Source organism: Anabrus simplex, chromosome 5, assembly GCF_040414725.1.
Source record: "Anabrus simplex isolate iqAnaSimp1 chromosome 5, ASM4041472v1, whole genome shotgun sequence".
Taxonomy (NCBI): domain Eukaryota; kingdom Metazoa; phylum Arthropoda; class Insecta; order Orthoptera; family Tettigoniidae; genus Anabrus; species Anabrus simplex.
The window spans coordinates 348,593,021-348,737,199 of NC_090269.1; the positions used below are offsets into that span (position 1 = coordinate 348,593,021).

At 40.0% G+C, this 144,179-nt stretch overlaps 1 protein-coding gene across 1 annotated transcript; it reads left to right on the forward strand.

Moving 5' to 3' along the window:
- Positions 1-12,409: 12,409 nt before the first annotated feature.
- On the forward strand, positions 12,410-104,037 carry LOC136874528 (angiotensin-converting enzyme). The gene is made up of 16 exons (XM_068227829.1): positions 12,410-12,451; positions 17,989-18,159; positions 38,576-38,713; positions 41,920-42,078; positions 47,495-47,597; positions 51,632-51,775; positions 53,578-53,769; positions 62,308-62,422; positions 66,016-66,168; positions 69,891-70,015; positions 72,985-73,083; positions 80,486-80,562; positions 85,605-85,771; positions 88,135-88,257; positions 92,798-92,982; positions 103,007-104,037. The coding sequence occupies exons 1-16, from the start codon at positions 12,410-12,412 to the stop codon at positions 103,117-103,119; spliced, it is 2,106 nt and encodes a 701-aa protein (XP_068083930.1). The 3' UTR covers positions 103,120-104,037.
- Positions 104,038-144,179: the final 40,142 nt, after the last annotated feature.

Sequence of the window (144,179 nt, forward strand, 5' to 3'; positions counted from 1 at the left end):
TTTATTTTATACTATGCAATATTTTTGTAAAGGAAAATCGGAATGTTAATTCACATTTTAAAATGCAGTAGTCCTATTTCTACGACGACGACCACCACCACCACCACCACCACTACCAACACCACCAATCTTCCTTTTCTTCTACCACTTTTTCCTACAACTATGGGTTTGCGGATGCGAACTGTCATGCATGTGGATTTGGTCCTGATACCCTTAATAATAATAATAATAATAATAATAATAATAATAATAATAATAATAATAATAATAATAATAATAATAATAATAATAATAATAATGAAATGAAATGAAATGAAATGATGTATAGCTTTTAGTGCCGGGAGTGTCCAAGGACATGTTCGGCTCGTCAGGTGCAGGTCTTTTGATTTGACGCCAGTAGGCGACCTACGCGTCAGATCAGGATTAAATGATGATGAAGACAGCACATTCACCCAGCCCCCGTGCCAGAGAAATTAACCAGTGATGGTTAAAATTCCCAACCCTGCCGGGAATTGAACCCGGGACCCCTGTGACCAAAGGCCAGCACAGTAACCATTTAGCCGTGGAGGCGGATTAATAATAATAATAATAATAAATGTACGTCCCCGACAACTACTTTTGCGGTTTTCGGAGACGGCGAGGTGCCAGAATTTTGTCCTGCAGGAGGTCTTTAACGTGCCAGTGAATCTACCGACACAAGGCTCAAGTATTTGAGAACCTTTAAATATCAGCTGTTTGAGACAGGATCGAACCTGCCAAGTTGCGCTCAGAAGGCGAGCGTTCTACCGTCTGAGCCACTAAGGCCGACGATTGATGCCCTTCCTGACTCCAACCTTATGTGGAGGGATGTGATCACTAATCACTATTGAGTGTTTCTGTGTCGGTAGTGTTGTGCGTTTCTCGAGTATGAAGAGGAGAGTGTCGGGAGAAATGCAGATACCCAGTCCCCGAGTCAGAAGAATTAATAAGAATGAAAATCCCCCACACAGCTGGGAATCTAACCCGGGACTCTCTGAATAGAATGCCTCAACGCTGACCATTCAGCCAAGGAGTCGGACCACCACCACTAATAATAATAAAAGTAAACTCGTGTCCTCATATCGAGGTGGTGCTGTTATATTCAGGCACATTCCCTATGGAGGTGAGCTGCATATACCATTTTAACCACATACGAGCCCTCCTGCCATTCTTGAATGTCTGACAGTCTCACCCCGTTGTCTTGTTGTGGTAGTTGGTTGTGTGCACCACGTTTAGTTTCCGTGTAGAAGGAGAATTCATTTTTCATGCTGAGCTGAGTTAGTGCAGCATTCAAAATAATTCAGAGCCTCCGTCGCTCAGACGGCAGCGCGTCGGCCTCTCACCGCTGGATACCGTGGTTCAAATCCCGGTCACTCCAGGTGAGATTTGTGCTGGACAAAGCAGAGGCGGGACAGGTTTATCTCCGGGTACTCCGGTTTTTCCTGTCATCTTTCATTCCAGCAACACTCTCCATTCTCATTTCATTGAATCTATCATTCATTAAAAAATCACTTTGGGATTGCCGGGTCGTACTAACAGCCTATATCTGCTTCATTCATTACATCCTTGACCCGGTCAATGACTAGAAAACAGGTTGCAGGTTTTCATTTTTTCAAAATAATTCATAGAGTGAGCATTGATATGTGTATGAAATATGCATTTCAGTCGTGCGGTGTAGTTTGGCCTGTAATCGCTACAGTGAGGTGGTTGGCGAGAGTTACGGTAACGGCCATTATAATAAATCAGGGAATGTTCGTAATTTCATCCCCCTTCATTTTATTTGCTATTTATGTTTATTATTATTTGCATATGGGAAAACGCAAGCAGTGGGATAAGGAGGGTATGAAAAAGGCTATTAAGCAGTGAGGGACAAGATAATGGGTTACAAACGTGCAAGTAAAGCGTTTAACATCCCACGAGCAACGCTGAAAAATCGTATTAAAAGGAATGTCAAGAAAATATTTTTTATAAATGGCCTTCAAGTAAATCATTATAGGGAAACTGTTTGGTAAGGTCAGAAAGAAAAAATAGCCTTATTAAAATTAATTATATTCATAAACTAGCAATTACTCGCGTGGATTTCGTAATTTGATCAAAGTAATCATTACTCGGCATTGTACTAAGACATTATCTGAAAATTCCTAAAGTATAAAAACTCACCCAAAAATTGCGTTACATTTACCCCAGAAATTCTTTTAAAACCATGGTTGTGGTATTACCTTTAGAGGCTAAGACGACCATGCGACACAGAACTGTACACGTGAGAAACAGTTTTCTCTCAAGTCGAAAAAATAAATACATGTTTCTTTATTTTTATAGGCGATTCCAAATACTCATTCCCACATCTGTAACATCTTCCGTTTTAGAAATATACATACGTATCCCCATAAAAGGAATTCAACCCCTTGATCAGTCCTTCTCCCACCTGATCAAAGTGTATTTTCCGAAAACAAAAATGCATGTTTCTTTATTTTTAAAGGGGATTCCGAATACCAATTTTCTCGTCTGTAACATATCCAGTTTTTAAGATATAAGTATCCTCATTAAAAAATCTAACATTTTTGACTTTTTTCATCCCCTGTTAAGTGCCTTCTCTGAAAACTAAAACGTTCAGGCTCCTGTAATTTTTGTTTTGCTACTTGCTTTACGTCGCACCGACACAGACAGGCTTTATGGCGACGATGGAAGAGGAAAGGCCTAGGTATGGCAAGGAAGCGGTCGTGGCCTTAATTACGGTACAGCCCCAGTATTTGCCTGGTGTGAAAATGGGAAACCACGGAAAACCATCTTCTGGTCTGCCGACAGTGGGGTTCGAACCCACTATCTACCGGATGCGAGTTCACAGCTGGGCGCTCCTAACCGCACGGCCAACTCGCCCGGTCCTGTATTTTCAAAGGAACTTCCAAATACCAAGTTTCTTGTCTCTGTCATGTGAAGTTTTTGACATATAATGTAGATATACCGGCACTCATTTTAAAAATTCTCCCGCTTTTTCAATTCTTTTCAGCCCCGGAACTGGATTTTCCAAAAAAAAAAAGTACGTGTTTCATTACCTTTAAAGGAGATTCCAAATACCAGTTTTCATGTTTATACGTCTGTAACACCTTCAGTTTTTGAGATAAATGTATACTCATAAGTATAATTCAACTTCTTTTTCTTCACTTCTTTCCACCCCTCTCTCGCCTTAAGTGGACTTCCCGAAAACAAAAAAATACGTGTTTCTTTATTTTGAAGGGAAATTCAAAATGCCAACTTTCACGTCCGTAACAGCTTCATTTTTTAAGATAAAGTATCCTCATAAACATATTTCAACTCCTTACTTACTTATTTTCAACCCCACACCCCTTACGTCGATTTTCCGAAAAAACAACTGCGTGTTTCTTCATTTTTAAAGCAGATTCCAAATACTAATTTCCACGCCTGTACCATCTTCAGTTTTTTATATATAAGTAAACTCATAAAAGCAATTCAACTCCATTTTGAACCCCCCTTTCTACCCGTTAAGTTGATTCCCCCCTCCCCAAGAGTACGCGTTTCTTCGTTTTTAAAAGAGATTCCAAATACCAACTTTCACGTCTTTCATATTTTTAGTTTTTGAGATATAAGTATCCTCACACAAATAATTCAACTAATTTTTCAATTCATTCATCTCGCTTAAGTGGATTTTTCGAAGACAAAATACGGCGTGTTTCTTTACTTTGAAAGAAGATTCCAAATAAAAATGTTCAAGCCTCTAACATGTTCAGTTTTTGAGATATAAGTATCCTCATAAAAAGAATTCAACTCCTTTTTCACCCAAGCCCGTTAAGTTGATTATCCCCACCTCCTTCAAAAATGCATATTTATTTATTTTTTAAGGTGATTCCAAATACAAATTTTCCCGTGTGTAACCTTAAGTTTTGAGATATAAGTTTCTTCATAAAAATAATTAAATTTTTCACTTCCTTAAGTGAATTTTCCGAAAACCAAAAAACTTTTTCTTTATTTATAAAGGATCTGCCAAATGCCAATTATCACGAACGTAACATCTTCAGTTTTGAGATATAAGTATTTTCATAAAAAGGAATTAAACTCCTTTTTCACCGCCCCCGCCCCAAGTTGATTTCTCACCCCTCAAATGCGTGTTTATTTTTAAAGGAGATTCCTTATACTAATTTTCACGTCGGTAACATCTTCATTTTTTGAGATATAAGTATCCTCATACAAAGAATTCAACTATTTTTTCAATTAATTGATCGCCCCCCCCCCGCCTTAAGTGGATTTTCCAAAGATAAAAGGTTACGTGTTTCTTTACTTTGAAAGAAAATTCCAAATACAAATTTTCATGTTTGTAACATCTTCAGTTTTTGAGATAGAAGTATCCTCATGAAAAGAATTCAACTCCGTTTTCATCCCCCCCCCCTCACGAAGTTAATTCCCGAACCAAATGCGTGTCTTTTTACTTTTAAAGATATTCCAAATACCAGTTTTCACGTTTGTAATACCTTTAGATATCTTGGTGTAGGCCTGTATATACATTTCCATACAAATAATTCAACTAATTTTTTCAATCCCCCCCCCTCTCGTTAAGGGTATTTCCAGAAAACCAAACAATACATGTTTTCTTATTTTTAAAGGAGATTCCATATACCAATGTTCACGTCTGCAACATGTTAAGTTTCTGGGATATACTGTAGATACGCTAATTTTCAAAGTTCACCCCCTTTTTCAGTTCTCCTTAACTGGATTTTCCGAAAAAAGTATTTATGTTTCTTTATTTTTACAGGAAATTCCAAATACCAGTTTTCAAATCTGTAATATGTTACGTGTCTGAGATAATTTGCAGAAATAGTATTTTTTTCTAATTCACCCCGTTTGTCACTTCCCGTTGTCGTTTTTATCAGCTGCTGAAGATTCGCGGGCGAATTCAAATGGGCTTCACGAGGCAGTGTTGCTAAATCTTTGACGCCAGCCGTAAACTAATGTTCAATTCTGAAAATAAATAAATAAATAAATAAATAAATAAATAAATAAATAAATAAATAAATAAATAAATAAATAAATAAATAAATAAATAAATAAATAAATAAATAAATAAATGTTTTGAAAATTAAAGGTTAAGTAATGGACATAGGGACTATTGGTATTTTCTTACGCATAAGTAGTACCAGAGCTCTTACCTGTACAACATTTTCCTGTCCCCCCCCCCCCCCCCACCCAATCATTTGGATCTCTGTTTTTTTCGTCCCCTTCCTGGATGCTGTACCAATACATTACTATTTACATCCATGTCGATAAATATTTAGGTACTTTCACAGAATACTGCATGTTGTCCAACAAGGTTAAATAAACTGTCATTATTAAATTGGCACCTCATTACCCACTTTCTTCAACGACAATACTACTGTAGATACTTCTACCAAACCTAGGGGCACATCATACTAAATAACACTCAGTAACGTGCAATAAACTAAAATTAGAAAGGAGAAGACTGGGCGAGTTGGTCGTGCGGTTAGGGGCGCGCAGCTGTGAGCTTGCATCCGGGAGATAGTGGGTTCGAGCCCCACTGTCGGCAGACCTAAAGATGGTTTTCCGTGGTTTCCCATTTTACCACCAGGCAAATGCTGGGGCTGTTGCTTAATTAAGGCCACGGCCGTTTCCTTCTCACTCCTAGGCCTTTCCCATCCCATCCCATCCCATCGTCACCTTACGACCTATCTGTGTCGGCGTGTCGTAAAACAAATTGATTTTTTTAAAAGAAAGGGGAAGGTCTGTTATGGAACGCGCTTCAGGAACAGCTACCGTATTAACAAAGGAAAAGGACCATTTTGGAACAAACTGGACAAGGAATATTATGGAACAAACAGGATGTCGGATAAGGAACTTTTCGAAACAAATTCCGATTTGTATTATGTAATTACATTGAAATGGGCGCACTTTCATGCTGATTTTCATGTGAGCTTTCAAGAGAATGGTGCTAGTATCACTAAATCAAAAATTATAAATTTTGGAAAAGGCCCCTTTTGGAACTATACGACTCATGTGTATTAGCAACTCATGGCTCGGCGAGGAAAGTAATGGAAAAACTACATCAATCCCTAATTTTCCTAGTACACTTGTGCACATAGATACTTCTGAAGTAGTGGTTAATCTATTCAGCACTGTTCTGGATTCTCATATGAGAAGACACAGTGCCCTGTATATAGAAATGGATCTAGGCTTAAAAAGACAATAAATAAATAAATAAATAAATAAATAAATAAATAAATAAATAAATAAATAAATAAATAAAGGACATTTTGGGTACCCTAATTGTGTTGCGGTTAGAGAAGGAGTGTTGAGATAGACGTTCGGGAGGGTAAAAGCGGAATGACAGATACAAATAAATGAATAAAATACTTTTTTTGCTAGTCGCTTTACGTCGCACCGACACAGATAGGTCTCATGGCGACGATGAGATAAGGAAGGCCTAGGAGTGGAAAGGAAGCGGCCGTGGCCTTAATTAAGACACAGCCTGGTGTGAAAATGGGAAACCACGGAAAGCCATCTTCAGAGCTGCCGACAGTGGGATTCGAACCCACTATCTCCCCGAATAAAATACTAGGCTCATATCTGACGCCATTCACTTCTCACACAAATTTTTGAGCTCTGGTAGATTCGCATTGGCAAAGAGAACTCAATCCTTATTAGACTGGGGTGTTTGGTGGATTTATATCTCGTATTAGTGACAGGTGCTGGAAACTTTTCGTACTCATTCTTCCTAAAATGTAGAATGACTGCCTGTTGAAGAAAGGAGCGCGGGTCAGTGACTGAGATAAATATTGAAGAGACCTAGGCTATCTAAATGTCAGCTCATGTCGTTGACTCCCCAGGAATAGCGTGAGGAACGAAAAAGCCACCCGATTAACTAAATATTCATTGACTACTAATTGAGCTTCTAAATTTATCAGAGACGGGAGTGGAGCAAGTTCCTTGGACGGTTTGACATCCCCAAATGGCATATCCGGCATTTCCTTGTTTAATGGACCGAGGTTCTAAAGTTGTGCTTGATTCATCCGGAAGGAAGTGGGTTCGAAGAGTTTGAGAGCGTGACTACCACTTCTGAAAAGGCATTGTCCGGGGTTCACTCAGTCCACAATGGAAATATATATCTTCAGTATGGACTGTTATGACTTTCAATGTTCAGTCTTTAAGCTTTTAGGATTGAACTCTGCGCTTTCACAATCTTCTATTTGCGACAAGAATCGTCTGTCTGTACAGTTCTGTACCTCTTGCCTTTACAAATTAGTACCAGTACCAGGTTAAGGGGACAAAGACGACCGGGCTTAGAGCTAACTATTCTACCCCACCAAATGCCGTGGTTACGGGTAGTGGAAGCCTTTACATTTCACCCCTCCCAGGGCCTTTATGGCCCATACGGAGATAATTTTGTTTTGCTTCATACCTCTTGCCTTTTAAACTGAGTCTAACCATAGTCACGTTGGTCTCCATTAGCTCCTCTGACTCTCATACTCTTACACGTTATGGCTTAGGTAACCTAACCTCCCCCACTCGCCTCACATGATCCCACTACACAAATCGATTGACACTACCTGATCAAAAGCAAAAGTATCCGGACACCCCCTATGTCATGCGGAATTGAACTCTAGAGGTCACGAGAGGCAGACCCACCAGTATAAAGGGAGGCGGAGAATATTGTGTTGTCAGTAGAGAAGCAGTAATAACAGAATGGGTCAGTCAGGAGAGCTCAGTGACTTCGAACGTGAACCAGTCATTGGAAGTTACCTATGTAACAAATGCATCAGGGATATTTCAGCCCTTCTAAAGCTGCCCAGATCGACTGTTGGTGATGTGATTGTGAAGTGGAAACGCAAAGGAACAACAGCAGCTAAACTGAGACAAGGCAGACCTCATTTAATGACGGACAGGGACCATCGAGGATTGCGGAAGGTGGTTGTAAAAAGTCGCAACAAATTATTGGAAGGCGTCGCTCGTGAGTTCCAACGTGCTACCAGTAGTCCAGCGAGCAGAATGACTGTGCGTCGGGAATTTAAAAAAGTGGGGTTCAATGGTCGAGCTGCTGCTCATAAGCCAAACATTTCTGTAGTCAATGCTAAGAGACGCTTGAGGTGGTGTAAAGAGTGACGACACTGGACAGTGGATGACTGGAAACGAGTGAATTGGCAATCTGATGAAAGGGTTTGGATTTGACGAGTGCCTGGAGAACGTTATCTGCAATCATATGTAGTGCCAATTGTGAATTTCGGAGGAGGTGGTGTTATGGTATGGGGGTGCTTTTCCTGGTTAGGGTTTGGTCCCCTCATGGCACTTAAGAAAACTCTAAATGCGAAAGGATATGAACACATTTTAAACCATTGTGTACTGCGTGCAGTAGAGGATCAGTTCGAGTTGAACTGACGATTCACCCTGTCATAAAGCTGTATCTGTCAGGCAATGGTTTGTGGAGAATAACACCCTGAAACGGACTGGCCTGCCCAGAATCCCAACCTGAACCCAATGGAACATCTTTGATATAAGTTAGAACGTGGTCTTCGCTCCATACCCCAGCGTCCAACATCGCTACTTTCTCTAGTTTCAGCTCTTGAGGAAGAAAGAGCTGCCATTCCTCCACAGACATTCAGACACCTCATTCAATGTGCCCCGGCAGAGTTAAAGCCGCCATAAAGGTGAAGGGTAGACCTACTCCATAATGATGTCCAATACTCGCAATAGGAAACGTGACACGGGTAAAGTCTAAGTGCAGTTTTAGATAGGTTTCCGGATGCTTTTGACCAGGTAGTGCATATATGCAGCTTCATTCATTGAATTCATTTCTAACTTAGCTTTCATTTCCACATTGTGAATGCCCTCTTGTCATTTATCCCACCTGTTGGTACCAGCAATCATTATAGTTATGTTCATATTCATAAGCTGGAAGGAAGAGGTAAGTTATCCTGAGTCCATCCAGCATCCACTCCTGTAGAGTAACAACGGCCTGAGAATAGAGCTATATAAACATACATTGTCTTTATATCGTCACTTCTTTCTTACAGAACTCCGCTGCAAGCTCACGTCATTAGCTATGCTACACATTGATTCAGTTTCACTGACTGAGTCCTACGAGGGTTGTCATCCTTCTTGCATGCCGCATGTCGGTAAACGAGAGCACGGTCGCCGTTACACCATTCCCTTACGCCCGTAGAAAACCCATCAACTTCTATGAATGGATAAACAGTTAGAGAAACAATAAAACTCACTCCCTTACAGTAAGTCAGGGCCTCTCAAATGCCCAAAATCTCACGCGTGCAAATCGAGACGCAAGAGCTCCGTGCACTGTGCATCAGTTCCACTCGGCGAAGCTCGGACCAACACTTCGTCTCTGGGCTACTCGGCTAAGCTCGGCTCAACTCGGCTCGGATTTGGAACGCTACGGAGCAAGTGAGGAAAAGGGAGACAGGGGGAGCAAGCGAGACAGGTGTGGGGAAAGAGAGAGACAGCGCTATTGCTCCAAATAGAGGAGTGGGGGTCGGCACTCTGGTCAACCAAGCGAAGTCGTCTTTTGCACCGTGCACAGTGCATGCACCCTGAGAGACCCTGCAGTAAGTGTTTAAAATGATCTCCCTCAGACAAGCCTTGATGATATTCTGGCTCACTCTCTGCAAGTTAGCCTCATGAAGCTTTACAATTTCGGTGTGAATTGCATTTTTCAATTCTTCAGTGATTCGGGGGTTACTTCTATACACTCTGTCTTTAAAACTACCCCGTAAATAGAAGTTGCACAGTGTTAAACCGGGAGAGTGAGTTGGCCATGAACATGCACTAATTATTCATCCCCCGGAAGGACCAAGGGCCAAGGGGGAAGTTTTCATTTCCCTTCCCGAAGGGAAGGGGCGGGCCACCTAGAAGGTAACGCCTTCTCTCTGGCCAGGAGATTCGGCGGGTTTGGAGGATTGCTGGAGTTGGTAGAGAGGGACGGAGATTTGTATTGGTGAAGGAGTTGGGAGGGGGTCTCGACCTCTTGGCTAAGTGTTTTATTGATCTTTCAGTATATACAGTAATTTACAATTTTTGAATTTTTACAACTTCTTTTTGCTATATTACAACAATAGTTATTTCATGTTTTCGTCTTCCTCTTCTTCTTCTGGGTTGTTTGTATGCTTTTGTTATTATTGGTTACAATGTGGATTTGTATTATAGTGGATATCCTTTACCCCCTTTTTTATTGGGGGCTCCCCTGAAAACATCATACACTGCATTCATTGAATTACGTCTTGCTGTAAATATCCGAGCGACCTTTCCTGTTCAGTTAGTTGAGGGGAAAACTCATTAATTCTATGCATTGTTCACAATTCAGGGTGTCCTTAAGAATAATTGGCCCTACAATTCAATTGGCACTAACAGTGCACCACAGCCTGTTTCCAGTCATTCGACCGGGTCAGGAAATGAATGAAGCCCCCATCTAGCGGCAAGGATAGGAATTGTTTCTGCTGCCGTACTCCTATGGGGAAATTATTAATAACTGACGTATGAAATGAAATGGCATTGGAGAGTGTTGCTGGAACGAAATATGTTGGGGGAAAACCGGAGTACCCGGAGAGAAACCTGTCCCCGCCTTCGCTTTGTCGAACACAATCTCACATAGAGTGACCGGAATTTGGACCACGGAACCCAGCGGTGAGAGGCCGGTGTGCTGCCGCCTGAGCCACGGAGGCTGAATTAATAGCCCACCAAACTCTTATTTGAAGCTCATGAAGTTGAGTTTCATGAATTATTTTTGGATTCTTACATGACAAATACAGTTTAAAAAAATTATAATTTACACGTTCATGTAAGTAAAACTGAACCTCATCAGAAAACAGCACTAATTCAGGATTTAATTCGCCACTGTTAACCGACTGAAGAAACCAATATTGCAAAAATGTTTTCTTGCGGCTGGTTCTCTTGGGCTTAAACTCCGCACTTCTATGTCTTTGTAAGGCTTAAATTTCAGATTTTTGCCGTCCGCCGTGCAGCACAACATTTAACCTCGCTTTGATGAATATTTTCGGAGGGAGCGCTCCAGTCTTTCACAAATATCCTGATTTTTTTATCAGTTCAGTCGGTTGTTTAACTCGTTTTTTTGTTTATCATTAAATCCACAATTTTGAATTTATTCACAGTTTTCTTAATTATATAACGCGTTGGCACTCGCACTCCAGAAAATTGTTCGCGGAATTCTCTCTCACTTTCCCAGCATATTCGTGCCTTAAAAATTTATAGCACACAAAAATACACCATTTAATACTTTATTTAGAAGCCATGAAGTGCACTAAACCGAGGAATTACTGCTGCATGAGAAGCAATCACGTTGTAGGCTGTACGGAAGCTTATCGCAGATTAGTAGAGACCATGGCATTACTGGGAGAGCTACCGTGTAAGGCTCAGGCAGGCGACTATTGCATCGTCGACTCACTCAGACTCGGCTGAGGCTAGCTACTTAAAATAATCCACCAGTCAGCGGTTTCGTGTACCCTAGTTGACATTTATTCCTCTTAGGTTTCTTCTCAACGGACATCATAGCAGATTAATTCTTGAGAGCAATGGCGGCCTTGCACGACAACTCTACCTCCAAACAATAACTACTCTCATACCGCGCAGATCCAACAGTATGGCTAAGAAGGAAATCTGAAGAAAAAGTGCAACGTTAAATCATTACGGTAACAATAATATATATCTTTTAAAATTTCAATTTGGAGTTTCTTTGTAATTTCGGTAAACCGTCAGAAGTTCATCATCATCATCATCATCATCTGTTTACCCTCCAGGTTCGGTTTTTTCCTCGGACTTAGCGAGGGATCCCACCTCTACCGCCTCAAGGGCAGTGTCCTGGAGCTTCAGACTCTTGGTCGGGGGATACAACTGGGGAGTATGACCAGTACCTCGCCCAGGCGGCCTCACTGCTATGCTGAACAGGGGCCTTGTGGAGGGATGGGAAGATTGGAAGAGATAGGCAAGGAAGAGGGAAGGAAGCGGCCATGGCCTTAAGTTAGGTACCATCCCGGCATTCGCCTGGAGGAGAAGTGGGAAACCACGGAAAAACACTTCCAGGATGGCTGAGGTGGGAATCGAACACCCCTCTATTCAGTTGACCTCCCGAGGCTGAGTGGACCCCGTTCCAGCCCTCGTACCACTTTTCAAATTTCGTGGCATAGCCGGGAATCGAACCCGGGCCTCCGGGGGTGGCAGCTAATCACGCTAACCCCTACACCACAGAGGCGGAACGTCAGAAGTTAATGAAGAAAATAAAATCACTTGCATAAATTATGGGTTGTTGTCCAATTTGATCACTTCCACGTGTTTATGGAAACTATGGAGGTAAGCTAGAATAAAGGTTCCTTTACATGTGGCGAATGTACGATTAATTAGACGAACAATGGCTGTGAACGTTGACAACATTCAAGAGCTACAGCGTGAAGTAATTTGGCACGTGTCGCGTTAGACCTGAGCTTAAGACGCATTTACAAAAAATACTTCCTTGTACTTAACCTTCGTTATAAAAACAATCATATTACGTGAAGGAATAATTAAGTCGAGTTCCGTCTCTAAGAAGAGCATAGCTTATCTGACATCCTCCCTGCCTGAATAATGAACCCCGCCCGGTGTAAAGAGCATGCGAATCACTTTCCCTTGACGTGAGGCAGCCTGAAATGATTGCTGACCTTGCACATCACGTGGTCAATCTTCGTGTCCACAGGAAACTAGCTCATATATAACCAGAGAAGAATAATATTCCATCTATGAACGCGACTTTAATGCGATATACATAATAATAATAATAATAATAATAATAATAATAATAATAATAATAATAATAATAATAATAATAATAATAATAATAATAATAATAATGTAGTGGTTAGCGTGATTAGATGCCACTCCCGGAGGTCCGGGTTCTATTCCCGCCTCAGCCACGAAATTTGACTAGTGGCACGAGGGCTGGAACGGAGTCCGCTCAGTCTCGGGAGGTCAACTGAGTAGAGGTGGGTTCGATTTCCACCTCTGCCATCCTCGAAGTTGCTTACCGTGGTTTCCCACTTCTCCTCCGGACAAATGCCGGGATGGTAGCTAAGTTAAGGCCATGGCCGCTTCCTTTCCTCTTTCTTGTTTATCCCTCCCAATCTTCCCATCCCCTCCACAAGGCCCTTTTTCAGCATTGCAGGTGAGGCCACCTGGGTGAGGTACTGGTCATCGTCCCCAGTCGTATCCCCCGACCCAAATTCTCACGCTCCAGGACACTGCCCTTGAGGCGGTAGAGTCCGAGTGGAAAAACCAACCCTCGAGGGTAAAAGGACTAAGAAGATTATTATTATTATTATTATTATTATTATTATTATTATTATTATTATTATTATTATTATTATTATATTATCATCATCATCATCATCATCATCTGTTTACCCTCCAGGTTCGGTTTTTCCCTCGGACTTAGCGAGGGATCCCACCTCTACCGCCTCAAGGGCAGTGTCCTGGAGCTTCAGACTCTTGGTCGGGGGATACAACTGGGGAGTATGACCAGTACCTCGCCCAGGCGGCCTCACCTGCTATGCTGAACAGGGGCCTTGTGGAGGGATGGGAAGATTGGAAGGGATAGGCAAGGAAGAGGGAAGGAAGCGGCCGTGGCCTTAAGTTAGGTACCATCCCGGCATTCGCCTGGAGGAGAAGTGGAAAACCACGGAAAACCACTTCCAGGAAGGCTGAGGTGGGAATCGAACCCACCTCTACTCAGTTGACCTCCCGAGGCTGAGTGGACCCCGTTCCAGCCCTCGTACCACTTTTCAAATTTCGTGGCAGAGCCGGGAATCGAACCCGGGCCTCCGGGGGTGGCAGCTAATCACACTAACCACTACACCACAGAGGCGGACATATTATTATTATTATTATTATTATTATTATTATTATTATTATTATTATTATTATTATTATTATTATTATTATTATTTTCTTTTGGTCTCCGGAGAGGGCTGGTGCAGATCTTTCGAGTTAACGTAAAGGCGACCTGCGCGTGTCTGAGGATGTTGCTCTACCTGTGATAAATTTGAATGCTGAGACGGCACACACAGCCATTCCCCGATTCATTGTAATTAACCAATGAACGTTTATATCCCCGATCCAATGGAGAATCGAACCCGGGAGCCCCTGGTCCAGAGGCCATTGCGCTAATAATTTAGCCATAGAGCCGTACAGTACATGCACTGAGCGGGTATTGTACCTGCATTTTAATGTATTGTTCAAGAATCCTTGTGTGTATTATGTTCGCTACAACATCTAATTGTCCATAAGCCAGAAAAAAAATCACCAAGTAAGCTGACCGCGTCGTTAGTGTCGCGCAGCTTGTGAGCTTGCATTCGGGAGATAGTGGGTTCGAAACCAACTATCGGCAGCCCTGTAGATGGTTTTCCGTGGGTTCCCATTTTCACAGCAGGCAAATGCTGCGGATGTAAATTAAGGCCACCGCTTTCTTCCCACCCCTAGCCCTTTCCTATTCCATCATCGCCATAAGGCATATCTGTGTCGGTGCGGCGTAAAAGAAATATGTTTTAAAAAATTGCTTGAAGTAGCTTTCCTTTGAAAATACGTAAAAAAAAAAGGCCAATTAGAGAATCTGACTCAAAAGAAAGCAACGTACAATTGCCCGTCAGAGAAACATCCTGGATTTCCAAGCTCTACCTCAGACATATTGAACGTTTGGTCGTGTGATTTATTTATGGACATGCCAAAAGTAGACACTTATTAGGAACTGAAGTCATTTAAATTGGGAACGATAACTGCTAGGAATGGGACAAATACGTGATCTAAGTACAGTTTCGCCTATTCCACTACCTCTTAAAATATCGGCCTTACTGATATTCCAGTATAACGTCCTTATAGCCTCCGTGGCTCAGGCGGCAGCGCGTTGGTCACTCGCCGCTGGGTTCCATGGTTCAAATCCCGGTCACTCCGTGTGAGATTTTGTGCTGAACAAAGCAGAGGCGGGAGGACAAGTTTTTCTCCGCATACTCCGGTTTTCCCTGTCACCTTTCATTCCAGCAACACACTCCATTATCATTTCATTTCATCTATCAGTCATCAATCATTGCACCAGAGAAGTTCGACAGGCCTCGGCAGCCGGCACTCCTATCCTCGCCGCAAGATGGAGCTTCATTTATTCCATCCCTGACCCGGTCAATGACTGGAAAACAGGTTGTAGGTTTTCATTTCAACGTCCTTATGTCATTTAGGTAAGTACCATTGCACAATTTGGGTGCTTTTACTTTCCTCAAAAGCATTATCGGCACTCCTGTGTTTAATGTAATCTCATATGCTGGCAGGCAAGGTGCAGAAATATCATTCAGGAACTCACCTGGATAATGAACTGCATCGTTGTTTTTCACCACAATTAATTGACAGATACCGGATGAGTCCGCTGCACCTAACTATTTCTGTTACGCATTCCAACGAACGTCACAAGTCTGATGGTCAATTCTCCTTTGCCGTATACCATGCTGCAGTCTCCTTTAAAGCACTTACTGCGTCATCACAGTAAGCTTTCGACTGTACATGAAATTAACGCTGAAAGGTATGGCATTCTTTTTACTTTTCTTAATCCGTCTACCATCCAGGGTTGGTTCCTCGGACTCAGCGAGGGATCCCACCTCTACCGCAGCAAGGGCAGTGTCCTGGAGTGTGAGACTTTGGGTACGGGGTTAAAACTGGGGAGAAGGACTGGTACCTTGCCCAGGCGGCCTCACCTGCTTTACTGAACAGGGGCCTTGTTAGAGGATGGGAAGATTGGAAGGGATAGACAAGGAAGAGGGAAGGAAGTGGCCGTGACGTTAAGTTAGGTACCATTCCGACATTTGCCTGGAGGGTAGTGGGGAAACTACGGAAAACTACTTCAAGGATGGTTGAGGAAAGAATCGAACCCCCTATACTCAGTTGACCTTCCGAGGCTGAGTGGACCCCGTTCCAGCCCTCGTACCATTTTTCAAATTTCGTGGCAGAGCCGGGAATCGAAACCGGGCCTCCGGGGTTAAGCGATGGCATACTGATAGAAAATGTGTGAGATTTTGTGAAACGGGAAGTAGTTTTACTTCCAAGTACGGTTTATGATAACTCCAAGTGAACAGTCACTGTGGTGCAATGACCTAAGCACAGACGTGTTCACTCATGTGCCGTTGGTAAGTGAGCTCAAATCCCACGAGCGCTAAATATATACTGCTCACAAAAAATCCGTATCAAACTTTTGGTCGGCTGTAATACACAGTTCAAAAAATTAGGGGAACATGTTTTTGAACGTATGCCATGCTCCACAAAACAATACCTCACACCCAGGTATATTACAAATAAACCTTTATTCTTTACCGTTGAAGTGTACAAAAGAACATCGATGGATTCGCGTTCATTTTCAGAACACAGACGGAAATGTCCAAATAGGGGAGGAAACAAAGTGATGACAGTCTTTTATCACAGTTGGAGAGCTTCAGTATGGTGTGTGTCCTCCACGATCATTTATCACAGCTTGGCTCCTACGTGGCATGCTTCATATAAGTCGACGTAGGTCACGTTGCGGTATCAGGGCCCATTTTTCAATGAGAGCCTGTTCGAGGTCTTCAAGAGTCTGTGGTAGAACAGGACGCCCACTAACACTTCTGTCCAGCCTATCCCACACATGCTCGATGGGCTTAAGGTCGGGATTCACTGTTGGCCATTCCATCTCTTGAATGTCCAGTTCTAGCAAGACAGCTCTGGTAATGCGCGCTACATGAGTCCTGGCATTGTCGTGCATGAGTACGAATTCAGGGCCAGCACCGTATGCAGCAAGCAACACATGCTGTAGCAGTATCTGCTCGATGTACCCCGCAGCGGTACGATTACCACAGACGACGACAAGATCCGTACGGCCATCAATACTGATGCCACCTCACACTATAACCGAACCTTGTCCGAATCGGTCGCCTTCCTGGACAACATTTGGCATGTAGTGCTCACCACGGCGTCTCCATACACGTTGACGTCCATCACGTTGTGTCAGAGGAAATCTGGACTCGTCTGTGAACAACACAGCTCTCCATTGGCGAAGTTGCCAGTTGATATGGGTACGGCAAACAGAAGGCGAGCTGCGCGATGTTGCTGCGTTAAACGTAGCATTCGAAGAGGACACCTGGGTTGTAAGGACACTTCTCTTAACCTGTTCCTTACTGTCTGGTCGGACACCGTGACTCCAGTGACCCTCCTGAGGTCTTGTTGCAGTTCTCTGGCAGTTGCTGAATGACGCCGCAACGCACAGATGGTCAGTTTCGGTCATCCTGTGGAGTTGTCATGCGTCCACGACCTTGTCCAACCCTCTTTGTGAAATGGCCTGTCTCATTGTAGCTATTCCACAAGCGGTGAATAACTGAGGGAGAGATGTTGAGATCCATAACAACACGACGAAAAGTCCATCCTTCCTGGATCAAAGTGCCCTTGCGACGAACTTCGTTAAGATGTCTCATAGGATGTGCTGGTTGACGTACAACGTGCCGAAATGACCGCAGTAGTCTGTGTACCTCACAACGACACACGGAAGCACCGCTATTGACTTTGTTTTGAGGGGTCACCTGACAGTTTAATACATGTCTACTCCTACAGATGGCGTATAACTTTGATTTGAAATACCCTGAATAGCTAAGATCTCAAGGTATGCTGTACGACTATTGGAACTCCATCTACCAAATAAAAGTTCACATACCAGACGGTACAAAACATGTTCCCCTAATTTTTTGAACTGTGTACTTTGTGTGCCTTTATTTTGCAGACGTAGATTACACAGAACCAAAACATGTTCATTTATTTGTACAGAAACCAAAAATGAACAAAACCTGCACACACATTTTCGCTTGATTGTCCCAAGCAGACACAGTGGTCCAAAACCGAACGTCACTGCACTTGAATGCAACTAAAAACAAACTGAAACTTACACTTGACACTTTTCAGTACTCTGTGTTCCCACCTCGGTCTCGTAGCACAGCAGCACGCCGGCGTGGTATGCTTCTGATAAGCCTCTGGATTGCATCCTGGAGGATGGCTCTCCATCTTCCAATAATGCTGCTGTCAGCTCCTGAAGTGTGCGGGATTGCTGTTGGTGATTCTGGATACGCCTACCAAGTAGATTCCACAGATGCTCGATACAATTGAGGTCGGGGCTACATGCGGGACAGTCCATTACTTGAATTCCACCAGTTGCAAGGAAGTCCCTGGTGGCCCTAGCAGAATATGCTGCAGCTCCATCATGCACTAATGTTTCAATAGCCCCTGAATGACTACGAGTTCACTTTTATGGTTCAAAGAAATTTCTCCCCAAACCATCACTGATCCGCCACTGTAAGCGACTGTTTCCTAAATGTTGCAAGGCAAATTTCGTTCTCCTTGACGTCGCCAGACTCGAATACGACCATCTGACGTAGAAAGCTGGAATCTGGATTCATCGCCAAAAAATACTGGAGTCCAATGTCGGAGCTGCTAGTTGACATGCTGTCGTGCAAACTGCAGACGGCATCTTCGGTGATGAGGGGCCAACCGGGCCACTTTAGCGGTCTCCTGGAATTCAGCTGACTTTCCCCTTGTTGTCTACTGCGGACTGTCTTTGTACTGACTGACGACAGTCTCATGTGCATTAATTAGCTCACCTCGTAGGTCCAGCAGGAGTTCTTCTACGTGCCAGTAAATCTACCGACACGAGGCTAGCGTATTTGAGCACCTTCAAATATCACCGAACTGAGCCAAGATCGAACCTCCGAAGTTGGAATCAGAAGGACAGCGCCTCAACCGTCTGAGCCACTCAGCCCGGCTTTACGGATCTTGCATTCCAGTTTGTTTCGTCCGTATCACCTGCAGTTACATCAAGAGCTCCACGGACGAGATTTTGAAACTCGTATTGATTTTTGTGAGTGGATACGGACGTAAGTGGCAAATGATCCCGTGTTTGTATCTTACATTTTATTTTCGGTCGAGTCACGATTTCATAATAATGGCTCTGTCATGATATGCACTACTGGAGTGTTGAGAATCCTCACTGGGTAAGGCAGGCAACATTTCAGGTACGATGGTGTGGTATACTGGGCGGTCACCTAAGTGGACCAAATTTCTTTGAGGATCATTTGACAGGAGCCCGGTACCGCGGTACCTACAGTTTCTTCAAGACCAACTACCATTCCTGCTAGAGGATGCACCCCTGGTAGAGCGGGTGACCATGTAGTATCAATGCGACGAAGCTTCCCCTCACATGTCAGCATATGTTCGCAAATACACACCCTGGCCGATGGATAGGAAGAGGAGAACCTGTCACCTTGCCTGCTAGATCGCCCGACTTGACACCACTGGACTTCTTCCTATGGGGCTATTTGAAGGATGTAGTGGACGTTCAGCAGATGGAAAATCCTGAAAGCCTTCGAAACTTTATTACGGAAGCCTGTGAATCCGTAACACCTAAAATTCTACAACGAGCCCGAATGTCAGTTCAACGGCGTGTTGAAAAGTGCTTTACTGCAGAAGACCATTTATTCGAACACTTACTGCACTAACAGGCTGTTGCTGAGTAAGGCGGATTCAAACCCCCAACCATTCTGTCCTCGTGCAGCCCTGCTTATAAAACAGCCCTTATGGCCTAGAATAGTGCCAAAATAAATAAATAAATAAATAAATAAATAAATAAATAAATAAATAAATAAATAAATAAATAAATAAATAAATAAATAAATATCCCCCTCTGTGGTGTAGTGGTTAGTGTGATTAGCTGCCACCCCTTAGAGGCCGGGGTTCGATTCCCGGCTCTGCCACGAAATTTGAAAAGTAGTACGAGGGCTAGAACGGGGTCCACTCATCCTCAGAATGTCAACTGAGTAGAGAGGAGTTCGATTCCCTCCTCAGCCATTCTCGAAATGACTTTCCGTGGTTTCCCACTTCTCCTCCACGTAAATGCCGGGATTGTAGCTAACTTAAGGCTACGTCCGCTTCCTTCCCACTTCCTTGTTTACCCCTTTCAATATTCCCATACTTCCACGAGGCCCTTGTTCAGCACAGCAGGTGAAGCCGTCTTGGCGAGGTACTGGTCCTCCTCTCCAGTTGTATCCCCGATCCAAAATCTTACGCTTCAGGACATTGCCCTTGAGGCGGTAGAGGTTATTAATTAATAAGGGCATTCGGATAAATTGGCTTTGTGGATGATTTTCGAAGTACAAAATGCGAATAAAATTATCGGGCTTAAAAGGGATTCAAACCCATCTACCAAACGAAGTTGTACGAGCAGCAGCCGACTTAACCTATAATACCACGGCAACTCCAGCGAGTAGCTTACCGGAAAGCGTACTAGATTGACAACTATTTCCGCTTCACAAATGCACATACGTTTTCTATCACTATGCCATCGTTTTTAGCATTCATTTCATATCCTACAGAAAGCTTACAATTGTCACGTACTTTTTACATAATCGTGTGGCAGTTTGATGTATACCTGCCGCATACTGTAGTACTTGTTTTTGCACAGGTGATGGTGCAGTAAGTGAGTAAAGGCGATTGTTGCTTGGTATACGGCAAAGAAGAATTGACCGTGACTTCACTAGGGACGTTCGTTGGGATGCCTAACAATAGAAAAAGGTGAAGCGTGGCTGACTCACCCGATATTTTCTTTCTTCGCCCGGAATTTATGCCAAGACTTTCCCATTTATTTCCGCGACCTGTTTATTATTTTGAGTCAAAATAGCTCATTCACAAAGCAACGTATTTCGAGCACCATCGGTATTGAGAATGTCCTGGAAAACATTTTCAATTAAGGCAAGCTGAGCCTGACGCAGGAATGAATGGTAATATCACCAGAGCACCAGAGCTCTATAACGATCCTCACTGAATTCGTCTTCCTCCTGACCGCCAAATTGCATTCGCATGTTGACTAAGAGAATAAGCCTTTCAATCGACGGCCATGATTAGGATTTCTTCAGAGAAGCTTGTATTTCTTCCGCTCTTATTTCACCTATCAAAACTGGCAGTGTCTGATGGAAGCGTCCCGCGAATAGCATTCAGCGGTGAAGACTGTTCTGCTGTTTTCATTTCAATGTGTGAACTTCCTATTCCTATAGCGCCTCCATAGCATGTCTCGAATAGCTCGAATACTATGATGGGCCAATGTGTCAGTACTAGTAGTTACCAGAATATGTATAATCCAGAGATGTGGCAAGATAAAAGTTATCAAACGCCCTAATTCCTCCCCACCATGTTCATACAAAGGTAACTCCCCTAGATCACACGTCATGAAACCGCTCACTGTCCGCTTTGGGACAGACAATACATTCAAGTATAAGGACAAGTAACTTTTCCACAACGATCAAAATTTATGAGGCATGGAAGATCACTTTACTCTTCACCCTCTTTTTGTTACAAAGGATTCTTAGGTAAGATTCATAAAAACAGCGGTAGGACCAAGTGAGTTGGCCGTGCGGTTGGGGGCGCGCAGCTCTGAGATTGCATCCGGGAGAACGTTGGTTCGAACCCCACTGTCGGAAGTCTTGAAGATGGTTTTCCGTGGTTTCCCATTTTCACACCAGGTTGTATCTTAGTTAAGCCCACGGCCGCTTCCTTCCCACTCCCAGCTCTTGCCTTTCCCGTCGCCACCGTGAGACCTTTATCTGTGTCGAAGCGACGTAAAGCAAATTGTAACCATAATAATAATAATAATAATAATAATAATAATAATAATAAATCGTGTGTGGCCTCCGGAGAGGCCTGCTGCAGGCCTTTTGAGTTGACGCCCATTGACAACCTGCACACCTGTGAGGATTGGGTGCTGCCTGGGATGAAATTTCATGTCGACACAAACATCCAATCCTCGAACCAGAGGAATAACCACTTAAAGTTAAAATCCACGACTCAGTTGGAAATTGAACCATGGACTTCTTTGACCAAACACCAGCATCCTAAGCATTTAACCACGAAGTTGGACAGCATTTTAGATTCCCGATGATAATTTCTACTTCCTCTTAAAACAACAATCACCACCTCTCAGATACTAATTTGCAGTTTTACTGTTTGAAGATTTTTATACAGGAACGGCATTAATTTATTAGAGAAAGGATTACTTTTGTGATCATTCGCTTTCCGAAAAGATTACATACATATTATAATGAACAAACTCGGTTAATTTTATCATTGTTAATTGAGAATTTCATGACCCAACAGGGCAGAAGTCGATTAGCGCCTGGGAGACTGATTATTTATCTTGGAACGAGTAGGGGTACTTCAGTCGCCTTGACAAAGAATGCTGCAATGTATTCGAAACGTCAGCAAACTCTACGAAATGTACAGAAAACAACAACACGGTTAAATCTGGAAGAAGAACTGAATAACTGTACGCGGCCCTTAGCTGAGTCCTGACATTGCTTTCGCTAGTGTCAGGTTCCTCACTTTCATCTGTCCTATACGACCTCCCATGATCAACTCTTGTTGTTTTCCGACCCCGACGCTATTGGAGCATTCGAGGACTAGGGAGTCTTTCATTTTCACGTCCTTCGTAGCTATAGTCTTTCTTTGGCCGATACTTTCATTTTTTGAAGTGTCGGATCCCTTCCATTTTTCTCTCTGATTAGTGTTATACAGAGGGTGGTTGCCTAGTTGTACTTCCTCTTAAAACAAAATCACCACCACCAACACTCTTACAATACGCAAGGGATACCTCGTATGTGTTTTTGTCCCCTTCCTCCAGAGAATACCATCGGAATGTTCAAAAGCTAGAAAAATAAAGAAGTAAGTAAACATCTAAAGTCTGTAATCAAGGTATTTTGCTGGTTACTGGAGAATATTGTTCGTGCTGATTACTGGAAAAAATAAGAACAGGTAGATATAGTATGGCAGTAGATCATTATGAATGACCTAAAACCAATCTGGGGTTGTATTGCCACTTTCCTGACTCCATGCTGAGAGCTAATTGCTATCGTTAAAGCGATGTAATGGGCGTTTCATAAGAGCTATGAGGTGTTCCGGACGAGAACTCAAGCGCAGAAAGACGCTCCTTCAATGGTGCAAGCTCCGGGCAGTTCGCGAAAATAAGTTCTTCCTGGAGGCTACGTTAGTGACATACTTGTAGCTTTGTGTCGCCATGTCGCTTTCTTTCCGTCAAATGGTTTTATTTTTCATAGGACGATGATGAAATGAAGAATTCTGAACCAACTCCAGACAGTCTTTCGTCTATTGTTAATAGAATAAACAGTATCACTAACAAAATAATCTACTAACAGGGTGGCGATGATTATTTTTTCAAGGGAAATGCGATATGCGGCAAAAACAAGCCACAATGAAATTATTGCTCATCTGCTGTCCACATTTCCCTAGAATTTATTTATTTATTTATTTATTTATTTATTTAATTAATTAATTTATTTATTTAATATAATCGAGTGACATTGTGAATTCAAGGTTGTGTCGATTTCTGCAATTACGATTCTCACAACAGAGGAGAAGGTGTTTATCGTTGAAAATAATTTCCAGTCATGCGGAGTGGGGCGTTAGAATGGGCCGAATTTACTTCACGTTAAAGAAAAGTACGAAGAACGATTTAATAAAGAGGCACCAAAAAACAGAACAATGTTCGATGTTACATATCGTGCTTGATTTTACTGCTTGATTTTTATGTTTTGTTAACCCTTGTAGATTTCAATGTTGGCAAGACTTTATGATTTAAGTTCTTTGGACTCTATTGCTTCCGCCTCCCGCCAGTATGGCGTCTTGTACTTGGACTGTTGTTAGACAAAATACTGTCTTCATGTTTGACATCACAAGTAGAACGAGGTTGAATTCTCAGTAATTGATATAATCAAGATATGTATACAACTTTTAAGTGCTTTATAATGTGTTTCAGCTATCAAGAATGAAGTATTTTAGTTGGTATAAGCCATGCCCCGGGGTAATAATTTGTATACAGTCCACTTTTAATAAATCATTGGATGTCGTTGACAAGTTCCGTCACACAGGATTAGTGTTATGTAAGCGAAAGGGGACGCGCCCAAAAACCATCACCACAAACAAGAATCATGGACTTCTCCAACATACGTCTCTGTTGTGACCAATAGCAGACGGATGTTGACCAATCGTATGCTAGCTTTGTCAGTGACAGTCCACGAGGAGTACTTCAAACGCGTGCCTGTTCAGAAACCGGCTCGCTTTTCAGGTCTCGAGTATTACACAGCTGCACGCAGTTCTGTCTAGTTTCCTTGCTCGCTATCAGAGGCTAAGTAGTTAAAACGGAAAGTTGGCAACGCTGTGTCTCGTGTTGGGAAAATCCTGGCACTTCGCGGACAAAGAATGTAAACACAGCCAGCCAGCTAGGCTTCAAAAGCGTGCCGGTCGTTAACGAGGAAATTGCAAGAACTATATACTGTATGTCCGGTCGTGAAATATTGGGCCCTTATTTCGTCGAGGATGCTGCATAGAATCTAAAAACAGTGGACCGGGTAGTATACAGAGACTTCACTATTACACCATTTGTGCAGTACCGGTATTTGCGGTGTTATTGTCGCACCAGAAACGTACACCTGCACCGACAACAGATGTAGTAAGATGGAGCTATAGTCTACACCGCGGAGAGCCACTTATCTTTCTGCAATAGCACTTTGGAGATCTCCTAATTTCTCGTGGAACTCTATTTCCGTACCATTCCCGCTACCTGGATCTCATGGCCCCAGATGCCTACATTTGGGACATGTTGAAAGTATAAATTGGCATAAATATGTCTTATGTCCGGAGGCCATCCACAAATTTGTGTAACGTGACGCGACTCAATGTGTAACGCAAGTGTAACCATAACAACCATGCAGGCAGTGATGTAAGTCATTGACGAATGGTTAGACAATGTTACCTAGCAACCGTGCGGGCCATGTCTTATGGTTGGTTGCTATCTGAAATTAGCATTGTATTTTATACAAGTTGTTTTACGTCGCACCGACACAGATAGGTCTTATGGCGATGATGGAACAAGAAACGTCTAGGACTGGGAAGGAAGCGGCCGTGGCCTTAAATAAGGCTCAGCCCTAGCATTTACCTGGTGTGAAAATGGGAAACTACGGAAAACCATCTTCAGGGCTGCCGATAGTGGGGTTCGAACCCACTATCTTCCGAATACTGGATACAGGGTGCACTTAAGCGACTGCATCTATCGAGCTCGGTCTGAAATTAGAAGCCGTTGATGGATGGTCATGACCGGGAGACATATTTATGATCATTTGATTTTCGCAAAGGGAAAAGTGATTCCTTTTCCACCTACCAATATTCCCGAAATACGAATTTTGTGTCCTTACAGCAACCGTTGTTCATCAACATGTTCAATGAAATGAAATGTCGTATGGCTTTTAGTGCCAGGATATCCCAGGACGGGTTCGGCTCGCCAGGTGCAGGCCTTTCTATTTGACTCCCGTAGGCGACCTGCGCGTCGTGATGAGGATGAAATGATGATGAAGACAACACATACACCCAGCCCCCGTACCATTGGAATTAACCAATTAAGGTTAAAATCCCCGACCCGGCCGGGAATCGAACCCGGGACCCTCTGAACCGAAGGCCAGTACGCTGACCGTTTAGCCAACGAGTCGGACAACATGTTCAATAATCTTCAGAAACGTTACGAGCAATGTGTGGCACGTGATGGTGCAGAGTTTGAACACATTCTGTACCAACGCAATTAAATAATATTTTGGTGTTGTTTGTTTTACATCATATTGTGCAAATAGGCAACCGTCCCGTTTTAACTATAACCAGAAAAATGAAGCGGTCCAACACTTCGAATGTAGATATCGCCAAAAGAAAAGGCAGGTCCAAAAGGGCGTGAAAATGAAAGATAAGAGAGCCTCGTAAAATTAACAGCGGCGTAGTCGGGTGAAAACGAGAGTTGACAAGGAGGTTGAACAGGAAAGATTGAGGAGTCTGGCACAAGTAACTGGAAGCAATTTGAGAGTCGGCTAGGAACCTTCTGGTCACCACACCAAGCTTCTAAATCGAGAGCCATTTCACTTGTCTTTTACGAGAGGTCGCCCTGTGTGTGGTGGTGGTGGTGGTAGAATGACTCCCACGGTATCCCCTACTTGTCGTAAGAGGCGACTAAAAAGGGCCCCAGTGGCTCTCAACTTGGGAGTGTTAAAACATTATTTACCGGGCGAGTTGGCCGTGCGTGTAGAGGCGCGCGGCTGTGAGCTTGCATCCGGGAGATAGTAGGTTCGAATCCCACTATCGGCAGCCCTGAAAATGGTTTTCCGTGGTTTCCCATTTTCACACCAGGCAAATGCTGGGGCTGTACCTTAATTAAGGCCACGGCCGCTTCCTTCCAACTCCTAGGCCTTTCCTATCCCAATCGTCGCCATAAGACCTATCTGTGTCGGCGCGACGTAAAGCCCCTAGCAAAAAACATTATTATTATTATTATTATTATTACTTCATCTTAAAACAATAATGACTACCACCACCAACAACACTCTTTAAATAGGCAGGGGATACCGTGGATGTATTTTCTGCCCCCCTCCTCGAGAGAATACCAGCGGGATTGCCAGCTTGTAAGGGGACCCCACCTGTATAGTGATATTAACAGGGAAGGACACGACTGTGGTTTCTCATGAACCGTCCTTCAACTTCTTGCCCTAGTATGAAGATTGAAAAAAGTTTCAATTAACCTCGCGAGGAACATGAGAATAAGATATGATTTAAAAGTTGTCATCCTAAGACTGATTTTACTATATTTTCCCCTCCCAGTTTAAACGAATGGCCTTTTAGGAATTTTCTTCCGAGTTCTAGCCCAAATGAAATAAGAAAGACATGCACGTTAACAGTTTTATATGATAGCTGATCATAGCCACGCGATACCACTTTCACGGGAAATCCGAATAATTGGGACGTGACGTTTTCATTTCGATAGTTTCACATAGGCCTACATTGGCCGGGATTCGAACCTTGACTACTTTCCTTTTGAGATGTCAGTGACCTTTTCGTACAGGTATCATGCTCCAATTAAATACAAATAGACACATTAGTACTACATAGCATCTTCACAGGTTATTACACGAATTTTACGCAAATTAGTAGAGAAGGCTATTGGCCACACTATCTCAACCTCTCAAACAGAAACATCGGAAACGAATGGAGCGTTCGCTCTCGGACAAAGACCTCTTAAACCATAGTGTGTTTTTCCAATATACCGAGCTCGATATCTGCAGTCGCTTAAGTGCGGCCAGTATCCAGTATTCGGGAGATAGTGGGTTCGAACCCCACTGTCGGCAGCCCTGAAGATGGTTTTCCGTGGTTTCCCATTTTCACACCAGGCAAATGCTGGAGCTGTACCTTAATTAAGGCCAGAGCCGCTTCCTTCACATTCCTAGGCCTTTCCTGTCCCATCGTCGCCATAAGACCTATCTGTGTCGGTGCGACGTAAAGCAACTTGAAAAAAAAGTTTTTCCAATATTGTTATTCATTCCACAACTAGTGTAGGTAAATGCTGGGATAGTATTTTTCAATTCCTGGAGTACGTACCTTAATGCTAGGACTAAGTACGCTCTTATGCTAAAATTACGGATCGTAGTGAAGTAAGCGGTTACTAAGCTAATTCATAAGCGTATGGCTATTGATAATCACACATTAGAAGGTAGTAGTATCAGTTCCACCGTACACAATATCATAAGTGACTTTGAATTCAGGAAGTCTGTACCGATCACTCTCTGATCTACAGACAGAGAACAATTCCTGAAATTATGTGATCACTGCTCCACTGCCTTTAAATGTAGGAGTACCTCAAGGTTCAGTAGCAGGTGCCATTCTTCTCCTCATATTTATGAATGATACAGGATTACAAAAATTGTGTGGATGATTGTATTTATTTACTGACGACACTAACGTGTTTTACACGGTTACCCTTGAAATCAGGATGCAGTCCGATATTACTTTACTTCAGCGTTGGCTTGTTGTAAATCATTTAACTATTAATATTACAAAATCCAGTTATATAATCTTTCGTAAACCAGCATGCAGTCTTTCTCTTGAAATTACATTAAATAATTTCAACTGTAAAATATCTAGAATTAGAGCTACACATTTTTTAGGATTAATTCTTGACGAATTCCTCTCTTCGAGTGATCAGGTTCAAGGGATATGTAATAGAAGCTATTGGCATTCTTAATAAACTTAAATACAAACTGACTAACACTTTACTAAAGAATGTTTATCACGCTATTATTCAAAGCCATATACTAAATGTGATTCATATGTAGACATGCTGCAGTAAATAGATGAAATGAAATGGCGTATGGCTTTTAGTGCCGGGAGTGTCCGAGGACATGTTCGGCTCGCCAGGTCCAGGTCTTTTGATTTGACTCCCGTAGGCGACCTGCACGTCATGATGAGGATGAAATGATAATGAAGACGACACATACACCCAGCCCCCGTGTCAGTGAAATTAACCAATGATGGTTAAAATTTCCGACCCTGCCGGAAATCGAACCCGGGACCCCTGTGACCAAAGGCCAGCACGCTAACCATTTAGCTATGGAGCCGGACAGTAAATAGATATTTCAGACTATTGAAATTCTACACAAGAGAGGATTTAAAATACTTCTTAAACTACCTATATTGATGCCAAGAGCTTATCTATAAAATATTGTAATATTGTTCACCTTGATGCTTTAAATCAAAAAGCTTCTGCTGTAATGGCCTATACATTGAGAAATAATTTGGTTCACTCCAGTACTTTGTGTGACAAATTCTGACATTTATTCATAATACCAGAGTGCTAATACAGTTCACATTGATTTAACTAACTCAACTAGGGTAAATACGTCAGCAAATCCGTACGGAACTACTCTGCACATGTGTATGAGCATATTCGACATACGGCTTCGTTTTCTGTATTTCGGCACAAACTTGTAAAACATTGACATAATATGCTATGAATATATTTGTTCTCTTAACTATGCAACTTATATACTGTGAATGTATTGCACCTCGATAATGAGTATAACTCACTTTGTGTTTATTTTCTTGTAAAACATCAGTTTACTTGTTTACCTCTATATCTGATGCGTATTGCGCCTATGTGAGCCACGGCCCAGATGCCATTTACGGTAAATAAATAAATAAATAAATAAATAAATAAATAAATAAATAAATAAATAAACAGTGAACTAACAAGGAAACTATTTGGGCTGGACCAGACCGATTTCAGTGGAACTTAACATAATATCCTAAATTTAATAGTAATGATAATTTTGACGTAAAATGAATGCTAGTGATATAATTAACAGCTGAAAAATGATGTGGGTGGCTCGGAGCAGTTGGCGGATAATGACTTAGAATGACGTTGCGCATGCGTTGTAGAATTACACTTACATGACAGAAGTCACGAGACAGGTGTCTAGTATCGTGTAGACCCTCCTATAGCTCGGCCAAGCGCAGTAACTCGTCTTGGCATCGATTCTAGAAGTGGAAGAAACACCCATGGAGTAATTCACACCCACGACGTTTGGATACCTACCCACACCTCCCTGCTATTTGTCGGTGCAGGGTCTTGGGTGCGGATGGACCTCACCACCACGTCCCATAAATACCAGAGAGAATTCATATCAAGCAAACGAGGTGGCTGTAGCAGTCGTTGAAACTCCTCAGAACGTTCCTAGGACCGATTCTGGCTATACTGGAACTCACGACACGGCGCGTTTTCCTGCTGGGAAATCTCAAAGTTGTAGGGCTACGTGAAGTCCATGAAGGGCTGCAAGTGGCCACTGAGCAGTTCGGTGTTGCAGTCACTGGTCAACGATCTGTTCAGGTGTATCAGCAGATCCAGTCCATGTCACATGACCATTCCCCATGGCCTGCAGGGTGCCTTGTTGGCAACTAGATCCATGGCTTCGTGGGGCCTGCGCCATATTTAAACCTTACCGGCAGCTCGAAACAACTGGAACAGTAACTTATCGGGCCAAGCTACATATCGCCAGTCCTCTAGGGTCGATTGAGCAACGTCATGCGTCCAGGTGCCGCAGTGTTAACAAGGATATTCCGGTAGGTCTTCCGCTCCCATAGTGACGTTAGAGAATGCTGAACTGACCTGCCAGATATGCGGCTGGTACCTCCTGCATTGAATGTGGATGTGATTTGAGTCAGTGTGACTTGTCTCTTACTACGGAAAATTCTAGCCAGATGCCATTAATCGCAATTATTAAGCATCAGTTGTCGGCTATTTCGCTACCCACTGTTGGTGGTAATGCCTTCTGTGTTTTATTCCCAGTTTACACATGACCCCGTCGATCGAGGAATATTAAACGTCCGTACAACTTCAACAATGGAATGCACTATCCATCTGGCCCGTACTTTCTTGGTCCGTTCGAAAAACGATAGTTCACGTCACCCTGCCACGACCAGCACCGACGATGTTTACACTTCCTCCGATGAGGGTGGGCGGCATCTGTCATGTGCAGGTAACTGCGTGTTATTGTGGTGGAGGATAGTGTTATGTGTGGTGTGTGAGTTGCAGGGATGTTGGGGACAGCACAAACACCCATCCCCCGGGCCACTGGAATTAACCAATTAAGGTTAAAATCCCCGACCCGGCCGGGAATCGAACCCGGGACCCTCTGAACCGAAGGCCAGTTCGCTGACCATTCAGCCAACGAGTCGGACACCTTTAGTTCTGTTTTAAAGTTATACAAAACAGTTGATACAAAAATAAGATTATGACAACACGAATAGAATTTTATGCTCTACGAACGGATTTTATTGACAGATACAGTACGGTGAATATATCAAAATACTAGGGGTTTAATATTTTTGAATTGTTTATAACAGAAGTTAATGTAACTTGTAAGTTTATCAGTCTGTCGAAGTACGAAATATAACGCTCAGAGCATTATAATATACCTGTAAAAGAAATTAATGACAGAATGAGGCGTTTCTAGAAGAACATCCTCACATTCTATCAAATCACTTTTAAACACACATGTGTGTGTACAGTATTATTTACGTTGCGTAAATTTGTCAATTGTGAATGGGTGATATTATGTCGTGACCTACCTGTCCTGCGAGACGTTCTAGTAGGTTGATCACCGGACGATGATGTTGGCGTATTACCTGTCCTGCCGAGCGGTTATGTAGGGAGGTAAAATGTAGGTGCGAACTCTGTCCCGCAACTCCTGAAATAAAAGATGAAATAATTTCACTGTCCTTTATTACCGAGGACGACTATGTACACTATATACAATTTCACTTACAGGTTCTGAATATGTTGGTCTGACGAGAGCTTGCTTCACGAGCCTAACCTACGGCTACGCGCTAAGTCCGAATACTGCCCTGTGGCACGTATGTACAACTTCACTGTCACGAATTACTGCTTGAAAGAGCCTGGTCAAAAGAGTACGAATTACTGGTCGAGAGAGAGCCCCACGCCATCCTGGCTTAGGGTTATATCTGCTCTCCTGGAAGCAAAGGTCGGTCCCTTCCCACTACCTTAGGGGTTGGGCCCATGGGCGTTACCTAGCTGATCGCCTTGTAGGTGGCGCCCTCAATTAGGCCTACTATTCTGAACTAATTGTCTCAGTAGGTGCTGCTCTCTGGGCACTACTGTCTCTTGTCCTTCTCCTTGCACTTTTGTTTCCTTGTCTTTACTAGAGTACAACTGTACTGGCTTTGAGCTCTTTGTCGGCGAGCCGCCTGCTCCAATACCGACTACTAGACTCCTCTTGTCAATACATAAACAAGCAAACATCCTCTGTTGTATACATATTTTTGTAGGCGCGTTTCACAAGCTCTCTGCCTGACTAATGCTCTCCACTACTTGTAACTTCGCTGAAAAGCTTCTTCTTCTAATTATTCTTATATAATTGCCAAACAAATGTTCTGAAACTACAAGGTGTCCCGTATTACTGGTTATTACTCTGTTACTGATTTATTTCCCTTGATATTCTAAGATCGAGTCTCGGCTGCGAATCCCGGCTGCCGTTCATCTGACAATCCGCCGGTTCGAACCCTTGGGGAGGTCGGTACACGACAATTATGAATTCTTCTACTACCATGTTTCCCACACCTTGTGGAGCCAAGGGTGCAAACTGTGTCGCACATGTGGATAGGCCCTGTTTTGCGGGTTGCTCTTCCTGACTCCAACCCTATGTGGAGGGTTGTAATCATTGCTGTTTGTTTCTGTGGTACCGAGCTCGATAGCTGCAGTCGCTTAAGTGATAGTAGGTTCGAACCCCACTCTCGGCAGCCCTGAAGATCGTTTTCCGTAGTTTCCCATTTTCACACCAGGCAAATTCTGGGACTGTACCTTAATTAAGGCCACAGCCGCTTCCTTCCCATTACTAGGCCTTTCCTATCCCATCGTCGCCATAAGACCTATCTGTGTCGGTGCGACGTAAAGCAAATAGCAAAAAAAGAAATGTTTCTGCGGTGGTTGGTAGTGTAGTGTGTTGTCTGAATATGAAGAGGAGAATGTAGGACAAAAACATAAACAATCTATCCCCGAGCCAGAAGAATTAATCACACGCGATTAAAACCCCCGACCCGGCCGGAAATCGAACCCGGAACCCTCTGAGCCGATGGCCTTAACGCTGAACATTTAGCTAAGGAGTCGGACGGATAGGTGATATCATGTATAAGTATGGCAAATTATATTCATTTTGAAGTTCGTCAATTACACTTTAATGATACTAATGTTACTGTCTTTATGCCCCACTAACTACTTTTACGGTTTTCGGAAATGCCGAGGAGCTGGAATTTTGTCCCGCAGGAGTTCTTTTACGTTCCAGTAAATCTACCGACACGAGGCTGACGTACTTGAAGACCTTTAAATACCACCGGATTGAGTCAAGATCGAACATGCCAATAACTGTTAGGTCCATCTATTCAGAAGCACACATTTCATCATGCAGTGGGCAGCCCATATAACAACAGCAGGCGTGCAGAGATTATCCTATCAAGTGTCCGCCTCCGAGCCTGACGGTAAGCGCTTTTGGTTGCCGTCCTCGGAGGCCTTGGTTCGATTCCCACTACTGGCAGAGATTTAATAGATTTAAGCAGGGCTCGTATGTGGTTCAAAATGGTACATGGAGGTGCACCGCCTCTGGACGAGGATACAATTCCGTGGGTTCGATTTTCCCTCATTAAAATCGAAAAAATTAAGAAACGAGATTTCTACTTTCAGAGGTACACATGGCCTCAGCCTACACCAAGAATGAGTAATTCCTTGGTGAAAAGGCGGCAGAGCGTAGTGCTGAGGTTACTGATAGTGGAAGCCTTTATCTTCCATCCCTCCAAGGACCTTCATGGCCTGTACGAAGATGCCTTTACCTTTTTTACCAAGTCTCGTTACAATACACCATGTTTTGTTTAAATCTGCAGCAAAAGAATTACTGTGTTTAAGTACATAAACATTATTTTACAGTGGAACAGCTATTACCATTCAGTTTTTGATGTCTCCTTTTTAAAATTTGCTTTACGTCGCACCGACACAGGTTTTTATGGCGACGATGGGGTAGGAAAGGCCTAGGAGTGGAAATGAAGCGACCATGGCCTTAATTAAGGCACAGCCCCAGTGGTGTGAAAATGGGAAACACGGAAACCATCTTCAGGGCTGCCGACAGTGGGGTTCGAAACCACTATCTCCCGGATGCAAGCTCACAGCTGTGCACTGCTAACTGCACGCCAACTCGACCGGTTTAGGATGTCTTAATTGAACATCATTACAATCAATCTCGTACAACATAAACAGTTCCCTTTAGACCGAATGTTAAGAATCAAAGGCAAAGGCTGGCCTCAGAAAAGTTATTAGGGAGCATTGTTTCACGTTAACCAAATTAGTAAGACGCACTGCGAGAATCCCGTTAAAGAAACATCACGTAGCGTTTTACGCAGCGAGGCGTGGCCCCCTCCCCGTTACGCGCCGGGGTGACCGCCCTTCCTTCTACTTAGGGAGGGGTCCAGTCGCGCTCCGTCGGGCCGAAAACAGTCGGAACCAACTTCCGGGACCACGCCTTTCACAGACAGAAACTACAAGAAACGTTCATATTGTGAGTTATTACACATAAATCAAAGTATGCTTAAGACTTCCCAAACTCGGAAATCGCCGAAGCAATGCGATGCATAAAGGACGGTTAGAACTCATAAACAAGGAACTCAAGTCAGCTTATAGAATGTTAAGTAATGTTTATTCATTAATAAAATAACGTTATTTGTTTTATGTCCTTCTAATTTTTTTTTACGGTTTTCGGGACGTTGAGATGCCGGAATTTTGTCTCGAGAGAGTTCTTTTAAGTGCCAGTAAATTTACCAGCATGAATGTGACGTATCTGAGCACCTTCAAATGCCACCGGACTGACAAGGGACACCCCCAGGGGCTCTGAACTTTGGAGCGTGGGTTGGCGACCACGGGGCCCTTAGCTGAGTCCTGGCATTGCTTCCACTTACTTGTGCCAGGCTCCTCACTTTCATCTATCCTATCCGACCTCCCTTGGTCAACTCTTGTTCTTTTCCGACCCCGACGCTATTAGGTTTGCGAGGGCTAGGGAGTCTTTCATTTTCACGCCCTTCGTGGCCCTTTTCTTCCTATGGCCGATATCTTCATATTTCGAAGTGTCGGATCCCTTCCATTTTTCCCTCTGATTAGTGTTAAATAGAGGATGGTTGCCTAGTTGTACTTCCTCTTAAAACAATAATCACCACCACCTGACAAGGGACAGTTGCAGAGTTGTCGATAAGAATCTCGACGAATCCTGTTGCAAAGAGTAACATGTGCAACCACTCATGAGAAACATCTGGGGAGTGCCCCCTACAAATTGCACAGTTCACTATAGTCACCCTCTAGGAACGCTGTCGTTCCTTTATTTTGGTGTAATGTTAATCTTTGATAGTGTCGGCCTATTTGTTGTGCGTTCCTACCTGGAGCAGGGAGACGCTGTGTTCACATGATGTAGAGGTCTGCGCAGGAATACAGGTCCCGTTTCCTGCTCAACGAGCTAGAATAACATAGAGAGAACGTCCGCCATGTTTCCAGTGGTCACATAAGCAAGGGGGCGTGGTTCTCGAATGACGAAAAATGTTGAAAATACGCATTAAAGAATCACTGGTGCAAAACTAAAGACCATTAGCCAAAAGCGTAGAGCATTATAATTATAGAGTGCGAATAGCGCCACTTCATCCTCGTTGCCACGCGAGGCCAGCATCACGATCAGCTGATTGTGTAGGGTAGTTCGAAAAGGATATCAGGAAAATCGTCATACAGTCACGAAATCGCAACCCTGCTTGTCTGTTGTGGTTAAACATAAATTACAATAAAAGCCGTAGACATAATTGAGTATTTATGACGGAAATCCTTTAAACGAAATGGACCTACGATAGGTTACATCATTCTGATCATTTCTTTTTTTTTAATTGCGGTTGGCTTTACGTCGCACCGACACAGATAGGTATTATGGCGACGAAGGGATAGGAAATGTCTAGGATTGGAAATGAAGCGGCCGTGGCCTTAATTAAGGTACAGCCCCAGCATTTGCCTGGTGTGAAAATGGGAAACCACGGGAAACCATCTTCAGGGTTGCCGACAGTGGGGTTCGAACCCGCTATCTCCCGGATGCAAGCTCACAGCCACGGCCAACTCGCTCAGTGATCATATTTTTAAAAATTATCGCATCATCATAAGGAAAAGCTTAATGTAGGCCTAATTATTTATTATAATGTAGGGGAAACATAATTATTTCTCATTACGGTATCGTACTGGAATGAGTTTCTTTTTTGTTACTTATTTAACGTCGCACTAACACATCGAAGGTTTTTGGCGACGGAGAGATGGGCTAGGATTTGGAAGGTGGCGGCCGTAGCCTTAATCAGGGAACAGCCTGGTGTGAAAATGGGAAACCACGGAAAACCATTATGAGGACTGACTGACATTCGAACCCACTATCTCCTGAATGCAAGCCTATACATCCGTTGTGGGGTGGGGCGGTAGAATAACACCCATGTTATCCCCTGCCTGTCGTGAGAGGCAACTAAAAGGGGACCCACGGGCTCTTCACTTGAGTGCGTGTGTTGGCGACCACAAGGCCCTTAGCTGAGTCCAGATATTGTTTCCACTTATTCCTCACTTTCATCTATCCTATCCGACCTCCCTTGGTCAACTCTTGTTCTTTTCCAACCCCGACGGTATTAGGTTTGCGAATACTAAGGAGTCATTCATTTTCATGCCCTTCGTGGTCCTTGTCTTTTTATGGCAGACATCCCCATTTTTCGAAGCGTCGGACACGTTCCATTTCTTTCCCTTTGATTGGTGTTAAGAGTTGTACTTCCTCTTAAAACAATAATCACCACCACCACCAAGCTTACAGGTGTGCGACCCTAACTGCAAGGTCAACTCGCTCAGTACTGAGTTTACTAAGTGAAAGGTAACCTTGAAAGTTGTCCATTTTGAACTGTAGCCTAATTTTAAATATTAATGCGACTGTCATCTACAAAGAACACTTCATGTATTTCACAAACATTTGTAAAATACTGTATTTACCATGCTTGGTGTACGTTTGACTGAAATAGGCCTACATCAAACCAATGCCCTAGCACAAGACATAGAGTGTTACACATAGCCTTCAGGACCGCTACGGAGAAAACAATGAAAGAACCTGAATATCAAACTTCAGTGAATCACACACCAACAACTGATGGCAACAAAACTGAACTCTCAGCGACAGAAGATAAACAGGTAGGCCACCAAGAAATAATTTATGATAAGTCTAAAAAGGGGAAGATTTTCAATCACCATATATACGCAAGCATACGGCTGGCATTCTTGAAAGCGAGAATTTAACTTTTCATTTCTTAAAACTTAACGGTGATCATCATCACGCACCATCTGCCTCTCACTTGATCATACGTTCTCACGCCAACTCGCTTCGTTTTGACAGCTCGAAACATGGCTGCCTTTCATGAACTTGCCTCCGCAAGGAGCGCTAATGTCAGGCATATAACCCCTGTGTTATTCTAGCTAGTTGGTCCTGCCCGTTTCCACTGTGGGATGGGATCTTCCTGAGGCAGCCCGCTATTTCACAGAAGCGGGCTGAGAGCAGTGTTGCCAGATCCTCCGAAATTTCGGAAGATCCTCCCATTTCTTGAAATATCCCAACTGCCCTTCAGTTGGCCGTTGCCCTATTGATGAAACGATACCCATTACTGGACGGTTCACCATAAACCTTCGGTATCATTCAAAGAAAAAGTTCATGTCATCATGTTTACTCAGTTCTGATTACTTCCCGATCGTGAATTCGGAAAAGGAAAGTAACAAGTCCTCAGGGTAAGAAGAGAGGAGAAGTATGGATATTGATGAAAAAGTAGAATCAAGAGCAACGGGAGAGAGAGAAAGAATCGAGATGGAGATGAAGGAGGATTAACTCTAAGATAGAAAGATTGGAATAGGCCTATAGAAAGCGAGAGTGTTAAGAGAAAATAAGAAATATTCCAACGGGGCTGTGTGCGGGCCGCGGCTGCAAATGTTAACGTATAATTTTAATCCAGATTATCTGCCCATAGCTTCCGAGGTCCAGTGAACCGACCTCTCACCGCTGCGTTCCGTGGTTCAAATCCCGGTCACTCCATGTGAAATTTGTGCTGGACAAAGGGGGGCGGGACAGGTTTTTCTCGAGTACTCCGGTTTTCCTTGCCATCTTCCATTGCAGCAACCCTCTCTAATATCATTTAAGTTTGGCTGTCAGTCATTAATCATTACTCTAGAGGAGTGTGACAGGCTTCGACAGCCGGTACAATTGTTCCTATCCTTGCCATTAGATGGGAGATTCATTCATTCTTTTCCCGATCTGATAGAATGGCTTAAAACAGGCTGAAGCTGAGGATTATCTGCCCATCGAAGCTCCCACAACTCTGAATGGTCCATAGATTTAGCTTTCGCCCGTAATATTGACGTCGATCTCTTACTATACGTTACGTCTGTCGTCACAGGCTCATTGTGCATATATTTACACATGATAGATATTGCCGTCAGTATCGGTAACTTTATGTCTAAACAACTTTATACCTATTATTTAGTTTATTTTCCGGGTTGAACCGTGTTGTTGTTTTCTGTACATTGCGTACAGTTTGCCGACGTTTCGAATACATTGCAGTATTCTTTGTCAAGGTTACTGAAATTCCCCTACTCGATTCGAGGAAACCAATCTCCCAGGCTGCCTGGGAAAATAAACTAAAAATAATTCTACACACCGTGGAAGCTTCACTTCTAAGAAACTTTATACTTACATCTTCAAGATACTAGAATTTCTAGACGTTTATTTGGATTCTAATCCATTTATGCTGGCTTGAATAATCCATTTTAAGTACATCACTATGTTTAAGTACTGTACTTGATTTTACACTGCATGTGGGATTATCAGTTTTTTTTTTCTCTTACGTATTCTGTTCGGATTATCGGAAATGTCGGATTCCTGTGGTTGTACGGTAGTCTTAACTCTGTTTCATTTGCCTATCCTGACCTGATATGAAGATAGAACGAGTAGTCAATAAAGTAGTTTATATTTTTGTGTTTCAGGGACCCAACACCAACCTGGGTGAAGCACTCAACTTCCTCAGAGAATATGATCGTGAAGGTTCCAGTATGTGCTTCAGAGTGAACTCTGCCCGCTGGCAATACAGCACCAACACCACCGAGGCTAACCGTAGGCGCAAAGTGAGTAATACATCAGATCATCACTAACGTGGAATGGAATAAATACACACATCAAAAAGAATTTTGGGATAATGTCGTGAACGCGTTATGGGTCATTTCACCATCAAACGAGATATCAGTTTAAAGTACAGAAAAGCATGAAGAAATTATCTGTGCATCACCTAATAGCCAACTTAGTTCTGATGTATGAGGGCAAAAGATGATTGTGTTCAAGGTATAAATATTGTTCTAAAGCTGATATTCCCTACTCTTTCTGATGCGTACAGGTTTATAACGTACATAAATCTGGAACGATGTTAGTTCGAATAAGAGCTAGAATAATTACTGATTCTAGAAAAGGAGCAGTAATAGTATTCCCAGTCATATGAAAGATGATAAATCAATAAACATTTAACCTTCCTTCAAAGTGAGGGATTAATTTCCACGATTTTCGTGATATTCAGCAAGCCTGCTATTGTTACGCTTTAGAAACTGATGTTAATTAACCCTCCTTCAAAATGAAGCCGAATAGATAAGGAAAATAAGCATGTTACGATCATATAATAATAATAATAATAATAATAATAATAATAATAATAATAATAATAATAATAATAATAATATCAATGACATGGACCGGCGAAATCAAAATTGATTTGAAACAGGCAGGAATTACTCCAGCAGATGTCCAAAACAGAGTAATCTTCAGATCCAAAATTCACAATGGCAAGTTGACTAACAGGAAAGACCAAAGAAGACTGAAACAAGCTGGTCTGTACACAGAAAGGAAGCCCACAGTAAAAGAATGGACGAAATATGGGCACAGAGGAAGGCAAATGCACTCCTCTGAGTACTTTGCTTGGGCTTAACGGGCTTATTCGCATATAATAATAATAATAATAATAATAATAAGAAGAAGAAGAAGAAGAAGAAGAATATCATACAAATATACCTTTTCATTTTTTATTTTATTTATTTTTATTGATAGATAGGGTTCCAGAGAGTAAAGAGCTCTGTCAATAGATAATCACAACAATGGCGGATTAAGGCCTAATGTCTAAAAGTGAAAGAGTAATAAGTTTAATAGTGGTTTTACATGTGCTTTGAGTATCACTGTTTACCTAATGGAGAGGATTACATTAAATAAGTGGATTATTATCAAAATAACAATTCAGGAGGAACAACTTTTTCGACTTTTAACGTGACTTTGGAAATAAAAAATATAAAATAAATAACTGTTACTCATTCATAGTGCCTAAGAGGTACATCTTAAGCTTATTATGAATGGAACAGTTTCAGAGATAATGGAACAGTTTCAGAGATGATTGCTATATTGTCAGGAACGCTCTTATGTTCAGATACTAGTAAGTGTTGCACTCCCTTAGTGCCAAACCTTGCTGTATAATTTTGAAAAACGTGTATTTTTTCTTTTTTTGCCTTATCTTATATGAATGGATGTCAGTACTTTAGGAAATTCAGAGTTGGTGAACATTATATTATGCAAGACTTTATGAATAAGAAGTGATGCATTTAATGAGATTATTTGCTTAAGTGGTAATACCCGCCTGGTGGCCATGATCGTTAAGGCGCTGAAGTCTAAAACGGTCTAACACCGAGGTTAGCCGGTTCGAGTCCCGTTGGTCGAAAACATTTTCACCATCAGAATGTTGGCCGGCAGGGTAGGGGAGGTGGTGGTATACAATTTCTAATCACTAGATTGCGTGCCAAAAGCCTGGATTAAATTCCAAACCTCTCCGCAGTGCTCATATGGAGTGAGGGCATATGACGCTGTTGATGGTGATTCGTCCGTCGGATGGGGACGTTAAGCCTTGAGCAGACCCCTTGGTGCTATTCGACAGGAGTAGGTTATGTGCCGGCACCGGGTTTCACCCTCTCCCTACTATCATATATCACGTCATTCATTTCATCTCTCATTAACTCCTCTGATGAGGTTGACGTCAGGAAGGGCATCCGGGGGCATCCGTAGGGAAACGGGACAAGGGCTGGACAAACAAACATTTGCTTAAGTGGTAATATATTGGTTTCAGAGTACATTTTATTTCGAGAATATAGTTGATGGAGTCCACACATAAATCTAATAACCCTGTTTTGTAAGACCTCCAAAACGTTTAAGTTATTTTGGGTTGCTTTGCCCAAAATGAAACACAACTAAGAACATCGAGATTGTATCATTGTGAAATAAATTAGACGAAAGGTGTCAATTGTTAGTAGGTACTTAATCTTGCCAATGATACCAACCAAGACAGAGATTTTATGGACACTTCATTATAGACTGTTATGCTTTTGAGCGTTCAGTCTGCAAGCCACAATCTTCTATTTGTAGGCCTAACTAGCTTTGTGATCTAGTTTATTTTTCACACTACCCAGCGGGTGGCTGCACAGTTTGGCTCACGAAGTGTCAGCTTGTATTCGAGTGATAGTGGGTTAAAAACGCACTGTCGGCAGCCCTTAATATGGTTTTCCGTGGATTCAATCAATCAGTCAATACTGATCTGCACTTAGGGCAGTCGCCCAGGTGGCAGATTCCCTTCTGTTGTTTTCCTAGCCTTTTCTTAAATGATTTCAAAGAAATTGAAAATTTATTGAACATCTCTCTTGGTAAGTTATTCCAATCCCTAACTCCCTTTCCTATAAATGAATATTTGCCCCAGTTTGTCCTCTTGAATTCCAACTTTATTTTCATATTGTGATCTTTCCTGCTTTTATAAACGCCACTCAAACTTATTCGTCTACTAATGTCATTCCACGCCATCTCTCCGCTGACAGCTCGGAACATACCACTTAGTCGAGCAGCTCTCCTTCTTTCTCTCAATTCTACCCAGCCCAAATTTTGCAACATTTTTGTAACGCTACTCTTTTGTAGGACAAATCGAGCTGCTTTTCTTTGGATTTTTTTTTTCAGTTCTTGAATCAGGTAATCCTTGTGAGAGTCCCATACACTGGAACCATACTCTAGTTGGGGTCTTACCAGAGACTTATATGCCGTAGAATTTGGAAATCCAAACTAATGAGCATTGTACTTTTCAGTCAGTCATACTAATTAAAGTCCAGCATGTTGCTTTGACCTCTCTTAAGTTTCGAATCCATCACCCTCCTCTGATGGATCTATGTTCACTGTATCCAGATATAATCTGTGCTGTTTTAGGTCCGTTTGCCCATACTATTTCATCAAGACAGTATTAAGACCATTGAAATGTTGTTCGCAGCTGGAGCAAGAGGCACTCCATGCCAAGTTCCAGAGATTGTCATGGCGACGAGCGACAGCTTTCGCCTGGAAGCAGCTTCCAGATCCAGTCGCCCGACGACAGTTGAAGATGCTTGTAACAGACGGACGATCCAGTCTACCAGACGACAAGTTCAATGAGGTATGCTAGCTCGTAAATGTCACTGATTATTCTAATATAATTAGCTCTCTCTCATGATAACCATAATACAAAGTTATGCCGAAAACGTGAGGAGTGCATAGGAAGCATATTTGCTGCAATATGGTACAACGTCAACGTTCTGTTACTTTTCAGAAGGGCAAAACGAATGTTTTCAGTTTTGCTTTACATCGTATGCGTGGCGAGTGTTTGTGAACACAATAGTACTCACTGCACACAGGTCACCGTCAGACAAACAACCATGGCACTGGGGTTTGTATCTATGACACACAGCGAATGATTGTAAACATCAAGTTACATGATCTTTCCGTGTACTTATTATGATTCCTTTTACTACTCTGACTTTCGTCCAGGCGTGTTGTGTTTGTCACAACAAGTCGCTTGACCTTGCGACTGGAGTGTCTTACAGCATACAGGAGCAAGCAGTAATACTGGGGTGCGTGTTATTACATATTGCATTGAGGTAGATACCTCATTTTCAAATAAAGTGATTTTGATTTGATTTGATTTTATATATAAAAATATTGTTTTTTACAACATACCATCACAGAACCTAAAGTATGTCCGAAGCATGATTTTCACGTACCTACGCCTTGCAAATAATAGTCTCTGATATCTCATATGAACGTGGTATAACATTCCCTTTTCATTCTTGTATGTAGAAAACAACAGTTCTTCTTTGATAAATTCTTATACAGTATTTACATGTAAGAAATTATCCCCCTCCTGATAATTACTGTTAGTAAAAACTTATCGTTCGCGTAGAAGTATTGCTTCTCCTTGATAATCAGTTGGAATCTAATGCCTGCATTAATGGAAGTTAGTTTTGTATTCAATAATACCTGTAAATTAAATATTTATATAGAAAAACTTCCAATTTCAGTTTATATTGTAGTATTTTTCTATGAAGGATAACTGAGTTTGTCGTGCCTTAGTTATTCTGGAGTCGTTGAAACCGAAGCCCTTCCTTAAGTCACGTGATATTTCAGGTAAACAATTATCCTAATATCTTTCGAGATTAGAACCTCGTTTACCTAGGTGAAAAAACCCAGCTAAGCCACTGTACTAAATAGCCCTCTATAGTTGGGCCCACGAGAGTTGAAGTCTGACATTTGAGCGGCGAAAGCAGTAACTACGAAGTACGCTGCGTTGTCATAGTTATATCAATCTGCGGCATATCACTCTTTCATACAGGCTGAATATTTAATCAACTATGTTGGCCTATTGCAATGCAATAAACTTTTACCCGTTCCTAAGCTCGTACTAATAATTCCGGCTTTTAAGACAGATCACGTCATTGCCGACAAATATGAGATTCCATATTCACTAAACTGACAGTAACCCCAACAAATGCACATGTTAAATAGAGAATAGAACTGTACAACTAGCCACTGATTAACTTACAAAAAATAAACTAACAACGAAAATAATATTCAGGAAACAAACATTAAATAATAACATAAACCAGCAACAACTAACACAGCTAACACAGTACTACTCCGAATATCACAAAATCGACTGAGAGCAAGCCAACCCGGGTGGCGATATCCTTAAATGTTGCATCTCTGTTATCGTTGCCATAGCAACAGATCATTTTCGAGCAGCGTTAGTCAACTTTTACTCGCCGGTGGCGCTAAACGTCAGACTTCAAGTCTCGTGGGCCCAAATATAGATATCTTCCTCCGGATATAATAATAATAATAATAATAATAATAATAATAATAATAATAATAATAATAATAATAATAATAATGTTATTTGTTTTACGTCCCACTAACTACTCTTTTACGGTTTTCGGAGACGCCGAGGTGCCGGAATTTAGTCCCGCAGGAGTTCTTTTACGTGCCAGTAAATCTACCGACACAAGGCCGACGTATATGAGTACCTTCAAATACCACCGGACTGAGCCAGGATCGAACCTGCTAAGTTGGGGCCAGAAGGCCAGCGTCTTAACCGTCTGAACCACTCAGCCCGGCCCTGAGGATATATGATGAAATGTATTGTTTATATAAGGGTTGGGGCATAAGTCATAGCAACTATTTGCCCCTCACATGTTCACGGTGCTAACATACAATGGGCATATGTCCTGAAAGCATGACACTCATAGTACACAGACACAACACGTGATGGCGGTGTATTGGACAGGTACCACGCACAGGGCGATGGGAGAGCAGTAGTGAGTCAGACAGAATGGATGTGACGTGGCAGGTACCCGCCATGTCTCCGTCGATTTTGATCTCATCCCCAAGGTGAGAAAAACCATTGCGTGGGAGACGGTTTGCGACACGATAGGACATTGACAACGCTGTGAAACATGAGACAGGAAAATGCACACATGTCGAGGCGATTGATATCCGACGTCTCCCGCATCATTGGCAACGTGTTCTGGACAATCAAGGTGAGTACTCTGGGAGTTTACCGTAAAGGTTACTTTACTCTCTAAGAACAAACATTATCTAGCACAACGATTTCCTGGCTGACAGTTTCCTCGCTACACCTGGTAAACCTACTCGGCATGAGTCAAACATTCCCCTGCTCCTTACGCTCCCCACTCTCATCTGTACATTTCCATTTATCTGATAGATCCCGGATCCATGCCAATAATAATAGTTACAATGACTTATGCCCCCATAGGCGGCGATTTCGGGAGCGGGGGGCAGGGAGCGAGTCGCCCAATTTTTGGAGGAAACATTGCAGTTTTATTCCATTTATTGTTACCACAAAGACGCGCAAACGAAATGCTGTCAATTGTGTACACTATTTTATTTACAAATTTTATATACATATTTTACACACACGCACTAAAAAAATGCCATCTTGAACACTTGACTACTATGCTCTTGAACAAAAACTGTTTCGAAGAATAAGAAAACTGCCACAATAGAATGTCAGCGTACTGCCAATCACAACATGAATTCACATACTAGATTAATGACTTGCACTCACAACTCTGGTTAAAACAACTCTACTCAACCTTCAAGACTGAGTCTTTATATACATTGCCTGGCCAGGCTTCTAAAAGAATATGACACAACATATTTTCTCGTAATTTCGAGAGATTCCAACAACCTATTTACAATTAATGGAATTTTCTGTAACTCTCTAGTTCCTGGACTATTACCATGAGTTGCACAACATTGCATTGGATTTATACATCATATATATATATAGGTAATAATAAATTATATACTGTTAATTACGAGTTCTTACATTAAATAAACTCATATTAATATACATACAGCAGATGTTTCATGACATAACCTCACAAATAATACGACCACGATTTATACCAAATAAAGTTCGTACACAACTACGTAAATAATAATAATACTAACGAATGTAAACAACTTCATAGCCACACCACGCAATTCATAATAATAATAATAATAATAATAATAATAATAATAATAATATTAATAATAATAATAATAATAATAATAATAATAATACCGGGCGAGTTGGCCGTGCGCGTAGAGGCGCGCGGCTGTGAGCTTGCATCCTGGAGATAGTAGGTTCGAATCCCACTATCGGCAGCCCTGAAGATGGTTTTCCGTGGTTTCCCATTTTCACACCAGGCAAATGCTGGGGCTGTACCTTAATTAAGGCCACGGCCGCTTCCTTCCAACTCCTAGGCCTTTCCTATCCCATCGTCGCCATAAGACCTATCTGTGTCGGTGCGACGTAAAGCCGCTAGCAATAATAATAATAATAATAATAATAATAATAATAATAATAATAATAATAATCAATCGAGCTCGATATTTCCATTTTTTACCCATGGGTTAGAGAATATTGTTTCGAAGTTATACTAGTCTATTACACTTACGTTACATTTTAGCCGGCTTAAACTAAGAAGTATATGAATTATTTTAAAAAGCTATTTTTGTAGGCCTACATGTCCTGTTGTCTTATCAACTAATTCTTCCCTTTATTTTCTTTTAATCAACAAAATTATTAACGGAAATACGCACAAAATGTCGTTCGTCCTGGCTAACCGATTTGTATAGCACCTCAGCAAGTAGTGGAGACTTCGCAAGTGCTGTGAGCAAGGGTAGCAGGTTTTTTTTGCTAAGGTCATGGATACTGAGGTATGTTTCTCCCGCTTACCGCAGTCTCTTTAGTGTCTGTTAGTTTCTTAGTGTGTAGTCAAATATTAAATTATTTTAATTGTATAATCATGCCGTGGGAGCCTCCGTGGCTCAGACGGCAGCGCGTCGGTCTCTCACCGCTGGATACCGTGGTTCAATTCCCGGTCACTCCATGTGAGATTTGTGCTGGACAAAGCGGTGGCGGGACAGGTTTTTCTTCGAATACTCCGGTTTTCCCTGTCATCTTTCATTCCAGCAACTCTCTCCATTCTCATTTCATAGCATCTATCAGTCATTCATATATCACTTTGGGAGTGGCGACCCCATCGTACTAATAGCCTATATCTACTTCATTCATTCCATCCCTGACCCGGTCAATGACTGGAAAACAGATTGTAGGTTTTCATTCAATCACGCCGTACTTCTTCTTAATTGTAATACAAGTGTAATATTGTTCATTATTGTATAGTACTGATTCGAAATCTCGACGGTGAGATGGCAACTTCAGTCTAGAAAGCCAAGAATAAAGGACGAAAGAATTTTTCGCACCTCGCAAACTGCAGGACTTAGAGCTGAGCAAAATTCGTTTGGTAGGCCAATGTCCATCAGGATGAGGTTTGATTTGGTTCTTTGCTTCACGACTAGGATTTGTGGTCCATACGCTTTCATATAGAAAAGGAGGAGGTCAGGGCGGAAAGCCAGGAACTAAGCCACTGCACTAATCTCCCCCCGTCTTTCAAAACCAGCTAAAGTGAAAGGAAATTATGCACCTTACTCAAATCATAAGTACCTATTTATTCTTAAATACATTTAGAAGTTCTGCTCTGGCTCTAGTAGTTTCAGAGATCTGAAAATTTGAACATTGACAAGATAAGACATTCCAAGCCCTGCCCCCTAGTTCAGCTCTGTAGCTGATTGGTCAGCGTCTTGGCATTCAGCCTCGGAGTTCTGCGTTCGATTTCCGGCCAGGCCATGGTATTTCTTTAATCCAGCTTCACTTTAATTCCACCCAGCTTCCCTATAATATCATTCTAGTAGTGTACAATCCCGAAGCCAAAGGAATTAACCCTTTAGAAATAACATACCTGGTTGAGAATTGAACACATGACTCCAAGGCCAAAGGCTAAGACACTGACCAGTCACCTATGGAACTGGACGTCACTCTAATAGTACCACATGAGTGGGTTCGTCTTGAATGATAATGAAATTACAGTGTTCCATTTTCACCTATTCCTTTGAATCATAAAGTTCCTAAGAAAATTTTTGGGTGAATATCATGTCCGTTAATTTAATATGTTTTCCGTTCTTAGCTCCAACAACTGGTGTCAGAGATGAAGGATATCTACACTCGCACTGAGATCTGCCCCTATGGCACACGCATCAATCTATACTGTAATATGGTTATTGATCCTGGTGAGTATTGATCTTATGATATAAGATATCTTATTAATACAATTACATCTGTGTCTATAGTGGTCATCCAGAAATATGTTCCATGTTAGAACTGGAAAGTTAGACTGTTACAAAATTCCAAGCTTGAATCCTAAGAAATTTAAAATAAATTGTCAAGTTATTTCTTATAATTGCACTTCAGTACGAAACAAAAATCAAATTTATAGCTTACAAATAACTTGAATCCTAATACTTCGGAGCGGCTATCCTGAATGTAGTTACCCCTGGATGAGGTAATGCCCAGTCCAGTTATTTGTCAGAAGAAGTTTTGGTAATTTTAGAAATTCCAGTAACATACATAGGACCTAACTGAAAATCCTATAAAACCCATATTATTTTGATGATGATGATGATAATAATAATAATGAAATTTACATACATACATACATCATCATTATAGACCATTATGCTTTTCAGGGTTCAGTCTGCAAGCCTCTGAATTAACTAAACATTGCCACAATCCTCTATTTGCAACTAGTGTTGTGGCCTTATTTAGTTCTATATCTCTTATCTATAAATCGTTAGAAACTGAGTCTAACCATCATCGTCTTGATCTCCCTCTACTTCTCTTACCCTCCATAACAGAGTCCTTTATTCTCCTAGGTAAACTATCCTCCTCCATTCGCCTCACATGACCCCACCACCGAAGCCGGTTTATGCACACAGCTTCATCCATCGAGTTAATACCTAACTTAGCATTTATCTCCTCATTCTGAGTACCCTCCTGCCATTGTTCTCACTTGCTTGTATCAGCAATTATTCTCGCTTGCCTGGTATACTAATCAATGAGGTACCTCGATAATTGTTGCAATCCTTCCTGTTCCCTCGTTTATAGATAGGTGCAATTACTGCTTTTGTCTCGTCTGAAGGTACCTTACCAACATCCTATGCTAATCTTACTATACTCTGAAGCCATTTCATCCCTGCCTTCCCACTATATTTCACCATTTCAGGTCTAATTTCATCTATTCCTGCTACTTTATGAAAATGGAGTTTATTTATCATCCTTTCCACTTCCTCAAGTGTAATTTCACCATCATCTTATTCCTCCTCTTCAGGAGCTCAGTTGATCACGACGTCACCAGGAAGATTTCCTTTAACGTTCAGAAGATTTTCAAAACATTCCTTCCACCTGTCCAGTGATTCCCTGGGATCTATTATGAGTTCACTTGAATTACTCAAAACACTATTCATTTCCTTTTTCCATCCCTTCCCAAGATTCTTTATTACTGTCTAGAAAGGTTTCCCTGCTGCTTGACCTAGCCTTTCCAGGTTCCAGGTTTTTTGGATTCAACAGCTATTTGTTTGGCTCTGTTTCTTTCTTTTACATGCAATTCTTTGTCTGCATTAGTTCTTGTCTGGAGTCATTTCTGACACACCTTTTTTTCACGTTTACAAGCTCTCACTTCATCATTCAACCAAGATCTTCGCTTTTTCCCATCTTTACACAAAGTTGTTTCTAGGCATTCCCTTGCTGTTTCTACTACAGCATCCCTGCATCCCACCCATTCTCTTCCTATATCCCAAACCTGCTTAGTGTCCACTGTTTGGAACTTCTCACTAATCATTTCCATGTAGTTCTGTCTAATTTGTTCGTGCCGAAGATGTTCTACTGGAGATTTTCTACCCTTATTTGTTTGCAGACAGATTTCATTCTCTATCCTAGGCCTAGAGATAGTTCGCTGCAGATCACATAGTGGTCTGTATCATTGAAAAATCCCTGAAAAAACTGTACATTCCTAACAGATTTCCTGAATTTGAAGTCGGTTAAGATATAGTCTGTTATGGATCTGGTATCCCTACCCTCCCATGTGTAGCGCTGAATAGACTTATGCTTGAAGAATGTATTCATAACTGATAAACCCATACTAGCACAGAAGTCCAGCAAAAGCTTCAAATTCCTATTCGCTTCAATATCTTCCCCACATTTACCAATCACCCTTTTGTATCCTTCAGTTCTATTTCCAACTCTCACATTGAAATCACCCATTAGCACTATCCTCTCCTTGCTTTTGACCCTGATTACGATGTCATTCAATGTTTCATAAAACTTGTCAACTTTATCCTCATCTGCACCCTCATATGGTGAATTCACAGGGACAATTCTTGTCCTAATTCCTCCAACTGCCAAATCTACCCACATCGTTCGCTCATTTACGTGCCTAGCAGAAACAATGTTGCATACAATACTATTTCTGATGAACAGCCCTCTGCCCTTCCTTTTTTAACACCATCACGGGTTATGAATTTAATTTTGGTCCTATTAACAATTGATCACTATCAAAGGGTAGAGAAGGGTCCACCTATTCAATACCATTAACTTTTTAACAACCATCAGGTACACTTTATAATCTCCTATCTCTTCCTCGTTATCTCCTCTTACTGAATTTAATTTATTCCTAGCACATCCAGATGCATCTTCTTTGTTGACGCAGTTAGTTCTACTTTCTTTTTTCCATAAGCCCTACTAATATTGATAGCTCCCCATCGAATTCCATTTTGTTGTTGGAAAGTTGTTTCCAAGGAGTCCGTTGCCTATCAAATGGGAGTGGGACTCCATTAATCCTATAAAATGTTCTGAGCTTGGTAAATTCTGTGAAAAAGGATACTACCCTTACTTACACATAGTCCAAGTGAGGATCTCTCCTCTTACAGGTTAGGGACCACCAGTGGATTGTATAGTCCTAGCTGCCTGAGCACAAGGAGGGCCATGACTCAGAATATGTCTGAGATACCCACTCCCATTCCGTAGCAACTGATATCTTGACTCTCAGGACCACTTGCTAGGCCACTCAGCCATTGCCCATGGTTCACGAACTAGGACATGACTACAGTAACCCACACCATGAACTATTAATAATAATCATCATCATCATCTTCCTTCCAAGTATTGGGCCATGTGACCCGTTACGGTCTTGCATTTTACTTTTTGCAAGACTTGAAAGCAATCAAATGTCCTTCCGACGGGTTGCTAGCCTGAAGGAAGTAAGACCATTGGTGGGGCTGCCACCTCTCAGCTAATGGACTAGCTGAAATCACAGCATTTCCTCCATAATGGATGTAACGGTTATACCGCCGTGACTCTGTCAACAGGGCTGATAATAATAATAACAATAATAATAATAATAATAATAATAATAATAATAATAATAATAATAATAATAATAATAATAATGTGTCAAATGTGGTGTGCAGGCATTTTTATTTGAAATAATTTATGCTGCTTATATGTCAATTTCAACGGTCCATTTTACTGAACCATTTGCTGTATGTGACAACTGAGAATCATAGTAGAATATCTTCAGAGATGCAGATGATGAAGTTTGAACTCTTCATCTCCATCATGCAAGCTTGAGCTACACGACCTGTACTATGTATGCAACTCACTTGTTTCTCAAATGCGAATACATACAGTAGATATCTGTTCCTAACCCTCAGATGTTCTCTTAAACCTGTGAAATTAAAACACACTGGGGAAAACAAAATTCACTATCACAAATGTAATTTGCTTTAGTTTTATTCTTTAGGTATGATACTTGTGCCCTTTAATTCTTGAATTACTTATATGTGACACATAAGGATGCCAACCGACCCACGCACACCCACCCAGCCCTCAGTCAAGAATTAAAACTGGCAGAGGATTGAATCCAGGACCTCCAAGATAGAGGCAGATACTACTCCTATGCCACTGGGATAAGATACATATAAACATGAATATAAATATAATTTACTTGTGGATATAACTTACTATTGATAAAATTAAAGGCTATAAAATAATGTGACTCTCTTGCATTCGGTCTCCAGAGAGATCCAGCAGCTTGGAATTCCTCAAATATGCACATTATTGAAAAAGTACCGTACCCATCTTCGATACTTATTTAATTGCTTTAACCCTCAGCAGATTGCAAAATTGAGATTTATTCCCAATAAATTACATTGAATTTAGTGAATTGCAGACAAAGACTATACTAGTAACAATCTTAATTTCTATGCAGACATAACCAGAGCCATGGCACAGTCCCGAGACTATGAGGAACAACTCTACTTCTGGCGATCATGGCATGATGCTGTGGGACCACCCATGAGACCCAAGTATGTACGATACATACAGCTGGTGAACGAGGCTGCAATGAGAAATGGTATGCAACACTCTCATTATTGCAATACCGGGTACTACTTGGATGTGTTCTATAGTTAGTGTTGTCATGAAGAACCATGTGGTTCATATCAATGTCTTGGTATTTCAAATGACATGCACAGTTTAGGATATGGAAAATGAGCTGATTTAGCTCATTTAGCAATATAATTAAAAATGATTTAAGTACCATATCTATCTACTTAATAATTACTACTTTTAAAATTTATTTAGTTAACTATTTTTTAAGTTTATTTAGTTATGGTACCGGTACTTTATGCTTTATTTAAAGTAAAACATACTAGAATATCTGATTCACAACACGAAAACAGAAGCTAGGAATATGAGAAAAATAGAGAGGAAAATCTTCAGGAAGATATGGACATCAGAAAAGCTGGCATCACCTGGAAGAAATGAAGGAGTGTAACACTATAGGCTCCAGGATTACATCAAGAAATGCAAGACCACTACAATCTGGATGGTGGAAGTTACAAAAGACTTAGATGAACTAAGCCTAAATACAGAACATGTGAAGATTAAGGACACACACAAAAGAATACATACAGGAACTCTGAAAAGTGGTGGTAAAAGGGGCTCTGGTTAAGACGCAGCAGGTCGTTATGCTACTTAGGTTCCAGAGTGGGTAAAGAAAAGAAAAAGTAAATAAATGCAATGTAAATTTTAATCTTATACCAGTTGTACAGTATCATTTGAAGTAATTCCACATACTGTATATCAGTTGACTATATTTGTAAGTAGCAGGAGATAAGTAGAATTTTGTAAACAATGTAAATTTATTAAGGATGAGCAGTGTGTTTAATAGAAAAAATTATTAGCGTAAATTATATAATATTGTATTATAGGAAAACTTTATTCTCTTGTTAATTTAATATTTAGTGCTTGACAATAATGTATTTTAGTGTACCATTTGCCACTGAGGTAGACACCTCATTTGCAAATAAAGAGATTTGATTTGATTTGAATAACAGACACAGACAAAGTCTTCAAGAAACCTGAGTAACCATATAGGACTCTAACAGGCTGGCAAAGGGAGACCAGATGTCAGAACATGAATAGGTTTTAGGGGAGCAGAAGAAACATAAAGCAGAGAAGCATAAGCTAAACATGGTTCACAGCAGCAAGATAATTTAAATATTTTCTTGTAGATTTGGTATATATAATTTTGCTTAAATTTGACTTCTGTCTCTTCCACAGCTTAAGTTATGTTATATAAAGGCTATCAAAACATAGGCTTTATTTTAGAAAGTATAGGCAATTATTTTCTACTTGGTAGTTTCTCATCCTGATTGTCAAATGTTACATGTTCTGAAAACAGCAAAACATTTTAAATTGTGGTAACATCTTCAGGAATTCATAATTGAGCAATGCATATTCAAATGAGAAGAATTTTCCCAGCATATTATTTCTATAGTTACTAATAGGCGAGTTCATAAGGAAAAGGAAAAATGTTAGATGTGAAGTTTCCACGGTATGTGGATATATTTAGTTCTTCTTCTGGTTGAACCATGTTGTTGTTTTCTGTACATTCCATACAGTTTGCTGACATTTTGAACACATTGCAGTGTTCTTTGTCAAGATGATCTGAGGTAATCAGTCTCCCAGGCAGCTTATCAACTATAAGTAGGGGTATTTCAGTTGTCTTGACAAATAATACTGCAGTGTATTTGAAACATTAGCAAACTGTATGGAATGTAGAGAAAACAACAACATGGTTCAACCCGGAATAAGAACTAAATAAGGAAAATTTTCTTTACTTATGGTAATGCGATCATATGATTATTCCAGGGTTCCATGATGCTGGTGAGCAGATGAGAGCAGTGTATGAAGACAACCAGTTTGAAGATCAACTGAATGAAGTTTGGGCCTCACTAGCACCTCTCTACAGGAAGCTGCATGCCTATGTCAGAAAGCGACTTTTGGAGCACTATGGTTCTCAGAAAGTTCGACCAGATGGTCCTCTACCGGCACACCTGCTGGGTAAACACTGTTTGCCAGTTTCACTGAAAGAACTTGATTAATGTTAATTGTTACCAGGGTTGATATTTATGATAATAATTTTAATGTTGTAAAAATTTTAATATATTGTCTTACTAACATAATCATAGTAAATTTAGTGAAGATATCACTTGAGAATGCCTTTGCTGGCGGGACCTAGTGTTTACAGTGCACTATGTCTTCTGGTATGGGCTAGAGCAATCTTGTTACTTTCATTGATCTGTCTCAGCTTTATCCTTGGCTTTGACAAAATGAAAGTGACTGAGGTATGAGTGATGCTAGTAATTCCATTCCTTCTGCAGCCAGTCCCTGCTATGAATGGTGTGAAGATATTGCTCATAGGGTCAGTTGGTGCATGCATTTCAGTGGGCTTGGCAGACTGATATGTAATAGCAACTTCTGGCCCAGTGAGGAAAGCAACGGGAAACTACCTCACTCCTCATTTCCCTAGTATGCCTCTTCAGTGATGCCTAGGCCATCTATGACAGCTGATGGCAGAGCTGTTGAGGATCCAACCAGCCTTCGGGCTGAGGACTAAACATACATACATCACTTGAGAAGTTCAGTGCTCAGTGAATGATAATTTATCATCATTCAGTTTATTTTCCTGATGTCTGAGACAATTAGGTGTCAGTACCATCAGATATAATTACAGATTAAAATCTTGTTTGATCTATGTGATTAGTTCTATGTAAACTAGATGATACTGTTGCTTGGGACATCTTGATCATCAGCCCCATAGTCATACTGTGCAATCAAAATCATGTAAGACTGGTTGCTAAAAGGTAAATGTTGCACACTTAATTTTTTTTTTTTTGCTAGGGGCTTTACGTTGCACCGACACAGATAGGTCTTATGGCGACGATGGGATAGGAAAGGCCTAGGAGTTGGAAGGAAGCGGCCGTGGCCTTAATTAAGGTACAGCCCCAGCATTTGCCTGGTGTGAAAATGGGAAACCACGGAAAACCATTTTCAGGGCTGCCGATAGTGGGATTCGAACCTACTATCTCCCGGATGCAAGCTCACAGCCGCGTGCCTCTACGCGCACGGCCAACTCGCCCACTGCACACTTAAGTAAGACCAATCATTGCTGCTGTAGTGAAGTACGTAACACACTGAATCTGCTTTAACTACACTTTATTTTTCACCACAATTATCGCTACACAAATGTACAAAAGCAGCTCACTCCATCTTTACTTTTTTCTGCCGCTTTTCTCTCAGCAAAGAAGAGTTATCTCCGGTTTGTAGTTCACTCAAAGTCCACTAGGGGCGGCCTACACCGCTCCCCCTCCAGTAACCAAGTTACGATACAAAGACAATATAAACAAAATATACCATAATCACAAGAATATTAAATATATACATCATCATCTAAATAGCAAGTGGGAAACCTGACAGTCCTTCCACTAAGTGATTTTGTTACCACTTTCTCCTTGCTGGGTTTGTCCTGGGCATCCGCGGTTGATCCATCAGGGGGGCAGAGTCCTTGCAAAACACCTGGTCATTCTTCATGACGAGCTTTAGAAGTTTCATCATCTGCTGCTATGAAGTAGGCTGGTTTCAGGCGATCAATGGAGACATTCACAGATTTTTTTTTTTTTTTGGTAACCGTGAAATATTTATCAGTTTTGGCAGTTACCAGGAAAGGACCTTCATACGGGGGTTGCAAAGGTTTTTTCACTCTATCGATTCTCAGAAATACATGAGTACATTTACTCAAGTCTTTATGGATGAACACAGTTCGGGAAGTTTTGTGCTTGACTTCCACAGGCCTGAGTTGCTGCATGTGCTGCTGAAGTTTGGAGACAAAAGTTTCTGCTTCGGTATGAGATGGAGGGTTATCAAAAAATTCACCTGGAAGCCTAATATGCATGCCATACACCATTTGTGCAACTGAACTGTTCGAGTCCTCCCGGAGTGATGCGCGTAGACCTAGCAACACAGTCAGGTGTCTGTCCATTTTATAGAGTTGTGGGCTTTGATAGCAGTTTTTATTGTTCGATGCAGACGTTCAACTTTACCATTGCTCTGCGGATGATAGGGTGTTATACGTTTAAGCTTCACGCCACACAATTCAGAAAGATTCTTAAAGAGCTGACTTTTGAACTGTTGGCCTTAGTCAGTAACTAGATTGGCTGGGACTCCAAACCACGTCACCCAATGATCATAAAATGATTTTGCTACCATCTTTGCTGTTATATTTTGCAATGGTATTGCTTCCATCCAGTTGGTGAAGTGATCTATACATGTGAGGCAGTAGAGACAGCCATCAGAAGGTGAAAGGGGGCCAACAATGTCTATATGAACAGTGCTGAACCTCTCATTAGGTTCTTGAAAATGGCTGACTGGCAATTTGGTATGTCTTGTTATTTTGCTTTTTTGACATCCCATGCAAGCTTGCGTCCATTTTCTGACGTCATTCTTGACACCAGGCCAGATAAGCTTGGAAGTCATTAGCCTAACAGTAGTCTTTTTCCCTGGATGCGCCATGTTGTGGATCTGAAGAAAGAATTATTTGCGAAATTCTTTTGGAATGTATGGCCTTATGTTGTTTGTGGAGGTATCACACCACAGTAACTTTTCAGAAGGCAGTGGGTAGCTCTTGAACACGAGTGACCGACTTTCCTCTTGAAGTTGTTTAAGTTCACTGTCTTGACGTTGGCTTTCAGCGACTGTGTCGTAATCGATGACAGTCATAGATTCAATCCGTGACAGGTTATCCGCAACGATATTGTCCTTGCCACTAATGTGTTGGATGTTTGTTGTGAACTGGGAGATATACTGAAGATGTCGCAGCTGGCGTGGAGATGCCTTCTCATTTTTCTGATTAAATGCAAAAGTGAGTGGTTTGTGGTCCGTATATATTATGAAGTCTCTTCCTTCGAGAAAATGTTTGAACTGCTTGACAGAGAGGTAGATTCCTAACAGTTCACGGTCATAGGTGCTATACGCTCTCTGTGTATCGCTTAACTTCTTCGAAAAGAATCCAATAGGTTTCCATCCTTTTTCTTCATACTGTTGCAGGACACTTCCTACTGCAAAGTCACTTGCATCTACTGCCAGGGCCAGCTGGTATGTTGGGTCTGGAAATGTAAGCAGTGCTGCATTTGCCAAGTCCTGCTTACATTTTTCAAATTTTGTGATAGCTTCTGGTGTCCAGTTAATTTGTCGCTTATCTTTCTTTTTAGCAACTTTGAGATAAGCATGCAAAAGACACTGTGTTTCTGGTGCATCCTTGAGGTAACGTCTGTAGAAATTAACGGTACCTAAGAATACACGAAGGTCATGAACTGTCTGCGGTAGTTTGTAGTCAACAATCACTTTCACTTTATCTGGTAAGGGTCTGGAGCCTTCCGTGGTGATTAAGTGTCCCAAGAATTCCACTTGCTCTACGCCAAGTACAGATTTGGAGACATTAATTCGGAGGCCAAATTCATGTAGCTTCTCAAACACAATCTTAAGATGCTCACGATGTTCCTCCACTGATTTTGAAGCAATTCAACAGTCATCAAGATATGGAAAAATAAAGTCTAGGCCTCTAAATACCTCACTAATGAAATGTTGGAAGATGCTTGGTGCATTACGGAGTCCAAACGGCATCACATTAAGTTCATATAAGCCAAATGGAGTGATAATAGTGGTTTTAGGTTTGTCTTCCTCTGCTACAGGGATTTGGAAATATGCCTTGATGAGGTCGAGCTGTTAAATATTTTCTTATCCCTCAAAATATGTTGAAAATCTTCAATCCGAGGAATTGGATATCGGTCTGGGATAGTTTGTGCGTTCAGTCGTCTGTAATCACCACATAGTCGAAAAGTTCCATCCTTTTTGAGGACCAGTTGGAGAGGACTAGCCCATTGCGACTTTGATGGTCGAATAATTCCACTGTTTTGCATAAACTGGAATTCCTGTTTAGCAATGTGTAGCTTCCGAGGATCCAGCTGCCTGGGCTTGCAATATACTGGTTGGCCTTCAGTTGGGATAAAGTGTTGAATGTCGTGTTTGATTTGAGTAGGTAGTAAATTAGGTTTCGTTAAATCTGGGTAACTGGATAAGAGATCGACAAACTTTTGTGCATTTGACATTGTGCTAACAACATTATCAGCTGTGATGGCTGTTACTTCACCCATGACAGAGAGTTTAGTCTCGCCATCAATTAACTGCTTTTTATTTAGGTCAATTAGTAAGTTGAACTTCTTCAGAAAATCAGCACCTAATATGCTCTTGCCAATTTTAGCTACTATGAAAGGCCATTGGAATTGTCGACGGAGTCCCAAATCAATATTCAGTGTTGTAAGTCCATAAGTTGGGATTTCTGTGCCATTAGCTGCAAACAATTTAAAATCTGTGTCACAGTTTCTGTTACTGGAAGTGACAGAGATTATTGAAACATCGGCTCCACTATCCACTAGGAAGTGCAAACCCGTGTTTTTTGTCACGTACAAATAAACGGGGTTTACAGCAATTTTTACTACTTTCAGTAGTGGAGCTTGCTGCCAACTCTAGGCCTACTACTGTTTGGTGTTTTCCAAATTTTTCCATGAGCATGGAGGCTTGCATTTGTCAGGGAAGCACTTATTACCAAATCTGAAGTGGTAGTAACAGTACTTTCCGTTTGGATCGTACTTCTTTTTGCTTCGGTTTCGGCTCGAACTTCGACTGCGGGGCCTAAAAGTACAGTACGCATTGAAGTTATCTGTTGCTCTAAGGCGGCTATCTGTGCAGAGAGTTTCGTGATAGCGTCGTTACTTACTGACGCATCAGTACCGCTATTTTCCACACTGTAAAGTTTACTGCAGGGATTCATTTCAATGATTTTGTCGGCCATAATTGCGATTTTTTCCAAGTTTTCGTCAGATACGATTAGAACATGTTTGATAGAGTCTGGTAATTTCTCAAGCCATAAGGTACGAAGCACTTTTTCGAAAACATTCACGCCTGCTAAGGACTGCATTTTCCTTAAAAGCTGACTAGGTTTCAGATAGCCTAATTCTAGGCCTGTTACCAACCGTTTTATTTGTTTATCTTCGCTTTCCTTGAAGATATTTAGAAGGCGTTATTTAGCCGCGGAATATTTATCCAGTTCCGAACTTTTGATAATGTCCCAAATGTTTTCGAGATATTTAGGTTCGAGCTGAGACACGAGGTAGTTAAATTTAGTGTCATCTTGGGTAATTCTTGAGATAGAAAACTGAGCTTCCACTTGAAAGAACCATATTTCAGGTTTTTCTATCCAGAAAGGAGGGATCTTGATGCTTACCTTGTTAGCTTCACCCACCATGTGTCTTGAATGAGATTCATTTGCCGTTGGCGTACCCGTTGTGTTGTTTTCATCCATTGTTCTTCACGCTTACACTACACTTATGCACTTCGCGATGTTTATTGCGCACTTCCGTCACTGAATCACGTCGGGGTCACCAATTATGTAGTGAAGTACACAACACACTGTATCTGCTTTAACTACACTTTATTTTTCACCACAATTATCGCTACGCAAATGTACAAAAACAGCTCACTCCATCTTTACTTTTTTCTGCCGCTTTTCTCTCGACAAAGAAGAGTTATCTCCGGTTTGTAGTTCACTCAAAGTCCACTAGGGGTGGCCTACACTGCCAACCTGCCTTGTTACAAATGAAAATCACCAAACATTACTCAAACAAACAGTATCTCCATGTAAGTAGCAGTAATGGAGACTCATTTACCCGAGTACATTATTCATACATGAAACTTGAGATGCACCGGTAGTTGTATCCTTCATACTTCCAAATTAATGATGATATTCATAATTAAGGTAGTTTTCAAACTCTTAGCTCACTGACAAATTAAGAATATTAGAATACTGTGATCATCTCAGTTAACTATGCCAGTACACCTATATATCTATATCAAGATCATCAACAGCATTTATTTGAAGAAATTCAAGAAGAGTTACTTCTCGTACGGTAATTGTTTCTAAGCCAGAAATAGGATAGGTTCATTCTTCAGTATTAGAAGAATATGCAACTAAATGATATAGCCTACAGTACAGTATTTTGATACATTACACCCATGCTCAATTCAGTGCTCATAATTTCTAATAGTTTACACTTGATCAAGCTAGTTAGGTGACGCAGTTTACAAATAATTAATAGTCTTGTAATGCTGACATTCCATTCAAATGTAAAATTCTTTGTGTATTTTTTTATCTATTCAAGGCATTTGACAGGGTACCATAGATCATGGGAGACTACTGGCAAAAATGAGTGCATTTGGACTAGACAAAAGAGTGACTGAATGGGTGGCTATATTTCTAGATAATAAGACTCAGAGAATTAGAGTAGATGAAGGAAGATGACAAGAACTAGCTGGATTGAGAAGAAAACTAATGAAGCAGTGCTTAGAGAAATAAATACCCAGAGATATTTAATAACAACGATAAAAAGGAGAAAAGCGTCAGTTTTTGGTCACATTCTCCGGCATAATGACTTCATAAATAACTTGTTCGAAGGCAAGGTGATGGGAAAGAAAGGCAGAGGGAAACCACGGAAGAAGATCATTGAAGAGGTAGTTGAGATGATGGGATCCCAAGGTTATGGAGAGATGAAAAGGATCGCAGAGAGAAGAGATCATTGGTTGCAGCAACAAGGCAAAGCCTTTAGATAATGATGATGAAGCATTATATGATCCTGTAACCATTAAAAGAGGAATTCCTTAAGGCAGTATTATTGGACCTTTATGTTTTCTTATATATATAAATGATATGAGTAAACAACTGGAATCAGAGGTAAGGCTTTTCACAGATGATGTTATACTGTATAGAGTAAAAAATAAGTTACAAAATGTGGACAACTGCAGAAAAAGACCTTGACAATGTTGTGAGATGAACAGCAGGCAATGGTACGATGATAAACGGGGTTAAAAGTCAGGTTGTGAGTTTCACTAATAGGTAAAGTCCTCTCAGTTTTAATTACTGCATTGATGGGGTGAAAGTTCCTTATGGGGATCACTGTAAATATCTTGGTGTTAATATAAGGAAAGATCATCATTGGGGTAATCACATAAACGGTATTTTAAATAAGGGGTACAGATCTGTGCACACGGTTATGAGGGTATTTAGGGGTTGTAGTAAGGATATAAAGGAGAGGTAGGATTCCTCTGGATTGAGAAGAAAACTGATGAAGCAGTGCTTAGAGAAGTAAACACCCAGAGATATTTAATAACAACGATAAAAAGGAGAAAAGCGTCAGTTTTTGGTCACATTCTCCGGCATAATGACTTCATAAAGAACTTGTTCGAAGGCAAGGTGATGGGAAAGAAAGGCAGAGGGAAACCACGGAAGAAGATCATTGAAGAGGTAGTTGAGATGATGGGGGACCCCAAGTAGTATGTGTATGGGAATGAGATTTGTAGGTAAATAAGTTTGAGTGGTGTTTTTCAAAGTAGGAGAGGTCACAATATGAAGATAAAGTTGGAATTCAAGAGGACAAATTGGGGAAAATAATAGTTTTTTAGGAAGAGGAGTTAGGGATTGGAATAATTTATCAAAGAAGATATTCAATAAATTTCCAAATTCTTTGCAATTGTTTATGAAAAGACTGGGTAAGAAACAGATAAGAAATCAATCACCTAAGTGGCTGCCCTAAATACAAATGAGTGGTGGTTGATTGATGATTAATTCTGTTTATCAGTTAACCGTAGACCGAGCACGCCAATTTCTGTCACACAACCGGGCGCGCGGTTGACTTTGTCAACCAGTTACGTTTGCAGTCGTTTACAGACTTCCAATCAGATAAACATTTCATTTAATGGTGTTTTATCATTTGTTTCAATGTTATTCTCCAAATAAGATTAGAAACTTGTATTAGTAGTTGATATGAATGTACTTAACATGCAAACTAATTCTGATAGGGAGGTGAATATTTCGCCTACTTAAAATGAGTTAAGCAGTAGATACATAATTAAATTAATATAATGGTCATATTTTAATATTTGCACAATTATACAATGAAATGATAAGACATAATGGCAAAAAAATGATTGGATGAAAAATAAACTTTGTTGTCATGTCCAAGAAATCTTTCACACCTTGTCCTCTCATGACAAATCCTCATACAATCATAAAATTAAAATTTAACTCATATTGTAATGTTTATACAACTATACAATGAGATGATAAGATATAACAGCAAAGGAAATGACTGGATGAAAAATAAACGTTGTTGCCATGTCCAAGAAATCTTTCACACCTTATCCTCCTCATGGCGAGTCCTCATACAATAGAAACATCATGAAGCTTCGGGTTCCAAGAGTTTGCTTGAAATAATTACACACGTATTGCTTTCACTGTTGTCGAAACTCAACTGAACTGTAGGTCAAGAGTGAGAGCAAAGGTATTGCAAGGTGGTGAAAGGCTGACAGTTCTAGGAATTATGGCGTCAAGTAGCGCGCTGGTTGACAAAAACTACCTGCGAGTCCGGTCTAGGGTTAAGTTAGTTTCCTTGTTGCATAAAAGTTGTGTGATGAATAAATTTACTGTGGCAGGTAATATGTGGGCCCAGAACTGGAAGAATTTAGCTCCAATGGTCCTTCCATTCCCCAGGAAGCTTCCCATTGATGTAACTACAGAGATGTTACGCCAAGGATACACTCCCCTCAGGTAAGCTGAATAGTGTTTATGATCATATCCTTATTATTACTATTACTCCAGGTAGATGGTTATCAACAAAGATGGAAAAATCATGTTTGAAGAATGGTTACAGGAAGATTTCCCAGACATGTTGTGAAGTACTATACTAAAGGAACAAGATCCATTGCTCATCCAATGAAATGTTTGTGGGAGAATGCTTCATACAAAGGCACGAGGCCTAATATATGACTGGGTGATGATAATGATTATGACTACATGGTGTTTGCTAAAATGTGGTAGTGTGCATAGTCAATGAGATTCAGCTATGTTTCAAAGCACACTATAGATACGAGAGTCTTCTACCACTTTTCCTACACCTTGGTGGGGCTGGGGGTGCAAACTGTGTCACACATCTGGCTTTGGCCTTGTTTTACAGCTGGATGCCCTTCCCGACATCAATCCTATGTGGAGTGATATATTCACTATTGTGTGTTTCTGAAGTAGTTGGTGGTGTGGTATGCTGTGTGTAAATGAAGAGATTTGTGTGGAGACAGACACAAACACCTAGTCCCCAAGCCAGAGGAATTAAATAGATGCAAGAAAAATCCCCCAACCTCCAACTCACTAAAGATATACAAGTATATTTCCAAATTTTTTAAATAACAAAATCTGTTCTGACAGGTAAATCTTGTCGTCTAGGCTATTGGATCATGGCCACATTTTGATTAATGCTAACATTTCACCTACTCTACAGCAGACCCTGTCAAGAACCTGGCTCTCAATACTTATACAGTATGGATCAAGGCATGAGCATTCACTATTTAGTCCAGTATTGTGAAGAAATTATACTGGGACTTAGCTGTTGACTGATTCTGAATACTGGGAGTCAGAATTCTTCCTTGAGACTGAAATTCATTAGAATGTTGTAGAGAACATGAAACATTAACAGTTATTGTCAAAATGCAATTGTAGCCTAATATCCTGGAAGAGAACACTTTTGTATTAGATGCCAGTTGTGAAGGCCCACATCATTACAAAATCTATTTTCATCACTGTTCTGTAATTTCCAAACTAATCATTTTTATGATATTTATCTGGTTGTCTGGCTGAATGGTCAGTATAATGGCCTTCAGTTCAGAAACACCCAGTTTTCATTCTTGGCTGGGGATTTTAGCCACAATTGGTTTATTCTTCTGGCTCAGGAACAGGATGTGTCTCAATTCATACCTCTTTATTCATATATAATATGCGATGGTGCCAACCACATTAAAAACACTTGAATACATTTCTCCATACAGAATTGGAATCAGGAAGGTATCTGGCCATAAAATCAAGCTTAATGCACATGCAATGCTGACTCCAAGTAATTGAGGGAGAGCCAGGAAAAAGAAAGAAAAATCATTTTTATGGTACTGATATATAAATGAAATTTTATAATGCACCATCAACATGCTGTATATACTCATAGTAATGTATCCACCTAAGGCAAACTTTATTGCTCCCAAATAACTTAGTGTAAATGAAAGTACTGTTACTTGCACTGGACCTTATGGGACATTATTCCTAATCTTTCAAAGTAATTCCTTACCTCTTTCGTAGTCTGAAAATTGCAGGCACATTCAGTTTCTGAAAGTTTATACATTAATTAATGGAATTTGTGTGTAAAGTTATATTAAATAGGGGTTGGACAGTTTCTTCTGTAGGGAGTTTTATTTTATCCAGTTTTAAGACTGCAAATTTCTTGTATCCAAAGAGACTCTTCAGGTCATTTATTGCTTTGACATTGATTACCACTTGTTGTTTGAATAATAAACATTACAGTATAGAAAATGGTAAGCTAATTGTCCACCTAGTCAATACAACTACATTTATTATTATTAATAACATGAGTGTTATAAAATAACTCTCGTAGCAAGCGACTGTATTGCAGGCTTAGTGTCAGTTCAGCTGGCAAGTGGTGAGCAGAATAACATAGCTGATGGAGAATGAGTAAACTTGTAAGATTCCAGCAAGATATAGCAGATATTTTAGATTCAGGAGGTCAAATGGACTGTCTTGCTATTAACCTGTCCAAGGCTTTTGATAGGGCACATCATGGGAGATTACTGACAAAAATGAGGGAAATTGGACTAGACAAAAGAGTGGTTGAATGGGTGGATATATTTCTAGAAAATAGAACTCGGAGAGTTAGAGTAGGTGAAGTGTTTTCCAATCCGATAATGATTAAAAGTACGGGGTCCCGTAGGGCAGCATTATTGGACCTTTATGTTTTCTTATGCCGGCCTTGCAGTGTAGGGGTAGCATACCTCCCTCTTACCCGGAGGCCCTGGGATCAATTCCTGGCCAGGTCACGGATATTTACCTGGATTTGAGGGCTGGTTCGAGGTCCACTCAGTCTACGTGGTAACAATGGAGGAGATATCTGATGATGAGATGGCAGCCCCAGTCTTGAAAGCCAAGAATAATGGCCAAGAGGATTTGTCATGCTGACCACATGACACCTCATCATCTGCAGGCCTTCAGGCTGAGCAGTGGTCGCTTGGTAGGCCATGGCCAACAAATTGATTCAGTGTGGTCCTAAGTGACCCATTCACAATTAAGAAGAAGAAAAAGAAACAGAAGATGAATGGGTAACGATAACCATTACGCTATGGAGGCGAATATTTCATCTTATTATAACATTTATTATGTCACCAAGAATACTTACAACAAAAAGGGCCTGTCAATAGCAACAAAATTAAAACACTACAAAACAGTCACTCAACCAGAAATAACATACGCAAGTGAAACCATCTTCAAAACAACTAACACTACACAAATAGACAAAATACTTGAGATAGAGAGAAGAATCATTAGAACGTGCACCAACAAATCATACCAGATGGACACTGGAGAGCAGCTTCTAATGAAACAGTCTACAAGGAAATAGAACCAGTAATGAGCACAATCAGGAAGAAATGCATTTCATTTTTTGGACATCTAATCAGGACACCAGAGAACAGGATCATCAGGAGAATAATAGAAAAATTATGGAATAGTAAGTGCAACATTAAGTGGATTACATAAATCAAGGAAGATATGGATGAACTACAAATTACAGTGGAAGACCTAAGAAACAAAACCAACAAAATCAGGAAACTCACAGACAAACAAACCAGACTGCAAACCAGAATCAACAAACAGAAGATAGGAAGGGTGATTTCCAATGAAGAAAGAAGGATAAGATCAGAGAGAATAAAGAAGTACTGGGCTGACAGGAAACTGAAAAATTGTATAAAGTTGGCTAGAGTGGTCCAATGAAGGCCATAGAATGTAAATAATTAACATCTTGGTAACTGTGTGTGAACTTTGTTCTCGATAAGTTGTATGGTGTTATGCATCACCTGACCAAGTGCAAAAAATAGATTCTGAGATATTTACACAAAAACGAAATCATTCGTATCAATTCCATTAGTAACTTGAATCATAGCTTTCAAACTAATGTATAACACACAGATTGCAGAAATACAGTAAGTTTTTCAAGTTTCCAGACTAATAAATGGAATTTCTCTCTGTAAGAAAATGTTGGTTAACACTTGTCTCTTTCACAGTTTACTGATATAAGCTATGTATTTTATAATCAGAATGTTTCAGACCGCTGAGGAGTTCTTCACCTCACTAGGTCTTAAGTCAATGCCTCCAGAGTTCTGGCATCATTCAATGTTGGAGAAACCCTTGGATCGTGAAGTAACTTGTAGTGCATCTGCCTGGGACTTCTGTAACCAAAAGGATTATCGGTAAGTTAGATGGGAAAACAAATTTTGGATACAGAAAGAAATTAAAGATATGCAGTGTGTTTCAACAATACAAATCATGGATAGGGCACTGGAAATGTTTGCTCAGTCTAATCCTACAAAGGAATTTCTTAGTTCTTTCCAAGTTTACAATATGCACTTCTTTACGTTAATTGGAAGTTGTATCTCTTTATAAATTTCTGGGTTAACATCTTGGTAACTGTGTGTGAACTTTGTTCTGGATAAATTATATGGTGTTATGCATCACTTGACTAAGTGCCAAAAATAGTTTCCAAGATATTTACACAAACACATAATCCTTCGTATCAATTCATCTTTCCTGCAATATGTAAAGTACAGTATTATCTGCTAAAATGAAGATAAAAACCATGAATTTTCTTGTCATTGTATCAAATTTGGCAATATTTAAAATGTATTATCATATTCTGAGATAGTGGTGCTTGGACATGTGATTACGGTTCCTTTAATGTTTTTGTTTTGCATCACTTACTAACCAACAAAATTGTCATTTAGTGATTTGATTTGATCATCATCATTATTTTCTAACTCCAATTTCCCGGATGTGGTGTACAAGCAACTCGCCACTTCTTCCTGTCAAAGTATAGTTTCTGTTCCTCTATGTCCCCCCACTTGACACTCCTCTTGCTGATTTGACTTTAACAATATTAGTTCAATGTTGAATGCTAAACTTTAATTTAATGATTGAGGGGTTGGCATTTGGTCAAAATTAATTTTCCATGAAACCATGTTGAGAACAAAAGTCTGAACAGTAAACTATATAAAGTTTACACCCTTAGCTACCAGATGGAGCAATAATCTAAAAAAAAATCAGTTTTGGTGTTTGGCAAAGTGAGCATAACACCATCCAATTAGTAATGGGAAAGGAACAATCAAGTGTCTGTATATATATTATTAAATACAGAGATGGGAATACGGACAGGAACACTCACAAGGAAGAACACAGCAGTAGGCTAGTCTGGGCAGAGGGTGCAACGGATAGAAAAGATAAGGACATACTTCATTCTTCGCATATTGGTATCTTTATAGTTGGACTCTCCCCATCAGCCCCTGTTCTTCCAAGTCTTTCTTAAATCCCAACATGCTCATTTCTGGTTCTCAGCATTACTTCCTTTTTTCTAGTGGTTTAATGTCGTACTAACACATTGAAGGTTTTCGGTAATGCGAGGTTGGTAAGAAGCTAAGGTTGGGAAGGAAGCGACCGTGGACTTAATTAAGGTACAGCTCCAGAATTTACCTGATGTGAAAATGGGTCTTAGCATCATGAAGGTGTTTATATATCACACTCTTTGAGTGGGTAATTCTTGAGGACTTCTCTTTTTTGCTGTGGAAAATGTAGAATGAGGACAAATGCAGATGAACCTGTTAGGTTTCTCAAAGGCACACATTAAAAATACTTTAAGCCTAACACTGTTTGGGAAATTAACATTGAACATAAAATAAAATAAAATAAATATGAGTATATGTGCATAATGAAAGGGTTAAAAACAATAGTTACCATATGTGTTAAGTATAATAATAAATTGCATAAGATTCTCTGGAGCATTTGAGTTGGTGCTAAGAGGGTATAATTCAGTTATTAATGTATAACAGTACAGTATTATATATTTGGTATTTTGAATTTTTATATGACTTACAACAACTGATCCTGTAGACAGCTGTTTTATTTGCAATTTCATTGTAAAAAAAAGAAACTTCCTTTTTTTCTTATTTTCAGAATTTAAAATTTATGATTATACATTTAAAATAAACTGCAACCATCTATAAATTATACTAGAAACTTCCACTGCTATGCACTCATCTGGTGATTGCTTCAATTATGACTAGAGCCCGGATTTCCATGCACTATAAAATCTCAAAATATGCATGCATTCATGCACTATGATATGGAAAAACATGCACAATAAACTGGAAAACATGCACTATCAAAATTCAGTATATTTTTAAACATTATACAAAAACTACCATAATTTCCCCGAATCGTTTTAATTTAAGCTCATCCGTTTATCTGTCAGCGTATCCTCAAACGTAGAAAATGAGCTTTCTATGCCACAAGAAGTGACAAGTGCACACTTAAATGAAGACATTTGGGACAAATTGTGCGTCTTTTGCATTTTTACCACAATCCGTCTTATAGTGTATAAGCTTGAATTTAAAGTCAGGATTTTAACGGAACACTTTGTTCGACCTACAGTATCTCCAGCTGCCTCAGCTACTTCCCCGTGCAATTATTGCAGATGCTTTTGAATGTCCTAACTGGTAACGATTGCCGGCTGCGATAATGTCCAATAACGGACCATTTATATTGGTATTATAACAAAGACGTGTGACGAGTAAGAGTTCCAGATAGGAAATTCCAGGATAACAACAGAAGAGGGTTCAGTGCAAAACCAAGGTTTGTAAGCTGCTATCTCCGTAACACAGCGTCACAGAAGTGTGATAGGAGAGATACAACAAATGAGCCGTCAATGAGTTATGCACAATCTGAGGTTCATTTTATAGCAATGTATAACTCGGACATCTTATTCCTAAGAATTACAGAGATCGACTTGGGGACTTCCGGCTTACGTCAGTGTTTACACAGGCAACAGATCAAGTACTTAGTGAATTGGATTATATGACCTCTGTCGTATGTACTAACTTTTTTTTGCGTGGCTATTTCTAGCCGAATGTAGGTAGCCCTTGTAAGGCAGACGCTCAGCTGAGGTGGGCGGTATCTGCCATGTGTAGGTTTGAATTTAATTTCATGTGGCTATTTCTAGCTGGGTGCAGCCCTTGTAAGACAGACCCTCCAATTAGAGCTGGCGGTGTCTGCCATGTGTAGGTAACTGCATGTTATTGTGGTGGAGGATAGTGTCATGTTTGGTGTGTGAGTTGCAGGGATGTTGGGGACAGCACAAACACCATTGGAATTAACCAATTAAGGTAAAACTCCCCGACATGGCCGGGAGTCGAACCTGAGACCCTCTGAACCGAAGGCTAGTACGCTGACCATTCAGCCAACGAGTCGGGCACTAACTTTTGTTGTCAGATAGGATGCCAGGAATACTTCGCTCCATCTCTCAGTAATAGGCATACTGTATAACGTGGAAAAATGGTCCCAAATTCTGCACACCAATATCATAAAAGGCACTATCATGCAAGTTACCATTATATATGCGCCAAAGGCAGAAGGAAAGTCCGTTTTATGCAATATAAATGTCCAAATATTCGATATTAAATCCAAAATCTTCAAAATATGCATTATGCATGAATTTTCTCCTAAAAAGGCCAAAACATGCAAACATGCATGGAAAAAGTACAGTTATTTGGAATGGTTAAGCCATAGGACGAATATTTACAAAGTTTGAGAAGTGTAAGTAGCTTATTTAAAAACATGCATTTGCATGGAAATCCGGGCTCTAATTATGAGTCTCCCAAGATGGTTTTTAAGTGTGAATTTCTTTCAAAACTGTATGCACAGCACATTCTGTCAGTTCATTATAATACTCTACAAAAATGCTCTTTTGTATTGTTGGGGCAGTTTTCTTCTGCCTTTATCCATAACTTTTCACTTCGCTCAAACGTGACTCAATTTTATCCAATAATGTTGTTATTGAATCCAATTTAGTTACTCCTGTCTGCATTTACAGTTTAATTAATGAATGATTAATACATTTCTCTCTATCATGGTTTTATAATTCCAGGATAAAACAGTGCACTTCAGTAACTATGGAAGACTTGCTGGCTCTTCATCATGAAATGGCCCACATTCAGTATTATCTTCAGTATGCTGACCAACCTGTTGTATTTCGAACTGGAGCTAACCCAGGTGAAGTACAAGATTTGTTGTATCGGGAAAATAAAAAATAAAATAAAAGCATTTTAGATTATATCCTAATGAATAGAGTACCGGTAATGTGGAAGTGCTTCCAACTTCCAATGAAGCTTATCCTCGAAATTGTGACTCTCGTCTTCCAAGGCTCCATCAAGATCCTGAGACACCACTTCTACAGCACTGAAATGCTGCACTAATTGTACTGTTTCTTTATATTTTAGAGTTTTATTCAATTAATAGAACTGTACAGAAAACATTGACATGTATTACCTTGTTCTTAGTAGCAGCCTGAAAATACAGGAGGTAGTTCCTAAATAAATGGAAATGTATATCATGATAAATTTATGTAGACTATACAGTAGAAACAGAATATGAAAAAGCACAAGTATCTATATTAAAGAAAAGGATACTGGGAAGTAGGATTGTAGATTTTGAATTGAGAAGCTGGAAGAAGTAAAACAATTTCAAAACCACATTCTGGCAGTGTAGTAACAGCGAAGAGTCAATCATCTGCAGAAATCACTAATCGAGTGAAACAATCAAACAGGACAGAGTCAGAGTCACGGCTTAATATTTTGATGTACAATGTGGCCCAGGTGATAGGTGTTGTTGATATAAAGTACCTAGGTGGTCAGTATGGGTTTGAAATGTTATTGTTGATATTTCATTTCTTAATTCTAAACAAATGGCAGTTAGATATGCGCTCAACTGCACAAAATTTGGCCAGCAAAGAAACATACAATTTTATACATTCTCGAAACATAAGGATATTTGTAAACTGTCAACAGCCAGTGGCCAAAGTGATTATACTTTTAATCCTACCACTTGCAAAATATACTCATCCTATTTTAAACAAGAGGATTTTGAAAGAAAGTCATCTGTTGTGATGGCCAGGTTTTGTGCAGTTGAGTGTCAATGGCTGGGACTCCAGTAGCTCAGAACTCACCTCATGAAGTAGCTGCTGTTTGAGATGCTCCAGATAAGCCTTTTGATGCTTGGTATTGGTGATTTTGGATGTTTTGGAAATCTGACAAACTACTCTATCTTCTCAAATGTGTTTTTGATAATTCTCAAGCCAGAAAAAAAGTAATTAGGCTGAATTACTGTTACGTGAGAAATATGTTAGCTGGGCTGAGTGGTTCAGACTGTTGAGGCACTGGGCTTCTAGCCCCAACTTGGCAGGTTCGATCCTGGCTCAATCTGGTGGCATTTGAAAGTGCTCAAATACGTCACACTTGTGTCGGTAGATTTACTGGCATGTAAAAGCACTCCTCTGAGAATAAATTCTGGCACCTCGGTATCTCTGAAAACTGCAAAAGTAGTTAGAGGGACATAAAGCCAATAGCATTATTATTATTATTACAAATATCTTTCTCAGTTACAATTACAAATTATTTTTTAAATAAGTAATCAGTAAAATTACAATTAAAATGACAATGATTCACAAAACAGTGGTCTTAAGATCACCATCATTCTTTTCACCTGGGTCTGAAATGGTACCAAAGTACCAAAGTTTGTAAAGAAGGAGAAGAAGATATTACTTCATTTTGCACTGTCTTTTTCTTAGCATATAGGCAATAAGACATGACTATCGTCACTAAGTGAGACTAAGCATATTACTTCAAAACTTCCTGGGAAAAAATAATTTAGTAATTTACTGTACAAAGTAAATCCCCCCATGGCGCAACAGCCTCGAAGGACCTTGGCCTACCAAGTGATCGCCGCTCAGCCTGAAGGCCTGTAGATTGCAAGGTGTCGGTGATCAGCACGACGAGTCCTCTCGGCCGTTATTCTTGGCTTTGTAGACAAGGACTGCCATCTCACAGACAGATAGCACCTCAATTCTAATCACATAGGCTGAGTGGATCTCGAACCAGCCCTCAGATCCAGGTAAAAATTCCTGGCCTGGCCGGGCATCGAACCCAGGGCCTCCAGGTAAGAAGCAGGAATGCTACCCCTACACCACGGGGCTGGCTTTTACAAAATAAATAGTTCTTAAAATTCTCATTACTAAACCGAAGCACATCTTTTCATTTGCTGAAAAGACGCTTTTTACAGGGGCACTTGAAAGAATAGTTGTGTTTAGTTTTAAGAATGCGAGGTGGCTGAAGTAGATAATATCCCCAGCAGTGATGTATATTGGAAGTCCTGGAGAGGAAAGAAAGCACTTCATCCAACACTGATGAAGGTACTGGTGCTGTAATAAAAGTGAAAAAGTTATCTTCATCATCACTTAATTGTTTCCTAATTTTTGCTTCCAAGTACTGTATATCTATTACGATACTAGAATGTAATGATTTCAGGAGGTAAATTATTAGTAAAAATTACATTTTAATGTTTACAAGTAAAAATATACTCAAAAAATATTTGTTACAAATCATTTGATTTTTTTTTTTTTTTTTTTTTTTTTTTGCTAGTTGCTTTACGTCGCACCGACACAGATAGGTCTTATGGCGATGATGGGACAGCAAAGGCCTAGGAATGGGAAGGAAGCGGCCGTTGCCTTAATTAAGGTACAACCAGCCTGGTGTATAAAAGGGGAAACCACGGAAAACCATCTTCAGGGCTGCCAACAGTGGGGTTTGAACCCACTATCTCCTGGATGCGAGCTCACAGCTGCACGCTCCTAACCTCATGGCCAACTCACCTGATTTGATTACTTTTACTTAATTACTTCCCAACTCTGTCCATATGTCATGCCATTTTGTGGAAAAAAGAACTAGTTATAGATTATTTGAACAATCAGGTTAGTCATCTCAAATTGGAATGTGTATAAGTTATTATAGTGGTTCAGAGTTTGTCTATTTCTTTCTTCTTGACATCACACAGAGTGATGACACAGAACAATGTAGTCACTTGTATGACAGTGAAATAACCTGGATCAGAGAAATGTTATATGAGTGTTATTGAAGTTTTTGATGAACATTTTATACATCAACAAAAAATTCTCGTTTTTCTTGCAGGTTTCCATGAAGCATTAGGAGACACCATAGCACTATATGCAGGAAACCCCAGACATCTGCAAAGGATTGGTCTTCTTAATAATGCAACAGACGATCAAGGTCAGTTCCATTTCTAGCCTTGTCTGTATCTATCTTACCTTTAATCATTTGGAATAACTAGTTTCAATATTATAAAACAGGCTACAATTTACACACATACCTGAGCATCAGCATACTACTTACAGTATGAAATAGATTAAATGCTTTGTGAGAGTAAGCTGGGGAAAATCAGAAGGCCTTGGACTTACTAAGATGAGTGTTGCTCAGTCAGAATGGTGCAGATATTAGTGTGTCACACAGTCATTGTTGTACCATGTGGTAACATTATGCACATTAGAACAATAAAATAATAATAAACAAGAAAAGGAAAGATAAACAAAATACACCAAGCAAGGATGACTAAAGGTGATATGAACAGACAGACAACAGGATTGGAAGGTGCTGGACAACCTTACTGAGAAGATAAATTAGTGGCGCTTGTACTCTTGAATAAGACTATAAGCTTCCTTAAAATACCATTTATTAAACATAAAATTCCGTAATAGCCTTAGAAAATTTGACATTAAAACATACATACCTTAACTATATTAAGGGACATTGCCCCACCCCTACTTGTCAACATGAAATTGTTTCAATATATTATTTAAGTTATTAATCCAAAATTCTCACTTGCCTTACAAATGAGGTGACCGTCAAGGTCTAGGACTACAAAACAATAAATACTACATTGAGATAATACCTTTAAAAATATTAAAGGCAACTGATCAAATTGACAGCCATGCTCGCTGGCACGTGAGGGTTGGTAGTCCTGCACTCAGAACCCGAGAGATGTCCCTACTAATGCAAATTGCCATCCAGCTTAAAATATTATCAATGAATGGTATTTTAAAACACAATAAATTAACAGTGAAAGAAAGGAAAATAATATTTAGCAATTTAGAAGAACATCGAGAGGATTCTGAAAACATGACCATGCAGTTACTTCCACATAATGGTTACGTACCACGAGGCAGCAGCATATCCAATTACAAATCTATTTTGGAATTGTGTCGTACGCGTGGACAAATGTCTATGTTACATTAACTATATATTTAGAAAAACGGCAATAAAGATGATTGTTGACCGCGAGACATGGTTACGCGAGAGAATGTAACATAGACTTTTGTTCCGTAAACCAACAGGTTAGAAGTACACATGCTCACTCATTCGCATATAATGGATGTATACACAGGAGAATAGTGTTATTTTAAAGTTTTAACCCAATTATGATGATTTGGTGGGTACAAATACTGTTCCATTAAATACAAAACATAATTGAACTTGTTTCTTTATAGTGGTTAATTTATTTTAGAAAGCAACTACTGTGCTCTTCCTTCTGGTAGTTCAACATAATAATTTGCACATCTTTATAATAATTATTATTATTTCATCTGGTTACACATTAAAAGCAAAATTTGAAAATGTATAACAAATATATTCAAATTGATATACACAGAAAATAATCAATAATAGCAACACTCTTAAGTTATATTTTTTCAACTCACTTGCAATTTATATTTTGATGTTATTCTGTTTTTAGGTTTACATAGAAACTAAGATACTCCTCCTCTCCTTCAAGTATTTCACCATATCCTGAAGATCCTCCTTCTTTTCCTTCGTAATTGGCAGGTCATCTGGATACAAAGGAACAAGGTCAAAAATTGAAAATGTCTCACCAATGATGTCACGACTGAATAATATTGGAATGCTATTATTGTATTGTGCCATTTTATAACGTATACACTACTAGACTCATCTTTAGTAAATTTTATCCACATAGCCTCCATGATTTTTAGTTCTTTATTCTTTATGATACCCCTGGTCAATGGTTAAAAGCTTTTGAAGTCATTTCTGTCCATCTCTACTATTTCATAGTTTCTTGAAATAAAAGATTCTCCTATCACATACGTCCATTCAGAAGGAACGTGGACTGTAGAAACCTTTTTCTCTTTTTCAATTAATGCAAAGTCTCTGTCATATGGTAAGAAGCTGTGTCCCGAACAGAGAAATTTTTTATGAACTTCATCAAAAAATCCTGAGGTAACAAATTTCCTGAATAGTACAATAGCCAGTTATTATTTTGTCCTACGCATCGATCGGACCACACAATAAGTTTTCTGCTCTGCAAACTGCTTGGTTGAGAGTTTTCAGTGATGTGTTTTAATAAACATGATGCTATTTCTATCGATCTTCCCAATTGTTTCATTCCAGAGATAGAAAGTTACTTTATTTCGTTCCATGTCATGTATAGTAAAATTGTAGGAAGACAGCTGGCATTGGTAGTACATGGATGAATGCGTGAGTGTAGGGCAGAACAGAACTTGTTGCAGATCGACACAAAGCACAGTTACATTTTCATTCCTTTCGGCAATTTCACCATCGTTGTGCATGGCTTTATACGCTTGATCAGCTTTGTAATGGTGCAGCATACTATCAGCCTGTATTTTCTTCTGCTCTTCTTCTGTTTGAGCAGCTTGAAGTTTGTTACACAATAAGTCACAATATTTACACTTGTCACTTGGTGGAGAGCCTATTTTCAGATTTATTTCATGAAAGGCTGATTGATAGTATCTAAGGCTTATTTCAGCCTCAGGGTGCTTTGATTTAAAGGCCTCTCTGGTCTTATGAACACTGACCCTCTCTTTCATATTTCTCTGGAGAGTCTGGATACGTCTGTGCGAAATTGAAAATGTGTGCATAAGGGTAGTTTTACAAACTTGCAGAGAGCCAAATCTGTAACAAAATGTGGCTTTTTTTCGAGAAGTTGCATCTGTTAGTCCTTTCCCTCACCTGTTAGTTCCTCTAAGCCAACACATTTCATTAAATAAAGGGTCTGTTCATCATAAGATAATTTATAAAATTCCAGGAAATAGGACAGTTTTAATTCGCAACTCAATTCTTTACACCCAGACCTCCTACATTTACAATCAAAATTATCTGTTGGTTTCTTACATTCTTCTACATGCTGATCTCTTTTACTGGTGTAAGCTTTCCCACTGTCCCTTAATTGTTTACGTTTCACATCTTTCCACTCACTGGGGTCACTTTTCCTTTTCCTGCATCTGATTTTTGTCAACTTGTGTACACTGCTTGGTGACAAACGTACGTTATGATCGCTACTATCGTCTGATTGCATGACTATGGTGTCGATGAGAAACTAAATAAACTCAGTAATATAAGACTGAACACACCAGAACAATCTCTGGGCTAGAATGTGTTCATTACATTGCATTCAATTTGTGACATTGTTGAGCGCTTGTGCAGGAAATGATGTACCTAACATAGACTTTTGTTCCATTACTTTTCAAGAGCATTTCTCTTCACAATTTTTGGAATACTACAGCCATCTATTGAGATATGCTCAAACTACCTGCAAATACAGATCCAGGACACATCATAGATGTTTGTTCCGTGAATATCTCAAATGCCACAAAAATGTAACATAAACGTTTGTTCGCGCATACGACTCAATTGAAGATTCCCTTATTGCAGTGGGTTAGTCCCATTCTACCAGAAACAGGCAACCAAAGAAAATGAGTTACTTTACAAGTAATATTTTAAGATTGTTTGCTGCCACAACAATCTGCGTATTGTAGTATTGAAAAGCACTTTTTCCATTAAATTAAATGATCAAAGATGTAAGATTGTCCTAAAGAATTCCTGTGATAGCTAACTGTACAATTAAGACATGTTAAAGAAAATTCACTTACATTATTCCATTACCTAGGTCGGATCGCTCCTGGTGGAGTAAGAGCCTGAACAGTAGACATCCACTCTGACAGAGAACCAAGACGAGAATGTCCAGATGCTATCTTCCCATCTTAAAATATAAAGCCCCCAGTTTGCATGTATCACCCTTCCAGGACAAGGGAACCAAATGACCAATCATGGGCAGAATTTTAATAAGAGCAGTCTTCACATCTTACATGAGGGCTGATAATTTTCTGCACTCTCCAAACACAAACCAGAACACCCAGAAACAAAGGTTCTTTCTTGTGCCAGCGAGAATGAGAACTAAAGAGCCAGGTCCTCCACAGGGTACTCAACCGGTCCCCTTCACAATTTTTCTGTGCAGAGCAAGATTCAGTTTCTTTATTAAAATAATAATAAACTGGTATAATTGTCATATGTTCTTCTGTCATGTTGCTTTGTTTTCTTGGCCAGGTTCATTACCTCTTATATCAATAGCTTCTCAGTGGAACTGATGTGGTTAAGAATACCATATCCAACTCTCAAACTAGGTTTAAAAGTCCTGGATGATCAGGGAACTGAATGTAAGGCTTCTAGTCAGTGGCAGTTTGAGGAGTAATATTTTGGGTGGGTCTAAACTTAAATTAGGCTACCTGAATGTTCATATCTGTAACATTTGAAACGAAGCATAATATTCAAGATACAATTAATGCATGTTAACAGAACATAACAGAATGATACAAATTGTTTCCAAATAATGCATTATGTCATTTTCAGAAAAATCTCATTATTCTTTCTTAATTTTGATTTGGACTACTGTGGACTGCAGAATAAGAATCTCAGCTTAATTTCTTCTTCCATTGTTGATGTTCTGCCAGTATTTCTTCATTTGGTTACTTCTTTCCTTTTCTTCATTCTTTATTTTTTTGTTTATACAGTACCAGCTCATGTGCTAAAACTGCCCTTAAGAGGTAAAGACACTATCCCTACAACTGGGTTGATTTTAAGCAAAACTATTGTAAACAAATATGTAAATTTGTTTCAGCTAGAAATAATAATAATAATAATAATAATAATAATAATAATAATAATAATAATAATAATAATAATAATAATAATAATCTCATCATTATCAGGGTTATCGTATATTTGTGAACTGAAACCTAGTCCCTAGTTAAAGTATCTGGTTTTAAAATTTGCATTGCTAATGGAACTCAAGCAGGGCAATCAGAAAAATTATGCAACTGAATAAGAATGTATGCATAATCTATAATATACCTGTACTTGTATTTGTATTATAACAACATAAAATAACCTTTGAAAACATTTTTAAAACTGATCTGCATTTAAGGCTGTCACTGGGTAGCAGATTCCCTATCAATTGCTTGCCTAGTATTTTCATAAATGAAAGCAAAGAAGTTAGAAATTTATCAAACATCTCCCTTGGTAAATAATTCCAATCCCTGTCCGACTCGTTGGCTGAACGGTCAGCGTACTGGCCTTCAGTTCAGAGGGTCCCGGGTTCGATTCCCGGCCGGGTCGGGGATTTTAACCTTAATTGGTTGATTCCTATGGCACGGGGCTGGGTGTATGTGTTGTCTTCATCATCATTTCATCCTCATCACGACATGCAGGTCGCCTACGGGAGTCAAATAGAAAGACCTGCACTTGGCGAGCCGAACCCGTCCTGGGATATCCCGGCACTAAAAGCCATACGACATTTCATTTCATTCCAATCCCTAATTCCTCTTCCTATGAATGAATACTTATCCCAATTAGTCATCCTGAATTCCAACTTTATCTGCATATTATGATCTTTCCTATTTTTTTAAAACCCCCACAATGTTATTCATGTACTAATGTCATTTCATGCCATCTCTTCACTGAAAGCCTGGAGCATACCACTCAGTTGAGAAACTTGTCTTCTTACTCTTCGAAATAAAATCTTCCCAACCCAAAGACTCTCATATTTTTGTAACACTACTTGTTTGTCTGAAATTGCCCTGAATAAATCGTGCTGCCTATCTTTGGATCTTGTCCATTTCCCATATCAAGTAATCCTGGTGAGGGTCCCAAAAACAGTAATCAGAATCATACTCTAATTGGGGTTTTACCAGTGACTTACATACCCTCTCCTTTATATCTTCACTAAAACCTCTAAATACTCTCATAACCATATGAAGAGATGTGTAATCCTTATTTACAACCTCATTAACATGATTACTCCAACGATAATCATTCCCTATATTCATATTATATATTTCAGAGTTCTCTTCAGCCTGCAGAATGGATTGATGGCTTTGCATATTAAAAAAAAAAAGTCAGAATATGTCATGTTGCTGTGATAATGCAATATTGTTTCTATACTTAACCAATGTCATTCATCAGTCCACTGTGTAAACATGAAAGAAAATATGCGTTAATGTTTTGTATTGTGTGCAGGCACAGAGATACTGACAAATTTTCAGTATTTCTAAATGCTGTTCTGCATGTTTTACAGTCTCAAAGAAGTTCAGCCACTTGTTTTGAACTCTTGTTCTTTCCCATTCAGGAGGAACCAAGTTAACACTGACAAACCTTATAGGCGGACAAATTGATCAAACACTTAAGCTTCTCAAACCTGCACTGTTTTTGGTTTTAGTTAAGTCAGTGTGTTTTACATATCATTCCACTCAGGAACTTTGTTTAAGATCATAAGTACTAAAATTATCTTCCATTGAGGAAGACTTCTTCTGACTATAGCTCAAAGCAGAGTCCAATAAATTAGTTACAATGTTGAATTTATGAATCATATTTTCATCACTTCATCCCTGGCAGACATTGAATCTTGCATTTTATTCGTCTGTTTATTGAAAGTCCACAGCTGTTCACGAACAAACCAGAAATATGCTTCACTCATTGATCAGAGAAAAAATTGAAGAACATCATAGAGGTTTTTCCTTCTGTAATATAATAAGACATGAGGGCTTCCCACAACTGCAAAATTCTCTTGACTCTCAGCATAAGTGACACCCACATTGTTTTGCAATGTGATAGAAGAACTTTGTAGGTTTCTACAATATCACAAAAACTTCTCAGCTTGATCAAAAATGAAGTTCCCTTAAGGAAACTTTAATGTATTGCTTCCAGTTGAGAACATTAAATAAAGTACCATATGAGTAATATCCCAGAACAATAATAATGTATGTGAAATACCAATACGGTACTGGCATTAACTGGGCATAGGTTAACCACAGTAAACTTGTTAAACATCACATCTCAAAATTTGTAAACATGCAGTTATTAGCTGTTCTTTTGATGATGATGATGATGATGATGATGATGATGATGATGATGATGATGATGATGGTGGTGATGATGATGATGATGATGATGATGATGATGATGATGATGATGATGCTTGTTTTTTAAAGAGGCCTAACATCTAGCTCATAGGCCCGAGCTGTTCTTTTATCATCCTTGGATAATCCAGCTGTGGAATATCACCTAATGTAGACTACTGACACAGATCCACTCCAGATCTCAAAACTGACAAGTCTGTTTGTAGTTACGGTAGTAGGCCTATTTAGAGTCCACTTTAAAACAGGTATTTAATACCAGTAACAAAAAGGAGGACAATAGGTCTACTGCTAGTTTTGTGGAGATTACACATAGGCGCTATTCAGTAGAATGTATCATAACAAGACACTGTACAGAATAAAATAGTAAAAAACAATCATCTTTCATGTTACAGAATCAACTCTCAACTATCTGATGTCAATTGCTTTGGAGAAAGTTGCTTATCTTCCTTTTGCATACATTGTGGACCAGGTAAGTTATTATATATTAAAAGGCTACTGGTAGTACGGTACTTTCTAATTTACAAGTGACAAAACATATATAGACGTAAGTTAGACTGTTGCTCTTTATATTATTACTATAGTAGTAGTTTTGTTGTTGTTGTTGTTGTTGCAGACAGCTATGGGCTACAGCTATCTATCTTCTATCTGGGACAGATCTATCTTTGTACTTTTCAAGGAAATTCCTTATTTAAAGGATATTTACTTTATGAAGGGAAATGGGGCATTGTTTAAAGGCAGCTGTATGTCCAGTGAAGAAAGCATTCCGTTTCTTGTTCCGGTTCCTGCTCTTCTCTTCTGCAAAATGCTTGTATGAATGAAAGTGGCCTTCCCATAAAGTTAGTTATTTTGCTGTTGCCTTACATATTGAACACCTCTTTCAAATCTTTTCCATCTAACTTAAAACTGACATCACACAAGGAACAGTAGATAATATTGCCGTTACCGAGCTCGATAGCTGCAGTCGCTTAAGTGCGGCCAGTATCCAGTATTCGGGAGATAGTAGGTTCAAACCCCACTGTCGGCAGCCCTGAAAATGGTTTTCCGTGGTTTCCCATTTTCACTCCAGGCAAATGCTGGGGCTGTACCTTAATTAAGGCCACAGCCGCTTCCTTCCCACTCCTAGCCCTCTCCTGTCCCATCGTCGCCATAAGACCTGTCTGTGTCGGTGCGACGTAAAGCAACTAGCAAAAAAATATATTGCCATCACTTTTGATTAAATCATCTTCAAGACAGTTAACTGCATTCTGTAACTGGCTATAACTACCACCTGCGAACTCCAGTGTGGGATTAATGAAACACAAAAAAATCAAAGAATTACTTGCAGCCAATATAGAAAATATTACAGAGGTAATAGGAGAGCATCCTGTTTATTTTAATTTGAATGAAACACCTGATTCTGTCTTGAGAGCTGTCCTGAATATCTCTATGATGCCACGTGTCATGGGAGTCATCAAGGTCAATGTTGTTTGCAATGTATTAACTGCAAATAGTCAACTATACAGCTGTCATACAGAGATTTTAATGACTGTTGCTGCAAACTTGGTCTTCAAAAATAACATACAAGAAAATACAGTAAGTTGTTACTGACCAGCACCATTCTTTTATATCCAAAATCAATAAGAGTCTGATTAAAGCTCCCAGTAGAATACCATTACAGAGAGATTACAGGCTTGCCATTACCCAAGTTTCTCGCATTTGGACTGCTGAAACTTCTATATCACCATCTCCATCGTGTAACCTGTGTTGCTTGGTCTTTATATAGGATGTATGAAGCTGTCAAAGATGAATACAAGATGACAAATTCCTTCATATGGAAACCTAAGAAGACTCTGTTTATATCTCCCAGTAGAATACATTATTACCGGGCGAGTTGGCCGTGCGCATAGAGGCACGCGGCTGTGAGCTTGCATCCGGGAGATAGTAGGTTCGAATCCCACTATCGGCAGCCCTGAAAATGGTTTTCCGTGGTTTCCCATTTTCACACCAGGCAAATGCTAGGGCTGTACCTTAATTAAGGCCACGGCCGCTTCCTTCCAACTCCTAGGCCTTTCCTATCCCATCGTCGCCATAAGACCTATCTGTGTCGGTGCGACGTAAAGCCCCTAGCAAAAAAAAACAAAAACATTATTACAGAGAGATCACAGGTTTGTCATTGCCCAAGTTTCCCATTATAACCAGATGTCGAATGTGGATTTTGTGTGATGATTTTCTAAGTGAGAATTTTAACAAGATTGAAGAGTTTTTGTTGGGCTTAGATGATGTAGAATCTGAAGTATGTTATCAATTAAAATAGTCTGAAGGAGTAACATAGTCCTTTTTCAGTCTCATTTTATCCTATGACTTTTTATTTATTTTATTTATTAGTGCCATTTTTACAGTGGCGTAGTTAGGGGTCGAGGCCCTCTCTTACACTTAACCACATACTAATCAAAATCTTAAATAAAATACTAAGATACTTAAAATAGTTAAAACTACATAAATTAGTAGAATTGAAAATGAATTTTAATAAATTACTAACTAAATTAATAATAAAATTAATTAATATTAAAAACTCTTAAAACTGACTAATCCTCAGCCATGCACACATTCATACTTCAACCATTCAGTCAGCTGTCCTCAGCAGGTAGTTTTGGCAGGCAACTTTAAATCTTGATAAGGAGCTAGTTTCTCTGATGAGCTGGCAGGAAATTCCATAATCTGGCACGGGTCACCACAAATGATCTATTAATTTTATTTGTGCGGTGCACTGGAATAGAAAGAAAGGATCTCGAACGTGTATTTAAGATATGAAATGATGATAAAAAGGTGAATTTAGAAGAAATATACAGTGGCTTATTTTCGGCTAACACTCTAAACACCATCGTTAAAATGTGTAGCTGCCGACGTTTGTCAGGCTTCAGCAATGAAAGAGCCTGATAATGTGGGGGTATCGTAAATAAATTGCAGGCAGAAATTCAGTGCTTGTTGAGGTTTAAGCGTTTCTTCTCACGTCATGTCAACTAAAACAACATCACAATAATCAAGAATAGGGAGAACCAGTGTCTGTATTAGTTTGGCATTTAGCTCAAATGGAAATATATCCCTCTGCTGTTTAAGAGGGTGAAGCACTCCAAAAATCTTTTTACGGGTTTCTCTTGTGTGATCAGACCTATCAAGTGCTTCATTCATAATGAAGCCGAGATTTTTAACCATTTTACTGTAGGGAATAATGCTACCATTCGGTAGGATATGCGGGATATGCGAGGTTGTTTGAGCAACTCAGTAATTTTTGTGATCCACTTATGATTGCCTGAGATTTTGTTGAGTTCAGTATAAGAGAATTTTGTTGTGCATATATACTGAGTCATCGAAGGTCATTGTTAATACCTTGTATTGTTTTATGTAAGTCTGAAATCTTGCAGTGTCGATAAATTTGAAGATCGTCAGCAAGGTGATGTGTGTTATTTCCTATCACAGATGGTATGTCAGTGATATAAATACAGAAAGATAAGGGCCCTAGAATACTGCCCTGGGGGCACCACTAAGTTTCATTTTCCATTTAGAGGCCTTGTCATTTACTGTTACACACTGTTGAAGGTTACTCAAATAAGAACTAAAACACTTAATTGCAGCCAGGTCAAAATTTAGCAGTTCCATTTTCTTTATCATAGTCTGAATTTCTATAGTGTCAAAGGTGCTACTGAAGACAAGAAGGAGAAGTATAGTGAGCAGTCATTTGTCCATAGCATTTCTAATGTCTTCAGTAACCTTCAAAAGTGCTGTCGCGGTACTGTGACACTTCTTAAAACCAGATTGCGTAGGGTCCAAAAGAGCATTTTAATTTAGGTATTCCAGAACTTGCTCATATACTAAATGTTCAAAGGCTTTTTGGCTGTTTTTCAGACAGTAGGGGAAGTTCCGTTTATTAAACAGTAATTAAGTATGTGCATCAGTATAGACAGGACAGACTCCAATATTATGTATAAAAATAACAGGAATATCAGCTACACCCGTAGCCTTTGATTTAATCGAGTACAAAGCCTTTTTAACCTGATTTTCTGTGACACTCTGAAATGTGAATGGTGTATTGGCTGGAGGGGAGGGCGGTTAATCGATGCAGTTAATTGGGGTAGGTTGAATATTTGTTCTATCAAAGTAATTGTTCAGTTCATCAAGTGGAATGTCAGGATTTGTCTGTCTCTGTTGATTTTTTCCTATTGCCAGAGCTCTAAGTTGGTCCCATGCATGATTAGAATTTAACTTGTTAGCTAAATTCCAGAAATAACTACATTTTTTAATTTCTGATCAGCTGCTTTGAGGAATTTCTTAAAATGCGATAGGATTTGAAGTCTGTATCATCTAGGATTTGTTTAATATGTTGAAATAACAAGTCGTGATGGGCCATCATTCTCTTGGTTTCATAATCTAGCCATGGACAAGAAGGACGAGAAACGTTTATTCGACGTTTAGGGGCATGTCTGTCATATAAGTTCTTTATCATTGTATTAAACAAGTTAACTTTAGCGTCACTGTCATTTAGACTCCGTATATCGTCCCTCGGTAGTTGATAAGCATCATAATTCAAGTAATCCAAGTTTATGTCCTTTGTATTTCTGACAGTTATATTCTTAGGTTTGTATTGAGGTACTTTGAGGGACTAGGATAAATATCCCCCTGTGGGTGGGGGCGGTAGAATAACACCCACGGTATCCCCTGCCTGTCGTAAGAGGCGACTAAAAGGGGCCTCAGGGGCTCTTAACTTTGGAGTGTGGGTTGGCGACCACGAGGCCCTCAGCTGAGTTCTGGCATTGCTTCCACTTACTTGTGCCAGGCTCCTCACTTTCATCTATCCTATCCGACCTCCCTTGGTCAACTCTTGTTCTTTTCCGACCCCGACGCTATTAGGTTTGCGAGGGCTAGGGAGTCTTTCATTTTCCCGCCCTTCGTGGCCCTTGTCTTCCTTTGACCGATATCTTCATTTTTTGAAGTGTCGGATCCCTTCCATTTTTCCCTCTGATTAGTGTTATATAGAGGATGGTTGCCTAGTTGTACTTCCTCTTAAAACAATAATCACCACCACCACCACCACCACCACTAGGATAAATATATAAGGTCGTGGGTTGAAATGGATGGTACAGGGATCTGCCCACGTGTTTTTGCTTTACCTGGGTTGTTCATTATAATGAGATCTTTTCCTTTTCTTGAAGAATTTTCCCTTTAAAATATGTGATAAGACTTCCTGACTAGTAAGTTGATGCTTTCAGGCAGAAACATTGAGATATAGTCTTTTTAAATAAATATACTTGTTAAAGTACATTTAAAGATTGATTGAAAGAAAGTTTATGCTTCATTATATGGTTTTATGGTATTAAATATAAAGTTTGAAGAAACTTTAAAATTGTGTTGCTATTTGTGAAAAGAATTAACCAGGAAGGAAGTATAAAATGATGCATTATATTACTCACAGAAATCTTATTCATGTTTTGAAAAGTATTCTTAAAAACTCAGAGAGAAACTTGCTAAATGTTTCAGTGGCGCTGGCAGCTGTTTGCTGGTAAATGGAGTGTTGATGAGATGAACTCTCATTGGTGGGATCTGAGACTACGTCACCAGGGTGTAATCCCACCTATCCCACGGTCCGAACAAGACTTCGACCCTGGAGCCAAATATCACATAGCAGCTGATATGCCTTATGTCAGGTAAACACATTATTAAAAGTTCATTCTTCTTCAGCAGACTACTAAAACTGCTAAGTCTTTCTGCTTATAATTAATAATTCAGTAAACAATGCTCACAGAACTGCATAGTAAATACTCGAGGAAACAAATGCATCAAATACATGAACATTTTTTCCTTACTTTGAAATAAAAAGACCAGAATTAATAAATTATGCAATGGTGAGAACTACACGAGTAAATAAGCTATGTTATTTCTTATGCTATTATGCTTACAGTATGTTATTGTAATATTTAACTCTTCCATGTCTAATAATCAATATGCTGATTTAAGACTTTTAGAATGCTCTTCCCATGAGGGCAGATCCAGTAGGTGAGGGAATCACATGTTAAATTTTTAATCAGGCACTTCATTCTATTTTGTTGGGTAAACACCAAATATATCACCAGAGTTCTTTTACTAGCGAACATCATGTGTCAAGGAGTGCCAAATGAACTTCCTCTTCCAAGACTGCGTCTGCTGGATTATAACCTGCGACCATGAGATCTGGAAATCAACACATTTACCAGTGATCCACATGTGGAGCTGTTCTTTGTACCGGTACTTGATTATACATTACTGGTATATAATGATAAAAATGAATGAAATACTCCATTTTTTTAGATATCACTGTGATAGTGGCACTTACCTATAGAGTATACCAGTAGATTATACCCTATGCCTTATGAGGTAGATGCTTTTCTCATGATTATTATTGTATATCGCTTTAAACATATTTTGTAAGTTTAAAATTTTCTCAGCATTGCTTGTTTAAGAAAATCTTAGGGATACAGGGAAGAGGAGAATGTAGGGTGAATAAATCCTACCTATGTACTGTCCGCACACTTTATCTTGATGCATTTGTGTACGGGGTGAGGAGTAAGGAGGGAGCTGTCCCGGTATCAATAGTGCTGCCTGGTGCTGCCAACTGAATGAAAATGAAATCTGAATTGAATCGAGAATATGATCGATCGATATGAAATTTCTAAACCGTTGTCATCTTAAGACAACAACTATGTCACATACACATTATATAACATTATAAAACATATCTCTCGATGCGAATCTTGTTCCTAGCATGAATTCTATACTTTGACTTTGATGTGTAAACAACAACAGTACCAGTACGTAAAGTTTACGACAGATGCCGCACAACGATGCTTAAGCGATTCATAGTTTGTGTTTCAAAGGTTGCCAGTATGAATCTCGAAGATTGCCGAGGTCGACCGATTCAGCACTAGGATGTAAATGCACCAAGATAAAGTGTGCGGATAGTACATATAGGGTTTTCATAATCCAAAAGTTCAAAATCAAGACATTGTTGAAATTTAAGACATTGCAGCCAGCCCCTGCTATGAATGGTATGAAAATGTTGCTCGTAGGGTCAGTTGGTGCATGCATTTCAGTGGGATTGGCAGACTGATATCTAATAGCATCTTCTGGCTCGGTGAGGAAAGCAATGGGAAACTATCTCACTCCTCATTTCCCTAGAACGCCTCTTCAGTGATGCCTAGGCCATCTATGACAACTGATAGCGGATCTGTTGAGGATCCAACCAGCCTTCGGGCTGAGGACTTAACATACACGTGGCTAATAAAAGGAACCATTTATTATAAGAAAAAATGTTAGTACATTTATATCAACTTTAATAACAAGTCATAGAAAACTGTCAACAGTATTTATAATGTCCTAAGGTTTTAGGTACCATTGTACTTCTCAGAGCCAAGAACAGAAGAAAGGGACTTGGTTTGATTTTGAATGAGCCTATGGAACTCCCTACATCTCCCATGTTTGATGTTGTATTGTACTTGCAGCATTGCATTTACATATGTTCTGTCCATTGTGCAGACATAAGAGACAACATTCTCTCTACATTCGCCTTATACCGAGGAACAGAGAAATGGATTTTCAGCACTTTGGATTACTCTTCCCTAGGAATACAATCATGGAATATAGCTATCCATTTCTTGTTGGACTCCATATTTTCAAAATTTTCAACCTTTGTGTTCACCAAAAATCATTTTAATTTTACAACCTGGTCAAAGAAAACACTCTCATCTAATTTTCAAGTTGTATTTCTTCTACAGTAAAATATTGGTCTTTTCAGTCCAGACATTCTTTAATTCTATAAAATTGTGAATTGTCTGTGAAATCCATGGCGTATGACAACCCTATATATGTCTGAAAATATAATTGAAAAATATGTTGTGTTTGTGTCTTGTTATTATTTCCTGACCAGCATGCAAAGCTTGAATCTAGTGGTGAAGTGATGAATACAGGAGAAACAAAAACTATGAAAATGGCACTGGTAGTAGATACATTTTTCATAATGATATGTGTGTTGCAGGTATTTTGTGAGCCTCGTGTTGCAGTTCCAAATGTATGAGTCTCTCTGTGTGGCTGCTGGACATTATGGACCACTCCACACTTGTGATATATATCGTTCAAGAGATGCTGGACGACTGATCGAGTAAGTAACCTAATTAATAAATATCCATTCTGTAATGATTCAAGTTATCGAGGATTGGTGATATATACACTGCTGGTAAAGGAAACTGGAATGTAACTTAAAGCTTTTCAGTCTGTCAAACTATTACTGTATTTTTGCAATTGGTTTTACATCGCACCAACACCAAATAGGTCTTGATAATGAAACCGGAATAAACATGTGGTGATGAAGGGGTTAAGGTATTCCAACTCCCCTATTTGAATAAATATTTTGAATTAGTGGACCTACAAAATAATGAGAACATGAGTGTAAAATGTAAAATTTGCTTAGGAGCAATCATCTTGAAAGTTCTAAGGTAACATGCTCACTTCCATCTACTGATGTTAACTACTTCTATGCTAGAAATAAACAAAAATAAATTAATATTTTCCCTTGCAAATTTTGGTATCATTCCAGTTCTATGTGAAAAAATGTTAGTGATTTCCTAAAGACTAGTATTCCATGAAATATTTGCAGTGATTGCTTGTCAAAAACGTAATTGTAATTGAGTACAATATTTCACAGGTAACTGACAGGCCAATTACTTTTACTTAGTACTTTTTGCATCACTGAAAGTCCACTTGATACAGTACAAGTAATTTATGATGGTGTGTTGATGCTACCATTGTCATACAGATGGATGAAACAGGGAGAATCATAGGGAATAAGAATCCTCCTCTCTATTAACCCATTTCTATGTGTCAGTGCTGTTCATTTATTTTTCAACCTTTTTCCTGAGCTATAAGAAGCACTGAAGTTTTCTAGCATGCAGTCGGCAGATGCAGAGAGGGTTTCAGCCAACAAGTGGCCACAGCTGGTCCGTGGTCTGACAGCTCTGCACTCCGACCGGCCAACTGAGCAGAGGCCATGGCCATGGCTCTACTGTGGCTCTATGCCTCTGAATTTTGGAGACGGAGAGGGGCTGGTCCCCACCGTCAGCTGTCCTGAGAATGGTTTTCCATGGTTTTCCATTCTCCTGCATTAAGGCGAATGCTGGGACAGTTTCCAGTATAGATCACGGCCGCCAACTCTCTCACCTTCTCTGCACATCTCCTTCTCCGATACAAATCTCCTGGCCTGAGGGACGGCAACACCATGTAGAAGGCCGCATCCACCATCAGGGGAGGAATGAAAATGTTTAGTAGTAGTAGTTCTGGCCTGTTGGTCTTTGGTGCTCCAATAATCTGCATGATAAGTGAAATATAACTGTGCAGGTTAATGGACCTTCAAGGAATGGGTCATAGGTTGGAAGATCATTTTTATAGGACTCAGTTGATAATTGCAATTACTGGCCTGAAACACAAGAAACTGTAGTAATGACACTGGAATACTGGAAAAATCTCAAAGATAAATACATTTCTGTAACAATGTTTTAGGTGCAAGTATTTTCCACTTTGCCTTAATTTCCATTTGTCTCCATTAGTTGTACTTTGCTTTACTTTATTTAATTACATTTGCCCTTAAGAATAGATCATTATTCCACTTTAATGTGCTATATCGATGGCTCCAGGTATTAACATCACAAATTTTCCACTGTACAAACATCATAACTACAGTTACAGTGTTAATTGTGCTATCGTTCTCCCAGGCGACAACATTAAGATCTATTATTGCTGCAGGAGATACAATTTTTATACAGGGAAAAAAATAGTGAAGTAACGGCTTCGGCGTTGATCGTAACTCATTTTGGCTATTCGTGGACTTACGACGTTAATACTTGGAGCTGTCGATATAGTTCTGTATAAGGATAATATCTCAAAGTGAAGCTTATGAGGAAAATTTTAAAAATCTATCCCTTTCCATATACAATACAATATACCTCCTCATGCTATCGATTGTTTTTATTACGTGTACAAAATTTGATACAGATGTGACATCTGAATGTCATTTTGACCAAGATTTGTGTTTGAGTGTGACAGATTTTACAGACATTCCACATGTCATCGTAACATGTTGTCAGTTGCTGATATTAACAAATCAGTCCCATTAGAATTGTATCCAGCCCATACAGTAATATTAACCCTTACACTGCACAATTAATTAATAAATGAAATGCAATTATGAGGCAAAAAAGATATATTTTCAAATTGGATCTTTTATGTGTTATGCATATCCCATCAGGAAATAGAAACTTTCTAGAAAAATTTATAACCATTAATGGACATTAACATTGCTTATTGTTGACTTATTATGTTACAAAGACACTCAATAACACACACATAAATGAATCTTGCTCAGCACTTATGAACAATGGCACTCTAAAATAGTATTACAGAAAATGTGCTGGCTTATTAACCAATCAAACTCCTCTGGCAAGTGATCTGGCAACACTTTGCTGCCAAAATACCTTTTTTTATGGTTTTGGCAGTAAAGTAGGCTGTATTAATATAACACACTATGAAGTATTTCCTTGGAAGTGGACTGAAGTCAAACATCCCAGTGGAAGGAACAAAATTGCATTCGACTAATATCGAATGACACATTGTTTTCTTTTCTTGCAAGTTGTTTCATGTCGCACCGACACAGATAGGTCTATAATACCAATATAATGGTCCCTTATTGGACATTATAAATTTTCCAGCTAACTCATTCTTGGTTGCCTGCGTTTCGCCCTCGTGTGCTAAGTTAGGCTCATCAGTTGGGACTTAGCACACCACCCAAGACGCAAGGCTAGTGCATACCGTGGAGGCCACTGCATAGGCTACTTGAAGCCACCAGCAGTGCCAATGCACTATGAGAGCTATGTTTCATTTTCAAAAAATTTTTTTGATGCCTGCCTGGCCATCAGATAATACAGATGTTGATTCCCATAGGGAATTTAAAATATTTGTCCCGAATGAGTAAATTTATAATACCAATATAATGGTCCGTTATTGGACATTATAAATTTTCCAGCTAACTCATTCTTGGTTGCCTGCGTTTCGCCCTCGTGTGCTAAGTTAGGCTCATCAGTTGGGACTTAGCACACCACCCAACTGATGAGCCTAACTTAGCACACGAGGGCGAAACGCAGGCAACCAAGAATGAGTTAGCAGGAAAATTTATAATGTCCAATAACGGACCATTATATTGGTATTATAAATTTACTCATTCGGGACAAATATTTTAAATTCCCTATGGGAATCAACATCTGTATTATCTGATGGCCAGGCAGGCATCAAAAAATTTTTTTGGAAATGAGACATAGCTCTCATAGTGCATTGGCACTGCTGGTGGCTTCAAGTAGCCTATGCAGTGGCCTCCACGTTATGCACTAGCCTTGCGTCTTGGGTGGTGTGCTAAGTCCCAACTGATGAGCCTAACTTAGCACACAAGGGCGAAACGCAGGCAACCAAGAATGAGTTAGCTGGAAAATTTATAATGTCCAATAACGGACCATTATATTGGTATTATAAATTTACTCATTCGGGACAAATATTTTAAATTCCCTATGGGAATCAACATCTGTATTAACAGATAGGTCTTACGGAGACGATGGGACAGGTAAGGGCTAGGAGTGGGAAGGAAGCGGCCATGGCCTTAATTAAGGTACAGCCCCAGCATTTGCCTGGTGTGAAAATGGGAAACCACGGAAAACCATCTTCAGGGCTGCCGACAGTGGGGTTCGAACCTACTATCTCCCGAATACTGGATACTGGCTGCACTTAAGTGACTGCAGCTATCGAGCTCGGTATGACACATTGTAATGGTTAAGTAATTTGTTCAGATTTGTAAGTTAATGTAAAAATCCATTCTTGCTTGTTTCAAGTGCACTTAGTAATGATAACAATGGCTAACTTCTGCCTTATGTAACATTGAATGACCTCTAGTTTTGATCAAACAGTATTGTATAAGATAGTAAATCATTTGTTGTCAACAGTATATTTTAGGAAAGGATCTATTTGTGTTTGCTGTAAGATATTTTTCAAATTACATTCTGGTTCAATGTTGTTTGGACGTGATACCTTACCCTGTATGGTTACCTATTCTTTCCTTCTTCCATTTGTCAATAATATAATATTGCAAATTAGTATAAATTTGTAAAAAAAATTATATTATATTATATTATATTATATTATATTATATTATATTATATTATATTATATTATATTATATTATATTATATTATATTATATTATAGAGAGCAAAAAATCCTTATGAATCACTTTGTGTAGCTGGAAAGCAGATTTTTCCACTTAAATGCTTGTAACCTGAAATGTTTATGACCAAGCTCAATAGCTGCAGTTGCTTAAGTGTGGCCAGTATCCAGTATTTGGGAGATAGTGGGTTTGAACCCGACTGTCGGCAGCCCTGAAGATGGTTTTCCATGAATTCCCTTTTCCTCACCAGACAACTTCTGGGGCTGCACCTTAATTATGGCCATGGTTGCTTCCTTCCCACTCCTAGCCCTCTTCTCTCCCATCATCGCCATAAGATCTATCAGTGTCGCTCTGACGTAAAACAACTTGTTAAAAAAAAAGAAACCTTTATGACTCTTGCTAGTCTCATATGATTAAAAAGGAACATTGTTTTATGTTGACAGAGAGATGTTGTCATTAGGCTCATCACGACCCTGGCCAGATGTTGTACGAGTTATGACCCGTGGACTTACTAATCGACTTGATCCTCGACCTTTGCTGGAGTTCTTCAAGCCGTTGGAGGACTGGCTCATTGTAGAGAATAGAGATGAGAGACTTGTAGGCTGGAGCACAACTGAACAAGATACTGGTAGGTAAACAGTCACTTTCTGTTAAAGTTCCAGAGACAAAAAGTAATGCTTTATTTGTTCTTTCTTCTAACCAGTGGGACAGCCACAAATTTATAATAGCAAAGCGTCACTATTTTGGGATACTATTGACTGTATACCTACACACTATAAATTATTATACTGCCTGTATTCTTACACTGCAACAACAACAATAATAATAATAATAATAATAATAATAATAATAATAATAATAATAATAATAATAATAATAATACCATGAGGTACACCCCAATGCCGTGCATTTAAATCTAGCACCTAAACGAACTCCTCTACTGATGAAACAGTGAAATTGAAACTAGACTAACTTATAAATTTACTCAGAAGATGTCACCACTAAAATTTGATATAATTTTGTTATTGTGAAGTTTCCTGAACTGACTGTATTTCTACTTCTTTGGTTTGCCATTCATGAAGAAGTTTGGACATTCTTCCATAGATGTCACTGCTAAAAACTATGATCATGCACCCTGGTGCGAAGTGAAAGAACTTAAAGAAGTTTTGTATTCATAAGTTTTTTTACTAATTGATGTTCATTTATTTTTGGGTTGGCAATATTTATCTTTTCTTTCCACCAGTTTTGAATCCAGCCAATCCCTAATTTCTGTAATTAATTTTCTACCAATCACAGTCTTCTTCTTCTTCTTCTTCTTCGATTTTGAGTGTAACTTTTAAATTCATCATCATCATCATCTGTTTACCCTCCAGGGTCGGTTTTTCCCTCGGACTTAGCGAGGGATCCCACTTCTACCGCCTCAAGGGCAGTGTCCTGGAGCTTCAGACTCTTGGTCAGGGGATACAACTGGGGAGTATGACCAGTACCTCGCCCAGGCGGCCTCACCTGCTATGCTGAACAGGGGCCTTGTGGAGGGATGGTAAGATTGGAAGGGATAGGCAAGGAAGAGGGAAGGAAGTGGCTGTGGCCTTAAGTTAGGTACCATCCCGGCATTCGCCTGGAGGAGAAGTGGGAAACCACGGAAAACCACTTCCAGGATGGCTGAGGTGGGAATCGAACCCACGTCTACTCAGTTGACCTCCCGAGGCTGAGTAGACCCTGTTCCAGCCCTCGTACCACTTTTTAAATTTCGTGGCAGAGCCGGAAATCGAACCTGGGCCTCCGGGGGTCGCAGCTAATCACGCTAACCACTACACCACAGAGGCGGACAACTTTTAAATCTATATATATAAAATAACTTGTCCTGACTGACTGATTCATCATCGCAGAGCCAAAACTACTGGACGTAAAGAAATGAAATTTTGGGGATATATTCATATTAAGATGCAGGTGCTCGCTAAGAGAGGATTTTTGGATATTCCTTCGCTAAGGGGATGAAAAGAGGGGTGAAATTTTAAAATGAGTGTGTCTATATCTCGAAAGTTTAAAAGTTTACAGTTGTAAAAATTGGTATTTAGAATCTTTTTTAAAAATAAGGAAACACGTATTTTTTTGTTTTCAGAAAATCCCAATAGGAGGGGTGAAAAGGGGTGAAAATGGGGAAAATGGGTTGAATGCCCTTAATCAGGATATCAGTACTTATATCTCAGAAACTGAAGATATTATAGACCTGAAAATTGGTACTTTTGATCTCTTTTAAAAATAAGGAAACACGTATTTTTTTGTTTTTGGAAAATACAATTAATGGGAGGGTGAAAAGGGGGTGAATTTTTAAAATGAGTGAATCTATATCTCCAAAGTTTTAAAGTTTGCAGATGTAAAAATTGGTATTTAGAATCATCATTAAACATAAAGAAACACGTATTTTTTGTTTTCGGAAAATCGCAATAGGAGGGGTGAAAAGGGGTGAAAAAGTGGTTGAATGCCTTTGATGAGGCTACTTATATTTCAGAAACTGAAGATATTCCAGACCTGAAAATTGGTGTTTGGGATCTCCTTTAAAACTAAAGAAACACGTATATTTTTGTTTTTGGAAAATCCAATTAATGGGGGGGGTGAAAAGGGGGTGATTTTTTAAAATGAGTGTATCTATATCTCAAAACTGTTACAGTTTATAGATGTAAAAATTGGTATTTAGAATCTCCTTTAAAAATGAAGAAACACGTATTCTTTTGTTTTCGGAAAATCCCAATAGGAAGGGTGTAAAAGGATGAATAATGGGTTGAATGCCTTTAATGAGGCTACTTATATTTCAGAACCTGAAGATATTACAGACCTGAAAATTGGTATTTGGGATCTACTTTAAATGTAAAGAAATACATATTTTTTGTTTTTGGAAAATCCAAATATTGAGGGGTGAAAAGGGGGGGTGAATTTTTTAAAATGAATGTGTCTACATCTTAAAACGTTAAAATTTACAGATGTAAAAATTGGTAGTTAGAATCTCCTCTAAAAATAAAGGAACACGTATTTTTTTGTTTTCTGTAAATTCCAATAGGAGGGGTGTAAAAGGGTGAAAAATGGGTTGAATGCCTTTAATGAGGATACATATATCTCAGAAACGGAAGATATTACAGAACTGAAAATTTGTATATGGGATCTCCTTTAAAAATAAAGAAACACGTATTTTTTTTAGTTTTTGGAAAATCCTGTTAATGGCGGTTAAACAGAAGTGACAAATTGGGGTGAAATTTTTGAAAGATTATCTTGGAAACGTAAAATGTTACAGACGTAAAAAGTGGGTGTTTGGAATCTCCTGTAAATGTAAAGAAACATAGGTGATTTTTTTTGGAAACTCCACTTAAGGGGAACCCAAAAGGGGTGAAATTTTAAAATGAGAATTTTTACAGTATATCTAAAAAAAACTTAACATGTTACAGAAGTGAAAAATGGTATTTTTATCTCTATTAAACATAAAGAAATGTGTATTTTTAATTTTCGGAAATACCACTTGGGTGGAGGGGGGTGAAAGTGACTGAAAATTGTGTTGAATTTTTTTAATTAGGCTACTGATATCTTAAAAATGAAGATGTTACAGATGTGAAATTTGATATTTGCAATCTGCTTTAAAAGTAAAGAAACACGTATTCTCGTAAAATCCAATGAAGCGGGGGGAGGGGGGTGAAATAATTGAAAAATTAATTGACCTTAATTTTATGAGAATATATACATCTAATAAAAACTAAAGTTGTTACAGACGTGAAAATTCGTATTTGGATCTCCTTTAAAAACAAAGAAAAACGCGTTTTGGGGGGGAAACCATCTTGGGGGACGGGAGTGTAAAGGAGTTGAATTCCTTTCATGAGGACACATAAATCAAAAAGTGAAGAAGTTAGAGTCGTGATAATTGGTATTTAGAAGATCCTTCACTATTAAGGAAACAAGTATTTTTTGCGGGAAAATTCACTTAGGAGGGGGGGGGGGTAGTTTGAAATGAAGTGACAAAAGTAAATTATATTTATGGGGATACTTACATCTCAAAACTGAAGGTAATAGACGTGAACATTGGTGTTTGGAATCTCCCTTAAACATAAAGGAACACGCCTTCTTTCAATTTTTTTGGGGGGGGGGGGGATTGGCAGTAAAAACTAACGGCGGTGGGGTGTAAAAGGAGGTGAGACCAATTGATTTTACTGTTCTTAATGTACTTATAAGGATCCTCCGTTGCTCAGGCGGCAGCGCGCCGGCCTCTCACAGCTGGGTTCCGTGGTTCAAATCCCAGTCACTCCATGTGACATTCGTGCTGGACAAAACGGAGGCGGGACAGGTTTTTCTCCGGATACTCCGGTTTTCCCTGTCATCATTCATCCCAGCAACACATAATAGTAATAATAATAATAAGAAGAATAACATTAATAATAATAATAATAATAATAATAATAATAATAATAATAATAATAATAATGTTTCGGACCGTCGTCAAATGTGCGGACCACGCTGGAAACGGCTCCTGGACGGGTAATGACTAAGAATGCAGTCCGGCCGCGGGTTCAGTGCCGCCAAGGCACACAATATGGCACCACGCCGGATCTCCTGAAGGATTTTATCCAGATTAAAAATGATTATAGGAAAATACGGTATGGCAAAGATTTATGGACCCAACTGACCGGGAAGAATACCTGAGGCTAGCCCGGGAAGTACGAAATCGATTGCTGGAAAGGATGATTGAAAAGTGGGAGGAAACGTGCCGTAATCTAATAGAAAACGAGTCAGATCGGGAATTTTGGTGGATTCTCGCTGAAAACGTGTCATATCGCGAATTTCGGCGGATTATATATCTAAAACAATAAGCATTCAATTATAAATTTCAGTATAATACCGTAGCGAAGCACGGGTACCTTGCTAGTTACCCAATAAAATGAGAGGGTGTGGCTAGTTTAATCTTGAGTGGTCTTGAACTTTCCCTGATGGTTTATGAACTGTGGATTTTCACGTCTCTTCGACAATTGATCATCATCTTACTGAGTGTGTGTGTCAAGCAGGAGATGGGAGGCCTCTTCGTCAGCTGCTAGATCTTCTACAAGGTAATGGCAACATAACATCTTTCTTTCTTTCTTGCTAGCTCCGCAGTTTAACCCGAGGGAAAGGTCCGAATCATCAACTATGTAACCTACTTTTCTGAAAATGTAACTTCTGCCGGATAATGTAATAACTTCATAAAACCTTTAACTGTAAATCGGGGATAGAGAGTGAAGTACCCTCTCGAGCTCCCCTTCATCTTGGTTTGAGGTGACTAAATTTGTAACCGTTCTTCTTCCGTAATGTATTAATTTACCCTTATACGAGTCACCTCAGTAGTTTGGGAATAGCCCCTGTTTCATCAGCCTAGTGCCCCTTAGGTTTTTTAGTTTTCACTATCTTGGAGCACTGTACGCCTCCATTCAGTTTGTGTTTTGGGCCATTTTACTTAACCTGTTCTTTTCCGCAAAGGCCCTGTAGGTTGGGTACAAGATATCCCTGTTTCACATTGTAAGTTGGGCCATGGAAGGCCAGTGAGTGTACGATTTTTGATGTTAACTCGAGGAGGCTGAAAGGAAATGGAGAGCCTGTTAGCTCTTTCTCAAATTTTGTAATTGTAAAGTGTGCCTCTGGGAGGCTAGATATTGCATATTTAAGAGCAAGTGCTCTTTGAATTAGGGGATTTCTGCCCTTTGCTAAAGTTGTCCTTCTTTAAATTGTAAATTTGAGCTGGGAGCTCAAGCATTGTAAAGCGAGGGCCTCGAAGCCCAGGACCTGTCGAATTCACTAATAATGTATTTTCCTTGACTTGTTCCAAAATTGCTAAATGCACCTGTTATATTGTTACGTACATACATACATACATACATACATACATACATACATACAGACATACATACATACATACATACATACATACATACATACATTATCATTATAGACTGTTATGCCTTTCAGCGTTCAGTCTGCAAGCCTCTGTGAATTTACTAAACGTCGCCAAAATCCTTGATTTACAACTAGTGTTGTGGCCTCATTTAGTTCTATACCTCTTATCTTTAAATCGTTAGAAACCAAGTCTAACCATTGTCGTCTTGGTCTCCCTCTACTTACCCTCCAAAGCAGAGTCCATTATTCTCCTAGGTAACCTATCCTCCTCCATTTGCCTCACATGACCCCACCACCGAAGCCGGTTTATGTGTACAGCTTCATCCATCGAGTTAATTCCTAAATGAGCCTTTATCTCCTCATTCCGAGTACCCTCCTGCCATTGTTCCCACCTGCTTGTACCGGCAATCATTCTTGCTACTTTCATGTCTGTTACTTCTAACTTATGATCAAGATATCCTGAGTCCACCCAGCTTTTGCTCCCGTAAAGCAAAGTTGGTCTGAAAAAAGACCGATGTAAAGATAGTTTCGTCTGGGAACTGACTTCCTTCTTACAGAATACTGCTGATCGCAACTGCGAGCTCACTGCATTAGCTTTACTACACCTTGATTCAATCTCACTTACTATATTACCATCCTGGGAGAACACACAGCCTAAATACTTGAAATTATCGACCTGTTCTAGCTTTGTATCACCAATCTGACATTCAATTCTGTTGAATTTCTTACCTACTGACATCAATTTAGTCTTCGAGAGGCTCATTTTCATACCATACTCATTACACCTATTTTCAAGTTCTAAGATATTAGACTGCAGGCTTTCGGCACAGTCTGCCATTAAGACCAAGTCATCAGCGTAGGCCAAACTGCTAACTACATTTCCACCTAACTGAATCCCTCCCTGCCATTTTTATATCTTTCAGCAGATGATCCATGTAAACTATGAACAGCAAAGGTGAAAGATTACAGCCTTGTCTAACCCCTGTAATTACCCTGAACCAAGAACTCATTCTACCATCAATTCTCACTGAAGCCCAATTGTCAATATAAATGCCTTTGATTGATTTCAATAATCTACCTTTAATTCCATAGTCCCCCAGTATAGTGAACATCTTTTCCCTCGGTACCCTGTCATATGCTTTCTCTAGATCTACAAAACATAAACACAACTGCCTATTCCTCTCGTAGCATTTTTCAATTACCTGGTGCATACTGAAAATCTGATCCTGACAGCCTCTCTGTGGTCTGAAACGACACTGGTTTTCATCCAACTTCCTCTCAATGACTGATCGCACCCTCCCTTCCAAGATGCCAGTGAATACTTTGCCAGGTATACTAATCAATGAGATACCTCGATAGTTGTTGCAATCCTTCCTATTCCCTTACTTATAGATATGAGCAATTACTGCTTTTGCTCAATCTGAAGGTACCTTACCAACACTCCATGCTAATCTTACTACTCTATGAAGCCATTTCATCCCTGCCTTCCCACTATACTTCACCATTTCAGGTCTAATTTCAACTATTCCTGCTGCCTTATGACAATGGAGTTTCTTTACCATCCTTTCCACTTCCTCAAGCATAATTTCACCAACATCATTTTCCTCCTCCCCATGAGCTTGGCTGTTTGCAACACCACCAGGATGATTTCCTTTTACATTGAGAAGATGTTCAAAATATTCCCTCCACCTCTCCAGTGATTCCCTGGAATCTGTTATGAGTTCACCTGAATTACTCAAAACACTGTTCATTTCCTTTTTCCCTCCCTTCCTGAAAATTAAAACCTACAACCAGTTTTCCAGTCATTGACCGGGTCAGGGATGTGATGAATGAAGCAGATATAGGCTATTAGTACGATGGGGTCACCATTCCCAAAGTGATATATTAATGACTGATAAATGCTATGAAATGTCCCTCCCTTCATAAGATTCTTTATTACTGTCCAGAAAGGTTTCCCTGCTGCTTGACCTAGCCTTGCTAGGTTATTACCAAAATCTTCCCATGACTTCTTTTTGGATTCAACAACTATCTGTTTTGCTCCGTTTTTTTCATCTACATACAAATCCCTGTCTGTCTCGGCCCTTGTTTGGAGCCATTTCTGATAAGCCTTCTTTTTACGTTTACAGGCTGCTCTCACTTCATCATTCCACCGAGATGTTCGCCTTTTCCCATCTTTACACACAGTTGTTCCTGGGCATTCCCTTGCTGTTTCTACTAGAGCATCTCTATACACCACCCATTCACTTTATATATCTTGAACCTGCTTACTGTCTACTGTTCGAAACTTCTCACTAATCATATCCATGTACTTCTGTCTAATTTCCTCGTCCTGGAGATTTTCTACCCTTATTAATTTGCAGACAGATTTCACTTTCTCTACCCTAGGCCTAGGGATACTTAGTTCACTACAGATCAGATAGTGGTCTGTATCATCGAAAAATCTGCGAAAAACTCGTACATTCCTAACAGATTTCCTGAATTCAAAGTCTATTAAGATATAGTCTATTATGGATCTGGTACCCCTAGCCTCCCACGTGTAGCAGTGAATAGCCTTATGCTTGAAGAATGTATTCGTAACAGCTAAACCCATACTAGCACAGAAGTCCAGCAAACGCTTCCCATTCCCATTAGCTTTCATATCTTCCCCACATTTACCAATCACCCTTTCGTATCCTTCAGTTCTATTCCCAACTCTCACACTGAAATCGCCCATTAGCACTATCCTACCTTTGCTGTTGACCCTGACCACGATGTCACTCAGTGCTTCATAAAACTTGTCAACTTCATCCTCATCTGCATCCTCACATGGTGAATACACGGACACAATTCTTGTCCTAATTCCTCCATCTGACAAATCTAGCCACATCATTCGCTAATTTATGTGCCTAACAGAAACTATGTTGGGTGCAATGGTATTCCTGATAAAGAGTCCTACTGCAGACTCTGCCCTTCCCTTTCTAACACCCGTCAAGTACACTTTATAATCTCCTATCTCCTCCTCGTTATCTCCGCTTACCCGAATATCACTTACCCCTAGCACATCCAGATGCATCCTCTTTGCTGACTCAGCCAGTTCTACCTTCTTTCTTCCATAAGCCCCATTAATATTGATAGCTTCCGATCGAATTCCATTTCATTCGCCATGTTGTTTCCAAGGAGTCCCTCGCCTGTCAAATGGGAATGGGACTCTATTACTCCCATAGATCCAAGGCTTGCTTAAAATGTTCTGAGCTCAGTAAATTCAAGAAGCAGGATACTACCCTACTTGCACATAGTCCAAGTGAGGATCTCTCCTCTAACGGGTTATGGACCACCGGTGAACTGTATAGTCCTAGCCGCCCAAGCACAAGGAGGGCCAGGACTCAGAATATGTCCGAGATGCCCACTCCCATTCCACAGCAACTGGTATCCCGACTCTCAGGACCTCTTACTAGGCCACTCAGCCGTTGCCCATGGTTCACGAACTAGGACGTGACTACAGTAACCCACAAACATATTTGTTGATTTTTTAAATTCTAAAGAAATATAAACTTTGTTAAAGTTTTAAATTAACTTTGATATTGTAGTTAGACCCATTCACGCCAGCACCTTCTTTCACCTCTGCGATCCACAAATACCTCGGAATAATAATAATAATAATAATAATAATAATAATAATAATAATAATAATAATAATTTGTTGCAGTGTTTGGTTTAGAAAGATGTATTATTGATGGCTAAATTCTGTTCTAATTTATAAAGACCAATAAACACAATCTTAACAGCATTTTTCAGGCAGTGTGTAAAACATTTATAGGTTTAAAATTCCACTCTCACCCACCCAAGAAGTGGTTTCCATAGTTTTTCCACTGCCTCAAGACCATTTAAGTGCCGCTTTATATCCTTACTTATAACCTGTAGCTGCCTCCTTAACAATTTCAGCACTATTGAATTCTAATTCACATTCTTCTTTACCTTTACTACTGTTTGTCAATTGAAGTAGCCATAAGAACTCGGTATACTTTCCTAGAATTTGCTAAATATTCCTGTATATATGCTGTCTAATATATTTAAAAGAAAACACATGTCAGTAACAGTTGGTTGTTTCTGCCTAATGAATGATCAATGAGTTGGTAAATTAAGATTAGGCAAAATTCTAATCTGGATTGTGGCTCAAAGTATATTTCAGAGACTTTGGATTTGCACCAAGACGAAGAACACTTTTACCCTCTGGGTTTTACTTATGCTTGAAGTATGATGTATGGTTTCGTATTTTGAGTTGTTTTCATCATCAACTTCTTTTGCCATTTGCCAGTTGGATTGTTCAATTGACTATCATTCCTCATCTGGAATGTCTTTTCTCGTACAGACAATACAATCTTCATAAGATATAAATTCATTTCATTCATTTTCTGGAACATGAATAGGAGGGATCATCTATGTGATGATGGCAGTGGTATGAAGATATGGAGATTATCCTTGTTTGTTTCTTGTCTTCGTACTTGTCCTTGTCTCCTATTTCTGTTACTCCATCTTCCTGGATGGACCTGCCTTTGAGTTTATCCTATTATGACTTCTAATGCCTTTATTTGTCTCTTATTATTTTCAAGATGTCAGACAAAAGCAATGGTAAAATCTTTCTAGAACCTGGTTGTTAGGAATTGTGCTTCTTGCTCATATGTCAAGGCATCTGTGCTCTATTACTATTTCATTATGTAGTGGGTAAGAAAGAAAACATTTCTTTAAATGTGAACATTGTTTTGTTACAGCCCTGTTTGCTCCGCTCTCCAGCAGTGCTGGTGTCAAGGAAATGTCTGTGTTCCTGTTACCACTCCTCTTTATCATCGTGTTGATGAGAAACAACCATTCAGAGAACTCGTAGCTACACTCAGACCTGACAATGTGATAAAGAGACTTACAAATTGATGCAAATGAGGATAATATAAAATATGTTTTCAGTTGCACTAGTACCTTGATATTAGAAAACTGTTGAGGAATGATTTTAACTCTCCATCAGAAGGAAGTATTCTTTACTTTCTGTATGAGTATTTAACTATCATATGAAGTCAAGATTTCTCTTCATGACTGGCATTTTATTAAGAACGATATTCCAGATTTTATAGGTATAGTTTTGAGAGAGTCAAGTTACTCTGAATTACATGAGGAATAATTCTGTTAGTTGCCTATAGCAACGAAAGACTAGTGTATAATTTATATATACATTTGCAATATTTAAAAGTTGAAGCTGGTCATATTATTAAATATTCGGAAACCTCTCTTCCAATCATGAGAAATTTTAGAGCCCTATTATTGGGAAACCATAAAACATGGAATACAGTGTTGAGCTCAGTATGTCTCGAGGACGAGAGATCAAATGGTGCTTCTATCTTTTAATTTCATGCATATTATTGGGACTTTTGGAGGGGCATATTTAACAGAGTGACGGTCGGCTTCCCACCAGATGACTGAGTTTCAAATCCTGGTCAATTTGCAAATGGAATTTTCACTTGAAATATCATGTGGTGTTTCCAATCTGTGGCCAAATTCCAAAATGAGCTAGAATGGCACCAGCAACCACAGTAATACCTGGGATAAACTGAAATTTCATCACATTGAAGGTTCATGACCATCAAGTTCCATTTATAATACACAAATTGTTCTATAAATAAATATTATATCTGTATAAAAGCCAGTTTATATTAAGGAGAACAAAAAAGCCGAGCTTGCAGCCAAGTTTCATACACTTTGCCGTAATGAAAGCCAATTTAACTTGGCTGCAAGCTCGGCTTTTTGTTAAGTGGCTTTAACCTAAATATAATATTATAAACGGCAATGAGCCATGAAAACCTATGTTCATGAATTGTTCAATATTTTGTTATAATCCTTTATTAGTTATTTTCAAAGACTTGAAGACTAGAGAGCGCAACACTTATGAAGTGTCTACTTAGCATGTCTGTATCATCACAGATAATGAAGCTTGCCCTATATTCAGTATGTAACATTATCTGAATTCAAACTTGGTTCCTAGTGTTTATGAAGTTTTAATTTTACTAGTGAGAAAAATGAAAGGTAGAAGTCTGATGATAATTACACATTTATGAGAGGTGCTTTATTGACTCATTCTTTTCAAGATGAGTCAAAGAATACACAGGGCCATTTCATAAGTCATAGCCACTGTGTTATATTATCTGTTAACGCTGCAGCACAGGGAATCTATGATGTGCTTTGGGAGGAGAAGGCAATGCGTGTTTCATAGGGGCAAGATACAGGAGGTAACAGCAGAGGTCAAACTGAAAAGAACATATTAGGCACAAATAGATCACAACTTGCAATACAAACACTAATATACAGTAGTTCAAAATAGCCCCCCAGGGTATCATCACATTGTTGCCAATGATGAGGTGGTGGTGGTGATAGTACAACTAGGAGACCATCCTGTATATAACACTAATCAGAAAGAAAAAAATGGAAAGGATCCGACACTTAAAAATTTAAGATATCCACCAAAGAAAGACAAGGGTAACAAAGGACATGAAAATGAAAGATTCTCTAGCCCTTGAATGCTCTAATAGCATCGGGGTCAGAAAGGAACAAGAGTTGACCAAGGGAAGTCGGATAGGAGAGATGAGAGTGAGGAGCCTGGCACAAGTACACTCAACTCTCGATTAATGGGGATAATGTAAGGTTAAGGCTTCCCGGATAAGTAAAATGCTGTTAACCTGCAAAAATGTAAAAATAGAACGGGCGTACTACAGTTAAAATGATAATAAATGATACTACTGTATTGTTTTTTATTAACTTACCCAATATGTTACAGTAAAAGTAGCACTTAGCACAGTTAATAAATGGAAAAATAAACAGTACTTTTCGTTGAAACTAATAAGTCAAAGAAAAATATTCAGACTATCTAAATTTATTGTTTCTGCAAATAATCAGTCATAGTTTTTTGCTTTTGTGCTGAGAAACACTTTTTCCTTATTTTGTTTTTCAAGTTTCTCAAAACAAGTTTTTTTGGTGATGAGAGCATCATCCTCGCCCTCAATGTGCTCCAGCAATGACTCAACATTTGCCAAGGCAGCCCCATATGTAACTGTTTGTTGTGCTTGTATTACTGTAACTCCTAACACTCATGCATTTTTAGTGTTTTTGATATCATGGTTAAGCCGCAACATGGTTGATCCAATTACAGTAAATCGAGAGCTGAGTGTAAGTGGAAGCAATGCCTGATCTAAACTAAGGGCCGTGGTCGCCAACCCACGCTCCCAAGTTGAGAGCCTCTGAGGCCCCTTTTAGTCACCTCTTACGACAGGCAGGGGCTACCGTGGGTGTTATTCTACCCCACCGACGGGGGACCAGTGGTGAGGAAGGTCTTCAATATTATTAACAGTCTATCAACTGTTGCCTATACACCATTATAATGGCCTTCCTGTCTGCAAAGGGCATAACATGCTATGCCTTTTTCAGTTTTGGAATGAGATCAAAGCAGCATATACTAAGATCTGGCAAATAAGAAGAGTGTTCTAAGACTTCTCACTTCCTCCATTGTGCAAGGTCGCTGATGGGAACAGCAATCTAGGCTGTAGTGTTCACAGACAGAATTTGGTGTTGTCCATTAGTGCTGGACGTTTCTGTTAAAGTGTGTGATGCAGATGCCTCTGCACGGTAACACTGGGCATTGATAGTGTGGTGTTCACGAACAGGATGATGCTCAAAAATATCTTGGCTGCCATATGCCAAAACAAGCATGACCTTCATGGGTGATAGATTCTATTACACCTTGTGTCATTATGGTGATGCTGGATGTCACACTTCAATTCTGGTTCGCATGCTTGTGTCCAGGTTTCATCAGTTGCAATAATGGAGTTGAGAATGTTAGTCCCCTCATGCTGAAATTACTCCAGGTAGATACATCTAGTCTCACATCATGATCCCAACTTCATCTCTGTTAACTCATTCAGACATGACAACTTTCAAAAATAAAAATCATGAGACTTTTTATGAAATACTGTGATGTGTTACAAGTCATCACACTTATTTATGATGATGTCATTTTTACCAGTTCGAGAATATTTAACATGTTATACTGCAAGGAGGTGACAAAAAATAACCAGAATGATTTTATTACATCAAAATACTGGATACCTTTATTCAAATTCAGTTACAGACCTTCAAAGTATTCTTCCTCAGATACAATACAACGGTTCCAGCGTTCAGCCCATTGTTCAAAACATGAAGCTCTTTCTTGATAGTCTGTTGAGTATACCCAAAATTGCAGTGTTCACTTCTTGATCACTTTGAAAATGATGACTCTGAAATTCCTTTTTCACTGCAGGAAATAGATAGAAGTTGCATGGTGCTACGTCCAGTGAATAAGGTGGATGTGGCATCACCTCAATGCCTAATTTGGTTATTGTGTCTTGAGTCTTGATTGCCCGATACACAGGTGCATTGTCCTAGTGCAGGATCCATCCTGTTTGAGCAAAGTTTGGTCTTTTTTCAGCAATTTTTCTTTTCAGTGGCCCCTTTAATACTTTATAATAGTGATCAGCAGTAACAGTACATTGATTTTTCACTACATGATTTTACGCAATACCCTGCTTATCAAAAAAGACAAGGTGCACGACTTCCCCTGCACTCGCCTGAACTTTGGCCTTTTTGAGTCTTGGACTGGAAGGATGTTTTCATTGGGCACTTTACTGTTTTATCTCTGGGTCATAATGATGGAACCAGGACACGTCACATGTGATAACACAAAATCTAACTGAAGTGCGCTGCTGCAACTTGAGCATGTGGGGTACAGCAAACACAACCCCCTTTGTCAGCTGCTCCCCTGCAATTAAGAAGCCTGAGGCAAATGACGTGCTTTGCACTGTATCACTTAAGGTCAGACCTTTCCAGTACTACCACCTGCAAACTCCAGTGAGGGATTATTGAAACCCCCCCCAAAAAATTAGGTTATTTTCTGACACCCCTTCGTACTTTATTACATCATCATGTACGTGATTTATTTGTAAATATTAAAAATACTGCACATATCTTAATTTTAGAACTTGTTGCTCTTCAACTTTCTGAATACTATATGACTAGTGCTGATTGATGTTCAACACCTCAGCTGGCTTAGCTTTCTTCAAAACCTCTGAACCAAATTTTTTGCTCAAAGCACTTGACTTACTGAACAGATTTTAAGGTTGCTAGTTTTTCCACAGAAGGGATTGATCTAAACTGCATTTTTGTTTTTGTAAATGTGCTAAAATTCATCTCCTGCTTTGAATTCCTATGCAGAATTGATAAAACGGCTTGCATCAACTCAGAGAGCCTGCAATATTTAGGAGCACCCTTTTAATACCCATCAACTATCAATTTTTCTTCAGCTAATGATAGAATGACGGAAAGTGATGAATTGTTTAAGCAATACAGAATTCTAAATTTGCTCTCAAAATTGGGAGATTGGTCTCTGCAATCAGAAGAGTGAGAAGAAGGATGAAGAATTGGGGACATTGGCATATCTGCTAATGTTAACTTTGAACCCTTCTTGGACACCTGAAAATCTTGTTATAAAATGTGGAACACTGACGACCCAGATATACACATATGGGTGGATAATTCCTGAACAGTCCAACATCGTCTTTTGTTGAGCACTGTTTGGTAATGGCCATGGACACATCTTTAAAGGTAGTTATGAGATGTCCAGTGTAATGTAGACCTTGGTAGCTATGTTTCCATGCTGGAAGGCCTCCACCCAATGCAAAACAACAATTTGATATGATAATGCCTTATCATCCACAGCTTCTCATAGCTCCACAAGGCACTGATGGGCATTTCTGCTATGGAAAAGTGTCATTTTCACTTATGATCACTGTTCTACTTAACATACATCAATCTCGGAGCATGGCTAGAAGCACTCTGACTACGTCAAGTGCTGGTACCTACCAACCTGCACCTACAGATGCAACTTCAGCAGCATGTGCCATGTGATACAACGCCGTTGCCATTATTTATGAAATGACCTACATACCAGCTTCCTGGTAGTTGTCAAGTAATTTATGTATTTCACTGCAGCGTGTAGCATTTGCTTTGTCATTCAATATTAGTTGACACAATTTATAAATCTCGTACTTGCTGTTCCATATTTCCACCAATATCATACAACCACCTCTAAAGGAAATAAGATATTTATTTATTTGTCTAGTTGAACTTCTGCTCATGGTCACACCATAATGTTAATAATGCATATACTGAGAATGTTGCTGAAATAAAAGCCATGGATTTTTGGCCTATTTTTATTTGTTATTGCCTGTCTGCCAACATTCATCTTTGGTGTGTGGCATGCAGTTCCACACAGCCATGAGCACATGGAATAACATAAGTAATGATAGTGAAGAAATCAATCAGCTTTTATTAGCAGATTGGTTTTCAGAATTGTCTGTAATAATGTGGATAATGGGTGTGGTGATGATAGTGAGGGTGTGCCAATTGATAGCTCAGTAGAAAATAACAGCAGTAATGATTGTTGATAGGTCAAGTAAAGACATGTTTTTTGAGCCACCACAGACCATAGATTGGACTGTGTGCCTGTATACTGTAAGCCTTGACTTAAAATGCATAAATAGTCACTTTTTAATATATAGTAAAGGTCTTGATTTAATTTTGCAATTAAGGGTTCTTGTGTTGTAAACATTACAACAGTGAAGGAATTAAAGGCAAAAGTCAGTAACATATAGAAAAGCCTCCCAATAAAGTTGTAAGAGAGAAGATATTTATTAATTTTTAACAAGTTCTTTACATACTTGAGGCATAGATTAAAACTGACTCTTCATTTACTGCAAACTGGTAAGAATGTGGATGACTTCCTGTCACTCTGCCTTGATGGTTTACAATTATACCATTTAAGATTTGCAACTAAGGAATTAAATTGTACTGTGGCATACTTATGAGTTAAGAAATAAGTAGTTTTTATTACAGCTAATTATGTTTGTCAATAGGTCACCCCAGCAAAGCGCAAAATAACTCGAAGTTATGGCACTTAAAAATATAGTAAAATTTTAATTTATACAGCAATCTCAGTATTAGTTAAGGAAATGGTGTAATTCTTGTGGTCAAATGTTTAACTTTTAACTCTCATGGTATATTATTAAAATGAAAGGGGATATAATGACTAGCTCATTACTCAGTGGTGCATGTTTGTAAGCTAGTCAAGGATGTTTAGAACAAATCACGCACCGTACCTGGAGAAACTGCAGCTCTTCTGATTGAATTAATTCATTTGAACTATAATGAAATGTATGCTCACTGAAATATAAATGCATTTCTAAAAATTTAGTGGTTTTAGGGCTGATGATAAAAACAGAAGGAAACAGCGGCAACCACTGAAATTATTCTTAGTGAATGTTAGATAAGTGATATCATTGAGAAACATGAATAAAGTGATAGTAGTTGAGAACTAATAATATAGCATAATTCTAATATTATAGTGTATGTTTGTAAGGTAGGCAGTGATGACTTAAACGATATAAGATTACTTGTGTACACAGAGAGAGAAATTGTATTGTAACTTAAGTGATGCAATTTGTTCTGTCAATATGTTGAACCAGGGGTGTACTTACTGAATCTCATCTGAGCGTGGTAAGTACCAGAAATAATAATGTGAGACAAATTAGTAAATATTCTGGCATAATTTTTATGGTATGATAATGTTGAAGGCTACTGAATTGATTAGATGAAATTCTGGGAAGTTTGCATGTATGATATAGTTCACTCCACTCCTTGTGCTGTGTACTGAGATGTTCTGGAAGTGATAAAATAATGCAAAGTATGTATTCAAGATCAGAGGGTTATTCAAGAAGGTGATGCTGAATTATGAAATTTCATGTTCAGCCATTAAATTTGAAGTTAAGAGGAATATTTTATTGTTTGTGTTGTTTTACAGTACAAGGAGCAATAAACTGAACTGTACAAAGTTCCTATTACTGTAGTTTCTTACTTACTGTTGGGATGTAATATTGATTTAAGTTAAACTCCTACTTTTGTTCATGTCAATGATACTAGATTTTGTCTATGGTATTGCAATTAAGATTAGTATCGGTGACAAAATAATTGAAAACCAAACAAGTGCTAGAGTTGGCCGAATTTCTTAGATTCTTGGCAGCAGATAAGTTGATTACTATAAAATATAGACACTTCTTGTAAAGTTAATGGAGCTGGCGGGACTACTCAGCATACCCAAGACATGTTTTTGTTATGCAGACTTGTAATCTGTAAAACATTAATTATTTTGGTGATATTATTCAATTTGTAATCACTCGCTTTTTTCTCATCACTGTATATACTATCTGCGTCTGACGAGAAGTTGTGGAAGCTTGTAGGTAGGCTATGACATGAGCAACAGATACTACACTCTTAGCTACAAACTCAGTCGTGACAGACAATGTGAACTCTCTGAATCAATGCATATTCGTTATTAAACTGTTCATTATGCAGTATATACAGTAAATGTGTAACTAAGGCACAATTGCCATACCACTTTAAACTTCACGACAGCATCTCAGTTGATATAGATGTTTATTCCCATAAGGAACCTGAAATATTTGTCCTAAATGAGTAAATTTATAATACCAATATAAATGGTCCATTATTGGACATTGTAAATTTTCCAGCTAACTCATTCCTGGTTGCTAGTGTTTCGCCCCAGTCTGCTAAGTTACGCTCATCAGTTGATAAATAGCACACCTACCAAGACACATGGCTGGTGTGTGCCATGGAGGCCACTGCGTAGGCTACTTGAAGCCACCGGCAGTGCCGATGCACTATGAGAGACTTCGTCTCATTACCAAAATTTGATGCTTGCCTGGCCATCACTGGCTGGTGGCTCCAAGTAGCCTACGCAGTGGCCTCCACGGTATGCACTAGCCATGTGTCTTGGTAGGTGTGCTATTTACCAACTGATGAGCCCAACTTAGCACACTGGGGCGAAATGCTGGCAACCAGGAATGCGTTAGCTGGAAAATTTATAATGTCCAACAACGGACCATTTATATTGGTATTAGCACCTCAGTTCACAAGAGTCACCACGGGCGGAAGAGATGCCTATTGTCAGGCGTTGGAAACTTGAGATGGCGCATGCACGACAGCCATGTTTACCCCTCGCACATCTTAACCGGCAACCACACAACTTCTTGTCAGATGACCATAGTAAGTTACGTCTAAATTCTTCAGCTTTGGCATTTACTGTTGCATTTTTTCTAAGTTTTGTAAATTATAATTAGAGTACTTAAAGATCTTTGATTCTAATATACTTTTGTAAAATCTCTCTCTATCCCTCTCCCCCTCCTGATAGAAGACCTGTCCTCTTGTTACAAATCGTTTTGTGCTGTAGACTTTATTTGAAGTGAAAATTACAGAAGTGATAATAGTTTTATGATAACTTTTTATGCTGTACCTATGTATGTGAAGCTGAGTCCTATTTATGTAAATAAATTGTGAACTGGTCATATTTAATTTTTGCTGTATATCAATGATGTTAGTATTGCAATTTTACCATGCTTCCCTAGTAAGATGGAACATAATGCTTTATCAATAATTATTGAACTATGCAAGAGTGCGAGGTAAAATTATATATAAGTTAGTACAAATATTTAATTCATTAAATGATCTATTTCAACATTTTTACTGTAATGGACCATACTAAAGCCTCCATGGTTCAGATGGAAGCTTGCTGGCCTCTCACCACTGGGTTCCATGGTTCAAATTCTGGTGACTCCATGTGAGATTTATGCTGGACAAAGCGGAGGTGGGACAGGGTTTTCTCTAGGTACTCCAATTGTCCCTGTCGTCTGTCATCTATACATATAGTATAAAATGATATGAATAAAGAATTGGAATCACAGCTAATTAGAATAATAGGGAGATTTTCAATAAATTTTGAAGTTCTTTGATACCTTTAATATACCATAATAGAAGAAAATTTGCGACCTAGGCGACAGCCTTAAATGCAAGATCAGCCAGCACAGGGTTTCATTTTATCTCTTCCTGCTATGATATGTCACGTCATTCATTTAATCTCATTAACTTCCTCTATTGAGATTGATGTTAGGCAGGGCATCCGATTGTAAAACCTCGCTACGAAGATTCGTAAGTAGAGAAACGGGACAAGGACTGGACAACAAACATTATTATTATCTTGGGAGTGTGGAGTGACGAACACGGGACTCCCAGCTGATTTTGACTTTGCTTCCACTTACTTGTATTAGGTTCATAATTTTCATCTTTCCTGTTCAACCTCCATTGATCAATATTTGACCTCTTCTGACTGTGATGTTATAAGATTTGTGAGGACTAGGGATTCTTTCATGGTCATACTTTTCATTATCCTTCCTGTTCTTTACCAGATACCTTCAATCTTTCAATTGTTGGACCATAGGACATAAAACTAATAACATCAATGCCTGTTTGTTTGGCCATCATCCCAGAGGCTGATTGGATCCTCAAATAGCAACAGTAGAGATCATGCACTTAAATGGTAAAATGAAAAAATCAATGGTGGCACCACAATGAGGTGTACTAGGCAAGATGAAGAGTGAGGTGGTTTGCTATTGCTTTCTTCACAATAATAATAATAATAATAATAATAATAATAATAATAATAATAATAATAATAATTTATTTCCAATCTACTTTATGCTGCAGGGCTAGGAGTGGGAAGGAAAGGGGCCGTGGGCTTTAATTAAGGTACCTGGTGTGAAAATGGGAGACCACTTCGGGACTGCCGACAGTGGGGTTCGAACCCACTGTCTCCCGAATGCAAAGTCACAGCTGCGCGCCTCTAACCGCACGGCTAACTCGCTCGCTTAATAATAATAATAATAATAATAATAATAATAATAATAATAATAATAATAATAATAATAATAAGAGTAAGTTGAAGTGAATGGGGAGATCGTCATCGCCCTCAGTATTACAACTAAGGTACTGAGGCTTTGAGGTTTCCTCAAGATGTTTTCTGGCTGTACCGCGAGAGGTATTTTATTTCCCTCAGACCCTCCGAAGAAGTCCGGCACCTGGTATGCACGCTATAGGGGAACAGGTAAACCCCCAAACTAGAGAAATTCCAAATTGATAGGAAAACAGGGGAATTAATCAAACTCTAACCAACACAATATGAAAAGTTACATTTCTGGAAGAAATTTATGAACCGTTCGAAATCAGAACTGGCCCCACAAGGAAATTGTCTATCCCCATTGCTGTTCAATCTAGTGTTGGATTTTTTAATTTTTTTTTCTTTTTGCTAGTTGCTTTACGTCGCACTGACACAGATGGGTCTTATGGCGACGGTGGGACAGGAAAGGGCTGGGAGTGGGAAGGAAGCGGCCGTGGCCTTAATTAAGGTACAGCCCCAGCATTTGCCTGTTGTGAAAATGGGAAACCACGGAAAACCATCTTCAGGGCTGCTGACAGTGGGGTTCGAACCCACTATCTCCCGAATACTGGATACTGGCCGCACTTAAGCAACTGCAGCTATCGAGCTCGGTAGTTTTGGAAAATCGTGCATGGAAAAAAGGAAAGTAAATGAATAGATATTGGCTGACTTCTTAAAAATAAAATTCACGTGATTGCTTAGCTTTTGCAGATAATTTTGTAATCTTTTCTAACAACAGAGCCGGGCTGAGTGGCTCAGACGGTTAAGGCGCTGGCCTTCTAACCCCAACTTGGCAGGTTCGATCCTGGCTCAGTCCGGTGGTATTTGAAGGTGCTCGTGTCGGTAGATTTACTGGCACGTAAAATAACTCCTGCGGGACCAAATTCCAGCACCTCGGCGTCTCCGAAGACCGTAAAAGTAGTTAGTGGGACGTAAAGCAAATAACATTATTATTATCTAACAACAGACAAGAAGCAATCCAGTCCATAAAAAATCTTCACGAAATAGCAAAGACCGGACTCCAAATTTCATTTGAAAACATGCAGTCGGTATAAGGAACTAAATCAAGATTCGACAATCAACCATTAGTCACCAAATTCTGAAAAATCTTCCAAGCAGATTAATTTGAGTATCTACGCAAATTTATTCAACCTTCAATGATAAATAAGGAATAAAACAAAGAAATAACTGCTTCTAAACTGCAAGGAGTTTGCAAAATCACCTAGAAGAGATACAACAAAAAACGATATTGAAAAAAAAAAAATAGAAAATTACGACACTACAGCACAATCATCAAACCAGAGTAACTTTATGCATCCAAAACACTGACAATGGGGGCAGGTCATAAATATGGAATTATGATGAAAAAGAAGAAAAAGAAAATTACCGGGTGAGTTGGCCGTGCGGTTAGGGGCGTGTGGCTGTGAGCTTGCATCCGGGAGATAGTGGGTTCGAATCCCACTGTCGGCAGCCCTCAAGATGGTTTTCCATGGATTCCCATTTTCACACCAGGCAAGTGCTGGGGCTGTTCCTTAATTAAGGCCATGGCCGATTCCTTCCAACTCCTAGGCCTTTCCTCTCCCATCGTTGCCATAAAACCTATCTGTGCGACGTAAAGCCACTAGCGAAAAAAATATTAGGTCACGGAAAAAATCACAGATACAATTAGAAAAAGGCGATTAAAATTCCACGGACACTTACAACAGGTTGGCGATGAAACTTCTAAACCTAGCACTATCCCTGAAAAACCGCAACATTTGGTTGGTGGAAATAAGATCTAAAAGGAACTGGTATTACCGAGGAAACCATTCAAGATAGAATAAAATTTAGAAGCTTAGTAAGCAAACATAAATTTGCACAGAAACCTGAAACAAAATATAGTTTATTTCAGAAACAATGTCAGTCAGTGAAGAAAACTTTTCAGTGATTACAAAAAATCCTTACAAGGATATTGTTATCATCAATCAAATCAAATCAATCACTACTGATCTGCATTTAGGGCAGTCGCCCAGGTGGCAGATTTCCTACTGTTGTTTTCCTATCCTTTTCTTAAATGATTTCAAAGAAATTGGAAATTTATTGAACATCTCCCTTTGGTAAGTTATTCCAATCCCTAACTCCCCTTCCTATAAACGAATATTTGCCCCAATTTGTCCTCTTGAATTCCAACTTTATCTTCATATTGTGATCTTTCCTACTTTTAAATACACCATCCAAACTTATTCGTCTACTGATGTCCTCCCACGCCATCTCTCCACTGACAGCTCGGAATATACCACTTAGTCGAGCAGCTCGTTTCCTTTCTCCCAAGTCTTCCCAGCCCAAACTTTGCAACATTTTTGTAACGCTACTCTTTTGCCGGAAATCGCCCAGAACAAATCGAGTTGCTTTTCTTTGGATTTTATCCAGTTCCTGAATCAAGTAATCCTGGTAAGGGTCCCATACACTGGAACCATACTCTAGTTGGGGTCTCACCAGAGACAAATAACCTCTCTCCTTTACATCCTTGCTACAACCCCTAAATACTCTCATAACCATGTGCAGAAATCTGTACCCTTTATTTACAATCATATTTATGTGATTACCCCAATGAAGATCTTTCCTTATATTAATACCTAGGTATTTACAATGATCCCCAAAGGTAACTTTCACCCCATCAACGCAGTAATTAAAACTGAGAGGACTTTTCCTATTTGCGAAACTCACAGCCTGACATTTATCCCCGTTTATCATCATATCATTGCCTACCGTCCATCTCACAACATTATCGAGGTCATTTTGCGGTTGCTCACTATCTTGTAACTTATTTATTACTCTGTACAGAATAACATCATCTGCGAAAAGCCTTATCTCTGATTCCACTTCTTTACATATATCATTGATATATATAAGAAAACATAAAGGTCCAATAATACTGCCTTGAGGAATTCCCCTCTTAATTTTTACAGGGACAGATAAAGCTTCACCTACTCTAATTTTCTGAGTTCTGTTTTCTAGAAACAGAGCCACCCATTCAGTCACTCTTTTGTTAAGTCCAATTGCACTCATTTTTGCCAGTAGTCTTCCATGATCTACCCTATCAAATGCCTTAGACAGATCAATCGCGATACAGTCCAATTGACCTCCTGAATCCAGGATATCTGCTATATCTTGCTGAAATCCTACAAGTTGGGCTTCAGTGGAATAACCTTTCCTAAACCCAAACTGCCTTCTATCGAACCAGTTATTAATTTCGCAAACATGTCTAATATAATAAGAATGCTTTCCCAAAGCTTACATACAATGCATGTCAAACTTACTGGCCTGTAATTTTCAGCTTTATGTCTATCGCCCTTTCCTTTATATACAGGGGCTACTATAGCAACTCTCCATTCATTTGGTAAATGTCCTTCATGCAAACAATAATCAAACAAGTACTTCAGATATGGTACTATATCCCAACCCATTGTCTTTAGTCAGTGGCGTATTCGGAGGGCTACCAAGGCTATCGGTGAAGCCCAAACCTCAATTGAGAACGATGGAAGTCTATAGCACATTATAATGTAAGCATCTGACACATTGTTCCATTTTCAAAACTTGAAAGCAGTGAGAAAAAACATCGCACGTATTTCTGAGAGCTAAGCATCGGAAACTGATATCGCAGCCCAGACTCTTGTCCCTCTCCCCTCTACTCAACAATAGCGGCTTGCTTCTGTGTATCCCTGTGGAGCGGGGACCGGGGGGATAGCTGTGCTAGGCTTTGGTCCGTCAGATCGCCACTGCTTTACTATCAACCGTGCGTTACTCATCGTATATACAGTACTTCCTCATCTCATACTTCTGACTTAATCATATAGATAACAGAGTGCTGGTATTTTACTCCCGTTTCCTTCTACATCCTCGTAGGAAGACACTGCAGGGCTGCTGTTAGAGGAGCAATATAGTTTTATTTTTATAGGTACAACTGCTAAAATGAAATGCAACATTTCAGGTTCTCTTTTGTTCGTTGGAATCGAACCCGTGATCATGGGTCAGTCATCACCACTGATCTTCCGAGTAAGCTAATAAACCAGTGAAGGATGGGTACGACCGCTGTAAAATTCAGCATTTGTATTTATAATAATAATAATAATAATAATAATAATAATAATAATAATAATAATAATAATAATAATAATAATAATAATAGTGCATGGCATCTGTGTAGGGTTGGTGGTGTCCTAATGAGGATAAAATGAATGGCGAAGACGGCATAAACACCCAGTCCCCAAGCCAGGGATTTAACAGTATGAGGGGGTTGATTCTGAAAATTGATCCGGGGCTTGGACCAAAGGCAAGCATTCTATCCATTTAGCCACAAAGCCAGACTTTAATTTGCTAAGCCTTCGGCCACCATCTCCACTGATCAGGGGCTGAGTATTAGCAGCAGCAGAGGCCAAGGCAGTAGCTTGTAAAGCAGATTTCACAACACAACTGGCTTCTCCATTGGCTATTGGCTGCAGCTCAAAACGCTGAAGGCTTGACGTTCAGTAAATCTACCAACGAAAAGGTTAACCTAAGTCTACTGGTAGCCCACGTCTTGATCCCAGCATAAGCCACTGATCAATCAATCAATCAATCAATCAATCAATCAATCAATCAATCAATCAATCAATCAATCAATCAATCAATCAATCAATCAATCAATCAATCAATCAATCAATCAATCAATCAATCAATCAATCAATCAATCAATCAATCACCGATCTGCATTTAGGGTAGTCGTCCAGGTGGCACATTCCCTAGTCTTTTCTTCAATAATTGCAAATAATTTGGAAATATATTGAACTTCTCCCTTGGTAAATTATTCCAATCCCTAACTCCTCTTCCTATAAACGAATATTTGCCCTAATTTCCCCTTGAATTCCAACTTTATCTTCATACTTCTTTCCTACTTTTAAAACACCATTCAAGCTTATTCGTCTACTTACATCATTCCACGCGAACTCACCAATGACAGCTCGAAACATACCACACAGTCTAGCATCTCGACTCCTTACTCCCAAGTCTTCCCAGCCCAAAGTTTGTAAAGCTTGTACATTTTCGAAACACTACACTGTTGTCGGAAAACACCTAGAACAAATCGTGCTGCTTTCCTTTGAATTATTTCCAGTTCTCGTATCAAGTAGTCCTGGTGAGGGTCACATACACTGGGGTCTTGCCAGAGACTTACACGTCCCGCTCCTTACATCCTTACTACACCCCCTAAATACTCTCATAACCGTGTGGAGAAATCTGTAACCTTTCTTGACAACCTCCATAATATGATTTCCGCAATATACCTTGCCCTGTATTATTCCTTAGTATCTAGTCAAACAATCAGCAGTAACAACGTTAATATTACGGGAATCACCTCCAGAAGACCAGAGATGAATGCTAGTCGAGATGTGATGCTCGCCATGTCATTTATTTCTCTTCTACCAGACGTAAAGTTTGGGGGAGCTTTAATATACTTTAATTTGCCTTGTGGGTGGGGACAGTAGAATAAAACCCACGATATCTCCTGCCTGTCGTAAGAGGCGACTAAAAGGGTCTCCAGGGACTCTTAACTTGGGAGCGTGGGTTGGCGACCACGGGCTATTTAGCTGAGCCCTGGCATTGCTTGTGCCAGGCTCCTCACTTTCATCTGTCCTACTCGACCTCCTCAGTTGATCAACTCTTGTTCATTTCAGACCCCGGCGGTATTAAGTCACGAGGCCTAGGGAGTTTTTCATTTTCATGCCCGTAGTGGACTTTGTCTTTCTTTGGCCGATACCGTCATTTTTCCAATTGTCGGATCCCCTCTACACCCCCCTCCCCCCCTCTGATCAGTATTATCGGAGGATGATTGCCCAGTTGTACGCCCTCTTAAAACAATATTCAGCACCACCGCTGTGACAACAATGGTGCGGCACCACATTCTCTATCCGGTCCGTCCTTAATGTTATAAGTGGCGGCTGCCATAATATCCTACTTTGAAGGGGGTATGCGAAGTAGCTCCTTTGGGAAGAGCTTTCGCATTACTGGCCATCCGCATGGTCGTTTGCAAGACTACTTTTTATTTATTCTCTCTCGACCGCGCGTCAAAAGTTACTTTTTTATTTTATTATCTCCATTTTCTCCCTTGAAAGCCTTGCAGGCGGCCATGGACCGGGGGTGACAGTGGCTCTTGAGCGGCAGTGGTCTAGCGCCGGGGATGTCTTGGTACGACCGCGACAGAGTAACCAGTGCCGAAAGGAGATATGGGATTGCCTGGTGGGTTTAGGGAGGTTTCTCATAACTTCTCCTTTACGGAGGGGTGGAAGTAGCTGGCAGAAGACTAGCCTTTGCACCTCAAGTTATTCTGTACTCTTGTACTAGGCTATGTTCCTGCGTTAGTACTCGCTTGTCGGTCATTTGTCCAAACAGGTAGGTCACCACGGGCTGTGAGGCGGGGCGGAGCCTCACGGCACCCCTCCCCCCAAAAAAGACACAGCTATATTCTCTTTATCTCACCTAGAAAAAAGACAAACCTTGTCGAGCTGAACTGAGCGATGACCGTCCGACCAGGCCTCCAGTGATTTCCATCTCTTCGGATCGTTGATGAAGCACGAGGATGAACGTCATAACGTGGCTTCAGAAACTGGAAGCAGATTTCTGTCTTAACCAACATCGATGTCTTGATGTAGAGGAACAAGAGCTTGGATAATAATATTGAGTATGTTGAATAGCAATGTGTACTACTATGTATTCTTTTATCTGCCTGTAAAATAAAGCTTTTCCATGCAAGATCTTGTTTCCTTATTTAAAGGTACATTGTACTTATAACATATGGTGCCTGTCATCGTTGAAGGGTCTGCTTTAGTAATGAGCCATACAAAATACACCCTGGGGTGAACAAAATTCCCTGTATTTGCGGCAAGATATACATTGGCCAAGCATTCCGGTTCCATTGGTACTCGTATCAAGGAACACCAACGTAATATCCGTCTCAACCAGCCAGACAAATCAGCAATAGCTGAGCACGCCCTATCTATATCGCGTTCCAAGATGTTCGACTACTACTAACATGTTTTCATTCCTTCCTTGAAGGGGAGATGAGCTTCTTAGAAGGTGACGCCGTCTCCCAGACTAGGAGATGCTTGGAGAAAGTGAGGGGGTAGACGTTCGTTGCCTATACTACGAACTCTCTCGGCATTCACCTTAGTGCAGGAGAATGGAAAATCACGGAAAACAATTTTCAAGACAGCCGAAGGTGGGGACCTCCCCTCTCCGTTTCCCGAATTCAGAGGCGTAGAGCCGTGGCCATCCCTCCTCTGCTCGGTTGGCCGGTCAGAATGCAGAGCTGTTGGACCACGGACCAGCCGTGACCACTTGTAGGCCCAGACTCACCCTGCATCCGCCGACTCGATGTTCGAGCTCTTACCCACACTAAACACTACAGGTATGGGATTATACGGGAAGCTGTGGAAATACTTATTTCAACAGGGACACTCTTTGTCACTCAAGTCATACGTGGTTGCCAGCCATTAAGGATTTATATAGGTGTCCTTTCACTATTATTATTAATTTTCTTTCCGAATTTTTCCAAATTCCCCTCATCCCGAGATGGTTCGCACTGCGCATAGGGAGCCATCTAGTGGCAAACGAGAGTACCACTTACTATAGAGAACGGTAAAGCATTCGTAGGTTCAAGTCATTCAAGCCTTCATTCATTTTTAGAGGTCTTACTCGTGAACGTCCGACTCGTTGGCTGAATGGTCAGCGTACTGGCCTTTGGTTCAGAGGGTCCCGGGTTCGATTCCCGGCCGGGTCGGGGATTTTAACCTTCATTGGTTAATTCCAATGGCCCGGGGGCTGGGTGTTTGTGCTGTCCCCAACATTCCTGCAACTCACACACCACACATAACACTATCCTCCACCACAATAACACGCAGTTACTACACATGGCAGATGCCGCCCACCCCCATCGGAGGGTCTGCCTTACAAGGGCTGCACTCGGCTAGAAATAGCCACACGAAATTATTATTATTATTACTCGTGAACAAACGAGATTATCTTTTAAAGACGCAGAGCAAAGTTCTCTGTGACAAAGAGCCTAAAAGCTTATTATAGTATCTGCATACAAACTATTATTATCTATGTAATGTCATCATCATTCATTGTGCAAAATTTGAATCACCAGTATACTGTATTTCAAGGGAAGTGTGTGTTTGTTGGTTACTTACACTAATGCCTGTATTTCATGTACATCATCCATTAATTGGTCAGTTTCATTTGTAAATGGTCTGAAGGAATGCAGTGTATCAAGTTTCTATTGACTCAAGGGGAAGTATAACTGGGCAAGCATCCTAAGAGAATTTGAAAAGTTCCAACAATGCTTAGAATGAATGTAGACCTATTGTCCAAACAAATACAAGCACTATAAAGGGCTTGAAAATGAAAGACTCCCCAGGCCTCGGAAACGTAACACCGTCGGAATAGAAAAAGAACAACAGTTGACCAAGGGAGGTCGGATAAGAAATATGAAAGCGAGAAGCCTGAAACAAATAACTGGAAGCAATGTCAGGCTCAAAAATGATACAAAAATGAAAGCCTCTGGGACCCCTTTTAGTCTCCTTTTACGACAGGCTAGAGATGCCGTGAGTGTAGTCTACCGGCCCCACCCACAGAGGGAAAGTAACATTATTATTGCTATTATTATTCCTGTCCTATTACTAAATTCATTAGTCAGCGTAGTTAGGTCTAGTTTTACGGCTGAATATCCTTCCTTACTCCAACGCTGTGTGGTGGGACGTCATCAGTATTACGTGTTTCTGTGGTGGATGGTAGTGTGATGTGTTTAGTGTGTATGAAGATAATAATACTAGGGGTTCCCCGGCTATTTAAACTGCGCGCCTTCTCTACGGCCATCTATGCCAACGACCTTGAACTTGTAAACTTCCAAAGAAATTCGTCTTCTACAGTTAGATGGCTCTATCATCGATTTGCTAGCTCACTCTCACGCACCAAAGACAAACCTAGAACTTAGGAAATTTCATTTTTGTTATTGGTAACTTTTTCTGAAGACTGATTTTTTTAAATGTACCGAAGTTCTCAACACTTCAGCTGGTTCCTCCTCTACTGTAATCTAAATATCAGATGCTTATAAATATGTTCTCTAGCCAATCAAAACTGGGGTTGTGTACAGGAATCCAGCCTATCAGTAAAGTGTGGTTCAATTTAATCGGGAAGCTTCCCCTTACGGAACTACACAAGTAGGACATTTTAGGGCCGTCTTGTCTGAATTGCTCCAGTGCCTGGGAGTGTGACTTGACGGAGGCCTAGGAGGCAGGGGCGCGGCCTGCTTGAAGAATATCCAGCGATACAAGGTAATGGCAGAATTTTCCTAAACATGTGATAGCGCCTGCGGGTAGTTTGAGGGGAAGGTTTTAGCCGTTTTCTTTTAATGTAATTTTGTAAACTGGTGGTTTAAATGTAGGATTTTTGGCGAAGTCTGAGGACTCTGTTTCTATTCCCTACCGGGAAATATGTAATGTAAGGGAAAGAAGAATGGTGACCATCTGCCGTTTCCCATTCAACCTTGCAATTGGGTGGCTAAAGTTTTCAAACTCTAAATTTTGTAAATCTCGTCTTGGCTTTAAAGGTTCCTCCTTTAGTCACCCTCTTGTAGTATGGGATTAACCTCTGTATCTTTGGGCCGTAAGCCCACTTAAGTTTTTAGTAATTTCTATAAGGAGTGTTGGAGTTTCGCCTCCTTGCCTTTTGTTAATGGCCGGTTATGTGCAGCCTTTTCTCTTTTACTCTTAAGGCCATGTAGTGTGGGTAATTAGGCTCCTGTTTATCTTGTATTATTCATAAGGCAACTGTTCTTCTTTGCAGCTCAAAACGCTTAAAAGGCTTGTCATTCACTAAACCAATCATCGTAAAGGGGTAACCTAAGTCTAGTGGTAGCCTACGTCTTGAACTCTGCGTACGCCACTGTCTTTAGTATATCCCCCGAAACCTTATCAATTCCAGCTGCTTTTCTAGTTTTCAACTTTTGTACCTTACTGTAAATGTCATTGCTGTCATAGGTAAATTTTAATACTTCTATAGTATTAGTAACCTCCTCTATCTGGACATTATCCTTGTAACCAACAACCTTTACATACTGCTGACTAAATACTTCTGCCTTTTGAAGATCCTCGCATACACACTCCCCTTGTTCATTAATGATTCCTGGAATGTCCTTCTTGGAACCTGTTTCTGCCTTGAAGTACCTATACATACTCTTCCATTTTTCACCAAAATTAGTATGGCCACCAATTATGCTTGCCATCATGTTATCCTTAGCTAACTTATTTGCTAGATTCAATTTCCTAGTAAGTTCCTTCAATTTCTCCTTACTTCCACAGCCATTTCTAACTCTATTTCTTTCCAACCTGCACCTCCTTCTTAGTCTCTTTACTTCCCTGTTATAATATAGTGGGCTTTTACCATTCCTTAACACCTTTAAAGGTACAAACCTATTTTCACATTCCTCAACAATTGCTTTAAACCCATCCCAGAGTCTGTTTACATTTTTATTTACCGTTTTCCACCGATCATAGTTACTTATTAAAATCTCCCTCATGCCTGTTTTATCAGCCATATGGTACTGCCTAACAGTCCTAATTTTAATCTCTTCCTTTCTTTCACATTTATTTTTAACTACGGCAAAAACCGCGTCGTGATCACTAATACCATCTATTACTTCGGTTTCTCTATAGAGCTCATCTGGTTTTACCAGCACCACATCCAGAATATTTTTCCCTCTGGTTGGTTCCATCACTTTCTGAATCAGGTGCCCTTCCCATATTAACTTATTTGCCATTTGTTGTTCATGCTTCCTGTCATTCGCATTACCTTCCCAATTGACATTTGGTAAATTGAGATCACCCGCTACAATCACGTTCCTTTCCTTATCGTTTCCCACATAGCTGATTATCTTACCAAATAATTCTCAATCAGCCTCTGCGCTACCCTTTCCTGGTCTGTACACTCCAAAGACATCAAGTTGCCTATTATCTTTAGAAATTAGCCTTACCCTTAGAATTTCGTGCTTGTCATCTTTAACTTTTTCGTAGCTTACAAATTCTTCTTTCACGAGAATGAATACTCCCCCTCCTACCATTCCTATCCTATCTCTACGATACACACTCCAGTGCCGTGAGAAAATTTCTGCATCCATTATATCATTTCTCAGCCATGATTCAACTCCCATTACAATATCTGGTAAGTATATATCTATTAAATTACTTAGTTCTATTCCTTTCTTTACAATACTTCTACAGTTGAGCACTAACAGTTTTATGTCATCCCTACTTGATTTCCAGTTCCCTGTTCCTTTAACACCGCTCCCTAGGCCACTCTTTCCCTGAATGTACCTCCCTATAACCCTTCTAAACAAATTTCCTAACTTATATGTACCACTGCGTTTTAAGTGAAGGCCATCTGAGCGCAGATACCTATCTCCTACCCACCCATTAGGATTTAGAAATTTCACTCCCAGCTTCCCACATACCCACTCCATAGTCTCATTTAAATCCCCAATCACCCTCCAATCAGTATCCCTCCTACACAGAATTCCACTGATAACAATCTCCGCTTTCTTAAATTTAATCCGTGCTGCATTTACCAGATTCTACACATCCCCAACTATGTTGGTACTTATACCTGCTTGTCTTACATTGTTAGTACCAACGTGAAACACTACCACCTTCTCCTTTCCCTCCTCCCTCTCTTCTACTGTCCTCAACATCTGCCTTAACCTAATTCCTGGATAACACTCTACTCTGGTACCCTTTCCTCCACACACTTTCCCGACATGTCTAACGATAGAGTCCCCCATGACCAGAGCCTCAACCTTACCCACCTCATTTGATGCCCTTCCCTCCTGGTCAGTCCTATCTTTCCTGACAGCTGCAGAAGCTACTTTCTCCTCCCTTTCCTCCATCCCATGACCCTGTTCCACCTGTCTTTTCCTATCCACTACTTCGCATTTCCCTTTCCTACCTCTTCCCTTTCTCCTGCTTCCAAACTTCTCGGCAACAGTTCCCTGTTCCTCATCTTCCCTCGGTTGTTCTACCTGCAGTGACTCGTACCGATTTCTCACCGACACCTGTCCTGAATTTTTCCCCTTAAAACATTAGACCATCTGTCTTCCACAATTCCCCCCTTTCCTTCCAATCCCTCTATTACACCTACTGTATCCTGTACATTGTTTGGAGGCCTACTTTCCTTCCTGTCCTCTGAGAGAGTCCTAATTATCTCCCTCAAGCTCTCCAACTCCTCCCTCATACTCCTTAATGCCTGGCCACACCCACAGTCCTTACACTCGCACTGTTTAGCCATTTTTTACTAAATAATGAAAGGAGAAGGAAAAATAAGATAACTTATTCTGTGCAAAATAAAAATGAAAGGAAAGAACTATTGTCTAGGTTAGTTGACAAAGATCACACGACAGTAAGTTATTTAATATAGGCTACTACTACACTATTATACTACTTAATTGTACTATTTTTATTCCTACAACACGCTAACACGATGAAAATTGCTATTAATTACTGGAAACAGAATAATACACAAGAATTACACAATTCTTAACTGCAGTTAAGTCTACCCTAATTACAACAACAGAATTTTAGTAAGAGAGTTACTACAGATACCACAGAAACGGTACTATACTATACAAACATTTCACAGTAATAGAATAAACACACTACTTTCTAATTAGATGCTATAATACACTACAATAATTTTAAACTAAGTTCAGACTAAGTACAGATATTGTTACTACAATACGCTACAATAATTTTAAACTACGTATTCTAATTACTATTCTCATTAATTAACTACGGTACGTATTCTAATTACAACAGATTATTACCAAGCAAAAACAGAAAAGAAAATTACCATTAAAGTTCGAAATTCGCAAAACTACTCAAAATTATAGAATAGGCACTCTAATTTCTAATAAGTTACTATACAACACTACAATATGTTAAAACTACGTTCAGACGAATCCTAGCTTCTTACTAAGCACAAATAGAAGTAAAAATTCCAATTAGGCCTAAATTTAGATATTCGCAAGAACTACCGGTAGGTACTCAAAGATTACCAACAAAGTTAAACACTAAACAGATTAATATTAGTACTACTTTGTCCTACTATGCTGTAATAGAAATGAAACCTGCCGTTTGCACACGAATATAACAGGCAAGATACTATCTAATATACTGTATCTACACTACAATTCTAAACTGAAATGCGGTTATGTAATCTTTACAGATGGTGGATTACTATTACTTTTCCTGCTCCGCGGGACGGAGAATAAAAGTGTCCTTAAATGTTGAAAAATATGAGGTTGTTTACAATAATTTCTCAAAAGTATTTCTGTCTAAACTACGCCAGGGACTTGAATTGGAATTATTGGAATGTAGGAACTTGATTATTAGCTAACCGCTCATAAATACTGAAATATCGAGGGTGTGAAATATAAATTACGGGTACTTTAACTGCCTACTCAGACCTACAAATGATCGGAATACAAGAATCAGCTGATTTTTATTTATATTTTCTTTATACACTACACTTTTATCGTTACCCTAGAAACGCGATGGGAGGTCACCAAACATCTTTTCTCATATGAAGACTGAGGGAATTTTCACTGCAATGGTTGACCCAATTTCATACCATCAGTTACAATCAGGTTGGGATGTTTTCATTATAATGCCTTTTTGCATCCTCAGAAAGACTGTCTTAGTGATTTTCCCAACTGAAATGAACATACAATGACGTTTATAGGAATGGCGCGATTAAAAGCAATGCTTTCATATTACGAAATACTCGTTCAAATGAAACACCACACTTTTCTCACTTTTAACGAACAGGACTACGCTGCTTATCTAACAGTCCAAAGTTCCAGACCTGGAATGACCAAACTCCAGACAGCCGTGATCCGTGAACACTCTTCGGCGTTCTTCGGCGGGGAGAGGGTCGAATAGTGGAAACTCCCAGGGCAAAAACTATGCCCAATTATTATTCTGTTTCCTAGGAGTATCTGATGAGTCGGAAAATATCAATTCACTACACTGGCGGCGAAAAAATCTGACTTGAAGGCAATTTTTTCCTCCAAGCAAGAAGAGAAACCCCCTCTTCACTGCTAGTTTGGAATAAATTGAATGTAAATTTAATAAAAGTGAAGAGAAAGAAGCTTTTCTTAAGAAACGGCTCTTTTCAGAGTTGAATTTTGAGTTATTTAGTGAATATTGTGGTGCTATAATTTGGAAAATGCCTAAATTGCTATTCTAGACCAGGCCATACTACTACTACTACTACTACTACTACAACTACTACTACTACTACTACTACTAAGTGAGGCTCTGCCTTAAGTATGCACACTGCTCAAAGAAACAGCGCGTCAGAGTAGGGATCGAATAGCTGGAATACTATGATGATCCAGTGTGTTACGTACCCGCTGTATCAGAAAATGTATGAACCAGAGGAATGGCATGCTAAAGAAGAAAGTTTTCTAACTCCCCGGCTATTTCCCGCCAATATACAGCCAGGTTGTTATACTCGGAGTTGAGAGGCAGCATAAGAAACAAAGAACATCACAATAAACAATGGTCAATGTAATGTTATTGTTGATCAATGTTATGCACTTTCGATATTATACGCCTTCACACTTCGTTTTCTTCCGACTCTGAAATACCACTCTTATCATAGTCGGTGCGGTAAAACTGAATAAAAGATAAAAGATCGGAAATTTTATTCTCTATAACTTTTTTATATAGTACTTTTCGATTGGACCAATAACAATGGTATTTAAAAATTACACTTTAGGCACCTTCTCCTAAACTGCAATTTCATCCAGGATGAATAACATTGTTTAGAGCTTAGCACAAATCAAACTCCCAAAACCAACCTACCCACCGGCCAAAGAGTCCCTAGTAGGACTGGTGGCCCGCTCCTTAACTGGCAGAGTGAAATAACGATCAGCAGCAGCAGCAGCAGCAGCAGCAGCTTAGACTGTAGTTTCTTATTCCCCGACACTATATACCGATTTTCATTAAATTCTGTTAACCCATTTTCTCGTGGCTCGGCGTTGATATGGACTTAGCAACAAAGTACAAATTCATGAATATCTTTGTTATCATAGCCGGTACGGTAAAAATGTATAAGACATAAATGGTCGGAAATTTAATTCTCTATAACTTTAGTTATGTAGTATTTATCGATACAACAACTAATAATATGAATATTGGAGAATTACATTTAGGCTTTCCCCTAAACTACCATTTCACTCAGCGTAAATCAAATTAATTATAGCATAAATTGTAATGGCTTATTCTCCGACTTTGCATACCAATTTTCAATGAAATAGTACCACTAATAACGTAAATATTTAAAAATTAAATTTTAGGCCTTCCCCCTAAACTACCATTTCACTCAGCGTGAATAAAAGTATTCATAAGCTATACTGTAGCGACGTATTCTTCGACTTTGCATACCAATTTTTATGAAGATAGGACTAATAAAGCCGGGCTGAGTGGCTCAGACGGTTAAGGCGCTGGCCTTCTGACCCCAACTTGGCAGGTTCGATCCTGGCTCAGTCCGGTGGTATTTGAAGGTGCTCAAATACGTCAGCCTCGTGTCGGTAGATTTACTGGCACGTAAAAGAACTCCTGCGGGACTAAATTCCGGCACCTCGGCGTCTCCGAAAACCGTAAAAGAGTAGTTAGTGGGACGTAAAACAAATAACATTATTATTATTATTATTATTAGGACTAATAAAAACATAAATATTTGAAAATTAAATTTTAGGCCTTCCCCTAAACTACCATTTCTATCAGCGTGAATAAAATTATTTATGGCCTAGATTGTAGCGACTTATTCTCCGACTTTGCATACCGATTTTCATTAAATTCTCTTTGGCCGTTTTCTAGTGATGCGTGTACATACATACATATAGACAGACAGACAGAAATTACGGAAAAGTAAAAAGTGCATTTCCTGGTTACTGAGGACATGACCGATACAGAAATACCATTCTTTTCAAATTCTGAGCAATGTACAGACAAAACTCTTATTTTATATATATAGATTGCTGTCTATTTACAGGCCTCTCACAGCCGAACTCCAGCCGGAGTGTCTACCTGAAAGGAGCTCTAATCCTATTTGACAGGCCACGCCATTCACTTGCACTCCCAAGTCCAGTTACCCCATACAACAGCTGCGTGAAGAACGTTGGGTTTGAACACAGTGCTGCTGGTTACACAACACACGATGGTTGTTCCTTGGTTCGACTCCAGAGACATTTCAGTAATTCACACAGTCACATATCCAATTACGCTCACGATAGCTGCTTCGATCGCTGACTCACGACTGCCCTCAGTCCACAGAAGTACAAACACAGTACCGTACTCTTAAAGACAGTACACAGTCTTCTGTCGCGTATGCCATGTTCAGTCCAGCTGCTCGCTGGACACTCCATCTGCTCGCTGGACACTCCATCACTACTACAGCTCCTTGTTCAGACCTTCGTGGGACACTAGCGACAGCCAGCACCTCTGTCACCCTCAGCCCAGCCATCGAACCCCAACACACTGAGTCTCACACTGACTCCATCACGGAGTCCATAATCGACTCCAAGTCCAGCAGCAACACTGACTGACTGACCGCTTTTTTTCTTGGGGGTGGGGGGGGGGGGGCGAAGCCCGCTTCCCCCACGTGGCAATCGACACAATCTACATTGCCTTCGACATGCTATTAATTTCTACGAAGAAAAGAGATAGCAGGGAAGAGTGGGAAAGGTACTATAGGAGTACCTGCCTGTTTGCACGTTAGACGCGTTACCAGGCAAGGTTTGTGTTAGTAAGGTGTTTTAAGGCGTGGTATTAAGGGTCAGGGAAAACCACATAGGTAGAAAAGAGAAAGAGACTACATGTAAAACCTGACGAATTTTGATAGCACATGCAAAAGGATGTGGATTCTGGATAGGACCAGGTGTTTGTGTTAGTTGAGATAAAGTCATCATGCACCAGCCATGAACCATAATCTCGCCATTCCAGTAATCAGGGGATCAGTCCGTCTGGGCATTGCCATGACTAGCGCGGGCCTTGCCGGTTGCGGAGCCATGCGTCAAGTGCCACTAGGGCCCGCCGCACAGCGCCACCTCCTTGGGCTCCCTCGTACCTGTCTCCGATTCCGGAGAATAAGGCCAAGCCCGCCTGGACGGCGGCTTCCTGGATGGGGGTGGGTCATGACGCCGGGCCTCCTTCCTCACTGCCCACGCCATGGCCCGGAACACAGGACAACTGCGATGAGAGGCCGGGTGGCCCTCCGCGCAGTTGGCGCACACCAGCGTCTCTTTACGTGCTGCGCAGACCGTCCAGTGGTAATCACCCCCACAACGGCTGCACTTCACTAAGAGCCCACACCTCTCCTGACGGTGGCCCCACCTCAAGCAGCGGAAACACTGCAAGAACTGCTGAGGGGGACGTTTCGGTCTCACCTGATTGCCGCTACCCGCTGAGGTCCTCTCTTGATTGGCTCCTCGGTCGACTGCTGTCCTGGGAGCAGTCCTGGGCTGCGGCTGGCTGGCCCTCTCCTGTTGGGCCGGCGACGTCTTCTTCTTCTTCCTGGTCTGGAAGCGGCGCCTGCTTCCTGGCTGGGGCGGTCTCTTCTCGGCTGGGGAAGAGGCCTTGTCCTGGTGGTCCTCCTCCGCGCCTGGTGACCCTGGGGTAGCGGGTGGCCCCGCTGCAGCGCCGGTTGCTCCCTACTCCTGGCTGGCGGCGGCGTCGGTCGTTGCAGGCACTTGATTGCGTTCCCTGTCCTGTGGGGCGCACATCGATGTCTGCAACATGACAGACTCGCTGGCAGGCCGGGCCTGTGTAGCAGCCTCCGAACGCCAGGGGGCGTCCTCCTCTACTGCCGTGCTGCCGTCCGCCGTCTGGAGCACCTTCCTGGATTGCGCCCTGGTGGTAGGCCCTTCCTGGCAGGCCTTGGTCTGCGTCCATCTCGCAGAGGTGGTCTTTGGAGGGGCGGTCTGCGTCCACTTCGCAGTGCCGAGCCGCTCAGCCTGGGTCGCACAATCGCGGTGCCAAGAGGCGGCATGCTCCACTTCCGTAGTGGCGTCGCTGGTCTCCGGCGTGGACGGGAGGACTAAGTCGGTATTAACCGCCTTATTCCTCGTCGATCGGCCCATCCTGGCCGTCTGGGTGGCGGCCGTGCTGGTAATGGCGCTCCATCGGTAGGCGTCGAACATCCCTGGTGCGTCGTCTCTCCCTAGTAGACGGATAACCTGGTATATCTGAGAGAGTTCCCTCGCGATGTTATCCAGACGCTCCTGTCTGTGATTCCTGATGATTAAACCTCCGGGTAGGAAGCTCTCGACATGTTGGTTAGGGGAGATCCTTGCCTCCTTGGACACGGGGTGGCGCATCATGTGCAAGACCATGTCCCGCTGCGTGGCTGCATCCTCCCCCGACCTGTAGTACACGAGCAGAGCCTGGTCCACCGGGGTTGCAGAGCTCTCTCGGAACACGAAGCCGTCAGGGGGGTCACACCCGTCCCTGTAGGCGTCCCAATCCGTCTCGTTGTCCGCCGTAGTCATCCTGGCCCTCCTGTAATAAAACTCCTGGAAGAGAAAGTGAGCACTGAGAAGTGCTGCAGCTCAAACAAAGCTCTTTCGAAAGTGTACCAACAACTGGCCGCGGCTAACCTCCTCTTTTTTTTTTAATAGCTGGGGTGACGTATACCAGAATATTCGCCACATGGCTAGAGACGGAACATTCTCGCTGCATCTCCTAGAAATTCACAGGTAAATCACCCGACGAGAACAATACCGAGAAAGGCCTGCCGCACCCCACAGGCCGGCTGGGAGATTAGCCGGTCGTCAATAATAACTACAGTACGTGAAACTTTTAGTGATACTTCGGCTCCCTAGTGCTGAATCGGTAGACCTCGGTTATCTTCGAAATTCGTATTGGCAACCTCTGACATAAAAAATATGAATCGATCATGGATCGCCGTGAGACATCTGGCGGTGTAATTGAAACACGTTAAATACTGTTGTTATTTACACAGCAAAATCAAAATATAGCTTTAACTTGAACATGAGTGAGGAAAATCAAAGTACACCATAGGAACAACCTGGAACGACTACACGGAAACGACGATATAGAAAAAATCATATCGATCGATCATACTATCGATTCAATTCAGATTTTATTTCCATTCAGTTGGCAGTATGACCGGAACCGGGGTAACCCTCCTTACATCTCACCCCCGTAAAACGATTTATCACTGAAAATTTCGCGGACTGTACACCGTCATTACTAATAAGATGCTTGGAGTGTATATACCAGCCGATTTTGAATTGCAACCTGATGCTCAAGAGATGTCACAGTTTTCTTGTAATAGCTTCCCCAAGAACAGTCTGGGTTTTTATTTCCTTCTTGTATGGGCTGTTAAGTGCAACTTAGGTCGATGGCTCATGTGGTACCTGCAAGAAAAGCCGTGGCCATCCAAAACTCTCAATAATAACATGATTTACGCTTTTTATGTTTACAATTATGAATATGTATATAAAGAAGGAAACTTCACTGTTAACTAAAGAAAAGATTCGTACGGTATACACGATGGACAGAAGAACACAGAAAGGCATCAGTGAACGGATGAAGAGATGTTGGGAAGAAACATTTAATACGTTTAAATGCGCTTGTTGCTTAGGCATAACGACAATACTAATTCTACTATTACTAATAATAATAACAACAACTTAATAATCCAGTGGAGGTTTTCCTTTTCCAGGTGGCGGATCCGGGGGGTGGGGGAGGGGGTGGGGGGTTGCGCCGGACTTGTCCGGAGGGTCTGAGGGAAATAAATTACCTCTCGCGGAGCCCAAACAGGTACAGCCAGAAAACATTATGAGGCAACCTCTAAGGCTCAACATCTTAGTTCCAATGAGGTTGACGAAGGTCAATCTCCCCATTTTCTTCAACTTACTGGCATGATAGAAACGCCAATTCAGGAAACTACTACCCCAGGCCGTAGTATTTATACTAGTTTTTCTCGGTCATCGGATTCTGGGGGACCGAGAACATCATGAGGGAATGGATCGAAGCTTCCCAAATCTCTTCGCCCAAAGCGCAAACATATCATTGGCACCTTGAACATCAATACCCTTCTTACTGTAAGTCTGTAAAGCTAAAACAACTAACAAACATACTAGATAAATTCAGTGTCCAAATTTTAGCACTCCAAGAACCAGGTATACTGATGAAAATCAATTTGATTCATACAGTTACAAAATTTACAAATTTACAACAATCTCCCTCCCTAACAAGCCAGATCAGTTTGGTACTGCGTTTGCAGTAAAGAGATATCTTGCAAACTTAGTACTGAACTTCACGTCTATTTATGAAAGAATTTCATTACTCTCAATTAAGTCGAGAAACAAAGCCTATACACTAATCAATGCAAATGCACCTTCAAAAAACTACAATCAAAAAGATCCACAGAGAGTAGACGACTTCTGGGAACAACTACAGGAAGTTACAGCCAAAATTCCGAAGCATCATGTCAAAATCATTTTGAGAGATTTTAATGCCGAAATTGGCAAGGAAAATAAGTTCATAACCATCGTGGGACTCGATTCAGCTCACCAGAGAACCAATAGAAACGGAGAGAGATTAATTGGCTTCTGCGAGAGTTTTGATTTAATAATGTCAACTAATTTCCTAGCACTACCACAAAAGGAAACGACTTGGAGATCCCGTAACTTTCATTTAGAGGAATTCTAGTTAGGTCATGTAGCGATTTCTAAGACAAATCAAAGGGAAATTATGAATGTTAGAGTCAACAAAGGAGTTATTGAATCTGATCACCACTTATCTCTATTCAAAGTCAAATTTCAACCTAACAGACCCAAAACCAGAATAAACAGGAAACTGCGAATCGACCCGGAACATCTTAAAGAAAACTATGGCTCCTTTATTGCAAATATCTCCAACCAGAATCCATCCAACTGGTTAGAATTCAAATAAGCATTTGTAGAAGCTTCCAGAAGTATAGGCATCCCTCCCAGGAAACGCAAACACAGATGGTGTAATGAAACCTGCGACAAGCCATAGAACTTAGAACGAGAGCCTGGAGAGATTGGAATTCCCATAAAACTGGAAAAACTTGGCAGGAATTCATTAAGATCCAGAAACAAACCTCAAAAGTCATCAGATGTGAGTTAAGCAAATATAATCACAGAATATTGGCGGAAACTGAATTGGAATTCACAAAAAATAGCACACGAAACTTTTACAGAACTCTCGGAGAAGAAATATCAAATTACCAGGCACCTAGCCTTTGTTTCAAACGTCCGGATGGAACTCTAGAAACAAATAACCAGGAAAATTGCAAACTGTTAGCGAACTATTTTCAGGAACTTATAAAGTGTGAATCTTCTGGAGAACAACTCACCTCTGTAAAACTCACACCAAATCCAGATTCAGATCCACCTACATTAAAAGAAATCAAACAAATTATCAGTGAACTGAAATTTAACAAGCTCCAGGTGAGAACGGTATAATTTCCGAAATGTGGAAAATTAGAGGCGAACGTCTTGCCTCAAAACTTGATGCTATTCTCAGCGACATCTGGATCACAGAAAAAATTCCTGAGGACTAGAAATGTGCACTAATGTACCCACTGCACAAAAAGGTGATAAAACTGACATCAACAACTATAGAGGTGTCTCCTTTGTGTCAGTTACCTACAAAATTTCCTCAAAAGTTCTACTGAGGAGACTTGAAAGACAAACAGATCACCTCATTGGAGAATACCAGGCAGGTTTCAGAAAGGGAAGATCATGCGCAGAACAATTACTCAATCTCAAATCTATCTTACAAATGCGCAAATGAGAGAATTACTAAATTACAGAAAGCATATCGAATCACTTGGAACACATGTAACAAAAAAATCAGTATCTCGGAAAACAAAACTAAGACATTATATTACAGTAATAAAACCTGAAGCATTATACGCATCGGAAACCTTGATCATTGGCGGTAGACCACTCATAAAAGATATAGAAAAGGAAGAGAAAAAATAGGGAAAAGTTTCGGGCCAGTCTGCACAGAGGGAGTGTGGAGGAAAAGAAAATCTCATCAAATGTATTGCCATACTGAAAAATCTCAGACACTATCAGGAAAAGGAGGTTGCAATTCTATGGTCACATTCTCAGAATGAACAATGATAGAGTGACCAAAATAATTCTAAATTTTGCCCTCACACTGAAAAGTCAAGAACATGTGGCTAAATGAAATAGAATCAGATCTTCAGGAAATCAACATCAACCAGAAAACTGTGAAGAACCGTTCTGCTTTCAGAACACTGATTAATAATCATTGTATTGTGGAGCCAAAAGCTAGAACTAATAAAACCTGGACAGAATAACGTAAGAAGAATTGCATTGAGAGGAGGAAGAGATTTTGGGAAGAGAAGAAAGCAAAATCATCAGTTAAATAGGCGTGGCCACGCGGTTTGGGTCACGAAGCTATCAGTTTGCATTCGGGAAATAGTGGGTTAGAACCCCACTGCCGGTAGACTTGAAGATGGTTTCCCGTGGTTTCCCCACTTTTATAAATAGGCAAATGCTGGGGCTGTACCTTGATTAGGACAATGGTTCCATCGTCGCCATGAGACCTATCTGTGTCGGTGCGACGTAAAGCAAACATACATACATACATACATACATACATACATACATAGATACATGTGTCAAACACTTGGAAACAACTTCGTTCCATTGGAATTGGGAAAGCTTTGCCCCAGCCATGTAATCCAGACATCTCTCTGGAGAGATTGAATGCTCATTTTTCTGAAGTAAAAATTAAACCGGAAATGCGCACAATATCACAGACTATAAAATCTCTTCTGAACCAGCCACCACCAAATAGGCCATTCTTTGAATTTCGCGAAGTCACAGTGATTGACGTGAAACGCGAGGTATTATCAATTACATCATCTGCTGTAGGACCTGATGAAATACCCATACTCATAATACAACACATCATTGACATTATTCTTCCTGCCATTACTCATATATACAACACGTGCCTCACAAGTGGCCACTTTCCAAAAATGTGGAAAAATGCCATTATAAATCCTGTTCCCAAAACTTCCTCACCTGTACTTATAACAGATTATCGACCTGTTTGCATACTTTCATCTCTCTCCAAGCCTCTTGAACGCATAGTACACGTGCAATTAACCGACTATTTAAATAAATACAAACTACTTGACCCTTTACAATCGGGTTTCAAAAAGGGACACAGTACGGCCACTGCCCTGCTGAAAGTTACAGACGACATGAGACGCGCTATGGACGAAAGGCAGGTGGCGTTACTTACACTTCTTGATTTTAGCAGCGCTTTTGACACAGTAAATATAGACGTACTGGTTGCTAAATTGAAATCGCTTCACCTTGGACAGACAGCCCTAGAATTCTTTCTCTCATATCTTACGGAACGAAAACAACGCGTAATTATTCAGAATAGGTCATCCGAATGGGTAATGAAATTTTCAGGAGTACCACAAGGCTCTGTACTTGGACCACTTCTCTTTGTTATCTATATTAACGATATATCGACACGGCTAAGACACTGTAAATACCACTTGTATGCTGACGATCTGCAGATCTATTACCATTCCAAAATTTCAGACATCAATCAAGCAATAGGTTATATGAACTCTGACTTAAATAATATCTGTGCATACGCTCATGAAAACTGTATTTTAATTAATCCATCAAAATCTAAAGCTATTATTGTTGGGCAAACGAAACAAATCAGTGCGGCAAAAAACAAAAACATTCCTCCACTAACTTTATCTGGTAAAATTATTCCGTACGAAAACTCGGTAAGAAATCTTGGGGTAATTATAAACGAGAATCTTAACTGGGGAGAGCACATTACAAATATCTGTAGAAAAGTGTACGCGTCCCTTCACCCACTAAAATATCATCAAAATATGCTGCCACTAAACATGAGAATTAGGCTTATAAATACTCTTATCCTCCCTATATTTTCCTATTGTGACGTAGTACTAATTGATGCCACGAGAGAACAACTAAACCGATTACAACGTGCTATGAATTCGCGTATTAGATTTATCTTTCCCTTACGCTATGATGTTCATGTTACCCCTTATTATCGACAACTTTCCCTTCTAAAATTTGAACAATATAGAAACCTCCACGTGGCAGTATTAATCTTTCGAGTATTAAAAGAGAATATCCCATACTACTTATCTTCACAACTCAATTTCCTATCCTCTTTCCACCAGCATAATACACGCTCTGGCAGTACACTTGCTATCCCTCTCAGCAGGTCAGCAGCATTCAGCCGTTCCTTTGTTGCAAATGGAGCTAGAATATGGAATTCTCTCCCCCACAACATTAGAGCCATACAATCCTTAAATTCCTTCAAGTTGTCTTGCCGTGAGCATCTCCTCGATATGTGCCGCCAGGCTGAATGAATCTGGCAGAGTGAATGTGTGTATGAATGTACGTTTACTGTGCTTAGGGTATTTAGTGTCAATCAACTTTTAATTTGTAACGATAGTTTAAGACATGACTAAGAATATTTATAGAGTTTATGTTATTATGTTTCATATTTTGTTTCTAGTTTGTGATGGTAGTTTTAAGATAATATTATGAATATTGCTCTCAGATGTACTATGTTAATGAAGTGTGGTTAAGTGTAAGAGAGGACCATGAGTCCTAACTTCGCCACTACAAATAAAGGCAAATATATATATATATATATATATATATATACATAGATGCATACATACATACATACATACATACATCTTCATTAGACTGTTATGCCTTTCAGAGTTCAGCCTGCTCCAACGTAAAGTAGATTGTTAAAAAGAATCCCAGGCAATGCATGTGGGGTGTTTGAAGTGAAAAGCCACATCTCTGTGGTTCGGATTCCTCGTAAACCTATATTTCCCGTGGCCATGACCACGACATCAACAGTCAGTTCACTTGTTTGATGTATTTCGTACTGTACTTCAGTAGTAACTTATAGTTCTCAAGAGATATCTGAACTTCAGATTACTTTCCGTAAAATGTGTTCTTTAATGTGACAGAAAATCTAACGGCATGGATTTCTCGGATTTCTCTTTCTTTCTTTCTTTCTTTCTTTCTTTCTTTCTTAATCTGTTTATCCTCCAGGGTTGATTTTTCCCTCTGTCTCAGCAGGCAGTGTCCTGGAGCGTCAGAAATCGGGTTGGGGATACAACGGGGGAGGATGACCAGTACCTCGCCCAGGTGGCCTCACCTTCTGTGCTAAACAGGGGCCTTGTGGGGGTATGGGAATATTGGAAGGGATAGACAAGAAAGAGGGAAGGAACCGACTGTCGCCTTAAGTAGGTATCATCCCGGCATTTGCCTGGAGGAGAAGTGGGAAACCACGGAAAACCTCTTCCAGGATGGCTGAGGTGGGAATCGTACCCACCTCTACTCAGTTGACCTCCCTAGGCTAAGCTGACCCCGTTCCAGCCTTCGTGCCACTTTTCAAATTTCGTGCCAGAGCCGGGAATCGAACCCGGACCTCCGGGGATTGCATTTAATCACGCTAACCACTACACCACAGAGGTGAACTATTTCTCGGATTTCAACATTCTTAAGTGCCAGCTGACTGCGGCAGTATTCGACCATACAATTGGCTAGCTATCTGAATAGCGCAGCTTGTCTCAATAAGTAGTAGTATCCAGATATCTAGAACAAGGTCACGGCCCGGAGGTTGACAAACACTGCTCCGAATGGCGTGACAGATTTAGATACCGGTGCCTGTACTACTGATGACAAGATATGAAAGTGTACGCATTGTTCGCTAATGACATATCAGACAAAACTCATTAAGTATCAATATTACTATTGTGACAAGTGGGCCAAGTGCATTACTGAATACCATGCGAGGTTAGTATGCATCCTCCTTTTAACATCAATAAACGTATATAGGAGGATTTTTGTAAAACTGGGAAAAAGGTTTCCTGTTTAGAGAGTCAGGCTCCTTGGCTGAACGGTCAGAGTACTGGACTCCGCTTCAAAGGGCCCCCGGTTCGATTCTCGGCCAGGATTTTAACTGCGAATGGTTAATTCTTCTGATTCGGAGACTATATTTTTTGTTCGTCTCAATACACTCCTCTTCATCCATACACATCACACCACACTACCAACCGCCACAGAAACATGCAATAGTAATTACATCCCTCCGCATAGGGATAAAGTCAGGAAGGGCATCCGGCCGTAAAACTGGACAAAATACACACAAGTGCTGATCCAAATAAAACTGGGGACAAGGTCAGGACGAAGAAGAAGAAGAGGAGAAGGAAGAAGATCGTCGCCGAAAATCTTTAATGAGTTAGTGCGATTTTAAACCACTAGCACCACCAAGAAAAAGAGTTCCCCTGTTTAGAAACCAAGTTAGAAACTACGTAGAAGCTTGATATTTTCATAATTTCGTCGTTTTTCATGAATGACTGCACATCGATCTTGGCAACTCTGGTGTCTGTTTAGTTACCACGTTTAACCAGTGCTGAGGCCGGCTCCATGGCTAAATAGTTAGCGTGCAGGCCTTTGGTCACAGGGGTCCCGGGTACGATTCCTGGCAGGTTCGGGATTTTTAACCATCATTGGTTAATTTCTCTGGCACAAGGGCTGGGTGTATGTGTCGTTTTCATAATCATTTCACCCTCATCACGACGCGCAGGTCGCCTGCAGGTGTCAAATCAAAAGACCTGCACCTGGCGAGCCGGACATGTCCTCGGACACTCCCGGCACTAAAAGCCATACGCCATTTCATTTCACTAGATTTTAGTAGGAATACAATAATTTGAGCTGGGGGAACTTAGTTTTCAGCTCGTCTTTTAGTTATTCATTTATTTATCTATTTATTTATTTATTATATACAGTCCATAGTGGGTCATTTTCTACTAATAGTATAACAATATATGGATAAGTATTAATAAGATAACCATCAAGATAAACTGCGATATAACATCTCAACAGTAAAATTAACAAGCAGTAACAAAGTAACAAAACTGATGACGATAGCTGCCAAGGGTCGATTAACACTAACAGAAATAGCAATAGGAGATGGCATGGTTAAAGTCTGTTGAAGAGGTAAACCGGTGAGGTTCTTAATTTATTCACTCCATCTGCACGCTGTCCTTCCTTCCCTCGCATGATGCATTTGTCAAGACCTTCTCCATCTCTTCTCGTAATGTGCCCGTTGAACTGAAGCATCTTCTGATTGACACGGAAAGAAATAGGTTTGGACATATTGAGTTGCTTAATGATGGGCATATTCATTCTTTTTTCAGTCCGCTGTACACGCAGCACTCTGCGCCAACATATCTCGATCGCATCGATGTGTGTTTTGTCTTTGGTCTTTACAGTCCACGTTTCACTACAAATATTTTAAAACATTTCTTACGATTGATACACACCAAATCAGAATTGCCACACTGGTTATTTTCTAATTCCTGAGTATTAAACAATCGAGTTAGATTAGGGGCACTACTAGATTTTGGTGTCCGTCTCCATGGGTAAGTGGTTGGCGTGCTGGCCTTTGGTCACAGGGGTCCCGGGTTCGATTCCCGGCAGGGTCAGGAATTTTAACCTTAATTGGTTAATTTCGCTGGCACCCTCATCACGACGCGCAGGTCGCCTACAGGTGTCAAATCAAAAGACCTGCATCTGGCGAGCCGAACCTGTCCTCGGACACTCCCGGCACTAAAAGCCATACGCCATTTCATTTCACTAGATTTTAGTAGGAATACAATAATTTGAGCTGGGGGAACTTAGTGATCACCCGAAAGCACTGTTCTCAGCCGTTGAAATGGATGAAACTTACCCAAGGTGTGAAAGAGTTCCTACCCTTTAAAACAATAAAACCCATCTCCCCATCCACCACCACCACCACCACCACCACAACCGCTGGGGACCGACTGAGTTGGCTACGTGGTGTGATTGTAAAGCTGTCAGTTTGTATTTGTGAGGTGCTGAGTTCCAAACCCACCGTCGGCAGCCCTAAAGACATCACCTCTACCACAGTTATATTAATGACTTAAAAGAGACATTGTCAGCTCTCACCTCCCCTCCTCCCCTCCGGGGGGTGGTAGGGTTAACTCTGTCACAGGATTTCACCTCTGGTAGCGTCAGTTCCGCCACTTACAAATAACAGCGATTTTCCTGCTAACGGATGACTACGGAATTTTGAGTAAAATGTGTAATTTTTTAAATGAAAGAAAATTTGAAAAATAAAATTTCGTAGGTGTGATTAAAAACTAATGTTTATCTGAAACGAATTATGGCAAATTAGTCTTAAATGATTCTCGTCTTGAACTTGTATATCTAACATTTTCCCGTCTCTTCGAAATTTTACTTTCATACGATGTCTTAGGCATACAAAATCATACCAATTCATTGTGCCAATATATCGTAATTTTGCCAACTTTGCAGTGTGATAATTTTTGTCATTGTACTTTCTGTTTTCTTTGTTGATTATTTCCATGTGGCAGATGCGAATGTTGAAGTAAGTGTGCATCTCACTGCATGCCCATCCCCGCAGAGAAACGGGACAAGGGTTCGATATACATATACGTATCTTTCAGTGCGTTTATCTGTTAAAAGAGTGTAAACTACGGGAAAATACTGGCTATTTTATAGCTAGTGCTGTAAACAACTGGTACAGGAATGCTGTCCATTTTTGAAAAGTGGCATCGACATATATTTTTTCAGCCACACAAAAACTCTAAATTGGCTAGATAAGAAAACAATATGATATTACTCATGTTGTGGTCTTGACTGGGACTGGCTTTCAGAGCTAATAAGTTAATAGCATTGTGGATATCAGTAATAGATTTAGGTAGCACAAGCAGAGAAGATCGTCGAAATTCAAAGTAGTGCCATGTGTAGCGTAATCAAAAGATGTTCATCATCTTTACGTTGTTCCTTCAATTAACTTTATGGGTGGCCGGTGCGTCTGTGAGGATGCGGTCCTGTCAAGGATGAAAATAATCTTATGTTAAAGACGGCACAAATATGCAGTCCCCGAGCCATGTTAAAATCTCCGACCCGGTTGAAATCTAACGCAGGACTCCATGGACTAAAAGCCAGCGTGCTAACCACTTGACGACGGAAGCTGAAAAGGATTACGGTGATACGGGTACATTGGAACACAAATTAAGAAATACTGAATCAAGCCGGAGAGGAGAAAGTTTTGGTGTAATTCGACCAGAAGATGAGATAGATTGACAGAACATATGCTGAGAGCCCCAGAGCTGGTTTAGTTGGTTGTTGGAGGAGAGTGATATTAATGCATTTGCTTTTATATCCCACTAACTACTATTACGGCTTTAGTAGACGACAAGGTGCCGGAATTTTGTTGTAGGTGAGTGAAAATAGTCATGGCAGGCCTCGATATGAATATGGCTAACATATTAGAATAGGTGCAGGTACAGTAGATAAGTAGAAATTAAGAGGATTGTACAGAAAAAAGTGGTGGTATGGAGCTCTGCATCAACTCAGTCCTTCACCTGATGACCCAAACAGGATACGTATAAGGGTTGTCCAAATGAAACAGACTTTTGTCGATTTCTATAATGGTTTATTGTTCGCAATAAGCGAACATACGGGAAGTAAAGGCCGATGTATGGGTGACGTATATGCCTAAATAAAGTCATTGATGGTTATGAATTTCATGTTTTTGGTCCGTATTGAACTGAGAATAATATATAAGTAATAATAATAATAATAACGTAAATGTTTCCACCTTTTCAATACAATATATTCACAAAATTACAAAATTATACGGTACTAGTTTCGACCCATCTAGGGGTCATCATCAGCCGTATTGGAGCAAAGATCATTTGTGGCGAAATCCTAAGACAATATTATTTTAAAGAATAACAAGTGAAATGAGATGTTATGGTAATAGTTAATAACACAAGGAATATACATACTAAGAGGTTTTTAACAAAGAATAAAGTATAAATGGGGTGTTGTAAAAATTATAATCATGGAAATCAGTAAGTTCTTTTATTGAAATGAAATATGGCTAAGGAAGAGGGCTTAAGGTGTGGCTGAAGGGTGCGGGAGAAAGTGTAATTGTCTTGGAAAAGTACCTTTGATTAAATTTAGGATTGAGTTTAGGTTGGCTGCATTATTGTTTCTGAGGAAAGTGATAAATAGATCGAAGAGTATGTTGGGTTTCTCTGAGATTTCATTGAGATAGTGACTGGTCTAGGTGTATGTAGTAATTTTCCATTATGTTCAGTAAAGGGCCCTTGTTTGCTAATACGAGGATGTCCATGTCTTGTTCAATATTGGTGAAATTATGGTTATAATCTTGCATGTGTTGGCTGATGGCTGAAAACTTGTTGTATTTTATTGCGTTAGTGTGCTCGTGGTATCTGATAATGAAGTTTCTCCCGGTTTGCCCGATGTAGGTTTTTTTACAGGTGGTACATTTGATCCTATAAACTTCTGATTTTAAAAAACTGCTGGTCTTGTTGATGTGTGAAGTATTGTATAAAATATTCATGTTCTTATTGTTGGTTTTGAAGGCTATTTTAACGCCTTGCTTCTTAAAGATGTTGGTTAACTTGTAGATATCATTGTTGAACGTGAAGGTGGAAAATGTTAGAGGTTTGGTTATTTCTTTTTTGAGGGTAGTTTTTGGGCGATGTTTGTGTTTATTGATTATCCTTTCTATAAAATGATTGCTGAAGCCGTTGAATTTTGCGATTCCGCGGATTGTGTTGAGTTCGTTTTTTAGATCTTTATTGGACATAGGTATACTGAAGGCTCGGTGAACTAGGCTGTTGTATGTGGCTCGTTTGTGGGACTGGGGGTGCACTGAATCTTGGCGAATGGTGGAGACTGTTTGAGTGGGTTTTCTGAAAATTTTATAGCTGAAAGAATCTGAGTTTCTAGTGATGGTTAAATCTAGAAAGTT

What these genes read in the sequence shown, in the direction of transcription:
- LOC136874528 (XM_068227829.1), top strand. Translation starts at nt 12,410, where the DNA reads ATGGCTGTGAACGTTGACAACATTCAAGAGCTACAGCGTGAA. An exon ending in TAATGCAACAGACGATCAAG is followed by an intron (nt 73,084 to 80,485) that starts GTCAGTTCCATT and finishes TTCATGTTACAG; the next exon opens with AATCAACTCTCAACTATCTG. An exon ending in TTGCATACATTGTGGACCAG is followed by an intron (nt 80,563 to 85,604) that starts GTAAGTTATTAT and finishes TAAATGTTTCAG; the next exon opens with TGGCGCTGGCAGCTGTTTGC.